Source organism: Paramisgurnus dabryanus, chromosome 14 (assembly GCF_030506205.2).
Source record: "Paramisgurnus dabryanus chromosome 14, PD_genome_1.1, whole genome shotgun sequence".
Taxonomy (NCBI): Eukaryota; Metazoa; Chordata; class Actinopteri; order Cypriniformes; family Cobitidae; genus Paramisgurnus; species Paramisgurnus dabryanus.
In genome coordinates, this window is record NC_133350.1 from 27172905 (window position 1) to 27305626 (window position 132722).

General features: G+C 38.6%; 5 protein-coding genes and 2 long non-coding RNA genes across 9 annotated transcripts; 3 read left to right on the top strand and 4 right to left on the bottom strand.

Annotated features, from left to right (window-relative positions):
• Positions 1-744: 744 nt before the first annotated feature.
• pole4 (polymerase (DNA-directed), epsilon 4, accessory subunit) lies at positions 745-14569 on the bottom strand. Its single transcript, XM_065241836.2, has 4 exons — positions 14177-14569; positions 13636-13720; positions 13499-13540; positions 745-979 (listed from the first exon to the last, which is right to left on the bottom strand). Exons 1-4 carry the CDS (start codon positions 14405-14407, stop codon positions 966-968), a joined length of 372 nt encoding a protein of 123 aa, XP_065097908.1. The 5' UTR covers positions 14408-14569; the 3' UTR covers positions 745-965.
• Positions 14570-15846: 1277 nt separating this feature from the next.
• LOC135719225 (NACHT, LRR and PYD domains-containing protein 3-like) lies at positions 15847-52999 on the top strand. 3 transcript variants are annotated; one of them, XM_065241838.2, is made up of 13 exons: positions 15847-16104; positions 17511-17624; positions 28817-28930; positions 29033-29140; positions 30639-32447; positions 35135-35311; positions 35474-35647; positions 36187-36360; positions 36487-36657; positions 40655-40828; positions 41253-41426; positions 42614-42790; positions 51046-52999. In XM_065241838.2, exons 2-13 carry the CDS (start codon positions 17575-17577, stop codon positions 51275-51277), a joined length of 3534 nt encoding a protein of 1177 aa, XP_065097910.1. In that variant the 5' UTR covers positions 15847-16104; positions 17511-17574; the 3' UTR covers positions 51278-52999. The 3 variants fall into 3 exon arrangements, with proteins under 3 accessions (XP_065097910.1, XP_065097912.1, XP_065097911.1); XM_065241840.2 differs by lacking the exon at positions 40655-40828; XM_065241839.2 differs by lacking the exon at positions 28817-28930.
• On the bottom strand, positions 18570-19920 carry LOC135785832 (uncharacterized). Its single transcript, XR_012334988.1, has 2 exons — positions 19474-19920; positions 18570-18825 (listed from the first exon to the last, which is right to left on the bottom strand). It is a non-coding gene; the product is annotated as an uncharacterized lncRNA (long non-coding RNA).
• Positions 53000-55087: 2088 nt separating the features above from the next.
• On the top strand, positions 55088-96189 carry LOC135719226 (protein NLRC3-like). Its single transcript, XM_065241841.1, has 12 exons — positions 55088-55298; positions 58484-58611; positions 68611-68727; positions 69314-69430; positions 69521-69628; positions 69803-71629; positions 72974-73147; positions 82713-82886; positions 90022-90195; positions 90493-90666; positions 93911-94084; positions 94586-96189. The coding sequence occupies exons 2-12, from the start codon at positions 58562-58564 to the stop codon at positions 94704-94706; spliced, it is 3210 nt and encodes a 1069-aa protein (XP_065097913.1). The 5' UTR covers positions 55088-55298; positions 58484-58561; the 3' UTR covers positions 94707-96189.
• LOC135719269 (uncharacterized) lies at positions 56756-57742 on the bottom strand. The gene is made up of 3 exons (XR_010521053.1): positions 57725-57742; positions 57416-57526; positions 56756-57291 (listed from the first exon to the last, which is right to left on the bottom strand). It is a non-coding gene; the product is annotated as an uncharacterized lncRNA (long non-coding RNA).
• Positions 96190-102636: 6447 nt separating the features above from the next.
• LOC135719367 (serine/threonine-protein kinase NIM1) lies at positions 102637-108088 on the top strand. The gene is given in 5 exon segments (XM_065242056.1): positions 102637-102658; positions 105634-105710; positions 105712-105925; positions 106347-106615; positions 107336-108088. Coding segments are annotated over 5 exon segments (1335 nt in total).
• An 11579-nt stretch (positions 108089-119667) lies between these two features.
• Positions 119668-121125, bottom strand: ccl25b (chemokine (C-C motif) ligand 25b). The gene is made up of 4 exons (XM_065241886.2): positions 120981-121125; positions 120788-120873; positions 120368-120485; positions 119668-120231 (listed from the first exon to the last, which is right to left on the bottom strand). The coding sequence occupies exons 2-4, from the start codon at positions 120849-120851 to the stop codon at positions 120123-120125; spliced, it is 291 nt and encodes a 96-aa protein (XP_065097958.1). The 5' UTR covers positions 120852-120873; positions 120981-121125; the 3' UTR covers positions 119668-120122.
• Positions 121126-132722: the final 11597 nt, after the last annotated feature.

The window sequence follows — 132722 nt, forward strand, 5'->3', positions numbered from 1 at the left end:
AGAACAATTTACCTACTGTTTTTGCCTAACTCAGAGGTCCACTGAGAAATGTAATCCCGTCTGAATGTCTGTGTTTGCCAGCAATACGTTTTAAAAATCTGGTTCTTTTCGTGTTTTGGCCAACATGATCTGCCGTCAGGTTTTACTAATGTGTGTATATTATACTTTCTGCATCCCATTCATTCAGACATGGATGTTTTTTCCATTTGGCAGAATAAAAAAATGAAATCAAGAAAACCCAAATCTCATGCCACTGTAATATCAGTATAAGGAAAGAAACTAAACCTTATTTTTGTCCTCTCCGGAATGGTAATGTTAATTAATGAAGATAATACATTTTTGTTAGTTAAATTAATAAGACATGTTCTGTAACAATCAAACGCATAAAACAGATACTCTCACCATTGGAATAGGCAGCAAATTTGAGTCCCTTCCAAATCGGTACATAAAATCCCAGATGTCGTGGGGGACACATTGTAACTCAAACTTTGTTTGGAAAACTAATCCCGTCTGAATAGTGCCTCTTTGTGATATATAATCACAGGTCACTGTTCAACAAACTTTGGGATGCACCAAAATGCACATCTTCACATAAGCTTGGGTTTCTGGTTCCGCATGCATATGATCAGAAGTCAATGGGACAGTAAGTTTAGGCGTGTGCTTTTGAAGAACATCATCATAAATAAATAATTAGGAATTCACTCAGATTATCTGATTTACATTGAATACTCTGAAAAACAAAGATTTATGAAAGAACCTACATTTATTTAAACATTATAAGATTATTATAGTGAAAAAATACAATTGGCACTTTACAAAAGTAACACCCCACAACTTTTCAGTCTTAGCAGACCAACATCACAACTAAATACATGTTTCTCCATGTTTGTCCCATTTCAAATCATCATACTGACAAGTTACCAAATGGACCTTTAGAAAATGAGTCTTTATCTCAGCAGGTCCAGTTAGTCCAGGGTACCTACAAAACAGTAACACAAAGTATTTAAATAACAATCTGAGAAGACACTATTACTGTAAGCTACTCTGCTGACGAGTTTATATTGTGCCTTTTCATTCCAGTATATATTCCAAAACCCAGTGAGAAGAAAGTCTGCTGACTACGGCACCATGCCCCTTTTTGTACCAAGAAGACAGTTGGCAAATTTGACACATTTAAAAACGTAGTAGACATGTTTTATTTATATAGTTAAATCACATAATCAAGTAGTCTTATGTCAAAACATGACCTACAGAATTAACAGAATTATGAAATTATTATTTTCCATATGTTAGAGAGAAAACTGTATTACTGCATGTCATATGCCAACATGGGCATTGTAACTCTAAAATATCTAGGGGCAGTTTCCTGCACAGGGTTTAGATTAATCCAGGATTAGGCCTTAGATATATTGGGACTTGTAATTTGTTTTTACCAATAAACTTTACAACAAAACAATACTGGCATGCATCTTGACACAAAACAATAGCACTGCTAAACGCAAATCATTTTTATACTGGCCTGCATGGGCCAGTGGTACAGGTTTTCACTTGTCCTGCCAAAATGTTCACTGTCCCCACCAAAAACATGTTTTTATATTGACCAAATTAAATGTGTTAATGTATCTTTGGCGCTCTATGGCAGGCAGGGTGGACAGATAACTACTCAACATGTTTAATCTGAGTGATTTTTTAAGTTATTTACACCTGCCGGATGTGTACGAACGTTGCTTTGTTCCGCTATTTTGTATGGAAGTCAATGGGAAGTCTAGTTTGTTTTCCCCAAAAGTGGGCGTGAGACTGTTGAGAGACTTTCTATGACGTTGCGCCGGTTTTGCGTATGCGTCTATGTGACACACCGATTAGCTATGAGCCAGAGTCCTATAATAACAGAGTTACGAAACGCTTTGATCTCGCCGCCGCGCGGTCACGTGATTCATGTAACGTTCTACAGTTCCAAACCAAGCAGGGCTGTCAATCTGTTTGCATAGGTTTTCAGCTATTTTAGGTAAATATTAGCTTGTAATGGGAATTGATCACTATACTTACCATGTTTATAACGTTTTTTTTTACTAGGGAGTGATGGAAATACAGTAAATCAGTTAATAAAGATAAACAGTTAATTGTGGCCCAAAGATAACTGTGGTTATCTATACCAACTACAGCAACAGTTTATCTTTTATTTTTGTAGCAAAATATGGCTATATAAATGGCTATCAATCTGCTAAAAACATAATTCCTACACTTTTACTATATTAAAATAAAATAAAAGATCGCCAACGCGGTTATTTGTAACAGTCAAGCATAACAGAAACACACTAAATTCATATTTAATTGTATTTATAGTACACATTAAATGTTAATATAATTATACATGATTTTCGAGGATACATCACTCGTATTACTTACCAAACACAATGAAACACATACAGATGTGGCCTTTAAAAATGCGCGTCTCTGAGACCAGAATGCCGCGGAGACTTCCGAAATTCTGCGAGATCCCGCAAAAGGGGGGTTCGGTGGGGGACGCAGGAAATATAAAAACCTGTAGAGGGCAGGCGTGTTTCTTGTAGGCCATACTGACGACAATGTGTGTGCTCGACTTCATGCTGAGCGTATACTGTATGATATTGAAGTAACATGACACGGACTTTGATGTCATACAAATGCATGCTTTTTGGCAAACATTTTGTTGGCGAAGTTTTCTTTTGCCAGTTACATAAACAGTCACATATTCTTCATAAAAATCCGACTCAAACGCGGATCATTTGTCTTATTTTTTCCGTGTACTTACAGTAGAAGAGACGTGATGTATGATAATCGAGTCTTATAACAAAATAATTTGCGAAGACCTTTGAAGAGACCGAGCGCATTTACGCAATATCATTAACTAGTTTATCTAATTTTACATTTAGTTCATTTTTGCATCTGAACGTTTTAATAGCTTTAACATGGTTGTGGTGCGCTTTTCTGCATTACTGAACAGTAGGCTACTTTTTATATTATTATGTTTCCCTTTACATGGTATGAAACACGATAAAAAGTATGCATTGGTGTTTAATACATTTCACTGAGAATTTGTATAATATGTTATACTTTTGTACTAAGGAAATAAAATCATATTGTGAGTGTAAATATTCATAAATTCGAGGAGTTTCTGATGTGTTTGTCATCGGCAAAATGCGCAGTTTCTTTGTTGCTGATTAAAAACCGTTGGCTATGTGATTGTTTAAAATTGACATTTTTTCTACTTATTATTAATTTATTTTTTGCCTACATTTACTCAAATAATATCAATGTGAAAATATAAGTAAATCATACTTCAAGTTAGGCGTAAAACTTACACATTTTTGATGTCAAATAGAAATAATAATAATTTGAAATATGCAATTATTACAGTTTTAAAAACTTAAATATATTACTCTGACCTTTTTAAATAAATTGACTAAAATAATCTGTAAATGTAATACTTATATTATTAAGGCGTATACATCAAATAATATATGTACATTTTACACAAAATATCTGTTCTATTTTTAGTAATTTATTTTCCAACTAAAAAAATCGCATAACTGCATTAAGAGATTTTATTAAGTTACTTTAATCATTTATTTTAGAGATATTTACAAAGCCACTGAATCATTTTTAACAGTGTGTACATTATGACCTTATTATTAAATGCATATAAATAAAAATATGTAAAACTAAATAAAAAAGATATCATACACGGACTGTATGTAAGCATACGTTTTCTTGTTCGGTGCACGTGGGTTTAAATGCCGTTTTTCTAAAGAAGAATTTTAAAACTTTATTGGTGGTAGTTGAGAAGAATTCCTTTTTCCATTTCTAAATCATTTTGAGCGCAATATAAATATATCATATTGTTATTCTTATTATATAAGAATACGCAATTTTTACAAACTTTTTAACATATAGAAAATACACGTTAAGCATGTTGTGTGTATTTCCTAATTACAAGCTTTTGATGAAATTGCACCAAAACTAAACGTGCATAAAAACATAAAAAAGTCATTTAAATAAGCGAAAAATATTTTTTATGAGCTCAAAAATTTGAATATAATGTGCTATTGCTGAAAATTGCCCATCTCTAAAGGAGAATATTCATCTTTAAAGTTTAAGAAACAAAAAAGTACTGATAAGCATTCTCAAACATATATATTCTGTAAGCACTCATTTATCCATAATGATGTAATTTATTTTTTAATAACATATTGTCGCTGTCGGGCAAAGATACTCTCTGGACACCAAGACCATGTCTATGGGTTCAAGAATAACAGAATATTGGCCATTTGAAACTCGAAAGTCATCACTTTATTTTGTCCCATTGTTTTCCATTTTGCGTGTGGTAAAACTCCTGTGCGCGTCGTTCAAATTCATTGAAATTTCGTACACTTGTAGTTTAGCAAGTATGTATAATACAATCAGTCTGCACATCGTCTGAGGAAATCCGAAGTTGCGTCGAGGGGAACCAAGCTGACAGCCGCGACAGCAGAGATTGTCACGTACCTACAGAAGGGTATTGGAAAAAGCTTGCATCTGACCTGCAGCGATATCATTCTGGCTTGTTGGGATGTCAGCCAGCGAGAGTCATCTGATTCTGACCTTGTTCTTTTACTCCTTAGAGTCTAAAACCAGGAGGGCATATTAAGTATTCATTGTATTTTCATTTTAACAGAGCAGCTATGGTTGCGCGTTTCACACACCTCTCCAAACCACGTTGTTAACACTATGCTTGTTCGACTTCATGCGGCGCCGCAAGAACCGACAGCCGGATGACGTCAGAGTACCGCGAGAATGATTCAAGAAATCATATTTCGCCTCGCTCTCGCGATACTGTGACGTCTTCTGGCTGTCGATTCTCGGGGCGCCGCATGAAGTCGAACAAGCCTATTGACAGCAGCAAAAGCTACGCATGCGCTTTTAACTTGTAAAACTCAAAGGTGAATGGGTAATGTAGTCTCTGCTCTCGGTGGGACGAATTAGGTAGCTTGCATTGTGAAGGGCGCTTTGAAAAGCGGCAGCGCAGCCAAATAATTAAATTAAGCCTCTGATTTAAACAGATGTGCAAACGAGCGTTCTGGTACGTTAGAAGTAGGTTCTGGGCGCAGGGAGAGGCGGTGGTACGCTCAAGAGCTATATTTGGAAGTGGCGGTACTGGCCCACATTAAAGCACTGGCGGTAGCAAAGGTAGACGGCCCTTTGAAAAGCAAAAGAAAGCTGATAAAAATGAGAAACCTACACTGAAATAAATTGGAGTAGGATTTAGGCTACTTAACAAAATCTAAACATTTTTCACTCAGAAAATGCTAGTAAATATAAACAAAATTATCAGCAGCTTTAACTTTATTACTTTTTTAATTTTAATTCACTCTTTGTTTCAGCGATGTTTATAAATGTACTATATTTTTGCATTTTGATTACAAACTGTTCTACACTGAAAAGAAACTAATGTAACCTGATTTAATCACGTAAAACATGAGTCTAAACACAAGCACCACTTTTCTGAATGATGATAATCACAAACATCCCAGAGTTTGTAAATCAATTGTTTGTAAAACATATTTAATGCTAACTTTACTTAAAAATTCAGAAAATATTTTTTACAGTGTATAAATAAAAAGACATGAAGGAAGTTAATTCCAAAATGTAATTAATTGTACATGGTTTAGCTGCTTGTTTTAGCAGCTACCAGTGACAGAGAGTCAAGAAATTAAAAACCACCCACCCCTAGGTCTGCCAATTCTTTGCCAACCCCCAATGCTAATCGATCACCTCATCAAAGAAAACCGGTTTATCCAGTTTTCACCAGCGTGTTGGGTTTTAATATCAACCTTTGCAGTTTCTTTGTTAAAATGTAATTTAAGCAAATAGGCCTAATACATAAGCTGTATGTTATTTTAAATGAATGTTTATAACTTATAAAATTAAGTGGATATCAGGTAACTTAATTTGACATATGTTGATATAACCTAGGCTCTTAAGTCCCACGCAATCGCCATGAGACACACGCATTTCTGTCAGTTCACACGCTCACACACCAAACCTTGTAAGCTATTTATCACGCTGAGAAGTAAAATAGAACTTTTCCTGCTATACAAATTAATAAAGGAGGTGCTGGTATACAGAGCATTTCTGTCGAGTTTAGCAGTACATTTTTTAGGTGTGGTCAACTTTACGCAGCGCCACAAGAACCGACAAGCAGATGACATCAGAGTACCGCGAGAAATAAAGCGGAGGAGGTTGGTTTTAAATCGCTCTCGCGGTACTCTGATGTCATCCACTCATGTTTGAGTCTGTATCAGATGAAAATACAGATTTTGAGGAACAACTTATTGTTTGGAGATTGTCAATGGACGTTTCTGAGTGGTATGTTTGTTTTTTCAGTGTAGACCTGCAAAACGCCAAATGCATAAAAATTAATTAATATGGTAATGTCTTAGCATGATATGTTTTCTAAAATGTTTAAAAATGAACAAATCAGTTGTGCGAAACTACACAGAATTTTTTTTTAATGAAACATATTCAATGGTTACAGTGCCTCATGGTGGGGTTTAACCCCTGGTTCAGTTTACCCCATCTGTTTCACTTTGCCCCACAGCCACCGTTCTGGGAAACTGCCTAGCTTAGTAATTCAGGCTAATCTTTAGCTAAATCATTCACATGGTTTTATACATTAGCCTATCACAAATATTTATGGTATGAATATTTAGACCTGGATAAATCTACTTTAACATAACAGCCTTTATACCTGGTATGTATAAATTTTACTTTGATAGGATAAAAACTGTTTTTTTTTTTTTTGTTAAAAAAATCATACTTTAATCATAACTCTTTAATTTGTCCTTCTCTTTAACATATAAATTATGGTTGCTACCTGTATTTGTGGTCACACGGCTACAAATCTGTATGGTTGCCTAGATAAAGGGGGTGGGTCAACTTACCCACTGGCTCACTTTGCCCCACTCTCCCCTACTTGGTATTGAGAAACGGTGTTTATCGAAGCCGGAGCGCGAGCTACAAACTACAGAGCGAGTGCGCGGGTGCACAATGGTGAAAGAGCAACACACGATGTAAATAATTATACCAGTGCTCGCAGTACAGACGCTTTATATTTTAGCGTACTGCGTACCTTCACTTTCTTTTGCGTGCCACCACTTCTCATGTTGCTGGTACTTTGCCTTAAAGAGTCAAAGGGCGTTTCTATGTGGCGCTGCGCAGACAGTTCGGCAACGAAGACATCAAAGTACCGCGAGAGCAAGTCGAAATGTTACAAATGGTCCGACTTTACCTTTGCTCTCGCGGTACTCTGATGTCATACGCCGACCAGTCAGCGCCGCACCATTTAAAGTCGAAAAAATATTTTTGAAAAAAAAATGCACTAATAAAGATATTAGACAAGTTTTTCATGAAAGGAAGAGAGTTACTCCAAGAGGAAAATTTTATTGGAATTCCATTCTAAGAGATGTAATTTGGTGTAAAGCATGGTTGCTGCCCTATAAATTTTGTATTTCAAATAAAGTGAGAGAAATTCATTTGAAGATATTACACAAAATATACCCAACTAATTTACTACTTTCTAAATTTATGGACATTGGGAACGAATGTTCATTTTGTAATAATACTGAGGAGTCTTTATGTCATTTATTTTTTGATTGCCAAAATGTTCAGGCATTTTGGAATGAATGTTTTTCTGTCCTATCAACTAAAACTAACACAGTCATAACATTTAATATGAAAGATATTATTTGTTACTTTGAGAATGATGATAAAAACATTTACAATTTGGTAAATTTCTTCATTTTGTATGGCAAATTCTTTATTCATAAATGTAGATTGTTAAAATCTTATCCTTTACACCTGGTTTTCTTAAAAGAAATCACTCTTTTAATGAAGTCTCTTAAACTTGTAAAAATGTAAAAGGTACATGTATTGTTAATGTCTATGAGTCTGTATTTGGCGTCCTGTGAATGTCTTCTATTTTATTTTTATAACTATTTTGTTATTCAACTTTGGAAGTTTCTATTTTGATGCCTGTTTTCTGTATTAATGTTCATATGTTCTCTAAAAAAAAAAAAAAAAAAAAAAAAAACCATTTAAAGTCGAACACACAAAGCGTCAAGGCAGGGCCGCTGGAAGTCATTTTGAACAGGGGGTGCTGTGAATTTTTTAACCAAAAAACCTATGAGCCTATAGGCCTATTTAAAATACATTTTAAAAATAAATACATTGAGATTTACTACTTTATTGTCATATACACTTCAGGGCACACAGCCAGGGTCTGAAACACACAGACATCATCAGTTCTCAGATGAATATGCGCTATTAATCAGAAGCAAAAATACTTATCCCAGGGGGAATTACTTTCGTTACAATTTACATACAACATATAATATTATAACAACATATAATATTAATTAAACTTCACAATTTTCAATGTCCATGCGGACGAACATATTTTACTTTCGTTTTTAAGTTAGAATCACACGACAGATGTAAAATATTCTCACATTAACATACCTAGTATATTTTTATATAGATCTTTTTTTTTACTAAATAGTACTATTACTGTCTTTTTTAAACTTATAAATAATTCATAATTTGAACAAAAATAATGATGGGTTTAGTTCTGATATTGTATACTTTTATAAAGAAATACATGGTGTATAATTACATTTTTAGAATAGGCTTTATATAAGGTTTGTACTGTAAAAATACTCTATTTGTTACAAACAAAAGATAAAGAATTTACAAACGTGTGGAAAGCCATTTCAGCACTTGGACAGCGAAATGTTTTTTTTAAAAGCATTACTTAAAATGTTTTCTCATCTCACCATATCTACAGGTGCAGAGTCATTATATACAATAAATCCGTTGGGTAGCATTTAAAAAAAACATTTAAAAGTAGATGCATTTGTTTAAAGCAAAGCATTTATTTACTTAGCTACAGATGAAGCAGCTATTTAAGCCTTCTAACGTCTCATAATTGATCATCATTTATGTCCAAGAGACTCAATAATAATCTGTTACATTTTAATCCTTTAATTTTTCATATTAAAAAGCGTTTTTGTGCTGCTGCGCATCCATGTATGTAATAAACAAACCCGCGTTGTCATTCCGTTAATACGCATATTATCAATGCGCTCTTTACTCGCGCAGAAAAAACTCGCGTCGCGCATTGCGCCGGTTGTATAATAGAAATTCCAAAGTCTCTCATGAGCTAGGGGACGAATGTCCAGGGAGTTCAGTATTTCTGTGTGGGCATGCATCAGGGAAAGGTGTGTGAGTCTTTTCTGGGTCATGGTGCTGTACCAATGTCTTTAAAAGACGCAAGACAAAGAAAGTGCGCTCGGATGAGGCCACGGATAGGCACAGTAATGAAATTAAAATCCAAAATACACGTAATAACCTACGTGTGTCAAAAATAATTTCCTAAAATATTCATAAGTAATATATCAATTGTGCAAAATATTTTTACTTAAAAAATATATATTTCTCGCTTTTCCGCGACCATGCGTCAAGGTCTGGAGGAAAAGGATACCCGCCCGGTGCCGATTGAGCATGTAAGCATATGTTTTCTTGTTCGCTCCACGCAACACGGGTTTAAACGCCGTTTTTTTTCTAAAGAATAATGTTTAAACTTTATTGGTGGTGGTTGAGAATAATTTATATTGCAGAATAATGTATATTGCATTTTAGCGCAATATAAATGTATCATATTGTTATTCTTAATATAAAAGAATACTAATATATTTTTTACAACATTTTTAACTTTAAAACATACATATAAAGATGCTTTGTACAATAGCTTTGCTTCTGACAACAATTTTCTGTAATAAATCAGTAAATCAATCACAAAATGTGTTGAAAGTGGCGAATAAAATGCTTGTCAATTCAAACAAAGGTGTATAAAACCGCTTTAATTAACAATAACTAAACTGTGCTCTTTTGCATACCTCTACTTTTCTCATGTCTTTCTTTATGCCACCTTTATCTTTTTAAAATCTTGCCACTTTTAGAAATAATTTGTTTGCATTTTTTGTATACTGCACACTTTATTTGCATCAACTATACCCATAATAACATTTTCTACGTTTTTCTTTCAATAAAAATAAACATATTTATTATTGTCTTAACTTAAAACTTTGTTTTTTAATTTATAAATTAGATTTTATATAAATAAGTTTTAAAAGTGTTGACTGCGAACGTCTGAGATAAGATATCTGGAAGGACCTATAATATACGCCTATAATATATGTACATTTTAAATTAAAATGTCTGTTCTATTTCTAGCAATTTATTTTGTTTTGACCAACTAAAAAATACATAAGTGACATTAAGAGATTTTATAAAGTTACTTTAATCCATTATTTTAGTAATATATTTACAAAGCCACTGAATATTTTTACTGTTATGAATAACGGCTGAAAGGATAAAAAAAAATCATAACACTGACTGCCTATATGCGCAAGAAAGGTATTAAAGTTTTAAATATGTAAAACTAAATAAAGATATCATATGCCCACTGTACAGTATGTAGGCCCATGTTTTCTTGTTCGCTCTGCGTGGGTTTAAACGCCGTTTTTCTAAAGAATATTTTTTAAACTTTATTGGTGGTGGTTGAGAAGAATTCCTCTTTCCATATGTAAAGCAATTTAGCGCAATATACATGTGTCATATTATTGTTCTTAATATATTAAGAACAATAATACTACTATATTTTTACAACATTTTTAACTTTAAAACATGTATTTTTATACCACATGAATCTCTTTAAAATATTAATACTTTTAGAAAAACGGACATAATAATTAATATTATGAACAAACAATGAAACGGTGTCAAAATTCGACAACACAAATAATTAAGATATACATTGTAAATAGAGTTAAGTGTATTAGGCTCACACTAAATTCTTTGTTGCACTTAGTATAAATGCCCATTGCACGTACAGTCATCTTTATATATGTATGCGCTGTTATGCTGGCAAGAATTGGTTGACGTCACTTTGCTGTTTTAATAGAAATGTTAAATATTCAGCAATGCCCTTATTAACTTCTGGAAACAACCGCAATGACAACGCATATAAAAATGTAGTTTTTTTATGCGCCACCTGGTGGATTTTCTGTGAAGCGAAACACATTAAGGGAAAAGGGAAAGTAGCCCCCCCGAAAACACTTGCAGAATTCTGCGTGACTCCGCGAGACGATTTGGCGAATGCCGCGGGAGAAAACGCGCGTTTTTAAAGGCCACATCTGTAGCAGCATTGTGAAGCAGTGTGACTTTCTTATAAGGCATTTAGCTTGTCGCTGTTGCCCCCTAGTGTTACTCGTAATATATATAAAAAAATAAGTATAAAGTAGATGGCCACCAGTAATAAAATATTAAACCATTAAATCTATATTATTCACACATTATACACAACTCATTAAAATATAAAAATTTTACTAGTTATTATTAACGATAATCATCACCTACAGCAGAGTTCATAAAATATCACTGTTGACTATATTAATGAAATGTCCGAAAATGTAAAGAGAAACGGTAATTTCATCAATTTACCAGCAGGTGCCATTGAAATGAATGGGTTTCAGTGCTGCGTTTGGAACTATGCGTCACTACCAGTCACTACATGAAACGCTGTTACTTCCGCATTCCATTCTTACAACGGACGTCTATGTGAGTGTCGTAACTCTATTATTATATGACTCTGCTATGAGCTACGTACAGACGAATTTGATAGACATTAGTAGCGCCCATTAAACGGCTCTGGGCATTCGTAAACCACGCCTCAAATACGAGAAAATGAACATGTGGTGTTAGTTGTCTTTATTCATTCATTGCCATTAAGTTTAGTAGACCAGATAAACAATTATCGGCAACCCTTTTAGACACCATGCACGCTGTCGGCTTTTCTCATGAGCTCCAAGATTTTGTTCACAGTAGTTGTTTGGTCCAACGAAAATGGCTCCCACCTTGTCTGCTTTACCTGGAAACTGATGGCAAACTGTGCAATGCATTGCATTGTTTCTTTTGTCGTATTTTACCCAAGTAAATGTCTGCTTCCAAGATAAATAATACGTTTTCGTTTGGCCTCATAAATAGAAGGCTTTACTGCCATCCTAACATCTCTTTGCTCTACCAGCTGACATAACATGCAACAGTGTACACAAATTTGTGTTTTAATGCTTAAAATGTGTCTCGATTGTTACATTCTATAACAATACATCCAGACAAGTGAAGTACTGGCCTGATCACAATACTGTTTACTGGCCCAAGCGTCTCTCACTCTGGCCCCATGCCATCAGGCAGTGCTTTATGTTGAGCCCTGACATGTATCTTATGGCGCTTTTCCATTGCATAGTACCCCACGGTTTAGTTTAGTTTGGGTCGGGTCACCTCACTTTGGCGTGGTTAGCTTTTCCATCGGGTTTAGTAACACTTCGCAGTGGGAGGGATTATAGGCGTGTTGTAATATTTGTGCTTCCTACTGCTGTGACATCATACAAGTGAGAGCGCTGTTGTACATTCCCATACATTAATTATTTCTCAGTCCACCACAAAATTAAAATTGGCCACCACAAATAGATGTTTGCACATCGCGTTTTTATCACTAACGTTACCTCAGTCTCACATGACTGGTTTCTGTTCAAACACCACGGCGTTAGTCGACGGCGCTCCGCTGAGCCTCATTGAAGTTGCATTAAGCATATATAATGCTGACGTGCTCGTCGTGAATGTTCAGCCACAAACTGCAAGTTTGGAAAAAACTGTTATGGTGTCCCGGATTCTCAACCTGTGGATGTTTGTTCGTGAGTTTGGGAACTTATAGCAGAGCACAGATGACAAAATTTTTGCTCGAGACAGCGCAGGTAAAGCTAATCTACATTATAGCGATGACGCTGCAGTGATGATTCTCTCAGACCAATCAGTGACCTACAGTGTTTTCGCGTCACGTTTGGTATCAGCTCGGGTTGCTTGGAACCCCAACCGAGGTGGTACGAAAAAAAGTATCGGGTACTACGTACTGCACCCAATAGAAAAGCTCCCAAAAGTAAGCTGACCCGACCCAAACTAAACTAAACCATGGGGTACTATGCAATGGAAAGCGCCATTAGGATAATCCCTGTCCGGGAAACCGCCCCCTAGAATTTTCGGTTTTGGCCCAGAATTTTCATGGTGCACCAACTTACAAACTTTGACATTAAGTAACTTCATGAAGTATTAGAAAAGATCAGAATACTGCAAATGTGCATATGGTTTTGCGTATCTTGCTGCCGTGTATTTAAATGAACTGTAGAGGTTCAATTTTATGAGGTGCTAAAATACCTAGAAAGTCTGTTTTTACATATAAATCTGGTTCTTATTCCCCATTTTGTGTAAAAGAAAAAAAATGGCACCAATCAGAAAGATCCATAAAACTCTCTGCCTCTCCTTCGTACTACTGCCAGCAGAAAATAACATTAAATCATGATTCACTTACCTTCCAAAAACGCAAATTCATCTATTGCTTCAATAGCGTTGTCTGCCAAAGAGAAAAAACAACATTACAGACCGGTGGTTACTAGGCCTAGTAAAAGCTGTATTTCAATGGTTTTAAAATTCAGTATTTCATCTCACCCAAGTCTTTTCGTTGAAGGGTTTTTCTTTTTCCTTGTTGTGCATATACAAGTGCATCTTTCGCGATCATTTCCACGAAAAGCTCCTGATGGCAGAAAATGAACGTTACTATGATACACAGCCAAATAAGACAGAGTTAAAGAAACTCCAGACACACATAAAGTGTATTTGTAAATCTTACTATGTTAGTATTTAGGTTACAATAAGAGACATCATAAAATTGCATTTTGTAAAAGTGAGAGGGACTGAATCTGTAGGTGGATGAATCTATTTATTACATTATAAACAGCTGATACATTGCAAAGTCCAGTCCAAGTGGTTATATTTCATGCTATGAATTACATTTTCTTTTTATCATGATTCATGATTATAAGTTTTATTATGTGTATACTGCACTTATTTATTTTTGTATATTGTACACTTTAATACTATAAATACAGCACGCACCCAATGTATCAAATAAGACCGAAAATTGAAAGACATGTAGATGGACTGTTAGATTGACAAAGGAAAAGAGGGATGAAATGTTGTGTGTGCTGACCGTGGCTTTGGCTATGATGAACACGGACTCTTGACTCGCGAGACTCACGTCCGGATCGGCTTTCATCAGTGTCTTGATGCGTGACAGCGGTAACTTGGCGAGCCGGAGCTGCTGCTGTGGACCAGCGGCGGGCCCGACATGCGCGTTCCCTGCATCCTCATCGGGCTCGGTGGCTCGCGGCTCATCTTCAGTTCCGCTTCGCTCCGGGTCGGACTCCGCGCGAGCCGCCATTGACGCACGCGGCGCTGGACAGAGCTGCAGTGTGTTTAAGCTCGCGGCTGTCTGAATAGCACGCGGCTCAAAACCGAAAGCGGCGTGTCTGTCTCTCTCCCGCCAAATCACACGGTAAACACAACACAACCTCGAGGGGGAGGACGGCGGAACAGACGTCACAACGTGACGTCATATTCGTGGATCAACTCATTCGGGGTTCTGTCTCACGCAAAAAATATTCTGTCTCACGCACTCTGTCACCATAATCAAAACCATTTCATGCCAATTCTTAATAAAATCGACTTCAATAAGTATAAAGCAGGGAAGAAAGGCAATCATTTGAAAACAAAGAAAAAGCAAAAAATAAAATAAAATAATAAAATACAGAGGTAATAAGCGACTTATGTAACATTCATCATATCATTACAAATTTGACACTTTTTTGATTATTAATCTTTTTTAGTGTTATAATTTAATAAAGGGTCACAAAGAAAATAGTTTAATTTGGGAACTGTTGGGGAAAATTTACATTTATGAATATAATATTTTGCCATTAAAATATACACATTTATAGCTTGCAGGTTAAGGACACATGTGCTCTTTTCTATGACGTTTGACGAAGTACACCGAAGTACACCGATACAGGCCGGATGTGGTGGTGCTGATGTTTCTCGTATCTGATCTGAGAACAGTAGCTAGCTATTTTACACATTTTATTAATCTGCACTTAATACACTCAATAAAACTCGAGACAAAAAATAAAATGAATGAATGTTTCTATTATCTATTCTATATAGCACATTGCAGAATAACTGTAGGTGGCAGTAGAATTGTAGTTTTCTTTTTTTCTGCTAACTAAATTTTTCAGTGCGTTTCTGCGTCAAGTTCAGCTTGTTTCAGTTTCTGCATCAGCTTTTTAGGATTACACTAAGCTTACATAAGAATACGTGTTGGATAACTATAATGAATTAATGAGACTGTTGACTGAGATCTGTGGTGGAATGAAGTTTTTCAGGCTGCAATACCTTCTGCTTTCACTCATCGACTACACCTGTTACTGTATAGAAAGATGCAGTAGATAGTGAGAACATTTCACACGATATACAGTCAAAACAAGATCCTTTAAACCAGAATAAATAGTGTAAAAGTGCTTTACTGCTTAAAGTCATTAGGAATAAATGTGTAGCCTAGCTACTTGATGAAAAACTGTGGAGTATGACAATTCTGTATTTAATAAAAATTTTAATCAATGTAAATGTTTTAAGACTTACTTAGAAGAAACAAACCCGTTTAATCTCACTCATCAAGTCATCATATTTGTGACGAAACTGTGAGTTTTTACTTTTTTTAAGTTTGATGATGTATTTAAACAAACTTTAACAATAATGAAAGTGAAACGTTTAGAACAGACTCCTAAATCACCGATTACCTTTTGAAAAATATCGCTCAGGGGGCTTTCGAGCAGCTCTCGTGGTATTGTGATGTAATTCGCTGGTCGGTCTGCGCAGCGCCGCATGAAGCCGAACACACCTAAACAAAACTATTCTATCAGTTACAAGAAATACCTGTATTTTTACCTGTGATTATTTTACACATGAACAAACGCACTTCTTTGAAACAGAAATATTGAGTATCAGCGTGTTTAATAACATTTATTAGTCGCTTACGTGTACTTTTGATGTTTGTGTCGAATATCCAGAAACATTTTCACTGAGGTAAGTGCTTTGCGTCACAAAACGTTCTCATACTCGACGTCTATTTATATTAAAATAATTTAATATTACATGTATTAAATTATTACTGTTTTAAGTTTAATAAAACTGTTTTATATAAGAGCGGTTGAAACTTTAAAGTGAAGTAACATTGTTTGGCAATTCTCATTGCCCCGCTCATAAGCTGTTTCTCAATGTCAAGGATACTTCTTTGGCAGGACTGGTCCTTATAGTCACTTTCTTCTGAGGCTAGGCGAGGGTCCCTTTAGCATTCGGAGAACACATAAATGGAGCAGCAAGTGCACGTCACTGCGTCATTACGTCAATGAAAAGGCGTGCTTTCGGCACCGCACGCATAGGATTGTGGGTGATTTCAGCCGTGCGAAGAGCGGAAAGGATACAAATATGCATCCTTTCCTGTATATGGCAGGGCTCCAGACTAACTTTTTTCACTGGGAGCACAGTGGCCCCCAACTGAAAATTTTAGGGGCACAAGCAGAAAATTTAGGGGCACATACCGTAAATCAACATGCTAACCAAATATTCGTATTTCTACTAAGTAATACACTGTATTACTAATAAATACTTTGATGATAGATGCAGAAAATACAATGTGCTGTTTTAAATTCAGTGTCACATTACAAAAAAGTGTCAAATTTACTGGTCACACATGTGTGACTGGATGTAAAATTCAGTGGCACACTCTCAAATTTTGGTGGTAAAATCCCACCATTTGGTGGCAGTCTGGAGCCCTGTATGGGATATTTTCCAAACAAAGGACTCAGTCCTTGGCTGAAATTCCGAGGATCCTCGACATTGGAACAGTCCTTCAACCGATGTCGATGACGTAGCATCCTCGAAATTCTGGTTTTCGAGGATCCTTCCTTGACATAAAGAAAAGGATATAGTTTTCCTCAATTTTGTAAGTCACGTTGGATAAAAGTGTCTGCCAAATGTAAATGTGATGATTCCAGCTGTGCCTCATTTAAACAACATCTTGTACAATGTTTATATTTTTATATATAAACCATAACATTACTACTACTATATATATGGGGATGCATACATTAATCGCAATTAATCTATAGCAGAATAAAAGTTTTTGTTACATCATATGTGTGTGTGAACTGCGTATAATAATTATTTATATATAAATATGCACGCATGCATGTATAATTTTAAGAATATATATATTTTAAATATTAAGTATTTATATATAATATAAATTATACATAAATATACAAATGTATATACACATGTAAACATTTATTAAATATATACATGCATGTTATCTATACAAAGATATTATTCACACACATATATGTAAACAAAAACTTTTATTCTGCTATAGATTAATCATGATTAATGGTTAAGCACCCCTGTGTTAATCAGCTATTTGATTCATTCAGTCTGTCTGTGGTGGTGATCAATGATCAGATTCATCAGTGGAGATCAGACCGATGTAAATGATTCATGGATGATTCACAAACATTCAGAGATGGAGATGATTCTCCAGATGTCAGGTATTCTTAAAACTGTTTTGTTTACTTTAAAAAAAAAACATGTAAATTACGAATTAGGGCTGTCTTTTAAATTACATTTCACATATGTTATGTTTTAAATTTTATTAAACATACAGTAAATATGATTATTTTGCATGTTTCTGTAAGGAATGGATATGTGTGGTTTGATTTTCAAATATCTGTAGCTTACGTATTGGCTTGCCTTCTGCAAATGAAACTAAGAAGAGCAAATCAACATATATTTTTGTTACAAATTCCCAGGTGAAAAAAAAATCTATTAAAAATATACTTTAAAAAAGTGTACTAAGTATATTTTCTAGATTTTGTACTATTTTCGTCAAATCCAAGTATAGTTAAGTGTACTCAATTATGTATTAACTTCAACTTAACACCTATTTGATTACACTTCAAGTGTAAATAGTATGCTAAAATGGAACAACTTTTTTTAAACTTCAAGTGCACTAAAATACACTCCTGAAAATCAAGATTTATGAGTAATTAAGCACACTTACAGTACAATTGCATTGTATTGCAATTTTAATGGAAATACACTTAAAAAGCCATTGCAGCACAAATTATAGTTGTGTTTAAGTACATTTTGTGCATACTGCTATCATACTTATAATTAGTATAAACTATGTTAATTTAGTATGCCTCTGTAATATTTCAAGTGCTCTACAAATGCACTTCCTAACTATTTTTAGTGCTTTTAAAGTGTCCCACTATGACAATAATAATGTTTTTAAAGTGAATTTCAATTATAACCTAAACATCATAGACACGTACTTTCAGTGCAATATTATTATAGTGTATTTTTTATATTTTAAGTATATTTAATTTGTACTTTTATCCCCATTTTGTTATACTTAAGCATGAATATTGCTGTTACACTACAAGTGTATAATATAACAATTCAGTTCAAATGCACACAAACAGATTACAAACTGCATTTCAAAAAAGGATCTTTATTAATGACACAAAAGTAACACACAAAACAGATATTGGCAAAATGGGGAACCTTAAACAGTCGACTTTCTTTGAAATGCCGGGAAGAGAACAATTGCGAACAACTTGTACTATATGGACATCTAGCTCTGATTTGAACTACTGGAGGCCTTGTAACTGGCATTGTTGCACTTCCTCCGTAGAAGGTCCCGGATCTCTGCCACCTCGATGTTGGGGAATCACTCCCTCACTGCATCTGTAAAACAGGAAAGAGACATTTCAATTTCAATTTTATTTATATAGCGCTTTTCACAATTTGTAGTTGTTTCAAAGCAGCTTTACATTAAAAGAAGCAGGGGAAACAGAAAAATCGACAGACAATATAAGTAGCAAAATACAGCGGCTATGAATAAACTTTACAAGTGAGCAAATTAATAATGTCTCGTATACAAGAGGGTGCTAAGTTAAGCCAATGTTGCTTGACTCCCCGGGGTTAAAAAAACCCTAGGAGAAAAACCTCAGGGAGGAACAAAAAGTCCTAGGAGGAAAAGATATACACATATATATATATATGGGATGTAAACGGATAAGGAGATTTAACGGGTTCCGTCTAGGGCTGCACGATAAATCGCATGTGTTTGTCAGGCGCATCTCCTCAGTAATGCCGGTTCCTTGATTAGTATTAAATCGCCATCAGCTGTTTTCAGATGGAGCAGCTTTAACTACAGAGCCGTAGTTCCCTGACAAGCTGGGCCATATCGCATACATATCGCAGCCGATACGTCCGCGATAATTAATGCGAAATTGCCCCGATTGTCAGTGAACTACGGCTCTGTGTAGTTAAAGCTGCTACATCTGAAAACAGCTGATGGCGATTTAATACTAATCAAGGAACCGGCATTACTGAGGAGATGCGCCTGACAAACACATGCGACTTATCGTGCAGCCCTAGTTCCGTCGGTGGTCAGGCATCGGCTGGGCATCACGTTGAAGGGCAGCCAGTAGATCAGTGGTGTGTTGACCTCCACGGCAGCCAGAACTGGTCTGTTTGTCTCAATGTCCTCGGGTTTGAGGACGAGACAGGGAGAGAGAAACAAAATCCTATTAGCGTAGGGGCCATTCACATGTAATGCAGTGTCACACAGTGTTGTGTTTTAATATCTGCTCGGTTCCAGACAGGCTAGCTATTGCGGCATTAGTAAATTACCCAGACGAGTTATGTGAATGCTTTGTTCCGTACAAGCTAACTTTTGCGAGATAAGTATCATTTACTAGACAAATTATGTGAATGCTTTGTTAAAGAAAAAAAGTCTTAAAGAATAATTCCGGTATTAAACACTTTGATTCTCATTTCTGGTTTGTTTTGGATGAACTACAGTGATGGTCACTGAAATTTTGACAATGTGTCGTGTCTTGACTTTTTAACTTGTTTAGAAGCGTCTCTTGACTGCTTCAGAATGGAAGTCAAGGGCCATGCACAAACATGTCATTAAAACAACACTTAACGTTCATTTTCAAAACTGTGCTACTCACAGAGTGGTTTGTGGTGTTCGTTGATGATTAAAAACAAATATATCAGAGCAATGTATGATTTCAATCCGTGTTATTTGCTATAGTGGATCTATTTTTTCAGACACCTCACAACCACGTATATACTTCCGCTCTATATTTGCGTCTGAAGCGTTAGCACACTCTTGACCACTTGATGGCGACAACCACTTTGCCTAACAAGGATGCTGAACGGAACTTGGTGTCTAGCGTATAGACAGTCACAATCGAGCTCAAATTCAAACCTAAGGCTGGTCACTGAGCCATCAAATATGGGAAAAATTTGTGCCCTACTCCGAGGGCACAGTTGCTCTGCTCATGCTAGCCTTTTGAGAGAAACCGAGCGAAAAAACTACAACCAGATGTAAACAGACCCTTTTCCATTTCCGGCGGCAGAGTGATATATCAGCGAGCAATGAGTCTTCCAAGAGAAGTCAATGGAATTTTACAAAATGCCAAATAAAACACCACAGAAACTGTATTTCGCTACACTACTTGTTTTTAATCATCAACGAACACCAAGAACCACTCGGTGAGTAGCACCGCTTACGAAAATTAACCATGGTTTTACTACAGTTAAGACCAAAAAAACCATGGTTACTGTAGTAAAACCATAGCTACCACAAAATAACAATGGTTTTGACAACCATGGTTTTCAAAAACCATAGTTAAACCATGGTTAGTGTAGTAAAACCATGGTTTTGCTCATAGTAATCAATTGACCAAAAAAAACATGGTTACTACACTTTTACCACAATAAAACCATGGTTAATATTCGTAAGGGACAGTTTTGAAAATGAAGGTTAAGTGTTGTTTTAATGACATGTTTGTGCATGACCCTTGACTTCCACTCTGAAGCAGTGAAGAGACGCTTCTAAACGAGTCAAAAAAAGACACGACCCATTGTCAAAATTACAGTGTCCATCACTGTAATTCATCCAAAACAAACCAGAAATAAGACTCAAAGTGTTAAATACCAGAATTATCCTTTAATGGAGCATTTCACCTGTAGAAACATTAATCTTTATTGAAAGTGTCTCATATTTGTAGTGGAAATGTAACATACATTTCGAATTTGGTGCCTATTTGACTAAAAAAGGGGTGTTTGTAGTCTCACCACCTCAACAAAGATATTGGACTTCCTTCTTTCAATGATGCAAAATTATAATTTTTTACATCATTGAAAGAAGGAAGTGCAACACTGAAATCTGTATTTCTCCTGTCTCAGGAAATGATGCATGACCATTCAAAAACATGACTGGGGTTCTAAAGTTACAAAGCTTAATACAAATGGGTGAAGTGTCCCTTTAGATTTAAAGTGATTGACTGTGTCTGATTCACAGACACCAGTTGGCAAATCATTTCAGAGCTTAGACACTTTTGATATTCTAGGGAAAATTAAGAGACCAGAATTTTGCGACCGCAGTGTACGTGTTGGATTGTATTCTGATATTAATTCTCTAAGATACGAAGGTGCTGGGCCTTTTAAGGTTTTATTGGTGATTAATAGTATTTTTAATTGTATGCGATATTTGACTGGTAGCCAGCATGACATGGGCATGAATTAAAACAATATTAAATTAAAAGATTAAACTTAACTTACATCATTTTTACACAGAAACCTCTTCAGCGTCAGCAAGGTCGACCACATGGTACATGACCTCTGTAAACACAAACATGGATAGACATCATATTAAAAAAGAAGACAATCATACAACTTTAAAATATATTTTGACTCCAAGCTTCTTTACAACAACATCTAACGTTAGTTTATCTTAAACTTAAAGTGAAGCTGGCTTGGTTACTAAACAGAATAAAGCTATTAAAACAGGCTTGCAAAATAAGCAGCATCTATCAGAACTTACCTACAGCAATGAGCTTTTAAACAACAGAAATCGTCTAAGGTTATCGTTTAAAATAGCAGAAAGAGCCATTTGCTACAGTTAGCTGAACATCTCCAACACAAGTAATCTTGCCGTTTTATTTTTAAAGTTTTAAACATCGAATTGATTCGTTTATCAGGCATTTTGCATGTTACTTTGCTCACTGAAAAACCGCATGTTCAAGTTCCTAACGTTACTGTGTACAGTGTATAACTTACTCTTAATGTTTCCTGTGTGTGCTTTAAATTAAAACACTTCTCGCATAAAGACAAAAATAATCACAGTGAAGAACAAAATAGGAACAAATATGGAACAGATCTGCGCGATGTAAAGGAATGAAAGTCAAACTTACCTCAGCCGTACTGTTTAGCATGAAAACGAGTCAGTAGCGGTTTGAAAAATGCCGTTGATCCTGATTGGTGGGAATGAATGGGTGGGTGCAGGTGCATTCTGGGAATTTGAGTCTTTTGCCCTGGCGTTGGTACTGCTTTAGCATGCTGCTGTAGATGTATTTTGACTACAATTTCCAAGTTGCATTGGATGTTTTTTTTTTTTTTCATTATTTTGGATCCTCTGCTGGCACTTTATGTACTTTTTATAATCTGCGTTTTCACACTGATTTGTTCTTTATACTTTATCAATAATAAAAATATTAAATATTTTTATAAAATGTATAACGTTTACAAAACATGTTTAGTTGACAAACATGTTGACAGTTATTTTGAGTGATGCTCAGATTTTCTTAAATAAAAAAAACCTTTATCAATTAAATTACATTAGCATAATAATACATGTATTTAGTAAACACACTTGTAGATATATAATGTTTTTATGTTATGTGCTGCCTTGAACCCCCCACCCAGCTTTGAAAACAGAGACAGCAACTCTGTCATTAACCCTTCACACCTCACAACCAGCACTCCTTACAACCAGCTGTGAGGATTCCTAGAAACTTCCACCAGTATACATCCATATACACAAGGTTTCTGGATGTTTCACGAGTTTACTTCTGAGTATTACGTTTCCAAGCACTCTGCCTCATTTATCTGGCAAACCTAAAGTTTAGCAGGGATTTCCCATCCGTATTTGTCTGGATACAGCTCTTTTCATGCAGTGTATAGCCTACATTTTATTATTCTAACGTATTTTATGAAAGTACACTGATATGCAACTAAAAATACACTTATTTTATAGTGTACTGTATAAAGTGTACAGAAGTCACACTTCTAATGAAGTGAGATCCTAGTATGCTAAAAAAGTAAATTAACAATTAATTTCCAAAAAATATACTTCCCATAAGTATATTGAATTGTCACTCTAAGTATGTCAAATTTAATACACTTAAAAAAAATAAACTTCTATACAATTTAAAATACATTGACAACAAAGTACACTTTCAAAAAGTACATTTAAAAAATATTTTAATTACTGGTAAATTAGTATACTTATTTTTGGACTCTTAAGTTGAACTTAATTACATCTTTTTTTAAGTATACTTTCAAAAAGTACATTTAAAAGATAATTGAATTACTGGTAAATTCATTATACTTATTTTTTGGACTCTTAAGTTGAACTTAATTACATATTTTTTTAAGTATACTTTCAAAAAGTACATTTAAAAGATAATTGAATTACTGGTAAATTAGTATACTTATTTTTTGGACTCTTAAGTTGAACTTAATTACATATTTTTTGAAGTATACTTTCAAAAAGTACATTTAAAAGATAATTGAATTACTGGTAAATTAGTATACTTATTTTTTGGACTGTTAAGTTGAACTTAATTATATCTTTTTGGAAGTATACTTTTAAAAAGTACATATTAAATACTCTTTAAATTAAGTACAACAAGTAGAAGCATACTTGTTTTATACTTCATGTACTTCAATCATATTTCTAATACACTAAAGTATACTACTTTTTTACCTGGGTTAAGTTAAACAATTTTAAAACTTTAAATAGTAGGTTGAATTGACTTGCAAAACCAAGTTGCATTTTTTTCAGTGCACGTGACAGACATCTATTGTTTAATCTATCTCAACAGTTATAATCTTCTTTGAGTTGGAACAATGGTTTGGGGCAATTGTGGCCTAATGGTTAGAGAGTATGGAAGCATATGGGTAGCATAATTCAATTTAGAATGTAATATGCAATATGACAATGCAATATGTAAAATGGCAATGCATTTCTGTATTTAAGTTTACATTTTCCATGCTTGTATGTGCAATGCTTGGTGCAAAATAAAAATGTAATACTTTAATTTACATTTTCCATTTTCTACAGCCCTGTTTTAAATACATATTTTAATGCTTTAGAAGTTGCAAAATTAAAATGGAAATGTATTACGCGAACTGGTATAATGTGTTTCACATGGTCAAGCAAAAACTGTAGCAAAATTATAATTTAAATGGAATTCTCCCTAAATGCATTTACATTTACAGGTGGGAAACTTGGGATTGCATTTTCATTTACACAGCGTGCAATGGATGTAGCAAAATTAAATTGGAAATGTATTAGCTGGATTGATTAGATGTGCTTTACATGGTCAAGCAAAAACTGTAGCAAAATTATCATTTAAATGTAATTTTCTCTGAATGCATTTACATTTACAGGTGGGAAACTTGGGATTGCATTTTCATTTACATAGAGCGCAACGGATGTAGCAAAATTCAATTGAAAATGCATTCCGAGTTGACCACGCCCCCGCCCTGTGAATCACTGCGTCAAGGCGGGGCCAACAACTCCCATTGCCTGGCCTCTCACGTGGGAAACATGGCGGCAGCAGGGTTTATTTATTTTTTTTGGCAGCAGGGTTTAAGTGAAGCATAAACAGAGAAATATTAGTGTTTATGGAGATTATTACGTGTCTGTAGATGACAGAACTACAGCGTTGTTTGATCCTCTCACCGAATTGTGTCCATTATCAGACGCTGACAACTGTTTGGTCACTAGTTCACCTCGCACTGTCCTGTGGCTGCCTTTCGTGCCTTTGCATTCAAGTAGCCTACAGACAGTAGCGGAGTGGCAATCGGGAGAGTCGGGACTTTTCCCGTTGGACCGGCAGTGTTTTGAGGCTGCGAGCGCCGGTCTGATAATAGTTATACATTGCGAGTTAGCAACACAATCTGGCCGCCTGATGTGCGGCCGATTCCCGCTGGTCGAACTGTGCAGCCTCTCTACTCAACACAGTATATAAAAAAATATAAAAGTGCTCAACCCGTTCGGCAGATCCAACCATGTCTAGGATTTACAAAATACGGGGATCAGTGAGCGACCCCTCACCAAATGGCATATCCTGTTGGCCTTTGATGTAAAAGCACCTGTTTATTGCAGTATGTATGCGGTTAGACTTGTCAAGCAGCCGCGTTGTGCTTTTACACTCCGTTTGCAGTTCGCTGCAGCTGCTGACCGCTGCTTTTGCAAAAACAATATACTTTAGATATTATTTGATAGTTTAGTCAGGGTGGATTAATGATGTTTAAAATCTCTAGCCTGGTGGTCAGGACATGAATGGACCAAATCAGCAGATTAGCAAATGTTTATTTATCTCCACATATATCATAAATAAAAATTAGCAGTGTAACTTTGCAATATACCTCATTATATGTCCTACTACGTATATATGATTTCCATATTATAGACGAGAGTATTCAACGGCAATAAACATCTCATATGGCAATAAATATAATAAACATAATAAATATTTTTGGCAGATTGATTACGGTTTGCATTACGCTTCTGCTAGGATAAAAGTGTATAAAAGTACAGAAAGTTAAATGTACGTTTGGTCTGATAGGGTCAATATGCTGATGTCCGGGTGTGCAAGACTAGTCGATCTGCAATACTTATTCGAAAAGAAAAAAATCTATTCAAAATGTTTTTAACGTGTCAGTGCAGGGTTAAGGTATTGTAATATAGAATGGTCATTTAATGCACTTTCACGTCATTTGTTTTATTTTATGTAAAGAAGTATACCTGAAAATTATTTTGTATGTATTTCTGATTGTTTTGGCCATTCAGGTCGCAGTAACCTATTTCGAGATTTAACACCGCTGCTGGGGATTTTCTGATTTCACTTGCTCGCGTGTTATGTTCGACGTGCTCCACATCATGAGAAATTAAGCCTCTTTTTACCGATAAAAAAGAAGAGCTAACCGACACAGATACGGAGAAGGAAACGAAACTTTATTATATGCGGTGCTCTGGTTATGAACCGAATTGTTGGAGATGCAAACAGTAAAACAAGCAATGACGCCGTCTTCGAAAGACCTTTTCGAAAATTAATCATAGTTTGACTATAGTTAAAGCCAAAATCATGGTTACAACAAGATGGTTTCGAAAACCAACCACACAACAGCTTTTAAAAAACCTTAAACCTTACTGTAGTAAAACCATGGTTATTCTTGTTAGATGATAATCTATTATTGCATAATTGTTAAAGACTTTCACCGGAACAGGCAATGTTTATTCTTCTTCACAATCACATGTCAAACTATATAAAGAAGTAGTCTGTTATAGCTTATAAACCTTTTATCATTCGCTCCGTGTGAGGTTTTAACGCAATTATCTTTATTTTAAAACCATTAAAAAATTTAACAATGTTTTCAACGTAAAAATACATTCACATATATGAAACAGTCAATGTTTATTTGAACTGTGATGAAATGTTCGCGGTAGAAACATCCGTAGGCTACTTGAATGCGAAGGCAGACACAGGACAATGCGGGGTGAACCAGCGTCTGATAATGGACACAATTCGGTGAGAGGATCAAACAACGCTGTAGTTCTGTCACCTACAGACACGTAATAATCTCCATAAACACTAATATTTCTCTGTTTATGCTTCACTTAATCGGTCAGCGAATATAACACTCTCAATCAGCCCTGCTGCCGCCATGTTTCCCACGTGAGAGGCCAGGCAATGGGAGTTGTTGGCCCCGCCTTGACGCAGTGATTCACGGGGCGGGGGCGTGGTCAACTCGGAATGCATTTTCAATTGAATTTTGCTACATCCGTTGCGCTCTATGTAAATGAAAATGCAATCCCAAGTTTCCCACCTGTAAATTCAAATGCATTCAGAGAAAATTACATTTAAATGATAATTTTGCTACAGTTTTTGCTTGACCATGTAAAGCACATCTAATCAATCCAGCTAATACATTTCCAATTTAATTTTGCTACATCCATTGCACGTTGTGTAAATGAAAATGCAATCCCAAGTTTCCCACCTGTAAATGTAAATGCATTTAGGAAGAATTACATTTAAATTATAATTTTGCTACAGTTTTTGCTTGACCATGTGAAACACATTATATCAGTTCGCGTAATACATTTCCATTTTAATTTTGCAACTTCTAAAGCATTAAAATATGTATTTAAAACAGGGCTGTAGAAAATGGAAAATGTAAATTAAAGTATTACATTTTCATTTTTATTTTGCACCAAGCATTGCACATACAAGCATGGAAAATGTCAACTTAAATACAGAAATGCATTGCCATTTTACATATTGCATTGTCATATTGCATATTACATTCTAAATTGAATTATGCTACCCATATGCTTCCATAAGAGAGTTGGGCTTGAGACAGTTTGGAGACCGGAAGAGTGCACGCGTGGCTCTCTGCTCTTTCTTTGTCCTGTGCAAACATCAAGATCACAACTAAGTTTTCAGATTAAATGAGCCCAATCTTTGTGACAGGAAGGACAGTGCACCGCGAGACATAAACCCATCGTGCTGTTGTTCAGGCTGCTTAATTCCCATGATCCAGGGAGAGGCGCAAAAACAGAGAAACACTTAATGAAAAGGCGCACTGGTAACAAAATCCTTGAGTAATGTTATACGACCCTGGCAAATCCTGGCCAAGTTACAGAGATGCAGATTCGCATGGGACTAATATTATCACAGAACCTCGTTAATCGCAGAAATATGGTAGGTCATTTGCGAGGGAGTTTTTACTTTACAAATTACAGACATGGCTGAAACCCACTGGATTAAGATCACAAAAAACTTCCATAATTATTAAAAATAACTAGAGATCACCAGATAATACTAATCCCATGCGCATAGTGCTTAGGACTCTACAAACTTAGCTGTGTGTCCATGAGGAGTGAAGCATATACCCTGCTGAAAAAACAACAGCATACCAGCAAGACCAGCATATGTTGTGTTTTGGTGCTGGTTTGCTAGTGAACACCAGCTAAACCAGCATCAAACCAGCATCAGCACCAGCATTAGCACCAGCTAAACCAGCAACAAACCAGCATTAACACCAGCTAAACCAGCAATAGCACCAGCATCCCATGCTGGTCATACCAGCTAGGGTGACCATACGTGCCATTCTTCCCGGACGCATCCCGTCCAGGATTTTGTGTTTGTCTTCCGGAAGTCGTATTTGTCGACCGCATACGTCATAGAGGATTATTATTATTATTACAGAAAAGCAACGTTACATTTTAAGGTAAGAATGAAACTACGACTGTATATCTTATGTTTTTAACTGAATGGCGTATGCGGTCAACAAATACAACTTCCGCAAGACGCACCAAAATCCTGGACGGGATGCGTCCGGGAAGAATGGCACGTATGGTCACCCTAATAACAGCATATGTTGTGTTTTGGTGCTGGTATGCTGTGACCACCAGCTAAACCAGCATAGACCAGCATAATTCCCATGCTGGTCCATGCTGATTTGATGCTGTTTTTAGACCATTTAAGGGTGTCCTGGTCAGAGGTACAACAGTTCTCTCACAATATTCAAGACATTGAATGTTAAAGAAAACATCACTTATCAAACATCTGATGTCTTGTTAAAGATCAGTCCAGCATAAGAGATCAGACTCACCTGAGACCAGCTGTGTGTCTAGGGTTGATGCTTCTATAACTAGACCAATAACATTTAGGGGTGGAGACACATCGCCTGGTCAGAGGTACAACAGTTCTGTCACAAAATGCTAAAATATGTTCTTAAAATCTGTTACATTCCTTTCATATTGTCTGGTTGTGTCTGATTGTCTTTGTACTCTTTTAAGGCCAAAAATGTTGTCTGGATCTGACTCATCAAATCAGATCACAGTGTCTGTAAGTGATCAGACTTTACAGGTTCAACAGTCCAATGAAAGAGACTCTCCTAGTTTCAGGTAAAATCAAAAAGTGTTTCTCGTTTTTCATAAATTATAAGAATTTTTTTTGTAATGACAATTGAGCAGATCATTTGTACAGTATATTAAAGGGGCAATGCATTGGACGTTTTTATTGTTTTACACTGGTGTCTGAGGTCTACATATGAGGTTTCCATGGTTTTTACATTCAAAAACATCAAAAGCAATAAGTAATAGGCAATTTTGTACCCTGGTTTCAAGGCTGCTTGAGAAATGCCTGGTTTTGATGGGCGGGCCGCATTGAAGACCTGTATGTAAACGCCCACTGCCATGATTGGATAGCTTCATTCCCAATACATGTGGGCAATTGTTTTGAAAACCCTAATGTGTAAAAATAGCAGCCAAACACATATATGTTCAACCCACAAAAGGCTTTGGGTGCTAAAGATGATTCACTAAATGATAATGTGTATGGTGAAGTAGCAACAAAACTTCAAACACATGGTGACTAAATTACCGTAAACAACACAGTAAGCACTCATCAGAATCTAAATTGCGGCTGGTAAGTCCTTATAACTAACTTTGTATATTTCTAATGTGCTTGTGAGGTTGCTCTTATGACCACGTAACATTACATAGTAATGGGTAGTGATATTACGCACTGCCCAAAATAGTCCCCTGCCAATGAAAGTTACCAAGGGGACTATTTTCGGGCAGTGCGTAAAATCACTATGCCTGCTGCAGCCATGTTACATCAGCAAAGTCCTTGATTATTACGCCAGAGAGTACAGTCCTAACCATATCTGCCTAGAAAATCACAACTCTTAATTTTCTGTTGGTCTTAGTACACGATGTAACTACAGAAGAGTCAAGTTTTAAATAGGAAAAATATCTTTGGATATTTTTAGCGCGATGCTAATGGTCTAATCAGATTCAATGGATTGTGCTAAGCTATGCTAAAAGTACTAGCGCCAGACCGCTTAGAAAATCACCACGTTTTATTTTGTGCCACCATACTTGTTTACTACTCATGTAACAGTCTTTAAATAGGGAAAACATGCAAGTGTTTGATGGCTTCTGAATTCATCCCTGTTGGGATCCTAAGAATGAATGGTGCTAGGCTAAATGGACGCGCTTTGTACGTATTGTACTTTTAAGCCCAGCTTAAAGATTCTAATGAGCACATGATTAGCACAGTTCTAAACAGTTGAACACATGAAAAATACATTTTGTGGAATAACAACTAAACATTTGCATAATCGCAGAAAAAAGGTGTTTGGAGTGTGGTTAATGACAAATGGAATATTTCCTGATCAAAAATTTAATAATAAAATATAAAATGTAACAATTAGATTTAAAACTTTATGTACATCCACACCGAAATATCGGCCATCTCTCTGCCTGTTCCGTCTTGTTTCCCCTCTCACACACTACATGATTTTATCTTACAACTGTAAACTATAAATACATGGGTTAATTTATCTCATTATGGCTTTATAAATGTACTTCTCTAATCTATGCTATCATCTGTTTACAGTTATCTTTGTCAGTTTGCTGAAGTTCAAAGCACATTTAGATCAAATCTGAGGAAGAAGTTTGAGTGTTTATATGAGATAACATCAAATGAAAATCAACCAGTAATACTGAATGAGATCTACACAGAGCTGTACATTACAGAGAGTGAAAGTGGAGAGATCAGTAATAAACATGAGGTGAGACAGATTGAGACACAATCCAGAAGAACAACAACAGAGGAGACACCAATAAAATGTAATGACATCTTTAAACCTTTACCTGAACAAGACAAACACATCAGAAGTGTGCTGACAAAGGGAGTCGCTGGCATTGGAAAAACAGTGTCTGTACAGAAGTTCATTCTGGACTGGGCTGAAGAGAAAGAGAATCAGGACGTCCACCTCATATTTCCACTTCCTTTCAGAGAGCTGAATCTGATGAAAGATAAAAAACTCAGTCTTTTAGATCTTCTTCATCTTTTCTACCCAGAAACAAAAGAAATTGAAATCTTCAGTGATGAATATAAAGTGTTGTTCATCTTTGATGGTTTGGATGAGTGTCGTCTGTCTCTGGATTTTCATAGCAGTGTGAGGTTGTGTGATGTAAATGAATCAACCTCAGTGGACGTGATGCTGACAAACCTCATCAAGGGGAATCTGTTTCCCTCTGCTCTCATCTGGATCACCTCCAGACCAGCAGCAGCTGATCTCATCCCCTCTGAGTGTGTTGATCGAGTCACAGAGGTACGAGGCTTCAGTGATCCACAGAAGGAGGAATACTTCAGGAAGAGAATCAGTGATGAGAGTCTGTCTGATCAAATCATCTCACACCTGAAGTCATCCAGGAGTCTCTACATCATGTGTCACATCCCAGTCTTCTGCTGGATTTCAGTCACTGTTCTAGAGAGAATGTTGAGTGAAGCAGAGAGTCAAGAGATCCCCAAGACTCTCACTCAAATGTACACTCACTTCCTGATCATTCAGACAAACACCAAACATCAGACGGACTATGAGAAGAAAGTAAAGGATGAAGACATGATCTTTAAACTGGGGAAACTGGCTTTTGAGCAGCTTGTGAAAGGCAATCTGATCTTCTATGATGAAGACCTGAGAGAGTGTGGCATTGATGTAGCAGAAGCATCAGTGTACTCAGGATTGTGTACTCAGATCTTCAGAGAGGAGTTTGGTTTGTCTCAGAGGAAAGTTTACTGCTTTGTTCATCTGAGCATCCAGGAACATCTAGCAGCTCTTTATTCTCACCTCTCCTTCACAAACTACATCATAAATGTGTTTGACGAAAGTCCTAAACCTGGTCGTTTTTCTAAAATTGTAAAACGTAAATCATCAAAACAGGTTTTATTATCAGAGTTGCATCACAGAGCTGTAGATGAATCTTTAAAGAGTAGGAATGGACATCTTGATCTTTTCCTGCGTTTTCTTCTGGGTCTTTCACTGGAGTCCAATCAGTTTCTCTTACAGAATCTACTGACACAGATGGGAAGATGTTCCTACAAGAAAGAGGAAACTGTTGAGTACATTAAACAGAAGATGAAGAGGAATCTTTCAACAGAGAAATCCATCAATCTGATTCACTGTCTGAATGAACTGGGTGATGATTCAATGGTGAAGAAGATTCAAGATTATGTCAAATCTGAATCAGTAGGAAAGACCAAACTCTCCTCTTCAAAGTGGGCAGCTTTAGTTTTTGTGTTGCTGACGTCTGAGCAGCATTTGGATGAACTTAATCTAAAAACATTTATTGGAGATAAAAATAAAGCAGATGAAGCGCTTGTCAAACTGCAGCCTGTGATTAAAGAGTCCAAAAAACTACAGTAAGTAAAACTAAAAAAAAGTATTTACACATTAATTTATGCTTTCATTTTTAATTCTTATTTTAGGAAAATCATGAAGTGGTATCACAGGTCTTAGTAAGAAGTAAGGTACAATAGGCTGTGCTGTATAGTGAATAACATATTGTCCCAAGACTTATTTCCAATACAACGCTAGCCTCAAGTGTCTTATTGTTTTTATCAAATGGTTACCACACAATACAAAGATTAAAGCCAAAAATATGTTATTAGTGCAACTTTAACTTAAAGCCTTCATTATACTGGAAAACATTAGTCCCTGACCGAATGGGAACAGCAACAAAGTAAATCCAAGTAAATTTATAAACAGAATTGATTCATTTCGATATTCTTTAAAAATATTGTGTTGATAGTTTGGTGTCATTATGTGTAGTTAAATGCTTTTTGTGATAATCACTCAGTATGGCTTACTATTGCTTATTGATCAAGCCAAAGGCTTTCCTTTGAATTCGCAAATGAAGTTTATTTTCCAACTCTTACCAAATTCTCTTGAGGGGCACAGTAAGGAAAATGACCTAAATCTCCATATGGCTCCATTCTAGGTTTATAGAGCAAAATAATGAGTTTGTAGATACAGTGGTGGCCGTCATAAAAAGATTTAGGTCATTTTACTTACTGGCCCCTTTAAACTCCAGACATCAACCCAGAAAATTTGGGGTGAGTTGAAAAATAAACTGCAGTTGTCCATTTATAGGAAAGCTTTTGGCTTCAGTTGCAGAAGGCATGGTATAACATTACTGAGGAAGTTATGAGGAAATATATTGACACTAATATTCTAAAAGGTGGACATACCAAATTTTAAAGTTATACAGTAAGAGTCACTTCATCTGATATTTGCTGGTCACAGAGCAACTATCCTTGTGAAATGAAATTATGTTTCTGAAGCAAAAAATGGTGTACAAAAAAAATGGTGACTTGTTCAATACTTATTTTACCCACTGTGTGTGGATAGATAGATAGATTGCATTTAGAGTTTCTGCACAAGAACTGCCTCTTTTAGATGTAGGCAGGGGCGCCACTGGCAATTTTGAAACCCTATGAAAGAATATGAAGCGAAACCCATTTTGAACCAAAAATACAAGCCAACCTAGCTACAGTATCTAAAATCTTTGTCTACAATTTAATAATTCAAACCTATTTCCAATTGCTTTTGACCACTATTATGAGTCTGTGATATGATGATTTATTGTGCAAATGTAATTTAATAGAAAAATACAGTACAGTAATCAAATATTCACAGAACATGCAACACTCTTAAACAAAGATTAAACATATATTATATGGTATGTATAAACCTTAACCCAAAAACCTTTATCTTCATATACTAGATAATTGCGATCTTGCCTGTGATAACCTAGCTGAAGTATTTAATTGTGGTTTACTGTTTTCCACATAAAATTATCCTACATAATGTAAAGATCATTCTGTAAAAATATAAACTTGATATCTTTAATATTGACTGAGTAAAGTCATGTCAGCAATTGAAATCATAGTGAAATAAATGTTTGAAATCAAACTGTGATGATCTTTATTTCAGACTTAGATTTGAGACTTTAGTCTGGTTTTCACAGGCAAATTCAAGATCTATATTTTTCTCATTTTCAGCTGTAATAAACTTAACCTATTGTATTAACTATTAGGTAACTTTTAGCAGTTGACTATAACTGACGCTCACATTACGGCAAAATGAAGCTCCGTGAATAAATAATATAAACCTTTCTTAAAAAAAATACTGGGTAGTTGGCAGTCCTTTTTTCTCTCTTTCTTTCTGACCTCTGTAGCCTCTCTTTTAGTTTCTGATATCCAGACTTCCTTGTCAAAGACATCTCTAATTTGGCAGTTTACCATCTGATCTCACTCAGTGACTGACTGAAGTTTTGTTTACTCGCACTTTGCTCAGCATCCCCTCTGCTGATCGCGTGCACGTCTCAACAAGACTCTAGTTCTGACCCCTCGTTCAGACAGCCAGGGATGTTATAGCTGTGTGTCGCCCGTCTCTTTCAATGAGGCGTTTCTAAATCTGCTTGTCATAAACAAATGAGTACCATCCACGTCAGTAACTGACGAGAGAAGGATGACGTGAACTCCACTGCTTTGTTCTCATTGGTAGTCGCTCCCGAAATTCGCTTGACATTTGCATAAAGTTAAACTTTTCTTAACTATCTTGCGTTGCTGGACACGCCCATATGGTCGCCAACGGTCATTTTTGCTTGTGTCACCGGAAGTCGCCCAGTTTCCATTGAAATGCATGAGATTGCGTCGCTCTGCTACTGCTGGTCGCTGGCTGTCTGAATGGGGCGTGAGGCTCCATAAGCCTGGGCAAAAAATGCATTAAACGGGGGTACTTTTTCAGAAATGCAGAAACAAGCCATAACTTTGTTTCAATTTCTATAACATTACTACTATTATTGCTACTAATAAAAATTATGCCCCAAAACACCCCCCCTCCTTTTAGTGGCACCCCTGGATGTAGGTTTTGGATGTAGAAGCATTTCACCATAATTCATAAAAACATAGCAAGCATAATCAGCCGATGTAACAGCCGAAATCTAGTAAGGAGTCTATGAGAAATTAATTTGTCTGTATCAGTAAGTTTTAATTGCACATTTTTCATTTTATGTTTAGCAATGTTTTTATTCATCTCTTTACAGGTTGTGTAAGTGTAATATCACAGCTGAAGGTTGCTTTGCTCTGTCTTCAGCCCTGAGATCAAACCCATCACACCTGACACATCTGGATCTGTCTGATAATAATAAACTTGGAGATTTGGGAGTGAAGCTGATCTCTGATATACTGAAGAATCCTGACTGTAAAGTGACATCACTCAGGTCAGATTGTGTGAATTTCAACAATGTGTTTAAATGTCAATCTCAATGAATGGTGAATTATAAAAGATAAAGACAAATACCTGTAAATGCCAGTCTGACCTTAATTGAGCTGATCTACAGTAGTATGTGTCCGAATGGAAAAAGTGTGTGTGTTTTCTGCAGGTTGAGTGATTGTAATATCACAGATGAAGGTTGTGTTGCTCTGACTTCAGCTCTGAGATCAAACCCATCACACCTGACACATCTGGATCTTTCTGATAATAAACTAAGAGATTCAGGAGTGAAGCTGATCTCTGATGTACTGAAGGATTCTGACTGTAAACTGGAGATACTTGAGTAAGATTTTGATCTGGTGCTCAGACAGAAATTACATATAGATGGTTTCAGCACAACAGCATAAACAAAGGCTTTTGTTGACTAAACACAACTTCTGGTAGACTTCCAAAATAAATAACATTTACAGTAGTTTATTTTTGCTATCCTCCTGACAAATTCTCTTTCTGGAGGCAGCCGCCCTGCGTTCCCCCAATTTTCAGCCCTGACTGTCCCTGTATCCCCATCTCTGCTGAAAACATCCTGCAGCTGTTTGATATTTGCTGGAAAATCTGACCTAACAAATTCAAAACAATTTAAAAATAGAAATCAGTATTAAAAGCTTTCCATTTAACCAAAACGTTACAAATTGTGATGTGTCAGGGGAGAACTGGCAGCTGAGCCTGATTTCTTACAAGGTTTTTCTTTATTATACATCAATTGAGTTTTCTTTGCTAGTCATGTTGTGCTGTAAAACAATGCAATATTGTAAAAGCACACATAAATGTGAAAATTGTATATGATCTGTGTGTAAACAAACTGTGTGTGATTGCTCTCTACAGGCTGAGTAAGTCTAAAATCACAGCTGAAGGTTGTGTTGCTCTGACTTCAGCTCTGAGATCAAACCCAACACACCTGACACATCTGAATCTGTCTGATAATAAACTAAGAGATTCAGGAGTAAAGCTGATCTCTGATATACTGAAGAATTCTGACTGTAAACTGAAGATACTGAAGTAAGAAAAACACAAGAAATAAAAATGTACATACACACTATATTATGACAGGAATAGAAACAAATTTGTCTCATTGTAGATTTGATCTGTATGTGAACAAACCTTGTGTTTTATTGTTCTCTACAGGTTGTGCGATTGTGATATCACAGCTAAAGGTTGTGTTGCTCTGACTTCAGCTCTGAAATCAAACCCATCACACCTGACACATCTGGATCTGTCTGACAACATTGGAGATTCAGGAGTGAATCTGATCTCTGGTGTACTGAAGAATCCTGACTGTAAACTCCAGATAATGAAGTAAGATTGAATAAACCATTCACTTTTACCTGCTTCCTTTAAAGCAGTGGCAGATTTAGGCACTGGGGACTAGGGCTGTGTATCGCCAACAATTCCCCGATACGATACGTATCCCGATACGATGCGCATCACGATACAAGACTATTTTGAATTACATTTTTGTTCAGAATTTAGTAACATTATTATTATTATTTTTATTATTATTTGTTTATTGTACATTGAATAAGCAGTGTTGTAACAGTTGTGTTTTTGCCATTCATTTATTAGCTATTAGAAATATTTAAAATCCCAGAGTTAGTACTTAACTTATGTGTTTTTAAAAGTTTTACAAAGATGGTGCCTTACTCTTGTCTCTCATTATTCTACATCTATGAATATATCTATAAACATGCAGTAAGACTTCATACTATTTAATAGATATCAGATTATTAATGTGACAGTTATAGTTTGAAGTAGCTCTGTATCTCTTCTCTAGACATACACTTTTCACATTTTCTTCTCAAATGTGTTAGTACTGTTTTATAAGTGCATGGCTAATAAAGCCCTTTGCAGTATTATAGGCTAAGATATCTGCGCTTTCATACTGAACTCATTGACTTTAATGCGCCCGAGAGAGAGAGAGAGAGCGCGAGAACGCGGCTCACTATGCAGACACGTGCACCAGCGAGACAAACACGCAAAGTGAAAGTATACCCTGGCACCTTTAACCTTTAACTCTACGTACTCGCGGGACACATGCGTCCTTTCCATATGGATCACGGTCAACAGCAATTCGTCATGTTACTTTCAAAAGTACATCCGTATCAATACGGAAGGTGCTGTATCGATGCGCGGATCGTCAGGCATCCATGACGACGTATCGTCGTATCGATATTTTGAACACCGCACTACTGGGGACTAGGGATGCTCCGATCGTAATCGGCCGATAACGGCATTGAATGACGCGATCTGCACTCGCTAAATTTGCCGATCTCATGAGCCGATCTTTTTGTTTATTTTTGTCATCATAGCGTTCCTGGTGTGGCTGCAATTACAGACCATTTTACACAGTGCAAGCATTTTGTAACCCGTTGCTCATGTGTGACGTGCAGATTTGGATTTCTCTCTCTGCCTTTACAGAGATATGCATATTTTCTTTGAGGACGCCCTCCGGTCCTTAGCACGATGCGTCTTCACATCCCTATCAAACAGCGTATACAACACATATCTATCGCAGACATCCTCATGCTCAAAGTTTATTACTTGCATTCGTTTTAAAGTTTTGAAGGTTTAAACTTCCATTTTCCTCACAGCTGCTCTTGTTTGCAGACACCCGCCGCACGCATACACATCAGCCGGTCATCAGTGCACGTGAATAGAACGATCTCTCCCACGTCTTAAAGCTACAGTATACTAATTCATGTCTCAATAAAATTACTCTCTGCTCATCAGTGAAGAACTGTTGTACTTTAGACGAATGCGTGTATATTTAATTCATACAGTAAAGACTGTGAAGTGTTTTATTTTAATTACTTTTAACAGACATAAACCTTTTTAAAGGCATATTACATTTCTCTTTGCAAGAAGAAATATTTATTGTGCTTATTTATTTGATTCTCTATTAAAACAATAATATACCTAATTTATAGTAAGTTTCATTTCTACAAATGGTGCAAACTCTGCTAGATTATAGATAAAAGATTCCCATTCCACTGCCATTCTGTGATCGGCACTGATCGGCGATCGACAGATCATGATCTTGGTGATCGGCCTCAAAAATGCTGATCGGAGCATCTCTACTGGGGACAGGCAACTGGAATTTTGCAGTGGCTGGTGTAGCCTTACAGTAGGGGAGCTACAGAAAATTTAGGGTACACCTTAATTCAGCCTGCAATGCAATTATTTAATTTTTTCCCAAAATAACTGCATTACTGAAAAAATACTAAATAGACTTAACTCAGCATTTGCTGCACATGTTTTTGATTGTTTCCTTATGTTTAATTGTAAGTTGCTTTGAATAAAAGTGGACACAGAACTTATTAAACCACTCAATCACCAAGACCTGAGCCACTATCCCCGTCCGCTGATTCCGAGTGGGAACTGCCAACGTATACTTGGTTAAGACATCTGTCATCAGCAGGATGTTCTCCAACCCGGAACGCAAAGGCTTGAGCAAGGTGAAATCAATGGCCAAGATTTCATTTGGCCTCCCTGCTATAAAGTTGTCCATAAGGCTCTGGGCAACAGGCTGTTTTTTCTTGGTAGCCTGACACCTCTCACAATCCCACGGGGGGTATTCCCCTCTCCAGAAGGCCAAAACTTTACCAATTACTTGGTCTGCCTCCTGCAATGCCTTACCCACAGAACTAGGCAGGGCCAAAATCACAGTTTGAGTTACCGATGTGACTTTATCTGCCCCCATTTCTCTCACATAACAATGGCCAGAAGGGTCCTGCCTTGACGGGACATCCGCATTCTTGTTACTTCAACCTGACCAATACCAAATTTCAAAATCAAAGGCTGCAAGCTGGGCAGCCCAGTGTTGCTTGGTGGCCTCAAGCTTAGCAGTAGTTAAATGACTGAGAGGGTTGTTGTCTGAATTTCTCAGTCATGGCCCACTTGAGTGCAAGACACTCCAACTTCATGAAGCTATAGTTGGACATATTGTGCTCAGTGGGCCAAAGACTGCAGCCTCCAGAAGCAATGGGCCCCATCTTACCCCCCTTGTTCCTAGGATAGAACTGTGCCTAAACCATCATGTCTGGCTTCAACTTCCAAAACAAAGTGCAGGGAGAAGTTGCCATAGACAAGCAAGGAGAGAGCCACCGATTTTGCAAATCTCTCCAAATATATAGTAGTTCATAAAGCCCAAGAATGAGCACAGTTCTGACACAGTAGTAGGGCATCTTCATTTAGCTACAGCCTCAGTTTTACTAGGATCAGTGGACACTAAAATTATATTCCAAAATATCTCACTTCCCGTTGAAAGAAAGCACACTTGCTCAATTTAGATTTCAACCCTCACATTCTAGGCGACTTAACAAAACCTCCAATTGCTCTACATACTGAAACACTGAGGAAGAGAAAACTACAATGTCATCAAGATAGAGGAAGAGAGACCTCCCCTGCTGGTCCCCAAACATCTGTTCAATTAAATGCTGAAAGTGCTTTTGAAATTGCAAAGTCCAAATCTCATACAGTTACACTCAAACAACCTGAAAGGTGTGCAGAAAATAGTCTTAGGCCTATCTCCTTCAGTGACTGGGACCTGATTGTATCTGCTGGCCAATTCTATAGTGGAAAACTAGCAAACCCAACTTAGTTTGCAACACTTCGACCTTGGTTCGCAGTAACATCATCAATCCTTACTACTCCCCATCTAGCTCAAACTTACGTCAATATTACTAAGTCTGAGATGGAAGTGCTGCAAACTAAGTGCTTTTCCGCCATACAATATAGTTTTTATTTTTTATATGCTTAAAAAACCGCCACCTTTATTTTGTGCCACCATACATACTTGTGTAACTACTCATGTAACAGTCTTCAAATAAGGTAAAGATGGAAGTGGTGGCTTCTAAATGCATCCCTGTTTGCATCCTAAGGAATGAATGGGGCTTGGCTTAGTGCTAACACATTCACAACGGGCTTTACAAAGATAAAGTGTACGCATTGAAAAAAGATGAGTATGTATTAATTTGTCTAAGTTGAGGTAAGAACATAGTAAAATATTGAAAAAAGGTGGTGTTTTCCTTTAAATACCCTTACGGTTGTTGGATACGGCTTTACAATTAGCACAAAAAAGGCTACTTGATGTCACAGACACCTGTATTGAAACTACGATCTAATTGCTAACACGCTAACCCAAAGTGTTACCCATTTACAGGCCCCTACAGCCACATAGCTCTTTTATATGTAGGAGATGCCAAAGACCTGGGGCCTCATTTATAAAACTGTGCATAGGATCCTTACTTAAAGTCTACGTATGCCACTTAAAACTATGTGTCTCTGTTCTCTACAGATTGTGTAATTGTAACATCACAGTTAAAGGTTGTGTTGCTCTGACATCAGCTCTGAGATCAAACCCATCACACCTGAGAGATGTGGATCTGTCCCGTAATAATCTAAGAGATTCAGGAGTGAAGGTGATATCTGATCTACTGAAAAATCCTGACTGTAAACTGGAGCTACTAAAGTAAGATTGTGATCTGAGGCTCAGACAGAAATCACATATAGATTATAGTGAGACTATACAGAGATCATAACATCTGTAATGGACTTTGGTGTTTGGTATTTTAATCCAATCTCAGTAATGTAATTGATAACTGAAGTGGATTTTATTCAAAATTCATCACAGCACTTTAACTCTTACTGAAGTCCACTTCTTTTGACAAATAAAACCCTAAAATTTAATTATGATGGGGGAAAAGCAAAAATCATTCAAAAAGACAAACATAAAATAAATGTTTATAATGTGTGATTAGAGGAATCAACAGTTAATTTACTTTTAAATAATAATGTACATACACTAAATGATGACAGGAAGAGAAACAAATTCAACTTACTGTATATTCGATCTGTATGTGTGTGAACAAATTGTGTGTTTTTGTTCTCTACAGGTTGAGGGATTGTGATATCACAGATGAAGGTTGTGTTGCTCTGACTTCAGCTCTGAGATCAAACCCATCACACCTGACACATCTGGATCTTTCTGATAATAAACTAAGAGATTCAGGAGTGAAGCTGATCTCTGATGTACTGAAGGATTCTGACTGTAAACTGGAGATACTTGAGTAAGATTTTGATCTGATGCTCAGACAGAAATCATATCAATTTTATAGTCACGCTCTATATGAGACCAGAACATCTGTAATGAATTAATAGTAGCTAATAAAGCTGTGGCAAGATACGATTGTGCTGCGCTCCATCTCCAACTTAAAATATAAACAATTTTTCTGCCACACTGCAATTATTAACTACACAACATACTATAAGCAGATTACTGTATTGTTAAATTATGTAGTGGGAAAAAACACCCGTTGGCCCAACAATGGAAAACCAATCGCCTGGCGAAGGGTCTGTATGCTGGAGATCGACCGATAGTGATTTTTTTATACCGATACCAAATATTTGGATGCTTATGTGCCGATAACCGATATGCTGAACCGATTTTTATTTATTGTTATATTACTGTTTTTGACACAATTACTACAACACTGAACTAAACAAACACTTATAATCACTCCCACTTTGCATACAATGTAATAATTAGGGGTCTGAAAGAGTGAAGAATAATATTAATTTGATGAATAATATCACTGGAATAATATATGTCATTGAATTTCTTAACTGGTATTTTATGTCAGAATAATTAATTATATCTTATGAAATTGCTGTTGACAAAGCGCTATATGCTTTTACTCGCGCATTAACTGTATCAAACTGCATTAGCTTGCGGAGGTAATGAATAAATAATTATATTTGGGGAAAAAAATATCTGGTAAATGTTAATATAACATGGGTAGATCTTGTTTAATGTTACCTACATGTGGTGGCTGTGCTTCAGCCTTTAACCCAGTAACAGCAATATAAATGTGATTTAACGAGGCTACTAATAAGCATAAATAACCAAAAAACAAATTTAATTCAGTGTTTTTATTTCACACAAGTGTTTGTTCATGGCTGTTTAATTCATGTAACGCTACGTTGTTACTGGGACAGGATTTGATTGATCAGTTTACATGTCTCTGTGAGTTCGTCTCTATTTCTTAGCCAAGCGAAATATCAGGGAAATACCGGAAAACAAATATATTGGCCGATATCTACTTTATGCACTTTATTTGGAGTCAGTCTTACAGCTATCTTTAGCCAGGATCTGACATTAGCCTTACAATTACAAGACACAAAGGAAAATAAATATATTCAACTCACTGTGGATTTGATCTGTGTGTGAACAGACTATGTGTCTCTGTTTCTACAGGTTGAGGGATTGTAATATCACAGATGAAGGTTGTGTTGCTCTGTCTTCAGCTCTGAGATCAAACCCATCACACCTGACACATCTGAATCTGTCTGATAATGATAAACTTGGAGATTTTGGAGTGAAGCTAATCTCTGATGTACTGAAGAATCCTGACTGTAAAGTGAAGATATTGAAGTAAGATTGTCTCCTAAAAGCCTTGTGTTAAATATTTACACCCCCCATTTGATTCTTAAATTAAATTTTTGGATTTGATTCTGATTACTGGATCTGGAATTACAGATACCGAATCAAGAATTGTGATTCCCGATACTTTTCAATACTTTTCCTGAAAAGGGAGAAACACTCTCAAATCTCATTACCGTGCTTTACTTTTAAACCGGGACTACATTCTTATAATATAACACACTAATAAATGAACATATGAACAGCAGATATATTAAACATTTGAAAAATATGAAAAACATCTCTAAATGCAGTGGTTATAGTAATAACTGCTAACATTCACTTAACCATAACATTGCCATAATAAGAAATAATGAGCCTTAATATTAACCTTATGTTATTTAAGCTGTGATATATGGATTAATATAGGCTAATGTTTCCTGTACTCTAATGTCTGATTTATTTGTGGTTAACTTTATATTTGACTCCATAATTTCTTACGAGGCGTTTCACAAATGAAATACACCTCCTTTGCATAGGTCTGTGCTAATAGTGTATAGCTAACCTAATATAAATAAATCACGGACAAACATGCACATGCTCTGATTATAATCATATAGCCTATAGATCATTTTAGCTGATGTTTTGTATGCTTTATTTTAGCAGCTTGCAAATTATTAACGTTATCTATGAAAGATGCGTTTTCAGAGATGTTGAATTAGCCGTTTACTAATTACTCCATTCTTTTTAAAAAGTTTAAAAGAATTGTGTCGAGTACTCATTAAAATAGCAGAGATACGGTTTAGTCAAACAAACTGAAAGAAAATGACAACAGTATCAAAAGCATATAAATAAGCGCCAGCCTGCCTCTCGCTTACGCACCGTTCGCGTGGATCATCTTTTTATGACGCTCGCGCTATCAGCGGTGGCAGACCAAACCGAGTATCCTGGTGAATTTCGGAAGTTAGAGCGGCAGGCATAAGATGTTTAAAAAAAATTTGAGAAGAAATGCGCAGAAGCTCGTGGAGCAGCATACAGTTAACTTGCGTGCGATCTACCGGCTTTGCCTTTGCGATCGACTGGCCACAGTATCACTTGTGCTCGCACACGCAGCCATCTCGCTGTTGTGTTTGTCACATGACAGCTGCAGTTTCATGTTATATTGCGCACTGTAAACACAATCAAAGCTTCAAAAGCACAGAAAGAACGGGACCTTTAAATGTATAAACAGGCTGTTCTTGTTGCATTTATACAGTGGGTATAACCAGTTGTCCTCAACACGATGGTTTACTTGACTCTAATCTAGTAGTTTGTGTAGTCAAATATCTTACCTTTTGGCGTAGTCAGTGCAGTAGAAAAAAAGGATTACGTATTGAATTTTAAAGCAACTGCAACTGCGCTGGATACCTGAAGTAATTTTATGTTATAGACCTCAACAATGAGTTCCCTTTCAGTCGGTCACTACGACGTCACATCGTGACCGACGAATTGGGAACTCGCTTAGAGAGACCAATCTGCTTCGAATACTACTAAAACGCCAATGAACTTGGCATTGAGATATTTGCATAATGCTGGCGCCGCCCCGCCAGGTGCGTATATAAGCAGCAGGTGCAAATAAGGAAATTAGCTTTTTATCGCTTCAAAGCCGGCAGTATCTGCTACTGAGAAGCTACTTTACTCTGGTGGGATTCGATTGCTGAAGTTGGTTGGACTAGCAGTACCACAGCGGACGCTTCGCTTAATTCCACGACTCTACACCTGTTTGTTGTTTTGAGTTTTAGTGTGTGCGTTGCCTTTCCCTGTGCGCATCATCAACTGAGCATCTGAGTGAATTTCCCTAAAAGAGTGATACGAGAGAGCTTTGTGCCTTGTTAAAGGCAGCCACTCTCTCGTATATCCGGACATCAGCGTCCTTTTCAGGATGGCTTTTCGTCCGTGCGATCTTGGGTGCGGCAAATACATGGGTCCGAAGGACGGTCACGAGCGTTGTCTTTCGTGTTTGGGCATCGAGCACGCAGAGGCAGCGTTCGCTGGGGGTAAGTGTTCTCACTGCGAGAACATGTCCCTTGTGGATTTGCGCAGACGGTTGTCTTTCCTCCGGGAAAAACGCAACCCTCGTCATGCGAGTGCTGAACGCCGCCACGGTGCGGCTGTGAAGCTCTCTAAGGACGACCTGCGCATCACTGTGCTGAGCCGAGCGGGGGATTCGTCCTCAGGCTCTCAGCCTCCTCATCCACAGCCGGTTGATGTGCCGATGGAGACTTCAGCGTCGTGTTCTACGATGTCTCTAGAATCCATCGCGCCGCCCTCCGGGTCCACCGACGCCGCAGCATCCGAGGGTGGGCCTCCTCCCCCTGACGTGGACCCCGACGCCCTTCCTCCCTCTGGTCGGGTTGGGACGCCGGAGTTCGATCCAGAGATGGTGGCCGTGCTCGCTCGAGCGGCGGAGACCGTAGGGTTAGAGTGGGTTCCCCCCCCTCAGCCCGAACCGTCCCGCCTGGATGATTGGTTCTTTGGAGCTGCCCGGGTTTCACAACCCTCTCCACCGGTGCCTTTCTTCCCCGAGGTGCACGAGGAGCTGACTAGAACCTGGAAGTCGCCGTTTTCCACGAGATTACGGCCGTTTCAGCCCTCCCCCCTCACCTCCCTCACCAGCGGAGCCGCTAAGGGTTATACGGGGATCCCTCCCGTGGAGCGTGCTGTCGCGATGCAGCTGTGTCCGGCACACGCTCCCTCTTGGAAGGACCGCCCAACCCTCCCCTCTCGTGCTTGCAGACAGTCCTCCGGTTTAACGGGCGCTGCCCACCAGGCATGTGGAGAGGCGGCCTCAGCCCTGCACGCAATGGCGTTGCTGCAGGTTCACCAAGCCAAAGCCTTGAGGGATCTGCACGAGGGAGGACACGACTCGCCTGTCCTTTCGGAGCTCCGGGCTGCCACTGATCTGGCTCTTCGCGCTACGAAGGTGACAGCGCAGGCGATTGGTCGTGCCATGTCCACGATGGTGGTCCAGGAACGCCACTTATGGCTATGTCTGGCGGACATGTCGGATGCGGAGAAGAACAAGTTCTTAGACGCTCCCGTGTCCCAGGCTGGTCTCTTCGGTGAGTCGGTGGAGTCTTTTGCCCAGCAGTTCTCCGCCGCCCAGAAGCAGACGGAGTCGATCGCTCAGATCATGCCCCGGCGCAAGCGACCTGCATCTCGCCCTCCAGCGCCGGCGGCCCCGTCTGCTCCTCGCCGAGGGCGCCCTGCGGCGGCTGCCTCCACCCCCCCCACTAGAACAACTTCCAGGCCACGGAGGGGGAACAGCCGTCGGCAGCCCGCCCCGCCCGCCCCACCCGCTTCCCGTGGTAAACGGAAATCGAAGCGGCCCTGAGACGGGCGACCTGGAATTGGATGGGATCACTCTTCGGGAGACGGTGACGGCATCGCTCCCTCCACCGGTAGAGGGCCGGATGGAGAATCCTTGGTTTCGTTTTGTTTCTGTTCCGTCGGCTTCTCAGCCGGCACCCACAAAACCACAAAAAGAGTGCATTCCTATTCCTTCTCCAGGTCTTCAGAGGATCGAGAGAGATGTGAGCGGGCATTCACATGCTCTTCCTCCCTCTCCTCTATCGCCAGCGGGTGTTCTGAGGAGTTCCAGCTCTCCGCTGAGGAGACGGGACCACCAGCACCCTCTTCGGAGTCTGTGCTCTCCGCTGAGGAGACCAGACGACCGTCACCCTCAGCGGGCTCAGGTCAGTGTCACACACACACATACTGTAGATACTTATGCTGTCCCAGCAGACGTACCGGCAGTACCACCTGTCCCGCTCCGCCGCCCCCCCGCGGGTACCCCGGTAGTGCCGTTAATTCCCCTCGTACGGTCCCTGGGGGCTTGGCTTCAGCTTCCCAGCCCGTCTCGTTGGGTTTTACGCACTGTCCGCCTCGGTTACGAAATACAATTCAACCGGCACACACCCAAATTCTCGGGCATTCGTTTCACCACGGTGAAAGCGTCCGATGCACATGTACTGCGTGCAGAGGTCGAAGTCCTACTGGCGAAGGACGCGATCGAGCCGGTCCCTCCAACCGAGATGAGATCGGGCTTCTACAGCCCGTATTTTATAGTACCCAAAAAGGGCGGGGGGTTACGACCGATCTTGGATTTGCGCGTTCTGAACAAATCTCTGCAGAGGAGGTCTTTCAGGATGATAACACCGAAGCAAATATTCAATTCAATTCGCCCCCTAGATTGGTTTGCGGCTATAGACCTGAAAGACGCTTACTTTCATGTGTCCATTCTCCCTCGTCACAGACCGTTTCTCCGGTTTGCATTCGAGGGACGGGCATACCAGTACAAAGTTTTACCGTTCGGGCTATCCCTCTCTCCCCGTGTGTTCACGAAAGTAGTGGAGGCGGCGTTAAAACCCCTCAGAGAGAGCGGCGTTCGCATATTGGCTTACCTCGACGATTGGCTTATAATAGCGCATTCTCGACGGACGCTTTGCGAACACAGAGATTTAACGCTTCGGCATCTCGCCCGTTTGGGTCTTCGGGTCAACTGGGAAAAGAGCAAACTCTGCCCCACGCAGAGGATCTCTTTTCTCGGGATGGAACTGGACTCGATCGATTTATCGGCGCGTTTGACAGAAGAGCGCGTCCAGTCAATTCTGACTTGCCTCGGTTCATTCCGAGGGAAGAATGCGGTCCCGCTGAAACAATTTCAAAAGCTCCTGGGGCATATGGCAGCAGCAGCGGCCGTGACACCGCTCGGGCTGCTCCATATGAGACCGCTTCAGCGTTGGCTTCACGATCGAGTCCCGAGGAGAGCGTGGCGCGCCGGCATCCATCGTGTAACCATTACACCTGCGTGTCGCCTAACATTCCCCCCGTGGTCGGACCCCGCGTTTCTCAGGTCCGGTGTGTCCATGAGACAGATCGCTCGGCATGCTGTTGTACATACAGATGCGTCCGACACGGGCTGGGGTGCCACGTACGACGAGCTTACGGCTTCGGGGGTGTGGACAGCACCCCAGTTGCACTGGCATATCAATTGCCGAGAGTTGTGGGCAGTATATCTGGGACTTGTACGCTTCGCTACGGAGCTACGAGGGAAGGATGTACTAGTACGCACCGACAACACTGCGACCGTTGCGTATATCAACCGTCAAGGCGGTTTGCGCTCCCGTCACCTGTCGCATCTCGCTCGTTATCTCCTCCTTTGGAGTCAGAAGCATCTGAGGTCCCTTCGTGCCATTCACATTCCGGGCTCGCTCAATACAGCAGCGGACGCGCTTTCTCGAGCTGCGCGCCCCGGCGAATGGCGACTCCACCCCCAGACGGTCCAGCTAATTTGGAAGAAGTTCGGTCGTGCGCAGATAGATCTGTTTGCGTCGCCGGACGATACCCACTGTCGCCTATTTTATTCACTAACCGAGGGCAGCCTCGGCGTGGACGCATTGGCACACAGCTGGCCTCGGGGGATGCGCAAATACGCATTCCCCCCAGTGAGCTTAATCGCGCAGACACTGTGCAAAGTCAGGCAGGACGAGGAGAGCCTTTTACTGATCGCCCCATATTGGACGAGCAAGAATTGGTTTCCAGAGTTAATGCTCCTCGCGACAGCCCCTCCCTGGCGGATTCCCCTGAGGAAGGACCTTCTTTCTCAAGGAGGGGGCACATTATGGCACCCGCGCCCCGACCTGTGGGATCTCCATGTGTGGTCGTTGAGCGCGCGCAAGGTTTAGGTGATTTACCGCAAGCGGTATCTAACACAATCAACGCGGCACGAGCTCCGTCTACGAGACGGGCTTACGCGTTTAAATGGAACCTTTTCGTCACCTGGTGCTCTTCGCAACGCGAGGACCCCAGAGAATGCCCTATTAACATCGTGCTTTTATATCTTCAACATAGGTTAGACGGTAGGCTGTCACCCTCCACCATTAAAGTTGATATCGCTGCTATTTCTGCTCATCACTCACTTATTAACGGCAGATCAGTTGGCCAGCATGATTTGGTTATTAGATTTTTAAGAGGCGCTCGTAGGCTAAACCCCTCGCGCCCTCCTTCTATTCCTCCCTGGGACCTGTCCATGGTGCTGAAAGCCCTTCAGGCCCCCCCGTTCGAGCCTTTGCAGTCTGTGAGTCTGAAGCTTTTATCAATGAAAGCTCTGACCCTGCTAGCATTGGCCTCAGTGAAGAGAGTAGGGGATTTACATGCATTCTCTGTTGACGACTCGTGCCTTCAGTTTGGTCCTGCTGCCTCGAGCGTAACATTGAGGCCCAGACCAGGCTACGTGCCCAAAGTTCCCACCACTCCTTTCAGAGACCAGGTGGTGAGCTTGCAAGCGCTGCCTCCGGAGGACGCAGACCCAACCATGGCTTTGTTGTGCCCCGTACGCGCACTGCGACTCTACGTGGATCGCACGCAAAGCCTCAGGACCTCAGACCAGCTCTTTGTTTGTTATGGTGGCCAGCAGAAAGGGAAAGCTGTCACTAAGCAGAGGATGTCTCATTGGATAGTTGATACTATCGCCCTGGCTTATAATCTTCAGGGTATTCCTTGCCCCTTTAATTTGAGAGCGCACTCCACACGGAGCGTTGCCTCATCTTGGGCTCTAGCTCGTGGTTCCTCGCTAACAGACATCTGTAGAGCTGCTGGTTGGGCGACACCTAATACGTTCATTAGATTTTACAGTGTTCGTATCGAGCCTGTATCCTCTCGTGTTCTTTCCTCACCAGGGAGGGCACGGAGAACAGTCTCGCAGGTCGGCTTGCAGCCTCCAACTGATGCTTCATAACTGTGTCAGTATGGAAGGCCTTCAGAACAAAAATGCGTAATGGTTTGAATTGTTCTTCCTCCGCTGCCCTGGCAGCCTTTGTTGCGGAGCATTGGCTGTCAGCCTTTCACTAGCTGTATCCTCGCGAACCTACGTGTCTGGCTCGGGCTCCACATTGTGTCCCACCGGGTTCCTTTGTGAGTATTTTTCCGTGGGGTTAATCCTACCAGCCCACGTTTCCCTTAGCAGAGCACTGCTTTGCTTACACAGCCACGGCTGTCTTTATTCCTCAACTACGGTTGACTTTCGCCCACCATTAGCCCTTAAGACGGGTGGTGGCTTCCGCAGCGTTCCTATCCCGCTCAGGTAGGGCGCTTCCCAGTCGCTGGCACTTCTGTGGGGTTAAAGGAACATCTAGTGCCCGGCCTTCTGCCTTAAAACCTACCTCCTCCTCCTTAAGTGGAACCGGAGGGCTTTTACGCAGTCACTGGAAGAGGTCAGCCCCTAGTGGCGTTTTGGTAGGGATTCCCAATTCGTCGGTCACGACGTGACGTCGTAGTGACCGACTGAAAGGGAACGTCTCGGTTACGGATGTAACCCTCGTTCCCTGAAGGAGGGAACGGAGACGTCACGTCCCGTCGCCACAGGTGCTGCCACCTGCTGTTACGGCCGGTCACACTTTCCGGCTTTCTCAGCGAAAAAGAAGCTAATTTCCTTATTTGCACCTGCTGCTTATATACGCACCTGGCGGGGCGGCGCCAGCATTATGCAAATATCTCAATGCCAAGTTCATTGGCGTTTTAGTAGTATTCGAAGCAGATTGGTCTCTCTAAGCGAGTTCCCAATTCGTTGGTCACGACGTGACGTCTCCGTTCCCTCCTTCAGGGAACGAGGGTTACATCCGTAACCGAGACGTTTCTCCACCGTGTCATCTGTCATTTTAAATGTGTGTGCACTTAAAGTTCAAATTGATTTGATTTTATTGGCTGTCAATGGTTTATTGTTCATCAGTTAGACAAAAAATGCTTAAAAGTAATCCCAACAATATTCTTCATTGCATATTTATCATTATAGTTGTGGTGTGAACTCCGCTACTCTCTTTAATATAAAGCGATTTTTAAAACTATTTTTTTTATAGTAGTTATCATTATAATGTGAACGACCCTTTATTTTATGTAGTGTACTGTAAATAGAATCAGCGAATTCTGGTGTCAGGTGGCTGTGTTTTTAAATTTAAATGATTAATTTAACATGATGTGTCTAGATGGTGCAACACATATTTTCTATGTACGACTTAAAGTGCAATTTACAATTTTAACAATTTGTACATTAACCTGCTTATTAGATGACTGCTTACCAAATAAACAGATATGAAATGGTGAAATGAATTGATTTTATTACACAATTATAAGAATAGGTAAAATGAGAGATGAATGATATAATCAATTAGGTTTTTCAGTGAATCTTATTGGTGTGACTGAACTGAAGTGTGTGTTGTTTTTCTCCACAGCTTGGAGTTTTGTAATATCACAGATAATGGTTTTGTTGCTCTGGAGTCAGCTCTGAGATCTAACCCATCAAATCTGACGCAACTGAATCTCAGAGGGAATAATCTGATATTTTATATACCAAAACTGATCTTCCCATTAAAGGCAGAGACTGAGAGAGTTACACCTAATCCCAGAGAGGTGGAGGTGAAAAGCGGGGTGACAATAGCAAAAGAAGAACCAGAGCTTTCTTGAAGAACCAGAGTGTTTATTGTGAAGTGGGGTGAGAGACAGTGAGCTATGCCGGAGTAATATGCCGGGATCTGCCTATGCACAAGATTGTCATTCTTCAGTAGCAGTGAACTGAGCGAGTAGTTTGTTTAACTGGTGCAGACGATGATGTTGGAGCCTAAAAGAACGTTACGTAACCTGCTGTTTTCCTGGTCCAGCTGCCGGCGTGTGTTTATGTTTCTGAATGGTAAATGCCACAGTGGCTATGTTTATGTGCATAAAATTTTGTCAATTCCACTGAATTAATCCCTTTTCGAGTTCACATTTTATCTCTGGATAAATGTACAAAGCTGAGTTCGAGAAAGTTGTTAAGAAGGTAGTTAGGTATAGGCATGGAAAATGTAGCTTAATGTTATTAAAGTACACATGAACGCTGGGCCATCAATACGATTACAAACAGATTATTTGGTTGCATGTAAACGTAGCTACCGATTGTTCTGGGTTCTACTGTGTAAAGAAGAGGTACTTACCTAAACTCCAAGAATTCTTAGAGCAGAAACGAAGATCAGCAAATGTGGTACAAGTCCAGGTGCTATGGGGGAAAAAGGGGGCATGGCCCCCCAGAAACAATTTGTGCCTCCTCCAGTTTTCTTATCAGAGATAAATTAAATTGGAGAGCTAAATTCAGTCATATACTCTGAAATAATGATTGCATTAATAACGTGAATTATTAACTACATTATTACAATGACTGCAACTACCTAATCTCAGGCCAATGGCTTTGGTGCGGCAATAAAAAAACGAGGTAGCCTACATAAAGGCGCAGTACAATTCAGCGACCAAGGTGGCGTTTCCTTGATGTTTCAGCCTGTGAAGTTTTAAATATTAGTCTCTTTAATGCAACTCACGCGAGCAAGTAATGTCGCTGTCACTATCATCCTCAAAGCAAACTGCGTAGACAAATCAAACTTTGTTAATAAAGCTGAACAAGGGGCTAAAAACTCAAGGAGGGCAGAGAGATCAGGATAGTTCGCTATTTGCAGACTCCAGTCAGAACAGGGAACAATTCAAAGATAAGAGCAGGTGAGGAGTCAGAAGGGTAATTCAGTGCTTCAACTTAAACTTATTCTAGTCACTTCGTTTTCGAGACTGGAGTTTGAGACAGTGGCATTGCTAGCTTGTGTGATTTACTTTTAAGAAACAAATGTTTGAAACATCGCAGGATAAATGATCAATAAGGAAACCTGTGTCGCTGAATTCCACTGGCCATTTTTCATTTGCGCACGGAAATAATTTGCCTAAGATTAGATAAAAGATAGCAAAGGTAATTCTTGATTATCAGGCTTATTTAGATTGTTAGGCCATTTAATAGTGAAAGTTGAATGTGTATAGGCATAATACATTCAATAATATATGTAGCCGTAATAAATAAATGGAAACCAGCAGGAAATCAGTCACAATAAGGTATAGTGTGGAGCCCCCCCAAGAAATATACTGGTGCCAGGCCTGTACCAAAATGCACACTTACACCAAACACAAATACGTACGCTGTACGTGACATAAACATTTTTTCCTCTCAAGTGTTATTTTTTTGTGATTGGGTTTAGTTTTTTTAATAAGTTTGAAATGTTAAGTGTGCTTAATCTTACCATATACTCATGGAGATTGAGGTATTTATATTCACTAGTCAAGTGTGGAATAAAAAAAATATATATATTGTGAATTGTAAATATTGTGTAATTTAAGGTGGTGTGCTTGATTTATGTTTGATGAATGCATTGATGGGAAAAAATTAAATGAACACTTGCTGAACATGAAAACCTGATTTGTTTGTTTCATTCATTTCTCCCTGATAACCAATTTTGTAATTCTTGTCTGGTTCCCAAAATTACAATTAAATCAATATACATAATTAAAAGAAAAAAAATTGAATAAAAACTCGAATAAAAATAATGGTTTATCCTCTTTAAATATCAGAAGGGAGTGAATAAAATTTAGTTGTGTACATTTACCCTATGAGCTGAATTTAAATTGTGGAATATTTTTCCTCTCCTTTCTGTTAATTGAATCATTGGTTTAGATTCACCAAATTCACTGTGAAGTATGATCTTTCGAATGGTGTTTATTGTGAATAAACTCTGCAGGTGAAATTGTGCAACCAAGCTTTGCAGCCTACAAAATGTTTCAATGTGAGTTAAATGTACCGTCAAATGTGTAGGTTTATAAAATAACTTTGTCAATTTATTAATTCTTTGGTTTTTAAATGAACTTTAAGTGTCTGCAAACCACTAGCTGGCAGCCACCAGTTCCTATCATTTCACGTGCATATAACCCTATTTCAATCAAACTACACAACCTGGAACCGGAGTGCAATTTGTGTTGTCCACCATAACAAGCAGCCCTCAAAACTCACCTGGGATCCGAATTCAGAATACATGTATAACTTTACCACCTCTGAGTCGGCTTCATCTGTGGGACAACAGGAGTTGCCACGAGAGTTTCAAATCCCCAAGAACTCAAAGAGAGAATACAGCTTTGTGAAAGAGATGGAAATGAAACTTGACTGAAAGTGAAATAGTAAAGATGGTTCTGCAAAACATTAAACCCCACCTTGCCTGCCGGCTCTGAAGTAGAATATCCACTTTAGAAGGATTGGCTTGGACATCAACTGGAGAAGCATTATGAGCAGCAACAACGTTATGACAGTAGTTGTAAATCTTCAAATAGACAAAGCTTTAGTTTAGTGTTCTCAGTGTACATTACATCATCCTCCAGGAAACTGTCCTCAGTTTTCCTCATCTTGAAATCAGTTGTAACCTACGGTACCCAAAGTAAGAGATCATAGCAAAATGATCACAATTCAAATCAAGGATATACTCAATTACTATTTGTGAAAAGTAACTATAACTAATTACTTTTTTAACGTAACATTCCCAAACACTGCTCACAACGCAGAGATTTGAGAAGATGATTAAAAATGGTCATAAAAAAAGTTTTATTGTTGTAAAAGTTGTTACATTATTTACAGTGTAAATAATGTGTCTGTAATGACTCTTCTTATCACTTACATGCTACAACCTGCAGGTTAAGGACACAGGTGCTCTTTCACATTTGACACAGTGCACTGGTACAGGCTGGATGTGCTTGTGCTGGTTTCTCAGTCTGACACTTCTCTGCATCTGATCTATAACAGCAACGTATACATTTTATTCCTCTGCACATTCAACACATGCTTTAGATTTCAATAAAAGTCGAGAAAATAAAGAAACTCTGAATAATGTTTCTATTGTTTATAGCACACTGCAGAATAACTGTAATAACACAAATGTCATGTAGATGGCAGTAGAGGCGTAGTTTTATTTAGATCATTACTCGATTTCTGTATTAAAATAATAGACATATAGATATATATCTCTCACACACTTTTGATGCTAGATGTCTTATTAAACACAAAAATATAAACTACAGACTTGACGTTTCTGTAACTGTTAAAACAGCATTTGAATTAAAATGTTCACTTGCTGATTAATTTTTGGTTCTCTTAGATTTTAAATTCGTATGTGTTTGCTAAGTTTATTTTCAAACCTTTTTATACACCGAGCCTGAAAAGCGTTGGATGACTATATGTTATGTGATGACTGCCGTCTGTACAGTAGTTTTTCCGGCTGCACAACCTTCTGATGTTACATCACTGTTACTCATCACTAGATATACAAAACAAAAACATTTTAACCAGAACAGACATCTAGATGGCCTTATGAGATAAAGCCAACTGCTCCATGCTTTTGACTCGCTCTCGCGGTATTTTGATGTAATTCGCTGATCGGTCTGCGGCTCTGTGCAGCGTCGCATGAAGTCGAACAAACCTAAACAACTACTGTCACAATACCTGCATCTCTTTACCTGTCGCCATGTTACTCTTGGACAAATGCATTTCTACGAAGCAGAAATCTTGACTATCAAAATATATATTTGTACTGTTTAAAGGCGCTTACGTGTAGTTGGTGTTAACTTCGACTTTGAATATCTAAACATTTTCATTGAGGTAAGTGCTTTACATACTGTAATCGCTAACGTTACTCTTGTTATTTTACTATGTGTATTTATATAAAATCAGATAAAAATCATACTCAAATCATTTATATGAAACTATTACTATTGTTAGTTTAATATCTTTGTTTTAATATATAAGAACGGTTGAAACATTGTAAGCTGGAGGTAATATTGTGTAGCGCATCTTGCATCTTTGTCCCTTCGATAAAAGACTAACGTTAAATGTAAATGTAATGATTACAGCAGTCGCTTTCAAATTAATTAACATCATGTATAATGTTAATATAAACAGATGTAAATATTAAAAGCTCATGACTGAATGGATATTGTCAGAAGCAGCGCAGAGAAACTGAAAGCAAAGTCTGATTTACAGACAATTCTTATTAAATCAGATCAAATAACAGTAATGTTTTAGTCAGTGATCAATTATTAGATCCTTTTAAAATAGGTGGTAATAGTTAGGGGGCTGTATCCACAAAACATTTTATGATTAAAAGTAGATCATAACTTGCCAATTTATGAGAAACTATTAAAACAATAGGTGTGTCAGTCCTAAACTTCAAAGACGTAACATTTCTATTTTGCGTCCAGTTTGGTTTTCTTTAACTTTTGCACAACATCTTATCAGCCAGGATAGTTCATAAAAATGCTGTTTTAACAGATCTCATCTCAGTACAGTACTGAGGTCTGTAAGAATGTGGAATGAAGTTTTTCCGGCTGCATAACTTCTGTTGTACTCATCGAGCGCACCTGTAACTGTGTAGATGCAGTTATAGATATTCAAGAACACTTCTATTACTTAATATAAACAGACAAAACACCATCATTTCAATCAAACGTGTGTTTACCGTTTAATGTCACTTTTGTTCCTGATGAAAAACCGAAAAGTTTGACACTTTTAAATTTAATTACATGAATCTGAATGTTTTAATTCCTTAGAGGAAACATAAGCCATTTAATCTCACTCATATTTTTGATCAAATGTTGAGATTTTAATTATTCATAAAGGTTGCTGATGGATTTAAACAGATATTTGCAATTATTAAAGCGAAACGTTTAGATCATCATCATCATCATGTTGTTTGGCATGAATCATCGCGAGAGTAAACTGCTGTATATGCGTTCGATTCGCTCTCGCGGTATTTCGATGTCATTCGCCGCTCGGTCTGCGCAGCGCACACCTAAACAGAGAGTCACAAGAAATATCTCCCTCTTTACCTGTCGGCCTGTCGCCTTTTATTTATCAGCAGTCAGGAGAATTATTTTTGTTTATATTTTTGTTTTTTATTTATAGCACCTTATAAGGTTTAACAGTTTAAAAACAGAACTGTAAGACATCAGAAAAATACTTTTATTTTCACTTTTTCATTACATGAGGTGTCATACAATAATAAATACGTGTATTAAAATCACAATCAAAATAAATATATGAATTATTATGCAAAATAACAAATCACTACTCAAATAAGATATGGATGTTAAATAACTGCTTTAATATTAAATAAATAAACAATAAAATTTGGCAAGGACAATAACTCTAAATAGACAACAATTACATGAAATCAATAAAATCATGACATATGCAACATCAAAACATGCAAATGATAAATACTAAATATTAACATATTATGACATTACATTCAGATGTAAACACTTTAGCACAAACAGATAGATGGCATAGAATACAAATGAATGAGATGTTAATAATACATTACTAAATGTAAAAATAAAAGTCAATATTGTGTCAATGTTTGTAGAAGCTAACAAAAAAGTCCATATTTTGTTTGCTGAATCATGGTACAGTACAATGTTCTTTGTTTTGTCGCAGTGACGTTGAACATTTAGTCGGATAAGATTAAGATAAGAGATGGTCTGTTATTGTCATGTTGATCTTGAGACGCAGGCTGTGATTATCACAGATTCCCATCACCTTGCAACAGTCATCATCATACAAGGTTGAGCATCAGGCTGAACAAGACTTGGGTCTGTCGTCATGGGTGAAAGGATAAGACATGGAGACAAAACAAGTTAATATTAGCCTGGAGTTTGCTTACATACTGTATGTAAAACATGATTTGACAGAAGTTTTAATATGACTGCTCAAGCTACCTGTTTTGTCAGGAAATACGTGAATGGTTGGTGAAAGATTTATTCATATATCACTGTTATCAAGCCAGTGGCCGACCTGCAGCTATACAACTTTTTAGAGCTATGATCCACCTACAACATAACAAAAATAATAATAAGTCATTTTGCTATTACAAGTAAATGTGCCACAAGAATACACACACAATCTTCAAAATGTTTAAACAGTAAATAACTATTATTTTAATGTCTGCATGTAATGTCTTGAAAGTAACATGCATACATCACATTAAAAAACAGGATGTGTCTCTCATATCAAGTGGTCATACGCACTGCCTTCACTCCCAGTAAGATTACCTCACATGAAAACTCTGAAATATCAATAAAAAAAAACTAAACACATGTTGTACCACATTCTTTTCATAATTAGTTTAATAAACTTAATGTACAATATACATATATATGCTTTTTAACACTTTAACAAATCATTATCCTTAGTCATTGTTAAAGCAGAGTCCTCTAAATATATCATTTCAAAAAGTATGAAGCTTACCTGTTATAAAGGGAATGAAGCTTACAGTATAAAGTTTACCTGGTATAAAGTACAATAAGATCACACAAAACTTCAATTTTTAAAATGTTTTTAACAGTAAATGATGATTATTTTACTCTCTTACCTGTTTGTGTTGTTAGTGTTGCAGGCGGTTCAGCAGGACTGATGATTCAGGGCTTTTACAGGTGAAAATAATCAGGAGGCAGCTTGAAAATAACTGACTCAATTTAAAATAAAAAAGGAGGGAATTAAAGAACCCTTTGGCAAAGACAAAGAACCATTTCAGCAAAAAAAAAGGGTTCTTCAGTAAGCTATGGTTCTATATAGAACCTTTACCATCGTTTCAGGACCTTTGAAGAACCATTTTTTAAGAGTGTAGGCTGCTGTGGGTTTTACCTCATTTATCTTGCATGAAGTTTATATAAACACATGTATTTTAAATGACTCAATGGATTTTGTCAGAAGCAGCAGAGCGACTCATAACAAGTTTCAGACTAAACTATAATAATAATAATAATAATGCTTTAATCTGTGATCAGATTCATTAGATCCATTCAGAGTTTGTGGAGGTGATCAGATTCATCAGTGGCGATCGGACTGATGTGACTGCATGAATCATGGATGATTCACAGACATTCAGAGATGGAGATGATTCTCCAGGAGTCAGGTATTCTTATTTAAGTCTACATAAGCATTTTCTTTATTTTCTCACTAATCAGGGCTTCGATTAAGACATGTACGCTCCTCTGGGACAAGTGAATGTTTTGAATGGGCAAGTGAGAGAGATTTTTACTTGCCTTTTACTGAAGGTCTCACTTTGCTCCGTGCCAGTGTTCCCGCTGTCGCTGGTGCACTGCAAAGGGACAAATTTTTATGGAAGGAAGGCTTTATGCTCGTGAGTCCGGGGCACCGGTGACAAAAACGGATTGCACAACCAGGTTTTTACCGCTCATTTGAACGACACGCTAAACGTTTTTGTCACCATGTGCTCAGTTAATATACACTGGTATGCAGCCTCAAGTCAAGTCGAAACACAACGTAACAAATCTCACTCAGAACCTCAAGAATGTGCACTTGTGCAGGATCATTAGACATTGCAGAGATGAAAGATAGAGAGAGGTAAGAATAAAAGTAGATAACAGATGCCCACGTCAGGAAAACTGAATAGAAAACTAGAAACGTGTAAAGGATTATAGTATGTATAGACCATTTCAAAAGATGTAAACAACACTGGTCCAGCAGCACTACCTGTTTCAGTTTTTTAACACTAGATAAACCTTGGGATAAAATACAACCAACAGAACATATAGAACTGAGTCAAAAATTTAAACAAACATCTTTAAGATAATGACATATGTGTGAAATAAAAAATCAGTCACAAACAGAAACAGGAAGTGGTTCTGGACCAGTGTTGTTTACATCTTTTGAAATGGTCTATAGACATGTCACTCATCTCATTACAATATGCTAACTGGATGACACTGCATCTTATTGTATAGTTTAATAAAATAATGTATTTTGATTATAGAAATCATCAATTACAACCTAACTGTAGTTATTGTCAACTTGGTTCTGTAATGATTTGTGCATTCACAACCGAGCGAGACAGATGGGGAACAAACCCAATTGCAGACAAGAATTGAAGGACATGAAACAAGGCTTTTACTAGTACAAACACAAAGCAAAAACCCAGTTTTAGAATACTAGAAATAAAACAGACTAGACAGGACTGACTTTTAACAAACTTGGCATCACAAACAGAACTGAAACAAGGACTTGACAGGAACACGAACTGGACACAAGCCGATCAATGCGTTCCGGGAAGACCTGACAGATGACATGAAGCACATGAACAAACAAAGCAGCTGAGAAAAAAATTGCACAGAGATGACTATAACAATCAAATAAAATACATCGACTGTAGCATGCCATCTTGACTCGTGTGATCTCTCCTCCAATAAAGGGACGATGGTCTCATCATCGTCATCATCTCAATTTCATTTCATCCCCTGCTTTCCCATTTCTAGCTGTGTCATCTCTCACATATAATACAAGTTCTTCCTGGATGTCAAAATGCCATCTCTGGTATAAGCTTATGTGTCATGGTATTGCAGTGGCCAATGTCCAAGACAAGTAATATTCAGGCTCAATGTAAACAAAATGACTCCTTGTCGAATACCTTGTTGAAAATAACATGGATCACTGCTATGTGAAGGGAGGTTTGGCAGCCGATCTGTAGTTAACATTGTATACATTATATAGTAAATATTTTACACAGTAACATTACCCTTATGAAAATTAAGTTTTTTTGAGGGTAAAAGTGTAGCAACCATGTTTTTTTGGTGTATTGATTACTATTACTACACTAACCATGGTTTAACAATGTTTTTTTGAAAACCATGGTTGTCAAAAAAACATGGTTATTTTTTTGTTACCATGGTCTTTTTTGGTTTTAACTGTTGTAAAACCATGGTTAATTCTAAGAGTAGCTCAGTGTAGTTTTTTTATACGCTTTAGCTATGATGGTTTGAACTAAGGTTATCTATTTTTTTTTTTTTTGCTTGTTATTCAGAAATAAACTACTCTAAAGGACTGTTGTTTATATTTACCGGAAGTTACGCTTGTTCCATAAAAGCCATTTGTTTATGTTGTTACTGCTGAAACCACCTATACTTTGGAATTTTTTATAGTCTTATTTAATGTCTGTACTTATATTTTTGTTTTCCTAACACCAGTCAGAAGCAGTGCTCATTTCATTATATACAGAAAATGCAATGACAATAAAGGCTTTCATTCATTGATTGACAAATTTACTTGTGCAATGGACAACCACATAACAGTGCTTAATGTCAAGCCCTGCTAATACATCTTAATTACAATTTAAAGGGATATTCTACTTTTATAAAAAAATCCTGACATTTTTTTCTGATTTGCTCACCACCATGTCATCCAAAATGTTGATGTCTTTCTTTGTTCAGTCTAGAAGAAATTAGTTTTTTGAGGAAAACATTCAAGGATTTTACTATATTGGATCTCAACATTTTACAGTTTCAATGCAGCTTCAAAGGGCTCTAAACTTTCCCAACCGAGGCATAAAGGTCTTATCTAGCGAAAAGATTGTCATTTTCGGCAAGAAAAAAATTCACTTTTAAACCACAACTTCTCATCTTGCACTAGCGGTGTGATGCGCTAAGCATGTCGAAAGGTCACGTATGATGTATACGAAACTACCGTACCGTCTACGCCGGCAGCTGCGGCGCCCCCTGTATCGGCTCTCCAGCCCAGTGCAGCGCCTCTTGTCTTGGCTTCCCAGCCCGCTGCGGCACCCCCAGTCTGAGCTTCCCAGCCCACTGCAGCGCCTGCCGTCTCGGCTTCCCAGCACACTGCAGTGCCCCTGTCTCTGTCCCTGTTTCTGTTTTCCAGCCTGCTGCAGCTCCCCCTGTCTCTGTCTTGGCTCCGCTGCCAGTTGCAGCGCCCTCTGTCTCTGTCCCTGTCTCGGCTCTGCTGCCAGTTGCAGCACCCTCTGTCCCTGTTTCGGCTCCGCTGCCAGTTGCAGCGCCCTCTGTCTCTGTCCCTGTCTCGGCTCTGCTGCCAGTTGCAGCACCCTCTGTCCCTGTTTCGGCTCCGCTGCCAGTTGCAGCGCCCTCTGTCTCTGTCCCTGTCTCGGCTCTGCTGCCAGTTGCAGCACCCTCTGTCCCTGTTTCGGCTCCGCTGCCAGTTGCAGCGCCCTCTGTCTCTGTCTCGGCTCTGCTGCCAGTTGCAGCACCCTCTGTCCCTGTTTCGGCTCCGCTGCCAGTTGCAGCGCCCTCTGTCTCTGTCCCTGTCTCGGCTCTGCTGCCAGTTGCAGCACCCTCTGTCCCTGTCTCAGCTCTGCTGCCAGTTGCAGCGCCCTCTGTCCCTGTCTCAGCTCTGCTGCCAGTTACAGCGCCCTCTGTCCCTGTTTCGGCTCCGCTGCAGGTTGCAGCGCCCTCTGTCCCTGTCTCAGCTCTGCTGCCAGTTGCAGCCCCCTCTGTCCCTGTTTCGGCTCCGCTGGCAGGTGCAGCACCCTCTGTCCCTGTCTCGGCTCCGCTGCCATTTGCAGTGCCCCTGGTCTCACCGGCTCCATCAGCTGCTTCCTCCTCTGCACTATCATCACCCTCTTCATCTGCCTGGTCCCCTGCCTCAGTCTCAATGTCTTTCCTGGACTCTCTCCCTCTTAGCCCTGGTTTGCCTTTGTCTGCCCCTTTTCCTGCCCCTTTCGTGTCCTACAACCCAGCCTAACCCCCTTGTTATCCTCCTGTCACTCCTTTCTGTTCTGCGTCGTTCGTCCCCTGTCAAGCCTGTTTCCCCAAAACTCCCTGTAAACCTGTCCGGATTCATCGTCCCAAGACCTTAACTACACACCATGGAACAAAAGACTTTTTTTCCCGCCCAGTCCCACCCTGTCTGGACCACCTCCCATAAACTCTGTTCCCCCTCCCCCTTGCTTGTTTAAAATAATTTTGACTTATAGTCTGGAAAATACGATATTGTATTTGTGTCAGTTTATTGTTTCAATTGGTCCGCAAATGTGCATTTCACAGATGTAACACGTGACCTTCCGACGTGATTACGCAATACATAAGGTCACGCTGGTGCGTCACACACCTAGTGCAAGACGAGAAGTTGTGGTTTATAAGTAGTAATTTTTATTTTTCATGTTGAAAATGACAAAAGTTTGGTTAGATAAGACCCTTATGCCTCGGCTGGGATTGTTAAGAGACCTTTGAAACTGCCATTTTAAACTAAATTGAAACTGTAACTGTTGGGGTCCAATAAAGTCTATTAAAATAAGAAATTTCCTGTAAGGTTTTCCTTAAAAACAAACTTCATTTCTTCTCGACTAAACAAATAAAGACATAAACAACTTGGATGACATAGGGGTGAGTAAATTATCAGGATTTTATTTTTATGAACAATGAATATTCCTTTAAGGCTGTTTTTCCATATGAATATTTGGATTTACAGTGTTTAATTTACAATGATATATTTTAAATTTAATGAAACCTTCATTATTATGAATATGAATATTTTGCATGTTTCCATGATGAATGAATATTGATCATTAAATAGCTGTAGATAATGGCCTGATGCAGATAATAGTGTTGTAGTCAAGACCACCTAAACTGAGATCAAGTCATGACCAAGACCAAGACAGACCGAGACAAGATCAAGACTTTAAAGGGTCGAGACCAAGTCAAAACCAAGACCAAGATAAGCCGAGACCAAGTCAAGACCAAGACCAGTGCAAGTCACATCATTAAAACACTTATGATAAAATGTGAAATATGCATATGATTAGGCACGTCTTGTCTGTGGTGTGTGTGTGTGCCATCAGAGAAGTTGATAAAATAATCAAAGGCATTGCAGATATGTGGGAGTCTATCTTTGTCTATAAGCAAATAAAAGTGAACAAACACTAAAGAGCTGAAATCAACTTAACCATTTATTCTGAACTATCTTTCCATTAACACAATGCAGGTGTATTTAGAAATAAAATTAGAAAAATTGTCATTGGGAGAAACTTAAACAAAGCTTAAACAATGCCAACATCATATCCCAAATCTGAATAAACTACATAAAATGAATGATAAAAAATTATTTTGTGATGTGCCATCAGTTGTGGTCTTGACCTGTCTTGAAATAAAATTCCGAGTCCTCTTTGCCTGAGACCGAGACGAGAACGATTAAAAATGCGGTCGATTCCAAGACGAGACCAAGACCTTTAAAAAGTGGTACACTACAACACTAGCAGATAAAACTAGTTACTCAAATAAGAAAACGTCTCAGGTTACGTATGTAACCCTGGTTCCCTGAGAAGGGAACGAGACGCTGCGTCGCCATAGCAACGCTTTGGGGAACGCCTCGGCGTGACTAATCTGAAGCACGTGTAAAACATAATCAATAATTTGATGATTGGATACTGACCGTGATGCCGTGCGGACCAGGGGTATAAGGAGGCATCCCACACAAACACACTCGCTTCCAAGTGCCGAAGCAAGTGCCTGCAGGGATGCAGGGAGTATGGCATGGAGACGCAGCGTCTCGTTCCCTTCTCAGGGAACCAGGGTTACATACGTAACCTGAGACGTTCCCTTTCGAGGAACTCGAGCTGCGTCGCCATAGCAACGCTTTGGGGAACGAGATGCCCACGCTTCCATACTACCAAATGCCTGTAGCGTGTATAACTGAACACAGTCAAGGCAAAGAACCTGGGACCCTAAAGAGGGGTCTAGGTCTAAATTATAAATCTGACGAAGGTGAGCGGTGAAAATCAACCGGCCGCATCACATACGTCCTGGAGCGAAACGCCTGACCCTAAGGCCTTAGGGGCAGCCATACCCCGAGTAGAGTGGGCACTCACAGCGACGGGTGAGTGTATACCCTGATGTTCATAATCCAGTGAGATAGCGTCCACTATCCACCTGCTCAAAGTCTGCTTGGTCACCGGTAAACCTTTTCTAGGTGAACCAAAGCACACAAATAGCTGCTCGGACTTCCTCCACTGAGCAGTCCTGTGAACATATGTATCCAGTGCTCGCACAGGACACACCAAATTCAGCTTTTCCTGGTCCGCACTCCTGAATGGGGGAGGACAAAGGGCCTGCAGAACAATGGGCCTCGGCACATTGTTCAGCACCTTGGGAACATAACCTGGCCTTGGGTGTAGAAAAGCCTTAGCCATCCCAGGTGCAAACTCAAGACATGTCGGGGATACCGACAGGGCCTGAAGGTCCCCCACTCGCTTTAAAGAAGTAATAGCCAGAAGGAACACAGTCTTAAAGGCCAGAAACCTATCTGGCGAAGTCTCAAGTGGCTCGAACGGAGCCAACGAGAGCCCTTCCAGCACGACCGCTAGGTCCCAAGTAGGCACCCTAGTGCGGCTAACAGGTCGCAACCTGCGAGTGCCACAAAGAAAGCGAGCCACTTATGGGTGTCTACCCACTGATGAGCCTTCCACATGAGTATGGTAGGCAGAAACTGCTGCCGTTAAACCTTAATGGTGGAAGGAGTAAACTTATCAGAGAACGCTCCTGCAGAAACCTCAGAACTACGTCGACAGGGCAGTAAACTGGGTCTGTCAGATGAGCTGAACACCAAGAGGTGAAAATTTCCCACTTAAGGGAATAAAGTTTCCCCGTGGAAGGACAAACACAACCAGGGGGGAAAAGCATACAGACGTAGCCTCGGCCACGCCTGTACCAAGGAAAACCACAGTGGGTAAAGTGTGGTGTCCTGAGATGCAAACAGATCTACCTCTGCGCGTCCAAACCTTTTCCAGATGTGGTTCACCACATCTAGATGAAGTCTCCACTCCTATAGGAGATGTCTGTTGTCTCGAAGGGGCATCTGCCACATTCAGGTGGCGTGGTATGTAGACTGCCCTCAGAGAGTCCAGAAGTGTATGGTAGGCAGAAACTGCTGCCACCTATACCTTAAAGGTGGAGTAATGATATGGTCTCCACAACCTCAGTTGGTAGCATGACATTCTTCCAAAGGAGTATGGTAGGCAGAGACTGCTGCCACCTAAACCTTAGGGTGGAAGGAGTTAACCCAGCAGAGAATTGCTCCTGCAGAAACCTCAGTACCACGTCAAGGGGCAGTTGACTGGGTCTTTCAGGTGAGCTGAGCACCGAAAGGTGAAATTTCTCTACTTTAGGGCATAAGCTTCCTCTTTGAGGGAGCTCTGAAGTAATCATCTGGTTCCCACAACCTCATTCGGGAGCATGAGGTCCTTCCAAAGGAGCATGGTAGGCAGAGACTGCTGCCACCTAGACCTTAAGGGTGGAAGGAGTTAAGCCAGCAGAGGATTGCTGCTGCAGAAACCTCAGTACCACATAAACAGGGCAGTTGACTGGGTTTGTAAGAGGAGTTAAACACCAATAGGTGAAATATTCTCCACTTAAGGGCATAAAGCTCTCTTGAGGGTTGTCCAGAAGAGATATGAGGTCCTTCTAGAAGGAGTATGGTAGAGGCAGAAACTGCTGCCATCTAAGCCTTAAGAGTGGAAGGAATTAAGCCAGCAGATAATTGCTCCAGCAGAAACCTCAGTACCACATAAACAGGGCAGTTGACTGGGTCTGTCAGGTGAGCTGAACACCATGAGGTGAAGTTTCTCCACTTAGTGCCTAAGCTCCTGGGGGAGCTCTGGAGTAATCATATGGTCTCCACAACCTCAGTTGGGAACATGACATCCTTCCAAATGAGTATGGTAGGCAGAGACTGCTGCCACCTAAACCTTAAGAGTGGAAGGAGTTAAACCAGTAGGGAATTGCTCCTACAGAAACCTCAGCACCACATAAACAGGGCAGTTAACTGGGTTTGTCAGGAGTAAAGTATGGTCTCCACAACCTCAGTTGGGAGACCTGAGCCTACGAGCCTGGCCCCCTCAGAGGCCAAACTGACAGGCCATACCTCTGGCAAGCTTCCTCCAGAACTTCTGTGGCAGAGAGATTGGGGAAAAGAGAAAGCCACATTGGGCAGTGTGTGCGGTCCTGAGATGCAAACAGATCCACCTCTGCGCGTCCAAATCCTCTCCAAATGGGGTTCACCACATTTGGCCGGAGTCTCAACTCCCTAGCAATGGGTGTTGCCATACAGGGCATCTGCCATATTCAAGTGGCCTGGGATCTAAATTGTCATCAACGAGCACAGTTTGTCCAGAGACCACAATGCCATTATCCCAAAATCAATAATGTAGTGATTTTGGACCTCTCGGCCTTCCATACTGTACTCCAACCTGTGGGGAGTGCGTTCTGGTGTCAGTGTCACACACCAGTAGCACGCACCCAAAAACAGGCCTTAGGATGGAAACCAAGGTTTTCTCCACACCACCAGAGCACGCAGGCAACGATGCGTGACTTTGATAGCAGATCTCCTTAATAATTTATTAATCAACCACTGATGTGATGTCTATCTGGACAAGCACACGATGGCTCATCAGGTCTGGAAGGAAATGGGAGTCCAACCCATACCACCATATTTCCAAGGCAATTTCAGTGCCATATCTGATGATGCGATTTTGATCCTTTTGGCTTTCCATAATCGCAACAACCTGTGAGGGATGCGTCTGTTGTCAGCGCCACACATCGACAACGCGCACCCAACACAGGACCTTGGGACAGAAGCCATGGCTTTCTTCCTGTTACCAGAGCACGCAAACAACGGTGCGCGACTTTGATCATGCAAGACGGGTTTCCCCTCGGGAAACCCCCCCCCATGTTGAATGGAGACATAAGCTCTAATGTAAGGAATCAGTCCTCGGATCTGATTGCATCACAATCGGTTTCAGTAACAGCATAGAACTGAGCCGCATCACTGAACGATTCCCCTACTTTTGGAACATTAAAGTAAAGGCTGTAAGCTGTCATTTCTCATGTGGAGGTTCTACAGCCTCCTGCACAAGAATGTAGCCATGCTCCACTACTGGAGCCAGCTGTATGCAGGTGAAGGTTAATGGGGGCTGCCTGTCGTACTACGCACCAAAGGGAAGCAGGCACCATAAATGAGGTGTGAGCTGCTTTGCTTCAATAAGAAAGTGAGTGCCACGAACGAAGACATCACCCGCCTCAGCAGATGAGGATCTCGAATCGTAACACACAAAATCATTATCTGAATTATGGCGCACCAGCGGCCGATCAGGAGAATAAATGCTGTGCACAGCTGTACAAGCAACACACAGCATAGACACAAAATCACTGTTTGACTCATCAAACAATGACAAACAGCTCATGCAGGCTCAGCCAGGCTGTGACAGGCAGATATACATACATAGCCTACACATACAGGTGTAAAAACGTATGTATATATAATACCTTCATACTGTAAAAAGAGGACGCTTCACGTGGAAACTGCACGTTTAGCCTTAAACAGTAGGCGGATTATGAAGATGATCCATCTCTTCGGAGAAAGACAGCTGAAAATATATGGCTCTCACGCAGGGCGCCTTCCCGATCCGGCGAGTGAGAGAGAGGGACTTCACGTGCAGGCGGAGATACCGCCGCCTGCGCGAAATCATATGGCGACTCCCACGAGTGCAACCGCCACTGAGAAGCGGGATCGCAGCCGCGAACCCAAGCTTCCTAGAGAGCGAGAGACAGATGTCACGGGTGTAGGCGGGGATACCGCCGCCTGCACGCATGAGTGCAGTCACCGCTCTACCTCGACAGAAGCGGGACCGGATCCGTGAGGGCGCGAGCCTGAGATATCCTTCTCTAAGCGCGAAGCTGGAGCGCAACACGTGCACGGGAATGCTCACAGTGCACACAGCCAGTTTCCTCAAAAGCCAACTGTGCGTGCTGCGCTCGAAGACACATATACATGTGTTACCTTGTCTGTGATATCGCGCTGACAGGGAGATACACATACTTGAACTTCTTAAACACACTTCAGATTTATGCAAACATACACGTAGTCACTTGCTGAGGCACTAAAAGCGAGTGTGTTTGTGTGGGATGCCTCCTTATACCCCTGGTCCGCACGGCATCACGGTCAGTATCCAATCATCAAATTATTGATTATGTTTTACACGTGCTTCAGATTAGTCACGCCGAGGCGTTCCCCAAAGCGTTGCTATGGCGACGCAGCTCGAGTTCCTCGAAAGGGAACATCAGTTATCAAACATCTACTGTATAATGTCTTGTTACAGATCAGTCCATCAGAAGGGATTAGACTCACCTGAGATCAGCTGTGTGTCCATGAAGAGTGACACATCTATGATTGGTCCAACAAATTTTAAAGATGAAGACACATTGCCTGATCAGAGGTACAACAACAGATCTCTATAGATAACTGAATGTCATGTTGGGGGGGGAGGCACAGTGGCTCAGTGAGTAGCAAATGTCAATCTTACAATGTAAATACTGAGTTTTCCAAGCATTTTTAATCCTATTATTTCTCAGATATCAATATTTGCTGGTTTAAATACCCTTTATGTGATGTAACACTTCAGAAGAGTCGTCTTGTCCGTTTATAAAGTGCGATATGGGGGGATATTTAATTGCGTTTTTTCTGTGGAATTGCAAGTAGAAAATGTGTTAAATGAGTCAATTCATCCAAGTGATTTTACAAACCAAGATGAAATTTGTATTTGTTTTAAATGGTAACCCAGGCATGAGTGAAGACAAGTGATTGAGACACAGGTTGTTTAAGCCTGTTTAAGCCAGGTTTGTCACATTGGTACATTTTGGGAGAGGTGCCCGTCAGGCTAAGCCATAGCCTCATTACTCGAAGAAATTGTGTCTATGAACTCAGAGACTTTGAATCTCCAAGATTCTTCTTTGAAATGTAATGAAACCTTCATTATTATAAAAAAATCAGTAATTAAACATCTACATAATTTCTTGTTACAGATCAGTCCATCAAAAGATATTAGAATTACCTGAGATCAGCTGTGTGTCCATGAAGAGTAACAATTCAATGAGAAATCCAACAAATTTTAAAGCTGGAGATACATCGCCTGATCAGAGGTACAACAGTTCTGTAAAATTTGATAATAGGAACTTAAAAACTCATACATTAATATCAAAATGTCTGATTGTCTTTATACTCTGTTTAAGGTCAATAAAGTTGTCTGGATCAGACTCAACAGATCAGATAAGAGTGTCTGTGAGTGATCCGACTATAAATGTTCAACGTTCCAATAAAAGAGACTCTCACAGTTTCAGGTAAAATCAAAGTGTTTCTCATTTCAAGTTTTTGTTCTTTTTATAGACAAATAAGCAGATATAATTTACATTATATAAATAATAGTTTAAAGGTATGCATGTTAGTATTTCACTTACATTTATCTCATTATGACTGTATAAATGCACTTTAATTTATGTAACAATCTGTTTCAGTTATTGTTGTCAGTTTGCTGAAGTCCAAAGCACATTCAGATTAAATCTGAGGATGAAGTGTGAGTGTTTGTATGATGTAACATCAAATAAGAGAAACCCAACACCACTGAATGAGATCTACACAGAGCTTTACATCACAGAGAGTGAAAGTGGAGAGATCAGTAATGAACACGAGTTGAGAGATTTTGAGACACAGGCACCAGACACCAGAAAAACAACAATAGAGGAGATACCAATCAAATGTAATGACATCTTTAAACCTTTACCTGAACAAGACAAACACATCAGAAGTGTGCTGACAAAGGGAGTCGCTGGCATTGGAAAAACAGTCTCTGTACAGAAGTTCATTTTGGACTGGGCTGAAGAGAAAGAGAATCAGGACGTTCACCTCATATTTCCACTTCCTTTCAGAGAGATCAATTTGATGGAAGATAAACAACTCAGTCTTTCAGATCTTCTTCATCTTTTCTTCCCAGAAACAAAAGAAATTGAAATCTTCAGTGATAAATATAAAGTGTTGTTCATCTTTGATGGTTTGGATGAGTGTCGTCTGTCTCTGGATTTTCACAGCAGTGTGAGGTTGTGTGATGTAAGTGAATCAACCTCAGTGGCCGTGATGCTGACAAACCTCATCAAGGGGAATCTGTTTCCCTCTGCTCTCATCTGGATCACCTCCAGACCAGCAGCAGCTGATCTCATCCCCTCTGAGTGTGTTGATCGAGTCACAGAGGTACGAGGCTTCAGTGATCCACAGAAGGAGGAATACTTCAGGAAGAGAATCAGTGATGAGAATCTGTCTGATCAAATCATCTCACACCTGAAGTCATCCAGGAGTCTCTACATCATGTGTCACATCCCAGTCTTCTGCTGGATTTCAGTCACTGTTCTAGAGAGAATATTGAGTGAAGCAGAGAGAAGAGAGATCCCCAAGACTCTCACTCAAATGTACACTCACTTCCTGAACATTCAGACACACATCAAACATCAGAAGCACTATGAGAAGAAAGTGCAGGATAAAGATATAATTTTCAAATTGGGTAAACTGGCTTTTGAGCAGCTTGTGAAAGGTAATCTGATCTTCTATGATGAAGACCTGAGAGAGTGTGGCATTGATGTAGCAGAAGCATCAGTTTACTCAGGATTGTGTACTCAGATCTTCAGAGAGGAGTTTGGTTTGTACCTGAGGAAAGTTTACTGCTTTGTTCATCGCAGCATCCAGGAACATCTAGCAGCTCTTTATGCTCACATCTGCTTCACAAACAACAACATAAATGTGTTTGATCTAAACCCAGAACCTGATCAGTTTAACAAAGTGTTGGACATAAAGAAAGATAAATTACCAGATCACATTTTATTATCCAAGTTCCATTATATAGCTGTAGATGAAGCTTTAAAGAGTAAGAATGGACATCTGGATCTTTTTCTGCGTTTTCTTCTGGGTCTTTCACTGAAGTCCAATCAGATTCTCTTACAGGATCTACTGACACAGATGGGAAGATTCTCCTACAAGAAAGAGGAAACTGTTGAGTACATTAAACAAAAGCTCAATGAGAATCTGTCTACAGATAAATCAGTCAATCTGATTCACTGTCTGAATGAACTGTGTGATGATTCACTGGTGCAGGAGATTCAAGATTATGTAAAATCTAGTTCAGTAGGAAAGTTCAAACTCTCCTCTTCACAGTGGGCAGCTTTAGTTTTTGTGTTGTTGATGTCTGAACAGCATTTGGATGAACTTAATCTAAATAAATTTATTGGAGATGCAAATAAAGCAGATGAAGTTCTTGTGAGACTGGAGCCTGTGATTAAAGAATCCAAAAAAGTTCAGTAAGTAAAACTAAACAATACTTTACATCCTGAGTACATATGCAGCATAATCTTTTTTCCATATTGCTATAGAGGGCATCGCATGACACTTAAACTATCAACAATCAGTTAACTGTTAAAAAATGTATATACAGCCACTTTTATTTTGAATAATGTAGGAGAATCATTCTTGAAGGTTCAAACTGCAGTTTCGAATCAGTTTTTAAGGGCTATAATGATTCCAACCGAGGCATAATTGCCCTGAAATGTTTTTCTCAAAAAACGTTATTTATTTTCGACTTAAGCAAGAAATATATAAACATCTTGCATGACATCTTATGAAAGTGGACTAATCCTTTAAGCAGTATATCTGATGTGTGACATAAACCCCATTCACACAGACCTTTGGTCCCGGAAAGAGGACCTAGTACGATACACGGAAAACCCTCTGTTTGAACAAGAAGCCGAAACAATGCCGTAATGGATGGGCGTGTCGTAGTGAGGACGTGAGCGTCATCACAACAAAAGTTATAGTTCAGCTCTTTAAAGCGAGAGATTTATATGCATATCAACATTCACAACAAGAAATGTCGCAAACTAGATTGAAGCAGTTATCAGGAAATGATAAATGAGACGCATAAACAATGACGCGCATGCCGTAGTGAGGACGCACGTGTCATGGCAACATGAAGTTGGTTCAACTCTTTAAAATGAGGGATTTACATGCAGATCAACATTCACTACGAGAAATGTCAGCAAACTGGACTGACGGAGATATCAGGTAAGTTAGCTCGTCAAAGAATATCACGTCACATGCTCATAAGCTTTTAATGAACAAAAATCCCAACAAGATATATCGTTCAGGTCCTCAAAACAGGGGTTTTAAATGCATATTGTTAACAATCACAATGAGAAATGTCTGAAAACTGTATTAAAGCAGAGATCAGGGAGCTTGTGAAATATCCACTCTGAAGCTAAGGTCATTCACCAGCATAGAACGCCACGTCACGCGCTCCTTTATGGTCTTATCATAAAGAGAGAAATAATAAATAATATGCAACTTTCAGACGCTGCATAGAAGATAGGGCAGGACTTTAAACAGGTCACGTGTCTTTCCAGGATGCATTTTCCGTGTGTTTTTCGGAATGTCTGTGTGAAAAGGGCTTTATAATCAGATCAGTGAAAAGATGTCATATCACAGTTTAATGGTGTTGATCTAGTGTTGTGTTATCAAAGGTTTTCTTTTGTGTTTCTTTATGTCACTGTGATGTCTTCAACAATAACTTAAAATTCTCCAGTGTTGTAAATTAGCTTCAGCTTCAAAGATCTCTACCTAAGATCTTGTTTTTCATTTTTTTTCTACAGATTGTGTAATTGTTCTATCACAGAAAAAGGTAGTGCTGCTTTGTCTTCAGCTTTGAGATCAAATCCATCACACCTGAGAGATCTGAACCTGAGCTGGAATGATCTAAGAGATTTAGGAGTAAAACTGATCTCTCTTGGACTGGGGAATCCTCACTGTAAACTGGAGCTACTAAAGTAAGATTGTGGTCTGATATTTAGAAAGAAATCAAATATAGATTATAGTGAGATTATATAGAGATTATAACTTTTTTGATAGGCTTGTAGTATTTTAATTCTATCTCAATTCAATCATCATGGTACTTTTAAGAGACATTTCAACTGTTCCAGAATGTTGGTACCATCCTGATTTGAGCACTTCCCTGCATCTCTCCCTTGAGAGGAACACCAGTCCACGAAAAGAATCCACTCCATAAAAGTATACAGCTGAGTAGAGGGTGCCTTCAAGTGCCCATTATAGTTTAACAGCGTAGGCTAAACAGCGGTTTTCATTCATACTTCTGCATTGTCGTCCACGTCGACATGCAATTACGCATGCAAACCAGTGGCGATTTCTTTAAGACTACAAGGGAAGCTCGGCTATAATGTCAAAAAAAGAATGGTCAAATATGTACTATTACTGTATTAACATTTTATTGACTAAAAATGCATTAGAAAACGTTCATCTCAAAGACGAGTTCGTTCAGAATCAGTTACATACAGCAGGCCTGCTGACTCAATCTCCTTCTCATACATTCCCATAGCGTCACAGTCAGTGCATTTCCCTGTTGAAGCCCAGCTTCCATTGACTTCAATGGGGCTGCTTTGAACAGCTTTTTGCAGCGCTTCAAAACTAGACGGTCACTGGATAAATGATGCGATTCTGTCCCGCCCATGGAAAAAATTCAGGAGCGCTTTATTGATTTTTTTGATGGGTGTGGCACAGACCTATGATGGTGCTGCTGTAATGGCTTCAGATCTAAATGGTCTGCAGGCCAAGGTGAAAGCAATATCCCCCAGTGCAATGTTTGTGCATTGCTATGCACACAGACTGAATCTGGTGCTGTCACAGGGGGCTGTATGCTTGCTTGAGAGCAGAATTGTTTTTGCATCACTCTCTGGGTTTGCCACATTTTTTTCAAAATCGGCAAAGAGGACATCTTTTCTGGAGTATGCAGGCTGTTCAAGGTTGCCCAGAAATTAGTGGTGCAACGGATCGCAGTTGATCCGTGATCCGTACGGATCACGACCCACGGTTCGGCTCGCATGTGATTCGCGGATTAATACGCAAATTTAAATAGGGAAAGTTTATCATTTGTAAGTATTATAAAGGTTTGCAAATGTTAACATTCAAGTGATTTTAAACAGTTTAACTGCAAAACGGCGCTAAAGTGATCAGTTTACTTTACGCACAAACGCACGCGTGCGGTCCAGCTCGAGTCAGACATCATCCTTCAAAGATCAGAACTCTTGATGTTTAAATTTCAGAGAGTTGCGCTACTCTCTCTCATACTGTAGTGTATTAAAATACATTTGGCTAATAGAGCAATGAAAAACAACGTAACGTTTTTATGTGGGACGACTGTAATGCTGCGCCGTCTGTAATTCGCCCTCTGTCTGTGTCTGTGCGCTCGTTTAAGGGGACTCGGTAGTGCACAAACGGAGAGATGCAGTCTGTGCATATTTGGTCTTAAAGAGACAGTAAGCTCAATTGACCTACTTAAGTCTGTGTCATTAATGTTAATCAAAGAACCCAAGACAAAGAGAAAATCACTGCTGAAGCTTTAAAAAAATAATAATTACATTTAATTAATACAATAAATGCAGTGTTATTATTCATTAGATTTCTGTAACTAATGATTTTAGACCTTACTTAATGTGCAACCTTGTTCTTTTTATAAATGTTTGTAATTTCTTGATTTGTTATTAGAATTTTCCCATACTTTTTTTTTGCTGATCCGAAAAATGATCCGATCCGTGCCTCAAAATCCGTAATGTGATCCGAACCGTGAGTTTTGTGATCCGTTGCACCCCTACCAGAAATGCTCCTACTCGATGGAATTTCACATCACAGATAGTTAGGACTGTAGCAAACAATTATGATGGCCTTTTGCAGACATTTGAGAACATCATTGCAGATCCGACAATGGATGATGATACACTGGATTGTGCCAAAGGCTTTCTGAGGAAACTGGAGGATTTTTGAGTTTGTGTTCATGTTGTACACATATGAACAAATCTTCACTGAGACTGATGTGGTCTTTGATATTGTCCAGCAGAGAGCGATGGATGTTCTTTACTGCAATAAAAGAATTTAATATCTTCTTCCATTTCTTAAAGAGAAGGGGTCAGAGGGGGCTTTCCAAGCTGTTTATGCCAAAACAGCAGATCTCACATCAGACCCACGAGATGAGCCCATGAGAAAGTGCCGTCTGACCCAATTGCAGGATCTCCAAGAGCGATACAGAAATCAGTACATGGCCATCCTTGATAACATCTTGGAGCAGATTCCTCAACATTTTTCAAATTTGGAAAGTATGCTCTTCTTAGAATTAGTCAATCCAGGGAAATTTGATGACATGAGACGGGTATTTCCAGAGGAGGCCTTCCAAAGTTTCCTTAAAAGTTATGGCCATCACTTTGATTCAGGGAGACTGAGGTCAGAACTTCAAGTCCTGTATTCAGATCACTATTTGCAGGGTAACAGGGGAAAGCTATGTGATTACTTGGTGTTCCTTAAAGACATGGAGTTGGACAGTGCAATGCCTCATCTTTAAAAACGTCTCGGGTTACGTAGGTAACCCTGGTTCCCTGAGAAGCGAACGAGACGCTGCGTCGCCATAGCAACGCTTTGGGGAACGCCTCGGCGTGACTGATCTGAAGCATGTGTAAAACATAATCAATAATTAGATGATTGGAAATAGGCTGGATGCTGTGCGGACCAGGGGTATAAGAAGGCATCCCAATCAGACACACTCGCTACCAGTGCCGAAGCAAGTGCCTACAGGGATGCGGGGAGTATGGCATGGAGATGCAGCGTCTCGTTCCCTTCTCAGGGAACCAGGGTTACCTACGTAACCCGAGACGTTTCGAGGAACTCGAGCTGCGTCGCCATAGCAACGCTTTGGGGAACGAGATGCCCACGCTTCCATACTTCCAAATGCCTGTAGCGTGTTTAACTGAACACAGTCAAGGCAAAGAACCTGGGACCCTAAAGAGGGGTCTAGGTCTAGACCATAAAATCTGACGAAGGTGAGCGGCGAAGACCAACCGGCAGCATTATACACGGGTATATACCTTGGGAATATAACCTGGCTTCGGGTGTAAAAAAGCCTTAGCCATCCCAGGTGCAAACTCCAGACATGTCGGGGATACTGACAGGGCCTGAAGGTCCCCCACTCGCTTTAAAGAGGTGATAGCAGAAGGAACACAGTCTTAAAGGCCAGAAACCTATCTGGCAAAGTCTCAAATGGCTCGAACGGAGCCGACGAGAGCCCTCCAGCATGACTGGTAGGTCCCAAGTTGCCACCCTTGTGCGACTAAACACGTCGCAACCTGCGAGTGCCACAAAGAAAGCGAGCCACTTATGGATGTCTACCCACTGATGAGCCCTCCACAGGAGTATGGTAGGCAGAAACTGCTGCTGTTTAACCTTAATGGTGGAAGGAGTAAACTCATCAGAGAACGCTCCTGCAGAAACCTCAGAACTACGTCGACAGGCAGTTATAACTGGGTCTGTCAGATGAGCTGAACACCAAGAGGTGAACATTTCCACTTAAGGGAATAAAGTTTCCCCGTGGAGGGATAAACACGACCATGGGGGAAGGCATACAGACGTAGCCTCGGCCACGCCTGTACCATGGAAAACCACAGTGGGCAAAGTGTGGTGTCCTGGGATGCAAACAGATCTACCTCTGCGCATCCTAACCTTTTCCAGATGTGGTTCACCACATCTAGATGAAGTCTCCACTCCCACCGGAGATGTCTGTTGTCTCGAAGAGGCATCTGCCTCATTGAGGTGGCCTGGTATGTAGATTGCCCTCAGAAAGTCCAGAAGTGTATGGTAGGCAGAATCTGCTGCCACCTATACCTTAAGGGTGGAGTAATGATATGGTCTCCACAACCTCAGTTGCTAGCATGACATTCTTCCAAAGGAGTATGGTAGGCAGAGGCTGCTGCCACCTAAACCTTAGGATGGAAGGAGTTAACCCAGCCGAGAATTGCTCCTGCAGAAACCTCAGTACCACATCAAGGGGCAGTTGACTGGTTCTGTCAGGTGAGCTGAACACCGAAAGGTGAAGTTTCTCTACTTAAGGGCATAAGCTTCCTCGTTGAGGGAGCTCTGAAGTAATCATCTGGTTCCCACAACCTCATTCGGTAGCATGAGGTCCTTCCAAAGGAGCATGGTAGGCAGAGACTGCTGCCACTTAGACCTTAAGGGTGGAAGGAGTTAAGCCAACAGAGAATTGCTGCTGCAGAAACCTCAGTACCACATAAACACGGCAGTTGACCGGGTTTGTAAGGGGAGTTAAACACCAATAGGTGAAAGATTCTCCACTTAAGGGCATAAAGCTCTCTCGAGGGTTGTCCAGACGAGATATGAGGTCCTTCCAGAAGGAATACGGAAGGCAGAAACCGCTGCCACCTAAGCCTTAAGAGTGGAAGGAATTAGGCCAGCGGAGAATTGCTCCTGCAGAAACCTCAGCACCACATAAACAGGGCAGTTGGTTGGGTCTGTCACGTGAGCTGAACACCATGGGGTGAAGTTTCTCCACTTAGGGCCTAAGCTCCTTGAGGGAGCTCTGGAGTAATCATATGGTCTCCACAACCTCAGTTGGGAGCCTGACATCCTTCCAAAGGAGTATGGTAGGCAGAGGCCCAATCCCATTTCTCTGTCTTACCCCTTCCCCTTACCCCTTCCCCTTAGTTTTGCACGTTCACGAGAGTGAAAGGGCTATCCCGATTGGTCCTTACTCTCATGTGAACATGCAAAACTAAGGGGTAGGGGTAAGGGGAAGGGTTAAGACAGAGAAATGGGATTGGGCCAGAGACTGCTGCCACCTAAACCTTAAGAGTGGAAGGAGTTAAGCCAGCAGAGAATTGCTCCTGCAGAAACCTCAGCACCATGTCAAGGGGCAGTTGACTGGGTCTGTCAGGTGAGCTGAACACCAAGAAGTGAAGTTTCTCCACTTAAGGCCTAAGCTTTCTCATACCACCATCAGTCCAACCCATACCACCATCATTTCCAAGGCAATTTCAGTGCCATAGCCGATGATGAGTTTCAGCGATTTTGAACCTTTTGGCTTTCCATAATCGCAACAACCTGTGAGGGACGCGTCTGTTGTCAGCGTCACACATCGACAACGCGCACCCAACACAGGACCTTGGGACAGAAGCCATGGCTCTCTTCCTGTTACCAGAGCACGCAAACAATGGGGCGTGACCTTGATCATGCGAAACGGGTTTCCACTTGGGGAAAACCCTCCCTTGTTAAATGAAGACATAAGCTCTAATGTAAGGAATCAGTCCTCGGATCTGATTAAATCACAGTCTGTCTCAGTCACAGCATAGGACTGAGCTGCATCATTGAACAATTACAGAGGTGTAAAGTACTTGAGTAAAAGTACTTCGTTACTGTACTTAAGTATTTTTTGGGCTACTTTGTACTTGTACTGAGTATCAAAAATATACTCTCTACTCAATTACATTTTTGATTGGGTATTTGTACTCTTTACTCCACTACATTTGAAATGACACTTAACATTACTCGCTACATTGTTTATTCGTCAAATAAAAACGAGACGAAAGTGTCAGAGAGTGATGATGGAAAGAATCTGTGGTCGCGAGGTTACACGCACACACACAACTGAGGGAATCAAAGTACTGCGAGAGCGAATCAAATGCATATGGAGAAGTCTGGTCTCGCGGTACTTTGATGTCAAACGCTGAATGGCTTGCGTTGAGCCACCGTAGCGGGACATCTGCGTGCTGCGTATGTCATAAACTGTAGAGGAAAGTTCGCGTCTGGTCTGAGAGAAGAGATAAAGAGCAAACATATGGATGCATATCACATTTGCTTCAGTCAAGGGACCCTTTGTTAAACATGTGATGCTACAATCAAAACAAAAGTGATGCGCGATTGCAGGAGGGTCATCCGCAACTCAAAGGCAAGCACAAATGTTTGTATACTCTGATGCTACTTTATCAGCTAACCTGAGCTGCTACATAACTTGATATAACTTACTATATAAGCCAAAATAAACCAGCGAGGTCCTGTACTGATTGCCCGAGTGACTTGAGTACATTGTAAGATTGATAATAAGTGTACAATTTCACTGTCCTCACATTTAATCAAGTATGCTGTAATGTATTTACTGTAAAGAGGGATGCATGACGGAAGAAATGTAGTGCACTTAATGTGAGATACAGTAGTCGTGTTACGTCTACTACATGTGTTTACAATTAATCTTTCAAATGAACAACTTCACGTTTTTAATATGCATTATCATATTTCTGTTAGTGTAATTTTAGTTTACTGGAATTTTTTAAATATTAAAATTATATCTTTTTTAGGATAGGAATATTTGGTAACACATAAGGTTCATTAGTTAACAGTAGTTAATGTATTAACCAACTTGAACAAACCATGAGCAATACATTTGTTACATTATTTCTTCATCTTTGTTAATGTTAGTTAATAAAAATGTAAGCTTTAATTGTTTGTTCATGTTAGTTCAGAGTGCATTAACTAATGTTAACAAGATTTTAATAAAGTATTAGTAATTGTTGAAATTAACATTAACAAAGATGAATGAATGCTGTATAAGTGCAGTTCATTATTAGTTCATGTTAACTAATGTAGCTAACTAATGTTAACTAATGAACCTTATTGGAAAGTGTTACCATATATTTATATCACAAAGTTAGGCTATATATTTTTCAGCATGGCACATTCAAGTACACAATGACACTAGACTAAAATTAAATGTGTTTAATTTAATGTAGATTTCTAGACTAAAATCTCATGGCATTTAGTTGAATAAAATTAGACTAAAACTAAATCAATTCAGATGACAAAAATATTACTAAAACTAAATTAAATTTTAGTCAAAAGACTATGACTATGTTTAATCTGTGTTTGTTATGCCAGGTCAAAATTTTGAGGTGTTTGATTTCTTTTCTATATTAGGAAATAAAACCTCATTAATAAACTTTCTTAGTTTTCACTGCCCAGACCTACAATGTCTCTTTGTGTTGAGGACTAGTGCATCTTTGAGCCAACATTCAGTACGAGTAAAAATACTTGAGTACTTTTAAATTGGGTTACTTTAATACTTTTACTCAAGTCGTATTTAAATTGGTGACTTGTAACTTGTAGTGGAGTAATTTTTACAGTAAGGAATTTGTAGTTTTACTCAAGTATGGCTTTCAGCTACTCTTTACACCTCTGAACAATTACAAATCCCTCCTTTTTGAAACAATAAAGAAATGGCTGTAGGTCATCATTTCTCCCATGTGGAGGTTCTACAGCCTCCTGCACAATAATGTATACATGCTCCCAACTGGAGCCAGCTGTATGCCGTTCCACCATATGCAGGAGTAGGTTAATTGTGGCTGCCTGTGGTACTACGCACAGCAGTGAGTGTGCCCTGGGAGGGCACTGAAGGGAACAGGCACCATAAATGAGGTGTGAGCTGCTTCGCTTCACTAAGAAATAGTGAGTGCCACGAACGAAGACGTTACCCGCCTCAGCGGAGACTAGGGTATCGAATCGTAATACACAAGATCATTATCTGACTTACTGTATGGCGCACCAGCGGCCGATCAGGAGAATAAATGCTGTGCAGAGCTGTACAAGCAACACACAGCATAGACACAAAATCACTGTTTGACTCATCAAACAATGACAAACAGCTCATGCAGGCTGTGACAGGAAGATGTACATACATAGCCTTCACATACAGGTGTAAAAACGTATGTATATATAATACCTTCATACTGTAAAAAGAGGAGGCTTCACGTGGAAACTGCACGTTTAGACTTAAGCAGTAGGCGGATTATGAAGATGATCCATCTCTCCGGAGATAGACAGCTGAAAATATATGGCTCTCCCGCAGGGCGCCTTCCCGACCCGGCGAGAGAGAGAGAGAGAGAGAGAGAGAGAGGGACTTCACGTGCAGGCGGAGATACCGCCGCCTGCGCGAAATCTTATGGCTACTCCCACGAGTGCAACCGCCGCTGAGAAGCGGAATCGCAGCCGCAAACTCAAGCTTCCTAGAGAGCGAGAGACAGATGTCACGGGTGTAGGCGGGGATACCGCCGCCTGCACGCATGAGTGCAGTCACCGCTCTGCCTCGACAGAAGCGGGACCAGATCCGTGATGGCGCGAGCCTGAGATATCCTTCTCTAAGCACGAAGCTGGAGCGCAACACGTGCACGGGAATGCTCACAGTGCACACAGCCAGTTTCCTCAAAAGCCAACTGTGCGTGCTGCGCTCGAAGACACATATACATGTGTATCCTTGTCTGTGATATCGCGCCGACAGGGAGATACACATACTTGAACTTCTTAAACATACTTCAGATTTATGCAAACGTCCATGCAGTCACTTGCTGAGGCACTAAAAGCGAGTGTGTCTGTTTGGGATGCCTTCTTATACCCCTGGTCCGCGCGGCATCCAGCCTATTTCCAATCATTTAATTATTGATTATGTTTTAAACGTGCTTCAGATCAGTCACGCCGAGGCATTCCCCAAAGCGTTGCTATGGCGACGCAGCTCGAGTTCCTCGAAAGGGAACTGTTCTCATTAGTGGCAACAATTCCTTCAAGTCCTACACCCGTAACACAATGGGCCAAGGCCGTTTAAGCAGCCTAGCTCTGCTGGCCATTGAGAGGACACTGGTCAAGTCACTGGAAAACAGCCTAGTTGGTACGACAGGGTCACAGACCATTTACTTGAAAAGGAACGTAGGGCAGAATTTACTTTTAAATAAATGGACAATTTTATGATGTAGGCACAAAATGAGCTTTCCCTCTTTGACAGACCAGTAGCTGTCGCTGGCAAACTGCTAGTAGACAGTATGCACATGTGTAACCCACAGTAGCAGTGCAATAGCCAAAGAAGCAGCAGCTTGGCCAGTAAACCCACAAAAGAAGCAGGAGCAGTTTGTTGTGTATGATAAGAGAAGACCTGCAGGGATGGAGGTAAATAGACAGTGACTTTTGTTTGAGTTAAATCACTCCTAAACCTGGCCCATCTTTGTTCTGTTGCAAGCAGAAATGCCCATTAAGAAATGCGACAGATTTTTTCGACCTGACAGGAGGAATTTAGCAGACCAGTAACAGCGTTTGCAAACTGAATTTTGCACTTATACCAAAATGGAAACAGCACAAAGCTGAAGATGTAGTAGCTCTGTCATGGGTCTATGTCAATACAAAACTCTTGTTTCTTGGTGTGTGTGTGTGTACCTGGTAATTATCACGTTGTGGGGACCAATTGTCCCCACAAAGATAGGAATACCAGTATTTTTGTGTGTGTGTGTGTGTTTGTGAATGTATGTCCATGTTGAAGTCCCAGTTCTTTTTGTGGTCATTCTGTGACCGTCACACACTGTATAAAAAAATAACCACATTGTTAGTGGTTCTTTCTTATGTCATTGTCAACTGTCTAATAAACAAACAAACATAAATGGAAATTTACATAAAACACTAAATGCTCAAAGAAAGAGAAACATTTTTTAGTTGTGTCTCTGTTCTCTACAGGTTGGATCATTGTTATTTCACAGTTGAGGGTTGTGTTGCTCTGACTTCAGCTCTAACATCAAATCCATCACACCTGAGACATCTGGATCTGTCTTATACTAATATAAAAGATTCAGGAGTAAAGCTTCTCTCTACTGTTCTGGAGGATCCTAACTGTAAACTGAAGACACTTTGGTAAGATTTAATGAAACTCTCATTTCTCTGATCCACCTCTCATTAATGACTAGTGAAAAAATTATCTTTATTACTTTATCGGATTCTCGTCTGAAATAGCTCCCTATAGACAGTTTCCTAAAGACAAGGGGAGACAGTGATCATGCATCACCATTATGTAAAGGGAGGTTTGGCAGCCGACAATACCTATCTCACATAGGGTGGCCATTCGTGGCAGTTCCACCGGACACCTCCCGAACATGTTTTCGGGTGCGTTCTCCGGAACTCGCGTTGCTCGACCGCATATGTCATCGAGGTTCTCACATTTCAATTAAAATACATTAGAAAATTAAGATTTATTTCTTTTAAGACATACAATCATTGTAGTTTCATTTTAACCTTGAAATGTAACGGTTGCTTTTCTGAAATTGAACCCGAAATATTAAACCTTGATGACGTATGCGGTCGACCAACGCGACTTCCGGAGAACGCACCCAAAAAGATCTTCGGGACCAGAGCATGTGAGCGAAGCTAAGCGGTGTGACGATCAGCTAAATATTCCGCTCTACTGTTCAAGCGCTCCACTCAGTCGCTCACCGCCCAAGCAAGCGCTCCGTTAACTTTCCGCTCACGCTCGCAAATAAACCAATTCCCGCTCAGATCCCGCTCCGACATTAAAAAAATATTTAGTAAGCCTAATTGTTTTCTGTACTGACGTTCTTGGATAATTGCATTTGCATTTAATTAAAGTATTAGCTGATAAATCACAGTTATGTTCCAGAACGACATTCTACAGCTTAATTAGTTTTTATCCATTTAAATGTATTAAATAAAAGTGATTAAAGTAAATTATTTAATTTAAATGTGTTAAGATCCTTGGCAAACCTATCAAAAAATGCAAAAACTGAACAGTATTTGTTTTGTTTTTACTTTATTTCATATTTCAGTAAGAATAGTTGTTGTGCAAAAGAACATTCAAAATAAGACACATTACAAACGCACACCTACGAGTGTGCACAATTCACAAAATATACATTGGACTATCAGCAGCATATGAAAGGCTCACACAATATAAAATTTACTTAAAGAACGTTTAGCCTATGTACAGGCATTAATGAAAGAAAAACACTTTCTAAAATTAAAATACACCATAGGCTGCGAGGAACTTCGTTACTGTTGTGCAACAGAATATTCAAAATAATACACATGTAAAGTTTAGAAGTATACCGAACACACAATCTACGAGTGTGCACAATGTGCATAGAACTTCAGAAAATATACATTGGACTATCAGCAAAGGCACACACAATATAAAATTTACGTAAAGAACATTTGGAATAGCCTATATAAAATGCATTAATCAAAATAAAACACTTTCTAAAATTACAATACACCAGGCTGCGAGGAACTGCGTTTTTTTAATGTCTCTTAGTGTTTAGGTCAGAACTATTGAACTTACTTTTAGAAACATTAGCTTGGACAAAGTATCAGGCTTTAGGCTCATTCGGTGTGCCCGGGAAAGTAATCCGGCGGCAGAAAACACTCGCTCAGCGCTGGAAGAACCACTGGGGATGCTGAATATTTTGCGGGCGACCTTGGCTAATCGAGGCAGGGATCCAGCATTGGTTTTCTGCCTCCTTTACCAACAATTCGCGAATCTCCGCGAGTTGATTGTTCCAGGCACGGATTAACGCACGGGCCTACTGGGCACTTGCCCAGGGCACTGGGCCAGCAGGGGGCCCTGTCAAATTTACTGTGTCTATTCTTTAAAAAGAAATATTTTAATTTTATTTTCAGTAAATTTGCAGTTGCAAAGTATTAAAACTAGTAAATAAATAAAATAAATAATTTTAATGTATTGCTGCGCTGTTGAGAGGGACATCTAGAGGCGAGTGAAAAGCATTGCGTAACATAAAAGTCACGCGTAGAAGACGGTTACTCAAAAACCAAAACAAAAATTAGTTTAAAACCACAACTAAGTGGATCAATGAAAAGAAAGCACAAAAAGGACAAAGAAGCAAGAGAAGCTCAATTGCTACAAAAGCTACCAACAATCTCCAGCTTTTTTAAAATGCAAACACTGTGCCTGTGGATGCTAATTTCTGAACATGAGAGGAGCCCAGGTCATATGTCCTGTATGCTAGCCTTATTACATAGATCTAAAAACACTCAGGCGATTGACTCAGCTCTGGTCAAACAAATTGCTGGAGAGAGGGAATACTGGAAAGAGGTACTGAAACGTGTGGTGGCAGTAATAAAATTTTTAGCCGAAAGAGGACTGGCTTTCAGGGGGGAGGATGAACTCCTAGGTTCGCCTCACAATGGAAACTATCTAGGAATTTTAGAACTGATATCTCAGTTTGACCCGTTTCTATCAGAGCATATTAAAACACGCGGGCAAAAAGGAAGGGGAACTGTATCTTATTTGTCATCAAGTATATGTGAGGAATTTATTGATGTATTGGGAGAAAAAACTAAACAAGTGATCGCGAATGAATTAAAGGATGCCAAATATTTTTCAGTAATCGTTGACTCAACACCAGATTTGTCCCACACAGACCAGTTAACATTCATATTCAGATTCGTCAATGAGAAAGGGAATGTGCTAGAACAATTCATAGCTGTTGAGCCCATTTCATGTCACACAGGTGAGAGATTGTGTGATTACGTCATTAAAATGGTAAACAACCTTGGCTTGGACATATTAAACTGTAGAGGCCAATCATACGATAATGCGAGTAATATGTCGGGCAGATACAATGGACTGCAGGCTCACTTAAAACGGATAAATCCATTGATTCATTACATACCTTGTGCTGCTCACTCATTGAATTTAGTAGGTGTAAACAGTATACACAGCAGTCCAGATGTCGAACAGTACTTTAGTCTGCTACAGTCGTTGTATTCATTTTGTTCTGCATCTACTCGCCGATGGGCAAAAGTGTTCGAAAAGACAAACTTAACGCTTAAGCATTTGTCTAATACTCGGTGGAGCTGTAGGGCGGATTCAGCCAAAGCTCTCTGGCAAAATTATAGTAATATAAGAGAGGCCTTGAACAGTATAGCTGCAGATGAGAACGAAAAAAGGGAAACACGCAACGAAGCATCGGGACTGCGCTCAAAGATGGACAATCTGGAAACTGCATTCATGGCGCAATTCTGGAATACTATACTCGAACGATTCAACGTGACCAGTTTATGTCTACAAAAAAGTGAAATGGATCTTTAAACAGCGATGCGACTGCTTGAATCATTGCGTGAGTTTGTATCCGCTCAGCGAGAACTATTTGAACACTTTGAGAGGAGTGCTTTAAGTGTGACAGGTGTATGTCAGTCTTATAAGCATGACGTACAACGCATCAAGAAAAGAAAAACTTTTGCTGACGAGACCCCAGATGGTGATGCAGGCCTTAGTGGAAAACGTAAATTTCAAGTGGACACATTTAATGCTACCATTGACAATCTTGTCAGCTGCCTTGATCACAGAATAGATGCATATAAACACATGAATAGTCTCTTTGGTGTTCTATTCGTGCCAGACTCAGAATCTGACAGCAACATTATAACAGGAGCCAATAAACTTTCTGCTGCTTACCCTGATGACTTGAACAACTGTCTTGCTGATCAGCTGATTCAGTTCAGATCTTTCATTTCATCGGAGCCGGACAGATCACCATCAAAAAGCTGAAAACAATTATTGATTATGGACTGCCTTCGGTTTTCCCCAATGTTTATGTTGCCCTAAAGCTTTTCCTCACCCTGCCAGTCAACAACTGTGAAGGAGAACGTTCATTTTCTCTAATGGCAAGAGTAAAAAATGAACTTAGAAGCAAAATGTGTCAAGGACGTCTAAATTCACTTTCTTTAATGGACATTGAATGTGATCTTGTGAGGGAACTTGATTTTGATGATGTTGTGGAAGCATTTTCTCTGAGGAAATCGAGAAAGATACCCCTCAGCTAAGGTAAATTTAAAGCAACTTTTTGTTCTAAGCTAAATGCCTGTGGTGAACGACAGTTACACACATGAAGTGTACTGAAATGTCTGCTAAATGTAGAAATGTAAATATTTATGGAATTTTCTCTTGTACATTATTTGGAGAGGTCAGAATCTTTTTGATTGAGTATATTGTACAGTATGTTGTATATTGACACTGGTGAAATAAACCCATTTGTGGTGTGAAAGTACAGAATATTGTGTGCATTCTCTCCCTGCGTATTAGTGCCTTTGTATTAATCCTGTAAGATGGGGCATACAGGCAGGTGAACCAACACTGAGCCCTGTGCATATAGGTGCAACGCTGTTGCCCAAAAAAATGGTGAAGGGGGCCTTTGAGACATCCGTGCCCAGGGCACATCATCGCCATAATCCGTCCCTGGATTGTTCACTGTTGCATCTCTAATAATCCATTCGGTTTTAAATCTTGGATCCAATACATTCGCTAACACAAGGTGCTTGTCAGCATAGAATCTCGTAAAACGAGAAGAGATGTTATTTGACAGTGTCTCTGCAAACGCACGAATGGGCAGGGACAGGGTCTCTGGCAGACTGGACGAAAGCTGTTTAATTTCCATAACACCTGGAAGAATTATGCCCAGGTTTCCGAGCTCTTTTTGCATAGCATTAGTAAGTTCTGCCATAGGTGATAGCACCTCAGTCAGGGCTTGGAGTTGAAGCACGTCATTCATAGTCAGCTTACTGTTCTCAGGAATGGTCATCTTATTCTGGAAGTGTGGGTCTCTTTCAAACATTTTCATTACAGATTCAATCATGAACAGCTGACTGCTGCACCTGTTGATACACGCTGGAGTGGGACGCACACATAGATTATCCGCCTCCTTGGTGTTTAGTGTGCTTTTCCTCACACATTTTACAAGTTTTGCCGTTCGTGTTATAAGATTGTCCACATCAGCATGCCTGTTTATCGCATCCTTTAGGGCGAGTTGTAGTAAATGGATAGGGCATAGCATATGGAGATTGCTTTCAGTGACATATGTGGTGGTCATGTTCTCCATGATCTGTGAAAAATCTGTGTGTTGACCTTCATCCTCTTCATCGCCCTCCTCCTCTTCTACTGCACTTTCATCAAACCCTGGAAGGTTGAAAGCCTAAATCATGTTACTGGCACTGTCAGTCACCACCCTGACAACGCGTCTTTGTACACCCCAGTGTTGTAAAACACTTTCATATTTATGAAAGATATTCTCTTGTGTGTGGTGTCCTTTAAGATGTTCACAGGATAGCAAAACAGTGTGACCATTAAATACTTCATCAACGAAACTTGCCACGACACCCAGAAAGCTGTGTCCTCTTCTGTTTGTCCATATGTCTAAAGTTATCGCGAAGCCATCTCCTAACTGCAACAGCTCCTGAAGTCTGCCTTCCATCTCAATAAGAGCATTTGGCATCAGAGTATCACGTACTGTATTGTAGCATGGGGTGGTGTACCCGGGCTGGGCAACGCTGACAAAATGACGCATACCTTCTCGTTCACCTTTTGTGAGAGGTTCATAATCCATGTATATCATCTTAAAAAAATGCATCATCTAATTCTTTCTTCCGTGTAGTTGACACTGAGAATTGAGGACGTTGGGGAGCAAAAAAGTTTTTTATCTCCCTTGTCGCAGTTTTCTCTGTAAAGAGCAAATTAAATTACATTGCATTATTATTTTTTAGTGTTGCATCTAAATTATATGTATGCTTAATGGTTCGGGTAAGATTTTTATTTTAAAGTGGTGTAATAAATTCTGTAGTGTTTTATTCTGTATTTACGTAAACTACCAGCCAAAAGTTTTGGGACACTTGACTAAAATGATAACTGTGATCTTAAAAATCATTTAATCTGAAAGTGTATGGTTAAATGCTTGAAATTACTTTTGTAGGCAAAAATATACCTGTGCCAAACAGATTAATTTCTGTTATTAGAAAACTAAAATTTTAGTTTAAAATAACATTTTTGAAATAGATGACTGAATATTGAAGAAAAAGCAGCCAAAAAGAGCCCAGATTGAACTCCTTCTATACTCTTTAAAATTCATCCTAAATTGAAAATTTGAGAAGCTTCTTGAAAAAATGACATGCGTACGGTTGTGCAATTTCAGGTGACTGCACTCCAGATAATTAAATATAAGAGTTTTGATTTATTTTGGATGCTTTTAGTCACCAACATGATTCTCTCTCACAGTTACTGTAAATTTGTGTTATACCTTAGTTTGGACGAGTTTATTATTATTCTGTTATATGGAAAAAATATAAATAAAGAACGAGTGAGTGTCCCAAAACTTTTGGCCGGTAGTGTACAGTTTTGTGTTGGCAATTAGACCTAGTTTAACTGATACGGAGCTCTGGATATAATTCAAATTAACAATTTGTTTCCACGACATCCACATGTTTTACTAATTCACAATTTAAAGTAATAATAAATGTAATAAGTAATTACGAAATATTATAATAATTCGTTCCACGTTTTAGTAAAACTATAAGGAACGAACTGTTGAGCGTGGAAACGAATTCTTAATTTATGGCCATACTGTAGACTAAATAAGAAAATGATTTGTTAATCTGTGTCTATAATGTAAAGATTAAATTCGTGAAGGGGTCTATTGGGTCTGTTTAGTTACTTTTTATACTCATTTTAGGTCTAACAACAGAACAGATAATATGTAACAATAGCATTCAGTGTTAAAATACAATATAATGTGGTAGTCAAATCAGAGAGTAGAAAAACCGATTTTCAAGTGCCAACACTAGACCAAACGCAAACACAGTGTGATGATATCACACACTAATTAACATATTTGTGACTTCATCACATCGTGTTTGCACTTGGTCAGTGCAACAAACTATCAAAATCCTGTGGTAAACACTGGTTAGGCAGACACTGTTGATATAATGTCAGATGTTATATTAGCTAAAAATGAAATACAAATAGGAAAGTTTCTGTTGGGATTTTGTGTTCACTTTTTTGTAAACTTAAAGCGCGAGCCGGAAAAACTGAAAAAGGACATTTTAACTTCTCATGGCAGCTGTATAACACTGATCATGACTGTTATATGATCTTTATGTCTGCTTCAGTTCAGAGTCGGACTGCAGGGTGAAAAAGACTTCATTCATAACATCTGTGTGTAAAGAAACTGTGTGTCTCTGTTGTCTACAGGTTGATTTATTGTGGTGTCACATATAAAGGTTGTGCTGATCTGACTTTAGCTCTGAAATCAAACCCATCACACCTGACAGAACTGAATCTGTCCTGGAATAATCTTGGAGATTCAGGAGTGAAACTGATCTCTGTTGGACTGGAGTGTCCTCATTACAAACTGGAGAAACTGAAGTAAGATTGTTATAGTAAAACATTTAAATGACTTATGATGAGAAAAAATAAAAAATAAAAGGTAGAATGATGTTTGATGAGAGAAATCTGAATATACCTGTATAAGAATATAAATATAAACTGACGAAGTTAATTTATTTTCAAATCTTACTGATGTGTTTCAGTAAAACTAACACAAATGAAGATAAAATGAAAATTATACATAAACACTAAATGATGACAGGAAGAGAAACAAATTTAACTCACTGTAGATTTGATCTGTGGTGTGAACAACCTTTGTGTCTGTGTCCTCTTCAGGTTGGAGCGCTGTTATATCACAGATGAAGGTTGTGAAGCTCTTAGTTTAGCTTTGATACCAAACCCCTCATATCTGAGACATCTGAATCTGTCTTATAATAAGCTTGGAGATTCTGGATTAAAGCGACTCTCTGCTCGACTGAAGAATCCTGACTGTAAACTGAAGACACTTGAGTAAGATTATTAACACATTCCTACACTAATGACTAATGAATATTACAGGAACAGAAATACATAATTAAATTAAAGCTGCAAGCAGTGTTGACCTCTATACCACTGCCAGATGTGTTCAGTCCAGGACTCTTATCAATCATGTAAAGCTGGGGACAGATTGGATATTGCCTTCCTCTTTCATGGCCAGTGCCGCTGCTAGCCATTTTGGTGCCCTAAGCATAATTCCTTTAAAATGCCCCCCACCCCGACCTTGAGAATTTTTTTTTTTGTTTGTTTTTGCCAGTTTAACTTTTTATTACCAAACATATAACTTAATAGCAGAAAGTAAAATCTTCAAAGCTTTAGCCATAAACACTACACATAGAAAGTGCAAACTTTTATAGAATAGCAAAATAGAAAAAAATACCAAACTTAAATAGAATAGCAAAATAAAAAATATCAAAATAATCCAGACATGTTTTTCCCAAGTACAATGTCACTTTAAATAAATTACATTAAATAAACATCAATAAGTAAACAAGAATGCTCAATATTCTTAAATAAAACAAAGATTTAGAAAACTAAGTGTCAAGGTTATGTTTGCTTCATATCATACATGGTGACATTTTATATTTTTATATATTTAACAGTCAGGAATTGTTAGCCTACCATGTGCACTGACTGCTAACGTTAATTTATACCGAGGAAGTACTGTATTAACCACCGTCACGTCAAAATAAACCACAAAATAAACTACTGCTCAATATCTAAAGAAACGTATAAAGAAAGTGACAGCTGGCGTCAGTTATTTGTAAAATTCATATGCATAGGTAATGTTTTACAGTAAAATCTCAATTTAGCTTGCACTGAAGTTATACATTATGTTTGCTAACATTAATGCCAGCACAGCAAGTTCGAGGCGCATTACGATTAGCAGCAGCTGGAGCCCATATTTCCCTTTATTAAGGAATGATTAAACATGATGGACTTACCTGCAAGTGATGCACGGGCATCATCCCGCAGTTTCTTATTTTTTCTTTTTTCCGATCATGACCCCTGCTGTCTTTTCGGGGCCATTTCCAATAGTTTACTGTCTGGCCGTTTCTCAATCCGAAGGCTGCAGGCTGCGCGAGGTCGCATATGCAGGCTGCATACGTCATCAAGCCTGGTTTATTTCAGTAACTGAACATTACATTAGCAAGTCATAAGCATATTACAACAATTTACGATGAACTAAGAATAGTAGTCAATTTTATAATCGTTAATATTACGAAATAAGAACGTTTTGATGACGTATGCAGCCTGGAAATGCGACCTCTGGAGGCTGCAGCCTTCGGATTAAGAAACGGCCTCTGTCAAACTTCGTCAGGCGCCCGCGCGATCAACCTGCACGGACCATCAAAGGCTGGGGGGCATACTTTCTAGACTAGAGCAATTTAATTATCTCGTTCCCCCTTTTTTGTAACATATACATGGATAAAAAGTGCCTAATAATATTTTTATAGGCTAATGAAATTCTATCAGCATTATAATTTTTTTTCATTAGGCTATTTTGGTGCCCTCTCAGCACCTGGTGCCCTACGCACAGCGCGTGATGCGCGTTATGGGAGCGGCGGGGCTGTTCATGGCATTAAAAACATTAATTAATACTTCGTGACTAGTCACAAAGCACGCAAGAACCAATTAAATTTTTTGTTATTAACGTGCCACCATCTTTTGATCTTTGGATTTTTTTAAATTACATACATATCGTAACACATCGTTGAGCAAGAACATGCTGACAGTGAATCATGTAAACTCAGAATGAGGGTTTAGTCTGCTGATTTTATATAAGTTCTCAAACGAACATTATTGGCAACCCAAACAAAAAAGCATGTGCCGTAAAATACAGAATATAATGCACAAACTCAATTTTATGCTGATATCAAGAGACAACATTTCACCTCCACAAAAATCTTGTGAAGTTTTAATCTCATGAGATCTCTTTGCACAGGTGAACTGTTACTTTAAAGGTATAGTTCCAAACCGTAAGTCCTTTGATCGTCTTCTAAACAACTTAATTCCCTACATTTGTTTTTTTCTACATTCACATTTTTTATTAAATATAATAAATAAACAACAGTAAATAAAAATGAACAAACAGTTGTTTTGTTCTCTTTATTATCAACTAATACAGAAAACACGACAAATGTGACAAACAGTAAGAACTTTACCGTTTCACGGTACAATCCATAAAGTCACAAAGGTGTAAGAGTTTATTCCATATTTGAAAACTGCAATACTAATTTCTCGCTAGAAATGTAATCAAATGGTGTAAAAAGTGAAAATATATTACACTTAAAGGAACAGTATGTAAGAAATTTATATCAATTAATCATAAAATGGCCCTGATATGTCACTAGACATTAAGAAATCATTTTCATTTCAAATACTTATATCACTGACAACAGTGGTCCGGCCAGGATATTGTCATTTAAAAAGTGGAGTTGCAGCCCTCAACTGATGTTTATGTTGTCATTTTGTGTATTGGCCACCAGTTGTGTGATTGCAGTACCAGTTTTGGCCACAATTTTTGTGATTGCAGTACCAGTTTTGGCCACAATCCTACATACTGTTCCTTTAATTTGTACTTCAGCCGCTTTCTTGGCCGCCATTTTATTTTGTCAAACTCGACCAGGCTCGACCAATTATAACTCAGCACACACACCAATGCGTAGATTGTGGGACAAGACAATGAAGTTATCTCAGGAGTCAGGAAGTAAACCAAACATTTGATTCAGACGTGCTTTGATGCCTTCCTGCCTTAGAGATTTCGGATGCAGCACTTGTCTGCTCGTGAATGCGCACACAACCGACCAAGCAGGAGAACAAATTGTGGAATAAAGTCGATAGTTTTGTTTTCTTTGAACACAAAAGTTTTCTCATTGCTTCATAATATTCTGATTGCACCACTGATGGCACATTAACTTTTTTGGCTATGTCTTTTTTAGTCTTGTAACAAGCCTCCCGGTTTTGATCAAAAATATCTAAAAATGTGTTAGAAAGTAATGGAAGCAAGGAAGTAATTTGATTGGCAGTCTCCATTAAGGCCAATCAGAAGAGCCGTTGAGATGACGCTAAAGCAATAAATATTTTTCTAGCCGCTATTGACACTTATGTCTAAAAGGTGTCTAAAATTTGTAATGTTTGTGCCAAGAAAATCCTATGATTTTGAAACCCTTAACAACCTCATCAGTGTGAACTGATAGTGTGTTGTTTTTTACAGCTTGAAGTTCTGTGATTTCACATCTGAAGGTTGTGCTGCTCTGACTTCAGCTCTGAGATTAAACCCATCACACCTGACAGAACTGAATCTGTCACTGAATAATCTTGGAGATTCAGGAGTGAAGCTGATCTCTGATGTACTGAAGAATCCTGACTGTATACTGAAAAAAATGGAGTAAGATTGTCTCACTGTCCCTGTTTCCTTTTAAATGTTAAAATTTCCTGCATCACTCAATATGCATTTTTGTTTATAAAATAAATATCTTTTTTTTATATATATATTGTTCCTGTAGCTCAGTTGCGATAACAGTTGTGGATTCGACACATACTAATAAAAAATATATAGCTTGAATACACTGCATTTCACTTTTGAATAAAAGCATCTGCTAAATGCATAAGTGTAAATACTATAACAATTAATAATCAGGATAACATAGAGTACAGTCAGATAATTATTGTGAATCATAAAACACAGTTATGGTCCTGGATGCTGATTGGTCAACATTAATGATTTGTACATTAAACTGCTTATTACATGACTGCTTACCAAATAATAAACAGACATAAAATTCTGAAACAATTTGTTTACATATGGAAGAAATGAGAGATCAATTAAGTTTTACAGTGAATCTGATCTGAGTATCTGAACTAAAGTGTGTGTTGCTTTTCTCCACAGCTTGAGTTATTGTGGTATCACAGCTGAAGGTTTTGCTGCTCTTGATTCAGCTCAGAGATCAAACCCATCATCACAACAGACAATTCTGGACCTCTCTGGAAATAATATGAAATATTGTTGATCTAAAGTTGATCCTTATTAGACCATTACTGCAGTATCAAAATTCTTTATTTAAGTTATATAAGTTATCATATTTTTATTGTGTTTTATTGTGTTACTTAGCTGTATTTTGTTTGTTATGAAGGCTTAAATCAAATCAAACCAACTGCAAGTTTGATTGAAAACGAAATTTTTGAAGAAAAAAAACTAAACTCTTCATGTTTATCACATTATTATTATTAACTTAATAATGTTTCAGATCATGAATTTTTTTATATTAATCAAAGATAACACAAGTAAACACAACATGCTGTTTTTAAATGAAGGTTTTTATTATGAAGAGAATTCAAACCCACATGGCCCTGTGTGAAAAAAGTGCTTGTCCCCTAAAAGTGCATTAGCTGCCTTTATAAGGTCATGCCACAGCATCTCAATAGGACTGAGGTCAGGATTTTGACTAGGCCATTTCAAAGTTTTTATTTTGTTTTTCTTCAGCCATTCAGAGGTGGATTTGCTGGTGTGTTTTGGATCATTGTCCTGCTGCAGAACACAGATTTGCTTTAGCTTGAGGTCAAGAACAGATGGCCGGACATTGACCTTTAGGATGTTTTGGTAGACAGCAGATTTCTTGGTTTAATTTATCACAACAAGTCTTCCAGGTCTTCGGCAGTGTAAGACAGGCACCAAATGGCTGAATCCAGAGAAAACTATTTTATCAAAGACATTGCATTCTGGCGAGAAACAACATCTAAGAAGTTCTCACCAAGCTTGTATCTACCTCAAAGACAACCACCCTCTGTGAGGACACAAAGCCTCACCAAGACTGATCACATCTGTCTCTCTTCTTGCAATTCCTCTCTCCCTCCTCACATACTGGTCTAGAGATGCTCAAACCGACAAACGTAAACCTCTTTAATCAAAGTGTACAAGTGTATAGCCATACATATTTAGTATCATTGCAATGGTCTCAGTGTGTCTGGTAAAAAGGTCTTATCCCTTTAAGTGTGGGGAAATCCACCATTAACATATAGAAATTGGGTAAGAAACTATAGGCAGCTGGAGATAAACTCCACCCAGGTCTCTCTCACAAATTGATGTATGTAAATGAAATGTACCCAAATGTAATAAAATGACGCCAACAAATAAACAAATTAATAACCATTTGGTAAGACTGGGTATTTAAGGAAATGTGTTAGAGGATTCTGGGAGTCTGTAAACAGATCTCCCACACAATCACTGTGTGTAGTTCTCATTGCCAGGTAACATTACCAAACTCTCTCATTTTGTACCATTAAGGTTTTTGTATGATGTATTGTTTAAATTATTTCGTATAATTGATATTTCTAATGATTGATTAATGTGTGATTTTTGAATTATTATGTTGTTTACCTGGTTAATAAATTGTTACGTTTGCATTTATTGTAATTTGCTTTGTATTATTGACTCTTCTAAGTTACTATAAAGCAGGTGCGTTTACCAAATCAGCTTTATTTGCTTTCGAAAGCTGGCAGACATCAGTTCACGAGAAGATTCTGGTCTACGAGATCCTTTTTCTGGGGGAAAAAGAACACTGCCTTGCTGAAGTTGGTTGGACTCACGGCACCACAGCGGAGGCTCGCAGTTTTTTCCACCCTTCAAAATCTCTCTCAATTTTCAAATTGTGTTCGAGTGTGTGCTTTATCAACTGAACAAAAGAGTGATTTTCCGTAAAAGAGCAGCACGTTTGAGCTTTGTGTCTTGTTAAAGACAGCCACTCACTTGTGTCACGGTCGGCTGCGTCTTTTAAAAGATGTCATTCTGTCCGTGCTTTGTTCCTGGATGCGGTGTCTTCATTGCTCCCCGGGATGGCCAAGATTGCTGTCTTTCGTTTCTGGGCCTCCAGCACACAGAGGCGGTGTTTCACAATAGTTCATGCCCATATGTGAGGGTATGACTATGGTGCATCTGCGGAGACGGGTGTCGTTTCCTCGGGAACGGCACCCTCCTTCCAAGCCAAGCACTGCCAAGGGTGCAGTGACGATCTCCGTATAACAGTGCTGAACCAGTCCGTTGGTTCATCCAGCGAGCCTCAACGCCCTGGTCCATTGCCAGCGGAGGTTGCGATGGAGATGAGCGGGCCATGTTCTACAGTGTCCTCGCCCTCTGCCAGGCCCCCACCGGAGACGATGTCCACCGTAACATCAGCGGTGGGCTGTTAACCTTGGACGCCAATCCGGATCTGCTCCCTTCTTCGGGTAGAGTTGCAGAGCCCACGTTAGACCCCGATGCTCGCTCAAGCACCGGCGGCGGTTGGCTTGGAGTGGACTCAACCTCCCCCACCCAAACCGTCCTGCCTCGACGACTGGTACTTTGGGGGTGCTCACTTCCACAAGGTGCATGAAGAATTGACGCGGTCGTGGAATAACCCGTTTTCCACCCGGAACCTGCCGAATCAGTCTTCATCCCTCACCTCTCTCGACGGGGGAGCTGCCAGGAGGTATATTGGCATCCCGTCAGTGGAGCAGCTGGTCGCAATGCAGTTTGTGTTCGGCCGGTGTCGCTTCTTCCTGGCGGGATCAGCCTACTCTCCCCTCACATGCTTGTAAGCAGCCGTCCGGTGAGAAACTGGGGGAGTATAGCTGAGGTGATGAGCTGCAGCTGGCGCGAGTGATTAAACTTAGCTGCGCTGGAGGTAAGTGCCGGTCACGCCCACTGACACACACACACACACACAACACAGCCATGTGAATCAGGAAAGAAATAATGCATTCATAAACCGTGACAGTACCCCTCCCCCTAGGAATGCCTCGTGGCATTCCCAGACTCCTTCACCTGTCGATTGAATTCATTGATAAGGGAGTGATCCAGGATGTCTCGAGCAGGAGCCCAACTTCCCTCCTCCGGACCGTAACCTTCCCGGTCCACCAATTACTGAAATACGTGTCCCCTACGCCTAGAGTCCAGAATACGATTAACCAAATATGTGGGCTCCCCATCTACGAGACGAGGCGGGGGAGGGAACCGGGGGAGGCGGATTAAAGTGTGAAAAAAACTCGGTTTGGCCATTGCTCTGGGGATGAAACCCTGAGGACAGACTGACAGTCGCCCCTAGCAACCTACAAAATTCTCGCCAAAATTTGGACACAAATTGGGGTCCCCTGTCGGAAACCACATCTGTCGGGAGGCCATGTAAGCGGAAGACGTGGTCTACGACAATCAACGCTGTCTCCTTGGCTGAAGGTAATTTGGGCAAGGGAATAAAGTGAGTTGCCTTCGAGAATCGGTCCACCACAGTTAAAACTACCGTGTTGCCCTGGGAGGGCGCGAGGGCGGTAACAAAATCTAGAGCAATATGGGACCAGGGTCTCGAAGGGACAGGCAGCGATTGAAGTAACCCATCAGGAGGTCAATTGGAAGTCTTACCAGTGGCACAAACCGAGGAAGCCAAAACAAAACTGTTAATGTCGCGAGTCATAAGTGGCCACCAGAATCGTTGCTTGACTAGAAATTTGGTTTGACTTACTCTGGGATGACAAGCTATATTTGAACAATGACCCCACTGAATAACACTGGACCTTAATCCCTCCGGTACAAATAAGCGGTTCGGTGGACAACCGGACGGAGGCGTTACCCCTTTGTAGGGCCGCCTTGACCCTCGACTCGACCTCCCATATGAGTGTGGAGATGAATAGAATCTCTGGTGAAATGCACTCGGGAGTAGATGGGCGCTCGGAATTAGCAAAAATGCGTGACAAAGAATTGGGTTTGATGTTTTTGGAACTCGGACGATACGAGGGAGTAAAATCAATACAACCGAAAAATAGTGCCCACCGAGCCTGCCTGGAAATCAGTCTTTTAGCAGTTCTAATATATTCCAAGTTCTTGTTATCGGTTCAGATGATAAAAGGTACCCCTGACCCTTCAAACCAGTGGCGCCATTCTTCCAATGCTAATTTGACTGCCAATATCTCTATTTCTCTATTACTCTATTACCAATATCATAATTGCGTTCCACGGGGGGAGAATCAATGAGACAAAAACGCGCAGGGATGCATCTTGCAATCTGAGGGGGAGCGTTGGAATAACACTGCACCTACCCTCACCTCTAACGCATTGACCTCTACCACGAACTGATGTGAAACATCAGGGGCGTTAAGAATGGGGGCTGAAACAAAGCAACCTTTCAATTTGGCAAACGCACCCCCCGCTGCGTCTGACCACCTGCACGTGGTTCGTGGGGAGGTCAAGGCGGTCAGAGGTGCGGCTAGTAGGCTGAAATTGCGAATGAAACGGCGGTAAAAATTGGCGAACCCCAGAAACCTCTGCAGGGCCTTACGGGAATCTGGACTTGACTAATCCACCACAGCCTTAACCCTTTCAGGATCCATACGCACTCCCTCAGTCAAGATGATGTACCCCAGAAATGGTACAGACTGTGCATGAAACGCACATTTTTTGCCTTGACAAAAGCCCATTCTCTAGCAACCTCTGAAGCACTCTTCTGACGTGCTGCACATGTTCCTGGAGAGATGAAGAAAAAATCAATATGTCATCCAGGTAGACATATATGAACTGGTCAACCGTATCTCGCAGCACATCATTGACGAGTGCCTGGAAAACTGCTGGCGAGTTAGATAGCCCGAAGGGCATCACTAAATATTCAAAATGGCCTCTAGGGGTGTTAAAATCAGTTTTCCATTCATTCCCTTCCCTGATGTTGACCAAATGATAAGCATCACGTAAATCCAGTTTTGTGAAAAACAACGCTGCCTGCAACCTCTCGAAAACTGAAGACATCAACGGCAAAGGGAAAGTATTCTTTATCGTGATGTTGTTCAACCCCCGGTAATCAATACAAAGTCGCAGAGTACCGTCCTTCTTCCCCACAAAAAAGAACCCTGCCCCCGCTGGAGAAGAGGAATGGCGGATGAACCCATTTGCTAGTGAATCAGAAATATATTTCTCCATAGCGAAAGCGAATATCACTTGCCTTTAGGCGAGACCTACCTGACATTAACTCTATTGCACAGTCATAGGGACGATGCGGAGGGAGAGAAGCAGCGCAAGACTTACTGAACACTTCCTTCAGGTCGTGGTACTCCGTGGTCATGTTAGATAAATCCCATCCCTCCTCCTGAAACACAGACAGAAGGAGAGACAAACAAGCAGAGACAAGACAAGTCTCATGACACTTAACACTCCAAGCACACACAGAATTGAGCTGCCAGTCCACTTTGGGGTTGTAATCTGAGCCAGGGGTGAGTCCAGAAAGTAAAAGGAAATAATTTCGGTGTGGTTGCCGGATGTGATGAGTGTGATGTTCTCTGTGGTGAAAGCAATGGTGGGAAGGATATTGATTCTCCCACACCGCCGTTCCCCAAAGTGCCACCTTCCCCGTCAAAAGGATTAAAACGAAAGCCACTTTCGTTTGTTCATTGTTGAAGGTTCTAGGTTACAAAAAGAAATGCATAGAACAGCGGGTTAGAAAAGCTCTGTAATAATGCGGCTCACCCGAATAAGGTTCCGGAACCGGGAGGCGGGGCTCCGAGTGAGCGGTGTTCTCCGGTGGTGTGGGTAGAACGGGCGGTGTGGGTGGCACAGTGGGAGCTCGTAGAAGTTGTAGTTGTTGGGTGAGCTCGGACACCTGTGCCACCAAAGCCTGAACAGCGCGACCCGTTTCGCAGAGATTACGTTCCTGAGACTCCATATGACGGGTGCTTCTGTTGAAAAATTCCTCCATGGAGGTAAACGAATAGCTTGCTGCTTCCATGTTGAGGACAGATCGTTTAAATATCGATTAATCGCATACAAAATAAAAGTTTATTTTTGCATAATATATGTGTGTGTGTAATTATTATGTATATTTAAACACACACAGAGAAACGGGAAATAATCCACCAACAAATGAAAGAGTAATTTCTGAAATTTCATAATAAGGACTAGTGAGGTGCAGGTCTCTCTCTCTTTCGCGCGCGCGCTCGCTCTCTCTGTGCTCATACAGCTGAGTCTCTGGCATGCAGAAGTCTCTCTAAACGTGCGCAAGAAACAAATAAAGAAGGAGTTCCCGCACATAATGCTGTTAGTTGTTATAAAGTTTAAGTTTACTCGCGTTTATACCAGTGACGCGTCCGCAGCTGGAGCGATGTAGTTTGATGCGACGTTAGCTCACAGTACACACATCTGTTGGTTTAGAAAGACGAGAAAGAGACACAACGTTAAAGGTGAAAGTCTAAAGTAAAGAGCGTCAAGAACATGCATACCCTGATCGCACCATTCATATTTATAATCTCACTATCTAAAGATCTTATATACAGGTATGTTCCCTGTCTGTTTTGTGCATATTCATACTTGTTCGTTTTACATGCTTATGTATGCATAAATACTAAATACAATGCATACTATATCTTCAATAGCCTACAAAATAAATTCCTGATTAAAAAATTCTGTCTATAAAGACTTATCTTTTGTTATCATTAGTGCATTTTCACTTTAAAACTAACTTTAACTTCTTATATTTTTAAAACTATTTGTGAGCATTTAGTTAGTGAGTGGTAATTTTCTGCAAATTTGTATATTCCAAAAACTATGTAAACATAAAGCTTATAAACAAATATACTTTCACACATTTTGGTTTTATTATCATCACAAGTGGCTGTGTGTGTTTGTTAAATAAGCTGTCTTGTGTTTATGCTCAAGTGGGCTCAGTGATATGTTAATAATGATATTATGGTGTTTTCTGGGTCAAAGAGGGAAAACTCACAGTTGTATGTCTCCAAAGAAAAATAAAGCATTTTGTGATGTAGATTACTTAGATATTACACTTATTACAAAAAAATCAAACTACAAATTGAGGGGATGGGGGGCCTCCAAAACCTTTCAGCCCCATGGCCTCACATGCGGTTAAGGCGGCCCTGCCCAGCACTAATTACAATTAAAACTATGAATAGAATGTGCTTTGGGGGGCACCTCACAGACTTCTTGCAGGCACGATGTTGGAGACCACTTGTCTATACAGAAGCCTATCTCAGGGTGAGACCTCAAAAAGTAAAGTCTAAAATGATAAGAGTATGATTTTCAAAGGGTGACTTGATTTTATATTTTCTTTAGGAACATAATTGCCAAAATTACATTTCTGATATTGTTTTTGAGTTTGCTATTATTCGAAAATGAATGGGGAAATGTATAGAGAATAAGCAAGTGATCCAAATAAACAAATGTCCAAAGTTAACTCAAGAAAGACTTTTCTGTTAAAGACTGAACAGCCCAGATTTAGAAATTCACTAATATTTTTTACACTGTGCTTGTGCTGCATCTTGTCATACTACAGTATATTGGGTAAATTTTCACAATTGGAATATAACTGTCTTTAAAAGGTATATATATATATATGCCGATACCGAGTACTTAATAAAAAACATGATTTAAATTTACAGGTAACAGCTTTAGTCATATAATTTAACAAAAAAACAAAGGACTAGTTTTCCAGTTTGTTGTAAACTCTTCCTCTTTGGACAACATAAGAGGCATTAACCCCTTACACGCCACTCAAACATAGACATTTCTCATACCGTGGTATCGATTCCAGGTATCGGGGGACTTTTAATGAGTACGAGTACTTTAGAAAATGTGGTATCGAGGCCGATACCCGATACCAGTATCGGTATCGGTGCATCCCTAATATATAACAAAACTAAAATAGTCCCAACAAAAAACCATCCCATAAAACCACTTCCATTTTTTTATAACTCTGTATAATTACAATAAAATATCTATAGTTATCTTGTATAATTCTAATTTTAACTCTGTTGGTACCATCTGTTACCATTACTGAGTCAGTTTTCACAGCATGTTCACAGCTTTATTGTTATAGAGTTTATTATTGGATATCTTTACACCCTAATTGGATTGAGTGGATTTAAAGACTGTAGCGTGACATGCTGTTCTCTCTGCCATTCATTCATACAGACACCAGCATGACGGATCCTCAGCTACCAGGTAAAGCTTTAACATTTACATCCATAGTCTTTAATCAGATTGGGTCATCAAATAAAAGTTTATACAGAGATCATTGTTTTGAAAGGGAAGATGTAAAAAATTATTCTTTGCTGTGTAAGACCAATCTCCTGTACTGTACAGTACCTGCCAGAAAATGTTGGATGGATTGTGAACAGCAGAGAGATTTTGAGAGAAAATGAGAAATGAATGTATAGTATTTAAATACATAGTAGTTAATCACTTATGATGTGATCTGTAATAGGTTTATTAAGTGTGAAATCTTATATAAAAGGTTAGTTTTGATGCCAGTGCAGCCTGCAGACATTGGTTTGTTGAAGATAATGCAATGTTTTACTGTAGTACAGTACAGAATCAAAAGCAATAGCACACTTAGAAAATATCACATTTAATGTAAAGCACTAGCAAAATGAAAGAAAAATGTGTTTGTAATGTTTTAATTAGTATTACTGATACAAAGATTGTTGTGTAAATGTTGTTAGACCTATTTCCATAAGACTAAAAGCTTTGGTACCACTAATGTTGTAAAGTATTTTTAGTAGTGTGACGAGTCTGCAATCTGTGATGCAGGTCTTAAAGACGCTCCTAATCCTACCTGCTTGTAGACTCTCCTTCAAGACACGCTGTACATTTAGACAAAAATAGAAGGCTGTGTGGGACAATTATCAACAGTTTTTCTTGCAGATCCATCATATTCCTCTTACATTAGAATTGCCATTTTAAATAACTCAAAACTCTACCCTTTTAAACATAGAGATGTTTCACGATGAACCCTTAACATCTGAAGAACCAAAAAAAGTTTCTTTATAGTGAAAAAAGGTTCTTCAGACCATTAAAAGGTAAGAAAGAAATGCTTATTTTTTGACTGAATGGTTCTTTGAGGAACCAAAAATGGTTCTTCTATGGCATCACTTTGAAGAACCTTTTAAGCACCTCTATTTTTAAAAAGGGTATAATTTCTATATGCTGCTGATGTCAACAGTTTAAATTTCCAGTTTTTAATGTTATGTTTATATGGCTGTTGTAAATGCATGAAGGTTTCAGTATAACTTGTACTACTTTAAAACTTTAAAATGAAACATTTAACCACTCCACAAAGGCAACGACGTTGATTTTGTTTGCTTTTGTTTGACATGAAATATTTGTATCTTACTGTCCTGACCTCAATGTTTGACTGGCCAGACTATCACAAGCAGACTTTTTCAGTGTCATCACGACTCCTTTACACAAAAGATTAAGCTGCTGCTGTTGACCGTTTCTTCAGTGTGTGAAAGGTCAAGGAAAAGTTCCAGTCTGCGGACATTGACACAACCATTGTGTTTATATAACTCCCATATAATTATAGCCTTCTGGGTTGCGTTTCCCGAACAATGACGTAACTCGCTGCTGAACTAACATGTAGTACGATGCGTAGTTGGAGAAACAAACTACCTTCGACTGTTTCCCGAAAGCATAGTAACTTTGTCGCACATTCGTCGTTTGAACCATGTTGGTTTAACAGCATAGTTGATGATGTCACGTGGGAGGTTAAGTACTAATTAATCTGTGCAATTCGATTTAATGTCAGATTTTTGTTGTAAATAACATATATTGCATCGGAAGACTGATTTTGTTACCGTGATTTAGTTATCTGTTGTTTATTTCAAAGATATTTAATTCATGCGCAAGTTCCCTCTTACGTCACTCCTCCCAGGGATTCCCCAGGGCCTTAAAGCTCGTATTCCTGTGCACATGTGCAGTTTTCAAATGCAGCGCTTTAATTCTGTTTACAAACTTAAAGACGTAAAATAATTTTTTATATATATATTTAGAATGATGGTTGGATATAGAATGTACTACATGTGTTTTGCTTATTTTAATCAAAGCATGATCAACGTAAGTCTACATATGATAACTTGCGATGCAGTTTGCGAATGTTGGTTTGAACTATGGTTTCGGGAAACACCAAATCGTTGAACTTTGTCAGTAATGACGAAACTTACGATAGTAGTTGGCTAACGATGCTTTCGGGAAACGCACCCCAGATCATGATGTAGAAATAAAAATGCATCAGTTTAATTTCTAAATTTGAATTTAGGGAGCAAAAAGTTGCATTTTTGAAAAGTTGCCCGCCAGCATTTTTCACAAAATGCCTTCCAGGAAAATGTTAAACATACAAATATATCAAATAAAAGAACAGACCCTCTACTACAGACCCTCTACTTTCAAACAAACAAACTAACAAACATAATGGGAAAAACTTTTTTCCTATCTATATTTTTTCTCTGCTTATAAAATAAAAATTAACAAAAGCTTAAAATGAGCAAATAACGTTTTGGCTTCAGTTTTTTAGTGGATTATTGCGCTTTTGCAGATTAACATAAAAATTCCTTAGAAACACGTTTTTATGCAAATGTTTTTTCTTAATTGACGAGATAACTCCTCAATGACAAAAAAGAGTAAATTTTTTGGACCATGGTGGAAGAAATTTTGGTAATACTTTATTTTACGGTGTCTTTGTTACACATGTTACATGTAATTATTATAGGAATAACAGTTAATTATGCATAATTACATGCAACTAACCCTAAACCAAACCCTAATCCTAACCCCAACCCTATAGTAAGTACATGTTATTAATGATTATTACTTAGTACTTAAATGTATATTACACTGTAACAGTGATACCGTAAAATAAAGTGTGACCGAAATTGTTTTTAAAGCAGTGCTAAAATCATATAAAAATTAGGATTAAGAAAGATTTAATGGTTTTTTTGGTTTAATGCAGAAAGTACTAAATTTTTCTGAATGTATGAATTTCTGATTAGATAAGAAAAACATTTTGGAGAAAAAACTAGTGTTTGTCAAAAAGAATGAAAGAAATAATTATGTTCGGTGGCAAATTCTTGAATTGGTTAAATAAATCCCACTTGCTGTCATTCCAATTAAAATCTTCATCTTTTATTTTCCCACCCAAGGTACCACAACACTTTTTTGTACAAAACGGCATGGGAGGAAAGAAAGGAAAAAGTGTACCAGCGGTCCCGTCCAACAAAACAGAAGCTCAAACACAAAAAGTTCCTGCATTAACCCCTGAACAAAGAGCGAAGCAGACGGCCTTGGAGAGGGTCGTCTATGATATGTCCCATAATGAACGGGTCATCAATGACATCATACTGGGCCGAAGGGTAGCTTTCTATGAGCTCAGAGGAGAGATAGGGACCGGAAATTTCTCCCAGGTCAAACTGGCTGTTCACGAACTGACTAAAGGTGAGACAATCTGGGATCAAATTTAATTTGTTAATTGTTTCAGTTCAAAGGCTTTGGAAAACTTGTCTATGCATTGTAAAAAATGAAAGTTGGATTAACTTAGAAATAAAAAAAATTTAAGTGAAAATTTTTAATTGAAAGAGCTTCATTTTTTAGATGTTACCAATTGAATTCATTGTTTAAGTTAATCCAACTTTTAACTTTTTTCACAGTAGATATATTAGTACAGCTAGTATAGACAAATACAAAGAGACTTATAAGGTTTCAAGCACCCAACTTTGTGAGTTTTTGTCATAATTTTGGTGTGTAGTGCCTACAGCAAAACAACAGAGATAGTCCAGACATCCCCCCCATGTGTAATACATATAAGCTTTATATGTAACTACAGTTTGGCATCCTTTTTTTCATCTCTCTCATACAGAGCGTGTTGCAGTGAAGATCCTAAATAAGACGCGCCTCGACAAGAGGTCTCAGACTTTATTTGCTACAGAGATTGTCTGTATGGAAAGACTGTCCCATCCGAACATTGTGCGCCTGTATGAGGTGGTTGAGACCACTAAGCATTTGTACCTCGCTATGGAATATGGGAGCGGAGGAGATCTCTTCTCTCGCATAACCACCAGAGGGCGACTGTCAGATCTGGAAAGCAAACTTATCTTTGCTCAGATCATCTCAGCCATCAAGTATATGGTGAGAAAAGCAGCTCTCATTCCAGTTTTATTTAATAACTTAAGTTTTCGATTACATTTTTCACTATTGACATTACTCATATATACGGCTGTGTATTGAATAACAAACACATGTATTATAAAACTACAAAATCTGAGAGCTCAATTTATAAGTCATTATATAAGCTTACCATTGTGAAACAAGGTTTCAACACTCACTGTTGAAACAGTAATTGCTCAATAACTGATTACCGCTCATTTTTAACTAAAGAAATGTTAAAGCTTGCAACATATTTAAAAGGTGCATTGCGTAACTTTTAGGAGGATCTCTTGACAGAAATGCAATATAATATATATACTAACTATATTACTAGTAGTGTTTTTAACACTTTACATAATGAACTGTATTGTTTTTATGACCTTATAATGAGGCGTTTTTTATCTACATACACCGCGGTTCCCCTTACATGGAAGTCCCCATTTTATGCCGCCATGTTTCTACAGTAGCCCTACATGGACAAACTGTTTTGTCACATAACGTTCCAGTCGATGATGTGTTTGTCCTGTGGTGGCTACTGTAACTTCTCTATGCATTTTGAAAGGGTGGGGTGAGCTGTTGCAATTCACAATCTCACCACTAGATGCCGCTAAAAATCTACACAGTGGACCTTTAATTTATATGTGTTACACTGTAATACAAATCACCCTAACTGATCATCATCTATACCGCTCTATTTTTCAGCACGAAAACAACATCATCCATCGTGACTTGAAAGCAGAAAACATTTTTTATACCACGTGCTACTGCATCAAAGTGGGCGACTTTGGTTTCAGTACCGTCATTGAGCCGACCGAAACGCTCAGCACATTTTGCGGCTCTCCTCCTTATGCGGCACCTGAGCTGTTCAGAGACAAAAGCTACGTGGGCCGTTATGTGGACATCTGGGCGCTGGGCGTCCTACTCTACTTCATGGTGACTGCCACCATGCCCTTCTACGCCGACAACCTTGGGCGTCTCAAACGCTGCATCCTGCAGGGGGCGTATACCATCCCGGCCTACGTCCCTGATCCCTGCCAATTGGCTATTAAAGGGATGCTGAGACTTGTGCCTGTGGATCGCACGTCGGTCTCGCAGCTGATGGCCTGCTCCTGGCTCAAGGGCATTGAGTATCCCAAACCGTATCCCGCACTCAGCACGACACCCGATCATTTGGCTGATCCCGGGAAGAGACTCTGTGTGGAGGAACAGGAAGTGAAATCGGCTCTGAATGAGCTTGGTGTTATCGTCACACATCTGCAGAATAATGCGTGTGCAGATGCTCGCAGCCCAATTACAGGAACATACCGTATTCTGCTGCACCGCATCCAGAAGAGAAGATCCGTGGAGGCGGTGGGATATTCTGTAGTCAACCCGGAAGATTTCGGTACAAAGAAATACTGGGCCAACAATGCTGTGGCCAAGCACTACCCGTCTGCAGTCTGCAATGTCCTATAAAGAAATATTGAAAATAAAATAACGTCATGTAACGCACATGTGTGGCTTATTCATTGGCTATGATGCTGTGTTTTAGAATTTACACATATGTTACCAAGTCTGAAACACAGCTAAGGTTATTTTTTGGTGATTTTAAATTATCCTACTGTATATAATGTAAAGAAAATTCTGTGAAAATATAACCTTGATATCTTTAATATTGACTGAGTAATGTCATGTCAAAGATTGAAATCAACGTGAAAGGTTTTTTTTATTTGTGATTTTTGTTTTATTGCAGAATCTGTTAGTTGAGATCACGAAGAAGCCTCTCCATGTTTGAGATAGCAGTTTTTGTACATTTAAAAGCGTACATTTTGCGGTTGATAGCGGCTTGTTTTTCCAGAGATCCTAGCGTCCAGCGGGGGGCGTCATTGTCTGTGTGGATTTACATACTGTATAAGCGGTTGTTTTTGTCCCCGCCCCCAAAGGGAAAAGCGTGGCTCCTTAATAGGAATAGTTCACCCAAAAATGAAAATAATGTCATTATTGACTTACCCTTATGTCGTTCTAAACTCGGAAGACCTCCGTTCATCTTCGGAACACAGTTTAAGATGTTTTATCGTTAGATTTAGTCCGAGAGCTTTCTGTCTCCTCCATTGAAAATCTATGTACGGTTTCCATGTCCAGATAGGTAATAAAAACATCATCAAAGTAGTCCATGTGACATCAGTGGGTCAGCTTGAATGTGTTGAAACATCGAAAATACATTCTGGTCCAAAAATAGCAAGAATTACGACTTTATTCAACATTGTCTTCTCTTCCGGCTCTGAACCGCGTGAAGTCACGTGACTGTTGTTACGCGGCTGCCCTGTTCCTCAGACATGTTTGCTAATTTTTTTTTTCAAACTTATAGTGTGCGTCTCCCCAGACTGTAAACGAAGCTCCGGCGCACAAAAAAACATAGGGCGCAACAGATAACAGTCAGCCGCGTCGTAGATCAGTGGCTTGTCCGACTTTATTCGGCGACGCAGTGGGGTGACGTCAAAGTACCGCGAGCGAGTGATTGGTTACATCCCTTAAGGATGTCACGTTTTCAACGGTGCTGTTTGGATTATCTATTATACTACCTCCCTATTTTAAATACAAACTTTCGTGTTCATGTGTTTAAAAACTTACATTTCCAAAGTGTAATCTTATATAACCTTACATGTTACGATGTAAATAGTCCTCAGATGTTCATGCAAAATCTGATGTAAAAAATAGACTATATATCTATATTTCACGGATTATACGCATTTGTGAATAAAAATGGTCATTGGATGATTCAAACATCTGAAACAGACTGGATTCGACTTGTGATCAGCACAGAGGTAAAAAGTCATGTTTATTTTTGCATGTTGTCATCCGGCCTTCTGTCACAAATCTCAAAATGGCTTTACAGGGGGTATGGCTTAGCTAAATGAGATGTAAATGAGCCCTATTGTCTCTCCGAGCAGGAGAAAGGTGTAACTTTCAGAGTCTATTTTCTGGGCTTTGAGTTTTCCTGAGTTCCTACATTCAAACCCACATGGAAAGAACCTATATGTGGATATATGTGCATATATGAAACCTATATGCCGCTTATATGCACATATATGCTGCATATATACAGCATATATGCGCATATATGAAACATATATGCAGCTAATATGCACATATATGCAGCACATATACAGCATATATGCACATATATAATAATATATATGCACATATATGAAACCTATATGCAGCTACTATGCACATATATGCTGCACATATACAGCATATATGCCCATATATGCTGCACATATACAGCATATATGCCCATATATGCTGCACATATACAGCATATATGCCCATATATGATAATATATATGCTGCATATATGCAAAATTGAGGTGCATATATGTGCATATACAGGCCACAAATTATGTGAATTATTAAATAAAGTTATGATGTCTGCACATTTCAAACATTTACAAGATCTGTCTACGACATGTATAACAAAATGGTTTAATTTAACAGCTACTGTTCAGTGATATTTAACAGCGACAGTAGCGCAGATGGTAAAGTGAGTTGTCTAATGATCGGAAGGTTGGGTGTTCGAATCCCAGCAGTGACGCGTGGGATTGCATTTTTTTTTGTAATCGGAAGGTTGGAGGTTTGAACCTTGCTCCTGCAGGTGCAGACTGTCATTGGTTGGACCTTTATTTATGTTTAATTTATTAGCAGCTACAGATTTTAATAATTTTACCAATATATAGGTTAACATATATGTGCATATACTGTATGTACATATATGTACATATAATATAGGAAAACGGCCAATTTTATATATGTCACATATATGTAAAACTTATATCAAAACCTATATTGAAACATATATGTTTATATATGTTTTTTCCATGTGGGAATGGCCATCACTTCTCCAAATCTTATCAGATTTCCACGTGTTACACATCGTTGGAAATCTGGGAATAACTCAAAATGCCCCAGATCCGACTTGTGTTCCTTCTTTCCGTGACTGGTCACAAATGTTCAAATAGGCACTATCTTTAATAATCGGCTGAAAATTTGAATATTATACATAGTTATTCTCGACTGAACTAATCTTAAAACTACACTTTGTGAGAAAGAAACTATTAAGAAACGGCTATTCGGTCTATTGAGTTATATGACATTCAAAACAGCTGAAACCCAGATAGCACATGTAGGTCTGCAAGATGTCTGGTAAATATCTGGAGATCTGGAATCCATCTGCACTGCAAAAAATGATGTGTTCAATTTTTACACATTGTGTGTGTTATGCCTTTTAAGGGGTTAATGTGTGGTGTGTGAAAACATCTTATGAAGGTCTTAGAAAGAGCTGCTTTACATACATTCTAAATCAAAAATGTCTTACATATGTGTATTGCCAAAATACGTTACAAAGACTGTGAACTAGTACTGAATTATAGAGTTACACTGACAGTTTTTTCCTATTTCAGAATTATTTGGGCCTAACACAATCACGAGCATCCATTAAGGTTGTTTAAAGTTAAGACAGACTACAGTGGGGGGTTTCAGCGCTGGCTGCAGACATGCCCCAAGCATTTAAGAGCAGAGAATACTGCTTATTTTCCCCAGATTTTTATTTTCATTTACTTGGCAATTTACTTGGCAATACACTCTAAAAATGGCTGGGTTATTTTTGACCCATAATCGGTAAATATTCGACAGAACACATGCTGGGTTAAAATGACCTCATGTGGGGTTAAAATGACCCAATGTTGGGTTGCTGTTATGCAACCAAAGGATATAATAACCCAGCAGTTGGGTTAAAACAACCCAGCATTGGGTCAATTTAACCCAACGGTGTGTTCTGTCCAATATTTACCCATTATGGGTCAAAAACATTCCAGACATTTTTAGAGTGTAGGTTTTAAAAATCACTTTACACAATCAGAGATCCAGCACTAACTGCATATGAAACATCTGCTGTACTCATGTATGCATGTCAAGATGGATGAACAAAGCAAGCAACCGAGCATATTTGGTTTCATCACATAAGTGCATGAACAAACTGTGTGTGACCGCAATGAAGATTGTTTCTGTTTGTACTGCAGTAGATCCAATCGTCAATGTGAGTGTGGAAATGTGGCCAATTCTTGATGTCTAATTTAGTCTCATGTAGCTCAAGCAGCGTTTTTCATGTTTAAATAAACATACTTTGGTTACTGGCTGTAATGGCCTTATTTAATGAAAACCATATGCAGCTTTTCAAAAGCTTGATGGATTTAATGTTTATCTATGTGTCTCTAAATGTCCTTTGCTGGATCTCATTTCTTCATTTGATAAATTGAGCTGTCATCTATTGCCCTTAAATTAGCTGTAAATCTACTTGTTATTTACTAGACACTAAGTTTACGTTGAATGTATGACATGAAGATTAACCAATGACAGCTGTTAATCTTATAATTAGTGCTATACAAATAGCTTATGGTGGCGATTACACAAACTTCTATAGCATTTTATTGTTTCCTAACCTCAAAAACAAGCACTGGCACGCTTGATATCATGAATGGAGGAGATCGGTTTAAACACTACTGATACATTTCACACCCATATTAGTTTGTTTATTAGTTACATACGTTTGACCTTAAATCTTCAAAATCCTTTTTAAAAATCAGATCAACTTATCATTGTTTAATGTACAATTTAATTGGATTGCACATGAAGGTTGCAAAGCCGATGTGAAATTGATAGTTGTCTAAAAATCACATCACATTATTTTCATGATGAAAAAACATTTTTCCTGCCAAATTCTCATTAAAGTAATATTATACAAAGATATTGCAATGTGTTATATACCAAGGTTTATTTGTGAAGTCATATACATCATGGTTTTGTTTGTTTTGGCTAATTTGTGTAGATGTATGCCTACATTTATACTGAATCTTAAACAATGTGACAGAGGAAAAAATTAAAACAACTCTATTTTATAACTATCAGAAAAAATGATCCTTAGCTGTTAAATAAAAAAAATTGTCACTTCTAAAAATGAAAAGTTACCTGGTATTCTTAAAATTTTGAGTTAATTTAATTTAAAAATATTAGTTGACACATCAACTATTTTGAGTCAACTAATATTTTAAAGTTAAATAACATACAATTTTTGGTGCAACCAGGTTACTTTTTTAAGTAGAAAAAAGTAAAAAAAAAAGATCTCACTATAAAAAAAGTAACTGATTATGTGGATGCCTTAAATTTTTAGTTGAGTAAAAAAGTATTAGTTGACACAATTTTTACAACATTTTTTTGAGTTAAATTATATTTTTAAGGTTAATTAAATCAAAATTTTAATGCAACCGCATTAGCAGGTTACTTTATTATTTTTTTGTAAAATGTACCATTTAAATCAGAATAAAATGTAGCATTTAGGTACAGATATGTACCTCTGGGGTACTAATATGAACTCTTTTTAGGTGCAAGGGTTTATATTTCACTTTGGTTTCACTTTAGGGAAAAATTTGAAAAAAACATAACTTTTTAAGGTGCTACCAATTGAAGTTTTTTTTTTTTTAAGTTGAACCAACTTTCCCTTTTTGCAGTTTAAAAAGTATAGGTAAATAGGTAAAAAAAAAACAAGAATTAAGTCATATATTAACAAATCAATTATTATGTAATGTATTATGTATTTGTATGTTTTGTGATAAATATAAAATGATTAACTATACAAATATGAATTTGTTGCATTTGCAAGACACTTCATTGCAGCTCTACATTTTAAGCATCATGCCACTCCCTGGGAATAAAACCATGACCTCAGCTTTGACACCATGTGTTACATGTATGCAGCTGTCAAAATGATCTGTTTACCTTTTACTGGAACCCAAAAATTCATTACCGCAACTCGAAAAGAAATCCAATCTAAACAAACAAGAGTGTGAGACCAGATTAACTGTCCCGAGCTCTTGCCAACTTATACATTAACACAGTTAATCGTGAAAAGATCTACACACATTCTGTGTTATTTTTCATCTTTTCCAGTATTGATAAGTGTGTGAGATGTCAGACTTTTATGAAAATTTCTAACATCAACAGTTCGTCTTCTCAAGAGTTTGCAAGCAGAACTCTGGGTAAACAATCTTTTAAATCCCGTTTAGATGTGCAAAGCGTGGCAAAGATTTGCTGTCCTCAGAACACAATGTATCTTTTCTCATTTGTTTTACTTTACCGGGAATCTTTTTTTACCTCAATTTCACAACACTTGTCTTGCTGTACGCTACTAGTTTGTGCTTGCAACTTTCATGGTTTTCCGCCGTGATTGGCAGTTTGACAGAGGTATGGATTTTGCAATACTCTTAATACTGTAGACCCCTCCACCCCCATTGTATGCGTGTTCACACATGCTGTAGAAAGTAAATGCACATGGTGAAAGATCACACAGAATCACTGATATAATCTGATTTAGAGCAAAGATGCAATGTTATAGTACCTGTATGTTCCACACAATTAATAGCCTGTTTCCCATTGACGTCCCAAAGAGAAATGTATCTGATGCTTTTACTCAAAATGACCAAAAAATAACCACCAGAGCGTGGTATAAGCGGAATAATTGACGACGGGCCGTTGAATTATTCGAAAATAATGCACACCTGCTTTGCGTCAAGTGCCATTACCACTTTGGGTGTGCATTATTTTTGATTAATTTAATGGCCTGTCGTCAATGATTCCTTACATGGTTGTAGTGTTGTATTGTTGTTGCACTGTCCTATGTGAAAAACACTGGTAACACAACAAATATTTGAGCTTTGACGAATTGTAATCGAATGAAACGCTATCGTTTAATTTCGCAACACATGGATGTTAATTCGTCATGTCGTTCAGATCTGTTTATAAAAAGCTGGAGTTCGTTCAACCAATGACTAGGGAGTTTTTATTCTCCGAATAGGAAGTCACATGCATTGTCTTATCTGAGAAACATGAGAAAACGTGACAGTCGTCCTCCCAAACAAGAGATTTATTTATGTGTGATCCTAGACCAAAAAACTTGGTTTACTGCAAATAAGCAGTTTTTTTGAAAGATGTTTTCGTAAAACTCCCACGTGTGAATGCAAAAAATTCATGAGAAAATTTGGTTTTAATGAAACACAGGACTGACTTATAAATGATTCAGTCTGTTTGTTAAACCACAGATCCGACTGTTATCTAAATCACAGACGGGCTAATACCATATGAAATAGTCCATGTACCGGGCAGATGCTTTTCAAAATCCCCTTTCTGAGCACTTGTAATTTTTCTCATGGCTAATGGCCAACACAGCCATCTTTATTGTCTTAGTCAGCCATGAATCAAAGTAATAACATGAAGCTGATGGTGGATTTGACACACACTGACATATTGTTCTGGAAGCGAGTCAGAACGATAACTGCGGACGTCGCCAAAACTACTGTATGAATATTGTCTCAAAATCATGCCACATAATATACAACACTTCATCAGGCATACATTAATAGTTGATCATAATGGATGTTCATTGTAATTAACATTAAACCCAGATGTGATGCATATTTCAGAGCTTTGATCGCGCTTTTATCATTTAAAGAGTTGGACAGCTGAGGACAATGTGTGGTGTCATTGTTACTAAAAGAACAACATGGACATTTTCCTAATTTCCTTTTGTGTAGAACATGGGGCGTTACACAAAAATCTTGCCTCAGAAACAGAACTCGATAGAAGGAAGCATAGTGAAGGATCGATCCAAACCACAATGCTCAAAACTGGACACTTCAGAATGACTTATAAGGGTAAAACTGAAAACTTTCATGTATCTTTGCCCAGGTTTAATTTGTTTGACATGAAATAAAACTATGTATGCAGTTGCGCAACAATGACACCTCATTAAAGTTGATGCAGAAGTGCTTTCCAGGAAACCGTTTTTAGCTCTTTATCCGTTTAAGGTTTATTTTAACTCTGAAGATAAACAATTACATGTACAAGAGATTAGTCATTAACACTTTAAAAAATAAATATGTTTAACACGGTGCGTTGCAGTGATGAACAACTTTTTTCACTACAAAGAAACTTTTCTGCAATACAGGTTAAAGGTTCTTGGAACCTTACAGCCTGACAATGAACTTTTTAAGCCTGGCTTTACAGGATTTTTGGCCTGAGTTTACCACAATTTTCCCCTCCTCCTGAGAATCCGAGAAAACATTGATCAGTTTTGATGTTAAGATCAGATTACTTTGTAATGTGTGATGTTAACAGATAAAATCTTACAACCCGTAAATCTCCTTATGTAGGCGCTGCGATCAGATTTCAGAATCAGCCAGGATTTCAAATATCGGAGTGTCGATTTACATTGAGTGCAAATGAAGAGTTTGGTTCCAAAACGGTCACGTTCTTCCTGATCCCATTTTTTAAACCCTAGTTAGTGTGTAATGTTGCTATAATAGCATAAATAATGCCTGTAAAATGATAAAGCTCAAAGTTCACTGCAAGGCGGTATATTTTCTTAAGAATTCACATTTAAAAGCCTACAACGAACGGCCGGTTTGGACTACAGTCCTCTATTTCCTTCTTTAATGACGTCAGCAAAATGTTTTTTTGACTAAACTCCGCCCACAGGAATACGTCAGTCGCCAGCTAAGCTCAGACGGCTCTGCTAAGCTAAGCTGCTATCGAATCACAACACACTAAACAAACTACACAATCAGAACTCATTACGAATTTCTGAAGGAGGGACTTCATAGAACAAGGAAGACATCAGACCGTTTTGAGGACAGTGAAAACAGCGCTATACAGATAAGTAAATTGTGTGAAAAATACCACGTTTTTTTACACGTGAAACATGAACACATGTTATATTGTGCACTGTAAACACAATCAAAGCTTTAAAAACACAGAAAGAACGGGAGCTTTAAAAACCTTGATTGTGCATTCCAATTAATATCGATTAAACTGCAGTTGGTTTGTTTTGATTTAAGATTTAAGTAGCACCGTAAAACACAATGAAAACATGGTAACATAATAAACTTTTTGACAAAAATTATCTTGTTTTGCCACCAAATTCTTCAAATGTTGTTGGCAAGGGCTATTTAGCACTAAAGTTTTAAAAAGACGTAGTGGAATCAATGGCTTATTCATGGGCACAGGCATTAGAGCGTATAAGTTGCCAAACTGGCTTTTGATATGATGATGCTGCAATCCGCCCTCGCTCTTATCCCTTTTCCTTTCACTTTTCACATCGAAATGGCATTTTTTTTTTTATAAAAATTGTAACCAACAGCTCACCCCTCAATTTTAAAACGCATATGGTATAGCTGCCATAGAAAAAACGTGTTGTCGTCTGAAACAACGTTGGGATGAAACACACTCTGTAAAAGAGTTTGAAATGAATGAGATGGTAGCCTTCGGAGGATCCACACAGCGCCTGTGAGCAGAACACATCAAAGATGTTTCTGGGGACGGCTTTTCTAGCTTTGACACAATCGGTCTTAAAATACGTCATTCGAAGGTTGCAGCCTTCAAATTGGGACGCAGCCACAATGTACTTTAAAGTATAAATTGGGTAAGGGGTCGGTTAAAGGAGGGCTTTTATTCTCACAATAATTTAGCATCAATTTAATAATTTTAATAAATATAATAATTTACACTCTATGTTCTTATTGCATCCAGTAAATCTACAAGAATACAAAGGTACAAATTATATATGCAAATATAGATAGCATTTACTCTACAATTGCAAATTTGATCATTTATTTATTTTATAAAACATCTCGGTTACGTATGTGACAAATTGGGAATGCGTTTCGCGGGACCGATCAACTTTGAGGAACTTGTTAAACACCAACGAACATTGGCATGCAGTATATGAGTATTAAAAGAGAGGCATGTGCAATACCAAATCAGTATAACCAAAACTAGTGCCTGGCCGATATCAGCAATGGTACAGCAAACTGTGGCGATGAGACGTGATGTCTCCATTCCCTTCATTTAGGGAACGAGGGTTACATACGTAACCGAGATGTTCCCTTTCATTCGTTCACTACGACGTCAAGTTGTGATCAAAGAATTGGCAATCCCTTCCAAAGCGCCACTGAAGCTGACCCTTCCAGTGCCAGTGTAATCCTTCTGTCTCTAGATCTGAAGAGATGGAACCTGGGTTTACTGCAGAATGTCGGTCACTACTTGTTCCTTAACCCATGATAGAAAACTAGGCAAACTGGGAAGTGAACCCGTCTGAGCGGCAGTAGCTGCGAAAATAGCTAATTTGGTATGGCAAATCGTTTTATACTTCCAGGTTGGGGCGGCGCCAGCAGATGCAAATACTGCACGCCAATGTTCATTGGTGTTTTACAAGTTTCTCGAAGTTGAGTGGTCCCGCAAGTGCGTTCTCAATCAGTCAGTCATGAGTCAGTCACGTCAGTCACGATGTACTGTTGTAGTGATCAACTGAAAGGGAAACTTATTTTCATCTACTGTAAATATCATATCGCTAAGAAAATGTTGATATTTGTGTACACTTTAGCTTATTCTTACTCACTGTAAAAAGTGAAAGTTGGATTAACTTAAAAAAAAAATCTTACTTTAAAGGGTACATATCATGACAATCTAACTTTTTCCATGTTTAAGTGCTATAATTGGGTCCCCAGTGCTTCTATCAACCTAGAAAATGTGAAAAATATCAACCCAGTTTGCAAGCATGTGAAAAAAATAGGTAATTGAAATATGGCTCCCCTTGTGATGTCAAAAGGGGATCTTATTATAATAATACCGCCCTTAATCTGCATTATCCAACCACGACACTGCCATTTAGGAGAGAGAGAGAGAGAGAGAGAGAGAGAGAGAGAGAGAGAGAGAATAATTAAAAGCGCAGTTGAGTTTTTAATTTCAACAAACCATCATTATGGCGATCAGTGTTTGCATCAGCTCATTTTTAAGTAGATAAAGCTTTAATGCTTAGGTGTAACCAAACCTGTACATCCAACCTTCAGATTTTACAGTGCTGTAGATTCATTACAATACTCTAATTTCTCTTGAATAGCTCACAGGTCATGCGGGTTATTTGATTCAGAGGCTTTAACATTGCTCGTAGATGTTTCTCTGCAATTGACTTGACTTCCAGCTTTGAAACATTTCCAGAGAATGTGCAATGTTTTCCTAAAGACACAGTTAAACAGTCAGGTGTGCATAAAAAATATTTATCACCATTGAAGCAGATATAAGCTGACTTTCACTTCAATTTTTTTCCCTCACAGCAAGATGAAATGAGCGTGATGACAGATCCGAATTGAATGTGTTTGAATCAAAGCTATTTGGCGTAAAACAGAGAAAAAAAAACTATCATTCTTCTTCCCTCAGCAAGTTTAGACTTCACCTGTCACACCTCACAATAAGACCTGCCATTTAAGAGATGCAAAGATAAGACTCCCCCGAATCAATACAAAAAACTCTCACAAGAACAAACATGTGCTCAATGGCATAAAACCAATCAGCGAAACATTTTCGCTTTGGGGAATAACAGCCTTAGTATACACAACAGAGCTTATTTAATTATAAAGCTATTAAGCATGTTTCATTTGAAGGCCTTTTACATTGATGTAATGTTTCGAGTTTGGTTACGCAAATAATGCAAGTTTCAAAATTTATCTAAAAAGTATTTGAATTATTTTTATTAATGAACATCAATAAAATAAAATACAAATCTGGACCAAACGTTGTTCGCTAAGAAACTATATGTAAGCTTTACACATTAAAAAATTGTACACTCACCCAGCGTTTGGTCAAAAAGGGATGAACCTGGTTCAATGTAACCTAGCATCTTAAATGCTGGGTGGTTTTAATTCATTATTGGCTCAAAAATAAACATAATCTGGGTTCATTTAACCAAACGGCTAAGTGTGTCCCTTTCTGACCCAACACTGGGTTAAAAATAACCCAGCATTTTTTTTAGGATGTAGCTCAAGTGGTAGACATTATGTTAGCAATGCAAAAGGTCATGGGAAAACTCATAAAAATGCATAGCTTGAATACACTGTAAGTTGCTTTGGATAAAAGTGTTGCAAAATGCATAGATGTAAAAAATATATAACAACTTTAAATGTAAAATAGTAAATTTTATTATAGTAAGAAAACAACAATAAAAGTAGATGTACTGCACTCTCTTTATCTCTCTCTCTCTCTCACACACACACACGCGCACACACATACCCACAAACATTTACATATAGGCTATTCACTTCACAGGTTATATTCAAATGAAATCTTTAAAAAAATATATGGAGTATGGGGAGATGAAGGTCAAACATTCACAGTTCGTACATTCGCATTGTGCTTATACATTGAACAGGAAGACAAGCATCTACAACACAGTTCATTATGAACTTCCGCATGAAAATAAAAATTCATAGTCTGGTGGAAAAATAATGAATCAGAAGGACTTATACTGATAACAACAAATAATAACAAACATTGCTGTTGTTATATAGCTGTTTTGTTGATGAAACAGTCATTCACAGAGGGATTGGTCCTGCAACAGCTTTCAATGAATTCATTCCTTACGGAGAGCCGTAAGTTCATTATCAATTATCTGCATCAGCTTTTTGACCCAATCTTGTTTTGGATCAGCGCACAGCGTCTTTGATTTCTTCAGCCTGAACCTGTAAAAAGACAAAAAAAGAAAAATTTTGATATCAAAAGCAGTTTAATGATTGGATGTGTTGTTCCAGCGTTATGCCAAGCAATTGTGTTAAAGTGTTTTGATGAAGTCTTTGATGTTTATGAAGAAATACTCACACAATCGCAGGAATATTGCATCCTCCATCTGTTTCCTGTTTGATGTAACCCACAATATTTCTTTTGATTTGCTTTTTAATGCCAACCACGTACTTCAAACAGCAGTTTTCATATGAACCTGAAAATAAATTAAAAGGGCAAAATTATATATTTGTTATTGTCTCAGCATTACATGTGTTTTTTGTTATTATATTTATTTATTCTTGGTACTTTGCATGCTACAATTATAAAAAATTTCATTTATTAAATTCATGTTAAGCAGTTGTTGTCTACAAATATGGTCATTTTGAGATTTGTTAAAACTTAAAAACTTAATAATAATTATAATCGATAATAGTAATATTATTTTAAATAAAACATCAATATTTAATAATAATAATAATAGCATCTAATTTCAGTAAAAAAAAAAAAAACACTTACCTTGAGCCAAACTGGGATACATGCAAGCCAAGAGCAGAAAAAAGAACAAGATTTGAAACTTCATGGTTGAATGTTCAGTCTTTATCCTTCAAAGAAGATAATAAAATGTTAAATTCTCTGTTGATTTTTCTCCACCAACTAAAGAAGCATTTGAGCGCTGGTTAAATAAACTAACTGCATGTGTGATCGTTACCTCAGATAGTCTCAGATGTTCTTCAGGATTAAAGCAGCTCTTTTCTCCTCCTCTGTTTCGTTGACACTTTTTATACTGTAGCAACTAAACCTGAGACTCCACCACGCCCCCTTACGTTTTGCTCACATTATCCGTTTTGTTTCACTAGATGATCTTCAAACCAAAGTACATTGTGTTGATGGGCTTTCGTATTGTTTTGACAAATGAGTTCACGCTCTACAAACATAAACAGGATGCCTGCAGCAGTATCTCAAGCATCTATATGTGGTCAAATAGGGATAAGTGGGAGTCGGGAATTTTTACATCCCCCATTGCTCGCCCTGGTTGACTTTCATTCTTGCACAATACAAAGTCCTTGCCAAGTTCTTTCCCCCTAAACATCTGCTTTAGCTTTTGGATCTGTGTGCCAATAAAAACAGAGGAAAACTTATCAAGAATAATGTTGTGCAATGGGATTCGCGGGGTTCATAAATTGATCACTTTTAAATGCGTCCAGTGGGGCATGTCGTGTTTTTATGTAACACAATATCTGCTTCCCTTATAGATGCTCGTAATTTACGACCAATCACTATGAACACCCTGAGCTATACATCAAGCTGCTCTGCCTCGCATGCTATGTATACCACCCAAATGAAATTCCAAGACATTGTTTTGTGTAATTTAAACTGTTATTTTGTTAATCACTGACCTGAATTCGACCTAAACTGCAGAATGTTGGCATTATCTCGATAGGCAGATGCCTAAGCATGCGTCTTGTCAAAGATGACGGGTAGATAACGGCCTACAATCTTTTTCCCATCTTTCCCTGGCATGGTATTAGATTAATATCGTGCCAACAGCTCAGTTCTGTTGCATTTAGTGACTCTTATTTAATTTCTTTTTGCACCACATACGTGGCAATGCCATGATCTGATCCTTAGCTGGACCTCACTCTTTTTGGAGGTCCTGTAAACTAGTGGTTCTCAAACTGGGGGCCGCGAGATGGTGCCAGGGGGGTCCCAGTTTTATGACATTTAAAAAAATACATCATGAATTCTGTGTAATTAAAAAAAATCTGACTAACAGCAGTACTTTGTATAATTTAATGTTTTGTTTAATTTTTTAATTAAGTTTAGAACAGGTTTTTTGTCATACATTTTTTTGGGGGCCCGCGAAGGAAACCATACACAAGGGGGTATGCACGCTGAAAAAGTTTGAGAACCACTGCCGCAAACATTGGTTTAGTTTCACGTCACAAGGTTCAGATTTTACAATAAAGTGGGTTTCATATTATTTAGTCTGTCTGAAGGGTCACTTACTTGTGTTTAACTTCTCCATAAGACGCCTGGACCTCTTTAAAGAAAAACACTTTCAGTTTCCCAGCAATATCACTGTTAACCCGAACAGTACAATATGCATTTCAAATGAGTGACCTGTACTCAAACCAGTGAAAAAAAAGTTTTATGTGTGTTTAAAGATTACACTGCTTTGAGTTCCACAAACTCAAATGAAATGCGTTAAAGAGCTAACTAAAAAAAATGATTTATTAACTGAGTCATTTCAATACAACAGCCTCATTTTAACAAACATTGCAAATATTTACAAACGTTTGGTGGTTGTGATGAGGTTTAGTTCAACTAAAGATTCTGGCACTGCAAATTTACTTCAGTTTATTATTAAATCAACACAATTGGTTGAGGAGGATTTCCAGTTCCCAGCATGCTTTGCATGAGCCTGCATTACGAGAGTTTTTATTTTAATTTATTTAGTTATATTTTATGTGGTTTTCAGTAAAGAGAAAGACTCAATAGTGTTAAACATTCATTTATGTTGGAGATTTGGAAGACTTTGGTTTTGTGGTTACCATTGTTCAGATGTGTAGTGCCTGTGCACGTATATGTGTTGCTTTTATTATATAAACAAAAACTGTGTGAAGTCGATGCCAGAACTGAGCTCAGTTTCTTCACACTTACGTACACACGAGTCACGCTGTCGGTTTCTGTGACTTGTGAAGAAAAATAAAATGGTAAACACTACGGGGCGGTTTCCTGGAAAGGGATTAGATTAGTTCTAGACTAAAATAAATGAAAACTTATTTTTCCTAAGTAAACTAAGCCCTAGTCTTGTCTTAAACTAATCCCTGTTCAGGAAACCAGCCCTACTTGTTTTAAGTATAGTGTACTTAAATATTAAATACCTCTGACGTCAGCAGAAAATGTGACGCTCCTTACCATGTTTGAAAGATTCGGTCACAATGCAACAGGGGCGATTCTAGGATTTTCATTTTAGGGGGGCTCAGCCCCCAGTAAGGGTATGATCAAAAAATATTATTTAACTATTAGGTTGTATACTACTAACCTTATTGCAATCCACTATTCTAGGGCTGCACGATTTGGGTAATTTTTCCCATTGCGGTTATTGATGCTAATATTGCGATGTGCGATTGCGATTTTATTAAATGGTATCATGAGTCAACTTGATGGGTTTTAAGGAAAATCCACACACAGTTTAGCTAAAAAGTGTATTTGTAAAACTAGAAATGTTTTCGTATTGCCACCTGATGTAGCAACTGCTCAGTGTCAGTAATCCTAAATCCAAAATACCGCCATACAACAGACATAGAGGTTTTTTTTAGCTACCAGATCACTGTCAACCTCCTCTGCATCCATCTTCGCTCTGGTACAAGTGATGACGCACACCACACACGTGCACTGCCTTTTTTGTTCGTTTTTCTTTGTTTTTTTAAACAGCAAGGAAAATCATCAAACTGTTATCAGAAGGTTTGTGTTAACAAGTCCACACATTTATTTATTTAATATAATTGCAACATTTTGCTGTCATATAATCGCACAGGCTGACATTGCGATTGCGATTGCGATGCGATTAATTGTGCAGCACTACACTATTCCATTGTATTCCCTGTGTGTCACATATGGGACTAGAAAATTTTCATTTGGGAATGGAGATTTTTTTACAATGAAGACTTCCTGATTCATTATTCACTGTGCAAATACACATACACATTTCCAGTACAAACACATCATTTTACTGTTTGCATTTCTATGCTCACATAGAAACCTTAGCCAAAGATTTTTTGACAAAATAAACTTTTAACCAGAAAATAAGATAAATGTGTGTGTTAACCTAAATGTAAACATAAACCGGATTTGCTAACCTTATAGGTTAATATTATTAGTTGATAGCCACTGTGTTAATCTGGGAATTATACAGTTTTAAAATATAGAAAAGGGGACTGACCAACAAGTGATCTACCTTAATACTGAGTTGTCAAGATGCATTATGATGTGGTTTTCAGGACAGGGTTTTGATTAAGCCAGGACTAGGCCTTAGTTATATTAGGATGTTTATGTAGTTTTTACAAGCATACCTTACAAAAATATTACAGGTGTGCATCTTGAGACAAAACAATGTGACTGATGTATTTTAAGATATGTTAGTGCAAGCTACTTTTAGTTAAGAACTAAAACTCAAACAGGCATTTTAGTCTTGAACTAGACTTAAGCCCTGTTTGGGAAACAGCCCCTATGTCTATACTGTAGGTCAGGGGTCTCCAACCTTTTTATAAGCAAGGGCTACCACAATGGATAAAACTATCTGGATGGGTACTTACTTTCTGATATAGTTTTATCAAAACTATTTTCTTTTACATGTTGATACGTTTAAGTATTGTTTAAAATGTTAAGATAGGTAAACCAAGCCAAGCTAATATTAAAAAAACCACATTGAACCCTCAAAAACTTACTAGGAATACACAATGCCAAAGACAAATACACAGGTGCCTTACACGTTTTAAAAGGTTTTCAGGAGTTCAAATGTTGAAATATTAATATGTTAAATGAAATGAAACAAACATATTTAATAAGCTATACTTTACTTATATTGTTAGATTTTAAAAAAGTTATTTTACTGCAAATATAAGGTGAAATGCCCATTAAAAGCTCGATTTGCACGTTTGATCCAGTTTTTCCACACAAAAAAAAAACTAGTTTTATAAAAGGATACACTTCACAATAATCTGGTATTTCGCTGCATGAAATGATCTGCCTGATGCGTTCAGTACAACAACCTTAAAGCAATGCATCACGCCAGCACCTGACTTAAAAACCTGTAACGTTAATAAGCAATATAGATGCGTGCTTTTACTGGTAACTTGACTGACCTGCTCCCTTCTTGGCGAATATTTCTGTGATTGATTTTGCAGCATCTCGCTGCGTCTGTCTCTCTCTCTGCGTCTCCTTTGCGCTGCATATTTGTTAGATAAAGCCAAAAAGCAGTGGGTTGCCGCCGTTTGGTCATGTGGTGGCATTTTCTCACCGCGATTGACTGACTCGTAGATTTTAAGAGGTCCGTCATTCATTCATATCATATTATTTCACATGTCAACCTGAGCTGACTGCACGGCAGGTTAGAACAGCCGCCAGGTCAAGATGGCCAGTCAGCCCTGTACTACTGATGTTCGCTCTGCTCGGCCCCCCTGCGGATTGAAAAACGCGCTAAATCAATGCTGACTCAGATCAGGGGAGGAGCCGAAACTTGACGCAGCATTCCGCCTTTTCTAAAGAGTTTTTATAGGGGACTGAAGCGATCACAAATTAATGAATCAAATATTTTTTTAGGGGGGCTGGACAGAATTTTAGGGGGGCTGAAGCCCCCCTAAAATGAGCCTAGTGACGCCCCTGCAATGCAATGCTAACAGGAGTTAACTTACAGGCTGTGAGTCAAAGCGTGAGATATTATGATAAGGTCGGTCTTGTCTACATCACCAATCCCAGGAAATAAACTGTTGCCTACAATCTGTGTGTTTGTTGTAGTCCAAGAAAAGAGATTTACGTTGGAGACGATAACTTATCATCGTTTATTTTGGGGTTTGTACCTTTTTGCATATCGTTAACATGTACTAATACACACTTACACACAAAATGTAAAATCGTGAAACAGACCACAGTTGCTTTTTAAGTCAAGTTGTTTCAACTTAAACATTTAAGTGCAACAAGGACTTTTTTTACAGTGTACTTTTAAGGTAAGTGGCTGCAATCAATTTATTTAAGCTACATGTAAACAAAATTTTTTTGTTTGTTTAAATGTAGCTTTAATAAATTGATTGCAACCACTTACCTTAAAGAAATTTAGTAAATTTAATGAATAATTTTTTTTTTCAGTTAACTTGTCATGTTTAACAGTTTACTGTATCTGCCTGTCTCTATTTACTGTCATTTTGTCCACATGTCTTATAATATTGACAATTGTTTATATAAATATTAAAGTTCTGAACAACAATATAAAGAAAATCAGTTTCTATTGAAAAAAAAAAATCTTTACTCAAGCGTTTTTTATTTAAAGAACACCAATTGTCTGATTCACGATTTTACATTTCCTTTGGTGTGTATTACTACGTTAACAATATGCAAAAGGTACAAACCCCAAAGTATCGTCTCCAACGCAAAGCTCTTTTCTTGGACTACAACAAACACAAAGATTGTAGGCAACAGTTTACACACGGGATTGGTGATGTAGTAAAGACCGACATTACCATAATTCCTCCCACTTCAGACTCAGCTTGTAAGTTCACTTCTGTTAGCATTGCATTGTGAGCGAATCTTTCAAACATGGTGAGAGGCATCACATTTCCGACTAACGTCAGAGGTATTCAAACCAATCACAACGTACAGATTAGCTAGCCAATCACAGAGCTTTTCAAATCAATGAGCTTTGTACAAAAATGTGTGTTTCAGGAAGAGAGTGAAAATCTGGAGCTACAAAAATGAATAGTATTTGGAAAATGATTATACCAAATACACATAATAACATTGTTTTTAGCAATGAAATAGATGCACTTTAAAAAATATGAGTATAAAAAAGACTTGGAATGAAACAATGCAATAGATTTTTTATTTTGTTTTATTGCAAATGTTTCATGTTGTCCATTACATCCCAGTCTGTCTGGCCAGATACTCCTCCCAACGGATATCCTTCCTTGCAAAGCAGCGTGGAAAGATTTTCTTGGATGCCTTATCCAGCCTCTGTTAAGTGTCTGCTATGTAGGCATCACATGCTGCATTTATGTTTGCAGCCAGCAGGATCTTCTAAGGATGTGTGTATTGTCATAGATCCTCCACCTCCATACTGAAAAGACCTTAGTTGTGTTAAGGAATGCGTAATAGAATGGGAAGATTTACATCAGTAATCCTATATTGGGTCTTAAACTGTCTAAAAGAGTGATGGAATCTCACATTATCTCAAAATATCACATACAGTACATGGGAAATGGGAAACAGACCTCTCTCTATGAAGGTGAAGAGATGCAGTGTTGTATAAGGTTTTTGGATGAGTTAGCAGACCATGCTCTGAAAAAGCAACACAAATACAAATTTTCTCTCTTAATTGTCCTGGTACATTGATAGTGTTGTCGATGACATTTGACCTCACTTTTCGCTTCTGGCCAGATTATAGCCAGTCTTCTCTGAGTTCGTTACACAATATTTGATTCTGATTGGCTAGTGGCGTCATTCCGAGGTTTGTTGTATAACAACCACCTGAAACTAATAACACAGCCGGTATCATCCGGATAGGGCAAGTCAAGTTGATCAGGATCAGCGAGTGATCTCACAGGAATACAGTATGTCCATATTTTATGATTTGACTAATTCGTATGAATTTGTTTAAACAGAATAAAAAATGTATGATTTTAGAAAAAAAAACAAACCCTAAATCTAACATCACAAAAACAAATCGTACAGAACCGTATGAATTTTGTCTGAACTTCACGTTTTAAAGCCGTTCAAATCAATATTTTGTATCTGTACTGTATGTTTAATTACATATGGCAACTAAGTACTTGTGTAATAAGTATGATAATGTACAGCCAGCTGGTATAGACCCATGCATTTTCCCTTAATGGATCACTTGATTATAAAAGGATACAAAAAAGTTGTATTAATTACAAATTAATTTAATTTTAGACAAGATACAGTATACATGACATGTTTTTCTTCTACAGCCATATCATTTGTGTACATATCATGCTTACTGTACTGTATATCTCTCTGAAATATTGTAGTGTTTCCTGTATACATTAAGATGCTTTCCTGTATGTATATATATATGTGTGTGTGTGTGTGTGTGTGTGTGTGTGTGTGTGTGTGTGTGTGTGTGTGTGTGTGTGTGTGTGTGTGTGTGTGTGTGTGTGTACCTGGTAATTATCACGTTGTGGGGACCAATTGTCCCCACAAAGATAGGAATAACAGTGTTTTTGTGACCTTGTGGGGACATTTTGATGTCCCCATGAGGAAACAAGCTTATAAATCAAACAGAATGATTTATCTTGAAAATGTGAAGTAGTAGAAGGGTTTCTGTGATGGTTGGGGTTAGGGAATGGGGCAGGTAAGGGGAATAGAATATACAGTTTGTATGGTATAAAATGCATTACGTCTATGGAATGTCCCCACAAAACATGGAAACCAGAATGTGTTTGTGTGTGTGTGTGTGTGTGTGTGTGTGTGTGCGTGCGTGCGTGCGTGCGTGTGTGTGTATATATATATATATATATATATATATATATATATATATATATATATATATATATATATATATATATATATATACACACACACACTGTACAAATGTTTCAGGAATTACAGAGACTGAACCCAGATGCAGACGGCAGACTTTTATTAACCCTTAAGAGCAGAGGTGTAAAAATACTCAAAAATGTTAATCAAGTGAAAGTACAAGTACTAAGTGTAAATTTTACTCAATTAAAAGTAGAAGTATCTGGCCAGAATCATACTTGAGTAAAAGTAAAAAAGTACAACATTAAAATTGTACTTAAGTATTAAAAAAGTAAAAGTATCAGGAAGAATGAAAACTAGAGATTCTTGTTTAAGCTTTAAATCTCTAAAAACATGAAGTGAATGAAACACATTCAAGGTTTTATCCTGCTTTACAACTGTTTGTATTTAATTGTATTTATTTATTCCACGTGTCTGTTGAATGCTTGATTCTGATTGGCTGAGAAATGTTCCATGGGTGTTGAATATTTTTTAATAACTCTACACCTAACCTTTAAAATGTCTTAAAAATAGGCACCAGAGCAATGTTTGTGGTAACCGTGGTATAAGCGGAATAAATAACTCCGGTCCTTTGAATTATTTGAAAATAATGCACACTCTGCTTTGCGTCATGCCGCGTTACCAGCTAGGGTGTGCATTATTTTCTTATAATTCAGCTGCCTGTCATCAATTATTCCTTATTTATCAAACTAGACTACCTAATTTCAGTATGCAACATGCTACTCAAAGTTGTAAAACCTCAAATTGAACTTAAGCAGAAGCTAATTTTCAAAATTCAAGCTCTATCAAGCCTCTCACAGGCAACAGAAAGAGATGTATCCGATCCAATCACATTTAAAACGTTTGAACGGCCAAAAATCACATGAAATCCGTTTTTTAAAATCTGTTTCAGGTGGTTTAAAAATTTCCGGAAATCCATTTCAGTCTGAATGCCCTGATCGCATTTGTGTAGCTTTTCGGTTATGTCATGCTGTTGCGTCACGTAAACACGTCAGACATCGAGGCAGATTGTCGTGCCAGCGCGACGTCATTGCCATAGAAACAAGCGCAGATAATCCGGAAAGCAGAACGCTACAGGACGCACAGATCAGATCAGTTGTGATACACAAAATATGGACAGCGAGTCTGTCAAATTGGATATGCAGCAAAATCAGATTTGGACTGACAGTGTGAAGAAGGTCTTAGTCTTGGTAGAGAGGCTGCACATAGCAGGGAACGTGTCACACGGGAACACACTTCATGTGTTGATGGTTTCAAAGAAGCGAAAAAATCTTCATTATCAGATGAACTGTTGGCCAATTCCTTAGAATGGTCCAAAGGATCCAGAATGAAATACATTTAAGTTAAACTGGCCATCAGCGCAATTCAATTGGTTTGGTAAGAGCAAGGGAAAATAGAATGAGGTGATCTCTAAAAAATAAGTACTTTTTGAGTATAAATAAAAGTGTACGACGTAAAAAATACTTTTTTTCTTAAAAAAATTTATTACGTAAAAGTAAAAGTATTGATTTTTAATTGTTCTCAAGTAAAGTAAAAATCCCCAAAAATTAATACTTACTGTAAGTACAGTAATCAAGTAAAATTACTCAAGTACTTTACACCTCTAGAGATAGGGTCATTTTGTGTCATTCTGATTTTTATTTTTAAACCATTTTGACTGTGCTGAATGAATTTTGGTTAGGTTTATCATTCTTGATAAACTTTAGAATTTTGGTTTCAGTTTCTTAAATTAGCCTAAAATGACTAAGCTATGCAAAAAACGACACATTGGATCCTGGGGACAAAAAATGCCTGTTGCTTGAACACGTTTTGCAAAACTTCGCTCATTGTGCCAAAACTCTACACGTAAGTAAACATGACACAACACTGGGAAATATTATACCATTCACATCTGTGTCAAATTGAAACTCTACTATCAAAACCTAAACTCTGCTATGAGAACCTAACATTACTTTGTCAAAATGTAGCTCTGATGACAAAATGACACATACTTGCATCATATGCACTTCAGATCAGGGGGTTTATGTTAGCAATTATACTTTATCAAAATTTATGGACATTGATGAAAAATGTTAATTTTGTTCAGATGAGCCAGAAAGAACTTTACATCTTTTTTTTTAATGTTGTCACTCCAAAAAATTCTGGGAAGATTTATCTATACGCTTTTAACAGAAGTCTGGTTATAATTGTGAATTACAGTTTTTTTGAATTGCTAAAACACTTTTTTTGAAACCATCACTCATTTTCTCAAAACCTTAAACACAAATCCCAATTTTAAACAAAATTCACAGAACCCCTGACTCTTCCAGCAAAATCAAACAATTGCTTCAAAACCATTTCACTTGTACTCAAAATCAAACTAAGCTTTCAAATCATACACACATAAGTCTATAATATAAAACACTACAAGCATCCATTAGACACTACCTTAAAAAATGGAAAACACAACATCCAGGAGATCTGCTTACAGAAATACATGTTTACTGTACATAACAACACACTAGACAAATACTGTTAAAAATCTCTATTACTGTAATCACAAGTTTAATTCAGTGAATATAGTGAATACTTTACTGTAAGTACTGCAAGTAATAGTAAGTTTTCAATATTACTGTAAGCAGCACTTGTATTTTGTAAAAAGTCATCAATCCAACTGCAAATTTTGCCAATTGCATCGTCTCTGGTGTCCTTTTCTTCCTCATACTCTTCATCTGCCTCTCAGACTGTTTCCAATTCACACAATTGGTAAAAAATACCATTAGATAAAAGTGTGTAGAATTTTGAGTTGTTGTGTTTACTCGATGATAATGGTGTTTTAGTTGTGTTCAACTTTTGCCTGCCTGTGTTTAGTATTTATAAAACAAGTGCATTGCAGTGTGAAATGTGTGTTTAAGTGAGAAGTTTGTGTTTAGAATTTTGCAAAAAGAGTGCATGATTTGACAAATGGGTTTAGGCCACTATGAATTTGGTTTAGAGATTGGGGGTTAGTGTTTTAGCAATTCAAAAAAACTGTAACATCCAAATATGTTATCTTATATTTTGAATCAAATAATCCATCTGTTAAATTTATGATGAATCTTATGATATTATTTGGAAAATTTCATATTCACAAAAGTAAAATAAATAATTTAAAACCTTGTTTGAAAGTTTTCATGATTGACTTTGATGTATATATTGAGTCTCTCCAATGTATTGATAACAAAAAATGTAGAGATACACTGTTATACACCAAAGACATGAAGTTAATTGAAAATTTAACTATGCTGTCTCACTTTTATTTATTTAATATTATTATTTACTTGATTTTATTTATTTATTTATTTTTCTCTGTTTTGTAAACCCAAATTCCTTAACATGTTACCTCTTTGGATGTCTTGTCATGTTGTATGTTTGTTCAATATATAATAAAAAAAACCTTTCAGATCAGGGGAAACACAATAGTTTACTTTATATAAAACATTGCAGTCTTTGATTTTCACTGTTTATTCAGAAGGCATATTTTCAGGATGGAATCACATTTTCAAACAACCAAAAAAGCAAATAGGTCTACTCAATATTGTACATTGCAGCAAAATGAATTCAGATAAAGCAAAAAATAAATAGTTTTTCTCGATTGCTAAGTCACATTTCTTGAAAGCTGCTCTCCTTTTCTCTTAACTGTGAACATAAAACCCAATTTTCAAGCTACATTCACAAAACCTCAGACTCTTCTTGCAAAACCAAACCTTCACTACGGAACTACACCACCTAGAAAAATAGAAAACACAATGCTCAGGACATAAAGCTGGAGAAATACATGTTTATTATTCACTGTAGGCCAAATGCAAAACAAAAAACTGTGCATTTAGACAAAACAAAGACAAAACAGAAATCTTGTGCAGATCATGGTCAAACACATAGCTCTGATTTCATCAGATATATTACTGTTCTTTGTCTTTGCTGACCACCTTGACTTCCTCAGAGGTGTAAAATACTTGAGTATTTTTACTTGATTTTTTTTTTTTTTGCCCAGCCAAACTTTATTTTTATTCATATGAAGGTTTGACAAACACATAAATTGATTTAAAAAAAAACACAGGTGAAAGAAAAAAAAACAACTCCGAATGTCATATACATAGGATGAAAACAAGAAAAGGAGCTAAAAAAAAGCAATTTGGGGGGGTACACACTGTCA

Coding starts and splice junctions, on each gene's coding strand:
- LOC135719226 (XM_065241841.1), top strand. CDS start 58,562: ATGGATGATTCACAGACATTCAGAGATGGAGATGATTCTCCAGGAGTC. Junction 71,630..72,973: donor AAAGAATCCAAAAAAGTTCA/GTAAGTAAAACT, acceptor TTTTTTCTACAG/ATTGTGTAATTGTTCTATCA. Junction 94,085..94,585: donor TGTATACTGAAAAAAATGGA/GTAAGATTGTCT, acceptor TTTTCTCCACAG/CTTGAGTTATTGTGGTATCA.
- LOC135719225 (XM_065241838.2), top strand. CDS start 17,575: ATGGATGATTCACAAACATTCAGAGATGGAGATGATTCTCCAGATGTC. Junction 28,931..29,032: donor GACACATCGCCTGGTCAGAG/GTACAACAGTTC, acceptor TACTCTTTTAAG/GCCAAAAATGTTGTCTGGAT. Junction 35,312..35,473: donor TGTAAAGTGACATCACTCAG/GTCAGATTGTGT, acceptor TGTTTTCTGCAG/GTTGAGTGATTGTAATATCA.
- ccl25b (XM_065241886.2), bottom strand. CDS start 120,851: ATGAAGTTTCAAATCTTGTTCTTTTTTCTGCTCTTGGCTTGCATGTAT. Junction 120,486..120,787: donor GTATCCCAGTTTGGCTCAAG/GTAAGTGTTTTT, acceptor ATTTATTTTCAG/GTTCATATGAAAACTGCTGT. Junction 120,232..120,367: donor TGCAATATTCCTGCGATTGT/GTGAGTATTTCT, acceptor GTCTTTTTACAG/GTTCAGGCTGAAGAAATCAA.
- pole4 (XM_065241836.2), bottom strand. CDS start 14,407: ATGGCGGCTCGCGCGGAGTCCGACCCGGAGCGAAGCGGAACTGAAGAT. Junction 13,721..14,176: donor TCATCATAGCCAAAGCCACG/GTCAGCACACAC, acceptor TTCTGCCATCAG/GAGCTTTTCGTGGAAATGAT. Junction 13,541..13,635: donor CCTTCAACGAAAAGACTTGG/GTGAGATGAAAT, acceptor TCTCTTTGGCAG/ACAACGCTATTGAAGCAATA.